The following is a 113,173-nucleotide window of genomic DNA, read 5'->3' as shown; positions in this document are numbered from 1 at the left end:
TCAAACGGTACTTGAAAGTATTTTAAGGGCCGGGACTCGGCGCTCTTCTTTCCTCCCGAAGCAAACGGCAATAAACCGAGAGGCGTTACTCACTCCCAGAGCGCAGTGGTCATCGAAGTCCACATTTTAATTTAATTTACTCCAATTTGCTGTTTTTTTTATCAATCAGCAGAGGCCAAATCTCACTACTCAAAGAAGCCATATACGAAAAATGATTTACATTTTTAGCAAATTAATCAGTGTTAACATGACCTTTTATTTAATTGCTTGTGGGTTCAAAATATGATCCATTGACATTTCGCCGTTCTACGCTGCTGGACGAAGCTGACCGTGTGTTAAATAGACACAAAATGTACACAAAATCCAGGATCTTGCCGCTTTAAGTCTTTAAGAAAAGTTTTTGGAAAAGCTTAAAACCATTTTGTCAGGCTTGCATGAAGTGTGTGCGCTTCATCTGGGATTAACCTACAAACCTCTCGCTGTTACGCCCGGCGCCTTCATGCAAATGAGGCTGCACCCTTTCCTCCAGATGTCTTCACCTAAAGCTAAAAAAGAAAACGGCTTCCGTTCCCGTGCGTGTGTGTCAGCTGCTCACTGGTAACCCCCCAGGGAGAAACGCACCTTGGTACCTGTGATCTTCTGAAGCCTCCGTCCTGACGGATGCGATTGATCAGGTTACAGGTGAGAATGCATTCAGGTCATTTGTATTTCCATTTGTCGTATTTGTTTGTGTGTGCGTTAGCCAGTTGGCTACTAGTTAGCTTGTTCGTGTGCCTTGCACAAACTGGAGTACCAAAAATAAAAAAATGTTAGCCAGAAAATTACATCATTTCTTACACATTGCAGTACCTTTGCAAGTCAAGAAAGCCCAGAAAAGTTCTTTGGAAAAAAATAATGACAAATATAAATCCTCCCTCCAGAAAAGTCCATTACAGTTATAGGGCAGATTTTCCATAAAAGGCCGTTAAATCTGCATTTAATGAGCGATAAAACCTGGAATGGTCTTCAATCCTAAATCACAGGACATACATCATCGGAGAGACTATTAAAGCTGTAAATCTAACACATAGTGTACCTGAACGCACCAGTTACTAAGAAAACCTACTGTGAGTAGTTTGAAATTTAATTTCGTACCAAATGAAATTAAGAAAAAGTGTTTTTAGCTTCATGAATATTTAAGTATCATTGCAAAAGAAGAAATATGTACAGAAGTAATCATAATTATCATTATCATAATGACCCATTTACTTTGACACAAAATGGACCTCATCTTAGTAATAATGACATTCATTACCCCAATCATCATCACTAATGACATTTAACATCCGTCATTGGTATTGGATTGTTTTGACAACTGGAAGTGCGCCAGTCAAACTGCAAATGAACAAAAGAAGGTCTTCGATCTCTTCCAAATAGATTTATCTCCACTTCCACTGGATGCAGCTATGCGCCTCGTGGTGGATTTCACTGCACCTCAGAGGTGCAACAAAGTGAAGGGAAATAAGGGGTCTCTGATCAAAGGTCGTCCGGCCTCTTCCTCGCCTTTTGATTGCCGGAGTGCAGACATGCAGCAGCAGGGCAGCAGAGGGACGGGGACGGGGACGGGGGGGGGGGCGGGTGAACGTGACTCGGCGAGAGCTTCCGTAAATAAGGATAAATTACAAAAAGGACTGATTACCGCAACTTTGGCAACGCTATTACAGGACCCGGCGCTGTTATTGCTTCCATCTGTTAAATAAGCGTGTGAAACAAACTAGGAAGATTTGATCAAACACCGGATCATCGTTCATTTTCTATTGAATCACCGCCCCGCCCCCCCGCCGCCGCGTGATGCACGTGTTCCCGGCCTCGTGACCCTTTAAAAATCCCCGAGAAGGTTTATCTGGAAAGGTCCACGAGCACGATAGATAACAGCGTGAGCTCGGCGCTGCAAAATGAAAATTGATGAATCGAGTCACACGTGTGATCTGACTGCTGGAGAGCAAGGTCGGAATAACACGCGTGTTCCTTTTTCCGAATCGCCGCCAGTCGAGGCAAAGATTGCAAACTCTCAAAAACAGAACAAATATCGATGATGTTACGTTTTCATTGGTTCCATAAATAAATGAGTGACACTATTTTAAAGTCTGCTGTGAAGAAGTGGAGCTGATAACTGGGCCTTCTGTTGTGATGCCAACCACGTCCTACGGGATGGAGCTTCCTCTCCTTCTCGCTTAAATTGGGCAATTTTGACCCCCGCCTTAATTTCCTAGTGTGACTTTTTTCGGGAAACACACTTGCCAGGAGCTCGATGAGTGGACGGATACCGCTGTCTGTGAGGATTAGCTTAGCTTAGCATAAAGGATGGATGGAAGCAAGTGGAAAAGGTGATTTGAAATCAGTTTTGTTTACCAGGATGAAGCTATCCGGGCTCAGGCACATTTCTACATCCGCATACTTTTACATCTAACCGCCAAGAGAGACATTATTCCCCAGCATTGCTTTAAATCCTTTACTGCGTAGATGAATGTGTGTCACAAAAAGGAAAGTCGCCGCTAGATTGCAACAAATCATGATGACTAATGACGGTTTGCCGTATGCACGCGGATCAGACGCCTCTCACAGGGTTACCCGGCTTTCATCCGCCAGCAGCTCTCCGGCCATGACTCATTAGCGTCTGAAAATATTAATCAAAATCCCACACCTCGGCTAATTTCCGCTCCTCCAGAAATACGGGGCTCCGTAATCCCCGGGGGTATTTTTGTCCACTGCCATGTAGCCACTGCTTCTGCTACTGCTTCTTCTCTTTTTTTTTTTTTTGGAAAGCATCAAAACCTTTATGTGTCGTTTGATGTACTGGTGGGTTTCTCCACGGCTCTTTGGGCCATTATGCGCTGTTTATGTAACAAGGATTTTCCAAACACCTCGGGAGCTTTGCAAAGAAACAAAGCTTCCAGAGGAGCAGAAATGTGTTGATTTGTCTGACTCTTAAAATTGTTTTCAATGCTTCTTGTCCACCACGCAAAGAAAGCCTTCAGCTCATAATAAAATATAATCAGACGGCTTTGTGATGATTCGATTGTATCTTCTGTGGATACGACCTTTAAATCCAGGATGTGCGTCGGTGACATCAGCAATCTCATCACACACATACTCCAATCAGACGCAGGGTCCAATCAGACGCAGGGTCCAATCAGACGCAGAGTCCAATCAGACGCAGGTCCAATCATAGGCAGAGTCCATTCAGACGCAGAGTCCATTCAGACGCAGGGTCCATTCAGACGCAGAGTCCAATCAGACGCAGAGTCCAATCAGACGCAGAGTCCAATCAGACACAGAGTCCATTCAGACGCAGGTCCATTCAGACGCAGGGTCCAATCTGACGCAGGGTCCAATCTGACACAGGGTCCAATCATAGGCAGAGTCCAATCAGACGCAGAGTCCAATCTGACAAAGAGTCCAATCATACGCAGGTCCAATCAGACACAGGGTCCAATCATACGCAGAGTCCAATCAGACGCAGGGTCCAATCTGACGCAGGGTCCAATCTGACGCAGAGTCCAATCATTCGCAGGTCCAATCATACGCTGGGTCCAATCATACGCAGAGTCCAATCAGACGCAGCTCCAATCAGACAAAGAGTCCAATCATACGCAGGTCCAATCTGACACAGAGTCCAATCTGACGCAGGGTCCAATCATACGCAGGTCCAATCAGACAAAGAGTCCAATCAAACAAAGAGTCCAATCATACGCAGGTCCAATCAGACAAAGAGTCCAATCAGACAAAGAGTCCAATCAGACGCAGGTCCAATCATACGCAGGTCCAATCAGACACAGGGTCCAATCATAGGCAGAGTCCAATCATAGGCAGAGTCCAATCAGACGCAGGGTCCAATCTGACAAAGAGTCCAATCATACGCAGGTCCAATCAGACACAGGGTCCAATCATACGCAGAGTCCAATCAGACGCAGGGTCCAATCTGACGCAGAGTCCAATCATTTGCAGGTCCAATCATACGCAGGTCCAATCAGACAAAGAGTCCAATCATACGCAGGTCCAATCATACGCAGGTCCAATCAGACACAGGGTCCAATCATAGGCAGAGTCCAATCAGACGCAGAGTCCAATCTGACAAAGAGTCCAATCATACGCAGGTCCAATCAGACACAGGGTCCAATCATACGCAGAGTCCAATCAGACGCAGGGTCCAATCTGACGCAGAGTCCAATCATTTGCAGGTCCAATCATACGCAGGTCCAATCAGACAAAGAGTCCAATCATACGCAGGTCCAATCAGACACAGGGTCCAATCATAGGCAGAGTCCAATCATAGGCAGAGTCCAATCAGACGCAGGGTCCAATCTGACGCAGAGTCCAATCTGACAAAGAGTCCAATCATACGCAGGTCCAATCAGACACAGGGTCCAATCATACGCAGAGTCCAATCAGACGCAGGGTCCAATCTGACGCAGAGTCCAATCATTTGCAGGTCCAATCATACGCAGGTCCAATCAGACAAAGAGTCCAATCTGACGCAGAGTCCAATCATACGCAGGTCCAATCATACGCTGGGTCCAATCATACGCAGAGTCCAATCAGACGCAGCTCCAATCAGACAAAGAGTCCAATCATACGCAGGTCCAATCTGACACAGAGTCCAATCTGACGCAGAGTCCAATCTGACGCAGAGTCCAATCATACGCAGAGTCCAATCATACGCAGGGTCCAATCATACGCAGGTCCAATCATACGCAGGTCCAATCAGACGCAGAGTCCAATCAGACGCGTTCCCGCCGTCAATAACCGCTAACGGTTTGACATTAAAGGGAGAAAACCGTTTTATTTTTGGGGATATTTTACTCCTTGGATCTGGATTTTACAGTGTGTGAGTTAACCACACACCATCAATGATATAAACAATCTTTGATTTGATTAGATGGCTGATTTTTAATAAGCGTATCATATTGGAGGGAATATACAGTAAATACCAGCTGGCACACCGACCTTGAAATCATTGGGAACTATATCCTCACTCACAGCAACAGAAGTTGATATTTTTTCATTGTTCACCAAAAACAGCAGCAGGTGCACCAACAAACTTTGTGACTCTGTAAAAAAAAGAAGAATAATTACACTTTGATTTACAGTGCTCATAAAGCTAGTGGCCCCGGGGCCTCGTGGGAGCCACAGTGTGTTCTCTCATGACTGATATTAGAGCGTCCAAACCTCATTTAATTCATTAAAAACTCACTTCTCTGCAGCAGGAGCCGGACTTAACGGGTTATCATCACTCCAGCAGTTCCAGTCATGCTCGGTGTTCGGCCCTGGTTGCCATATCGTCTGCAGGGGTTGTTGGTTCGATGTAAGAGCACATTTTATGACTCTTAAATGCAACTCCAGCAAGAGAGACCTGGTGGTCATTACATAGTTCTCTCCACCTTTGTGGTAGTAGAGGCAGGACGAAAAAGAACATGAGAAGTATTTCTGAGTATTTCGTAGAAGTACTTCTGACGTTTGTGCAGACAAGAGCTTCTCAAACAGCAACACGGAGGATTATGTAGAAGAACCAAAACAACCCATGAACATCAGGTCCCAGTTAAATCAACAAAAGCTTAGCATATGATGCGTAGGTGGAGGTGACAGAAGGAGCTGCAGAAGGCTGAAGGCATGAAGGTTCCACCAGGGTAATAATAGAGAAGTGTCAGTTTATAAAGGTTGCCATATGAACCCATATGAATGGGAGCCCTTGTTACTAGTCAGACGGTTTCTAAGCAGCTGATGAATTCGCCACTGGCGACACATAAACGCTACAGTTAAAGCCAATTAGTTGATAGTTATGTTGTGGGGACTGTCGCAGCAGCGTTGAAGGACGTTACTCTCCCGTCCACCTCTTCAACGTTGCACAACAGCAGCGGAACTCTGGGTCGACCAGATGGGGGGCGACGAAGACGAAAGTACGGTTCATCTTCTTTCTGGAGCCGCCTCATCGCTGCCGGGTGAAACAGCGGCGGACTGCGCTACAAATCTGTGCTTTTTCTCAGCAAACAAAGGCACAAACATCCACTCGGGGGAAATGCACTTCCTTGCCACTTTGCACTTTACTGTCTACTTGTCGAGTGCTGGATGAGACCAAAAAAAAACAGCTGTGATGGTGAAGAGGACCCTGCAGTGCTTTAATTCACGCGGATGCTTTTTGCACAGCCTTATGTGATGAAAGTACACCTTTTTAAAAGAAATCCAGCTTAAAGGTATTTCTTCGAACAAATAGTCCCTTCAAAGTAAAATCTGAGACCATCAACTTTCTCAGCAGGTCTTGCAATGAAAGCTTCATCGCCCCCAGAAGCTTTTCACGGCCTTGAAAGTCAGATACCACTTTAATCTTTTTATGGTGTCACGGCCGAGGATTAAAGCATGATTCATTCATTTTGACCAACATGCATTTCATCAGATTGTGGCAGTTATCCAACTCACAACTAGTTCAAGTTGTGAAAACTGCCAGTAAAAGGACACTAAAGGTTGTTATCACGGTGAGTAAACTATTTCACAGCACAGACACTTTAACCATGGTTTCTGTAATAATATTGATTAGTGCGGCGTTAAATGTTGAATGGGAGCATCTTAATCACAACGCACAACCTCGGCTTCGGAGCATTAAGCACCTTTTTCTCCGTGAGGCCACTTGGGTGGAGGTCGAGTGGGACTTCCTGAACCCGCCCGCTGTTTAAAGTTGAATGACATGTACAAAAAAAGGTGCATGCATTTATGTGATGTATTTAACTCAAAATAGACGCCTTTTTTTTTTTCTTGACCATTATGACTCATTATATCATAATGATGGCTTTCAGGCGTCGGCGGGAGGAGGAATGTATATTTTCACTGGAAGGTAAATGGCTGCGAGGGTGACGTGGGACTAAATGCCATCCAGAGTGACATTTGGCTTTTTATTCTTTCCTTCTAAGCGTTCCGCTCAGATCCCCATTAGCGTTCGCCCCGGAGGCCACTTTTCTCGCCACCGCCTTCAGAATTAAATAAAATGTTTGTCGTTATGCTTGACAAATCCTATCTGCATGTTAAGATTTTACCGTCCAGGATCTGCAAAGTTGAAAGTTTATGGAAATGGGCTGTGGATTTTAACACTTGGTAAATGTTAAATCGCCCTTATTCACTCGTTTAAAAAGTAGAGGTCTCAACCTTTAAACCACCTGTGCAACTGAATCATATGGAAAAGAGTCATTAAACCTTTAGGTTCCCAATTATTTATCAAGAGTAATTTTTCAGACAGTGATGTATAAATAAGGATGTTATTCAATGTACAGAATTTAAAATGTCGTCGGACGGGATAGTTGGCATAAATCTGTTCAGTCCAGTTCTGTTTTTATAATAAATATTCTTCCTGTTAGTTCCTCTCACTCCTTGAAAATGTCACAGCGGTTTCCTCCTTTTTGTATCATCCCAGTTCAAAAATAGTTGATTTCATTCAACAGAATTTGATAAAACAAAACTTTTGCCTGTGATCCGCACCACGGATCTACTAACCGAGGACACGTCCCTCCCACTGTCTCACTGTCTCTTCTTTCCCCGGGAAGGTCTCCACTCTGCCTGATGTCGTCGAGCTGCGTGAGCCAGCGAGCCCCCAGCAGGCCCCCAGCGAGCCCCCAGCGAGCCGTCAGGTTGCTACTCATCCACCGCTCGTGTCATTAATATTGCATCTGGAGATGTTCTGCAGGGTCGTAATGGTGAGGAACAGACCTCGTGTTGGCGAAAAGAACACGGATCAAAAAAAAAAAGAATAACCTGTAATCTGCTTTCAACAACTCCAGCAACAAGCGGGATCCCAACCAGGAGCTCTTGGGCCCCACGAGGAGCTTCTTTTGGATACGTGGGGGGGGGATTGCAGAGCAGCTCAACTGGCCTAAAGAAGTAGAAATCCCGAAGGGATCAGGATAAGGGATTAAACTTTGTGTTTGTACATAATTGAATACTCAATTTGTCACATGGCGGGTTTGTCCCGCTATACGGCGCTAAAATAAAAGCGCGGCTAATGATCCTTAAAGGCCGAGGGATGTGTATTTTTCTATTAATTAGCTGCTGCACGCGCCGTTAACCAACTGCAAACACTTGTCAGCTCTGCTGGAAACGAGGCTTTTTATTACCCACGTGTTTGGGTTCCAGGCCCGAGAGGCGCGGAGCGCGGTGCTTACGGTCCGTGGGGGGGCGCGCTTCATCTTCCTGCAGAGGTAGAGGGACCGGGGATGAAGTCAAAGTTTATTGCGTGCCCACAAGGCTGAGGCAGCATATTCGGAGCACAGCTCATCAACGCCAGGCGCTTGTGCAGAGCGGCTAATGGCTGCATCAGTGGGACTCGTGGTTACTCATCTCGCTCGCTGTGACCTCTATTTGTGTTTTTCTGGCTTGGTCCTCCATCATGACTAGCCTGCGTAAGCTGTTCACCTAATGGATGAAAAGCTAAAATAGCTGTCTGACTCAGACCGGTTAAATTAAATATGATGTTGCACAACAACAAACTTCTGTTTTAATTTTGTCAAATTTGAATTGCGCGGCGCACACGCGCACACACACACACACACACACACACACACACACTGTGCAGCAAGAGCCTGGATGGCAGATTAATAATAATGTCTGTCTGCAGACTAAAGGATCTCTTACCACGAATAAAGTCTGAGGCCCAAACAAAGAGAGGGAGGCGACATCTGGAGGGTTTGCGTTTCACCCGCTCCTTTAAAAAGTCTAATTAGCTCTCACTAAATGTAACGCAACCCTCATTATCAAGTATGTACGGACTTTTCCCGGCAAAGTCATCTCAATAGGTCATTTTTGATTGCAGTAGGACATTTTTCCAATTATCTTCTCACTAGCTGACCTCCTGGAGCCCCCCTCTGGAGACCAATATCTAATGTTTGCTTGGGTGATATTTGTGAACTTTATAACATCATGTCATGTTCTTTTTGCAAAAACAAACATGCAGCTCCAAAAAAAACAAAAAAAAAACACCTCCTGACCTGGATTCTATTTTTAGATCTGGCCAGACATATTTTCATGTCACCACACGTGAAGCCCATGAGATGAATAGATGCAGATAGATAATAAGACTCCAGGTCTCTCATCGGGAGCTCAGCTGACGTCGTGTTGACTGAAAACCAGGAAGACAGAACCACACCTTTGTGTCCGGGGTAGTTGTCTCACTCCCGAGACGCACAGAAACACACGTGTCTCTACGTCCAAATGAATTTAACTACGGTGACGCTGCACATCGTGTCAGAAATGGCAACTTACCAGAACTATTTCTACAAGAGAAACACGGGAAAAGGAGAGGATATATGCAGCGCGTGGTTGGTGTCCTTGGTCGTGTCGTAACAGGGAGCCGCGCCGCGCTGCGCTCTGCGCGCTTTCCCACAGACGCAGTTTGCCATTTGAGCGCAGCGCACCGCGGAGCGCGCGGCTCGGGACGCACCTGGACGGCATCAGGTCCGTCCACGCGCACGCACGCACGCACGCACCTACACACACACACACACACACACACACACACACACACACACACACACGCGCACGCACGCACAGTCTGCTCCGCAACATCTGCCTCGTCGTCAGCGGTGGAGAGCGGCGCAGTCTGAGCGGAGCGCTGGTTGACTCGGACTAACGTGTCCATCTGCCTCTTTTTTGGGGGGGGGGACCGAATCGGTGTCTTTCGGGGGACCCGCGGGGACGTCCGGTGGGTTTAAACTGCGACTTCAAGGAGACGCTGAAACTCCGTGGGGGGGAGGAAAGAAAGAAAGAAAGAAAGAAATTGCGCGCGGATCGCGGCGCGATGTCCCGCGAGGGAAACTTAACGGGATGCTGCGGATCCGAGGAGCCGGCCGGGGGACGAGATCGGCTGCTCACCGGGTGAGTCCGGCCTCCCGGGTTCTCCCCCCTTTCGACAGCACAACAAGACATCTCGATGTTTGTTTTAATGAGACGACAAATGTCCCCCCCAAAAAATGGTCAAATGCGTTGTGGGCCATGCGGAGGGAAACGGAACGGAACCAGCGCGTTTCACACACGTGACTAACTTCTTCCACGTATTGGTAATATCCCACAATTATTCTCAATTACTGCGTCCACAAAGGTGTACGTGTTGTTGAATGGACGCGTGTCCTTCTTGTACTTAATTCATCTTATTATTACATATTGGGCTCACTAACCTTACTTAAACGTAACTCTCCTCACATATTTCATCACATGTTTGTCTTTGTCTCCCAACAATGTCCTTTTGTTTTAACCTTTTGTGGGAGCGTATCCCTGCTGTGCCGCTGCTTCCTTCCTCCAGCAGCCCAAACACGCACCTTTCCACAGCATTGACCATCGACATTCACCTGTCAGCATCTGAGTGCATGACTTTTACCCGACGCACACACGGAGGGGCTGTTTAATCCTCGTGCTTCTTCTCCCCTCTCCCGTTCCTGCATCCATCCTCCAGCCTCTGTGCCGGGATCCTCCACCTGTTGACACGTGGAGATGAATGCGCTCCTTCGCGGTGAATTGGGGCCAAAGCACGGAAGCCCGGCCTCAGTGGCCCCTTGAAACCAGGGAGGACAAACTAACGAGGACAGATCACGTAGGACGTGCACTTCCTCCAATTGGTCCTCCTGCTGGAGGTGAGCTGATGGGGAGGCGGCGCGGCGCCCTTATTGTGTTGCACAGACACGTAATAAGAATGGAAAATAGAGGAGCGGGAGAGCGTCGACGGGCTCTGTGTGTGTTAGTCTGCTGTTTTCTTTTCTTCGTGTTGGGCTGTGATTTCTACACCCCTGCGTCCTGATGCCTGAGCCTCCGCACCACCAAATAGATCCGATCCCTTCCAGCAATTCATTCAGCCCATTGTCTCCTCACACATTTGTTTAATGCAGCTCTTTCACTCCACCGGTTGAGGGGCGACTGGCAGGCTTCAAGCTCAGGTTTAAACTCATTTCAATTGGAAATTGTCGTGCCGGTTTTGGAGGTTTTGAACAGCAGCGCGTGAAAGTGTTGAGTTCTGGTGTCTAATTGGGGAGGCAGATGAGGTTGACGTAGGAACTACTTTCTGTCCGTCATACAGTTCCTCCTTGAAGCTGCTCACAGCAAAGTCTTTAGTAGCAGGTTCAGGATTTCTGCAGAAAGACACTGCTGTTTGGGTTTTTTTCTGCAGATGTTCAGGTATTTTTATCCACACTGCTCTACAAGCCCATTGTCATTACGGCACATTATCTTTGAGAGACTGATATATATATATATATACTCACACCAAAACAAGCTTGATTGATAGATAACACTAAAGGTAAGAAGATATTCTAAAGGTGAGCTGTCCCCTCAGGACTGCAAGTAATATTAAAGGGGTTTTAAAAGAGTTGTCCTTTAAAATGTCCGTCTCCCCGGGGAAGACCCGTGCTTCAGGCCTCTTACGAGGAGGAAGCCCGAGTGGGAAGGCAGACGTCTCCGTCACGCACAAGTTGCACGTTTATTCAAAGTGGCATTTAAAGGGTATTTGCATGAGCGGCAGGTGGTGAAAGAACAAAGCAGAGTTCAAAAGTACACCGCATTTCTTCACCTGCTATCTGGGATGAAAGGAAAGACATGAATCCCCTCCCTCCCCCCTGGGGAAGGAGGCTTGTCTTTTACTGACTCTTCCGTCACGGATTCGGTGTCAGAGACGCCGCCTGCGAGGCGTTCAGGGTCACGGCTCTCTGGCAGAAATCATTTGTGTTGAGGATGAAAGGAAACACAACTTGACATGATTGAATGTACTTCAGTCACCCCGACTAAGGAGCATGAGGGTGATGTGATGTGCTCGGAATGAACGGCAATGTCTCAAATTAGAAAAACGCATTTGTGAATCACTGCGTTGTCGTTAGTGGGAAGGTGCATTTGTTGTCATTGACTTGTTGTCTAAATTGAATACGCTGGCCGTGTATTTGAAAGAAGAATTGACATGCAGTGCACAGAGCAGCCAGTCTTTATGCTAAGCTACGCTAACCATCAATCCTCGATCCTCTCACGTAGCGAGATAAGCAGTGAGGACCCAGCACACTAAACTCCTCGCAGCCCACCCGAGGGCGCAGCTCTTTGCCGAGTCGCTGCTGAGGGTTGGAAAACGATTGGCCTCACAAAAGAGGAGCAAGCTCGGGGGGGTAGCTGAGGGGGGGGGGGGGGGGGACGTGGAGACGTGGACGGGGTCCCAGTCTCGTGCGTTTGTTGTGATGATGTGCCCGTCCCTCCCTACGTCAGCTGCACCGCCGCGGGTCCCCGCTGCAGCCTGTGACATCCAGTGTAACGATAGCCCCCGACGTGTTAAGACGCCGCGGCTTCACGAATGTGACATTGAATCCCAGCACTTCTTTAGGAAGACGTGAAAAGAGGATGTTCACTCAAACGTCTCGGTGTTTGATGAAGAGAGTGATGAGACCGGACCGGGTCAACGGTTGGAGATGGAGTCAAAGACTTGAAAAGCAAACTATTTGGTTACTTAATACTACTAAATACTACTTGGAATCCTAAACTCTGGCTTTTGATGGCATTCCATAATGCGTACAGGCAATAATTAGTCCCAAAAACAGTGAAATCGACATTGTGATGTTCATTCACCAGTTTATTTTGTCTTTAAATTGTCTTATTTCTGAGCCCGGTGTTGCAGAAAAAAAACAGCTCTATTAATTTTTTTTCAGCTTGGGGTTCAGACTGCAACTTGACATCTAGTTGTTTTCTTTGATCTTCCATTGCAATTAAAGTCCGCAGAAGAACACTTTGACTCGCGGCTTGTCTGCAGCATGTGTTTACACTCAGGCGAGAAAGGTAATGAAAAGCAATCGAGTAGGAACTCTGTGGATCACTTTCATAGACTGCTACCTCTCCTCTGTGAGGTCTGCATGTGCTTCACTCTGTTGCCGCTCCGAGTCTTCAAACCACATCCAGTGAAATAAGCGTTTGTAGGCTCGATCGCGCCCAACGAAGAGGCCCAGCTGAACAAACCGACTCTGATCATTTAACCACTAACATATAAACCGAACGTCTCCAAACAAATGAAATACCTGCCCTGTGGTTCCCTGCAGGGACCTGCTGCGTTGCTGAATGGCTGACGAGCTCCCCGGCACCTCACGTACCCTGTGAAGCCCCCCACCTCCCCCGCCTCGGACCCCGCATCGCGCCGGACGGGGTCCCCCGGCGAAGTGGGCCGTGATGTACCAGGAGGTGGCCTTCCTGGCCGGCAGCAGCGAGCACCAGTTCACCCCCTTCCACTTCAAGCCCGTGGAGAACCCGCAGGAGGTCCAAAGCAAGAAGGGGCTGTTCTACAAGCGAGCGCAGCTGCTGCTGCCGCAGCCTCAGCGCCGCCAACAGGACGGGGCCGAGGGCGGCCCGGGCGACGGGGCGGCCATCATCAACGTGGGCGGGATCAAGTACCGCATCCCCTGGTCCACGCTGGAGGAGTTCCCCCTGACCCGGCTGGGCAAGCTGAGCGGCTGCAGCAGCGAGGCCGAGATCATGGACCTGTGCGACGACTACGACGGCAGCCGCAACGAGTACTTCTTCGACCGCAGCCCGTCGGCCTTCCGCACCATCGTCTCCTTCCTGGCGGCGGGGAAGCTGCGGCTGCTGCGGGAGATGTGCGCCCTCTCCTTCCAGGAGGAGCTGCTGTACTGGGGGGTGGAGGAGAACAGCCTGGACTGGTGCTGCCTGCGGAAGCTGCGGCTCCGCCAGGAGGAGTACAAGGAGCTGCAGAGGCTGGAGGAGGAGGAGGAGGCCGAGCTGACCTCGCCGCGGTCCCGCGAGGAGAGCCCGCAGCCCCCGGGGGCCGGGCCGGGGCCGTCGCCGCCCCCGGATGAGGAGGAGGCCCAGGCCGGCGGGGGCTGCATGCGGAGGCTGCGGGACATGGTGGAGAACCCCCACTCGGGCCTGCCGGGGAAGATCTTCGCCTGTCTGTCGGTGGTGTTCGTGGCCATCACGGCGGTGACGCTGTGCGTCAGCACCATGCCGGACCTCAGAGAGGAGGAGGAGAGGGTGAGTGCCGCCTGCGCAGCGCTCCACTCCTTTAATTGCTTTTTTTTTTTTGTTTTGCTCATAATTTCATTTAAAACGATCCAAAAAGTGCCGGCTCGTATCTGGCTGCCCGTATTTCTTTTTTTTCTTCTTTTTTTCGGAATGAACCCCCGACGGTTATTGGATGCGAAATAATTCAGCCCGGCGAAAGCTGCGGCACTCAAATAATTCAGCTGCGACTCAAAAGGGAAGCATCTCCCGCTTTTTAATTTTAAAAGGAAAATGAACAATTTTAGAAAATTGAAAGGAAAAAAAAAAACAGGCTGCAAAGTGATATCAAATGTAATGTTTCCCCCAGAGTGAAGTAAAGCGCTCTCACACACACACACACACACACACACACACACAGAACTATTAACTTAGGGAACCTGGCACTGAGGACCCCTTTTTATTCCCAGCAGCCTCGGGGGTGTCAGTGCTCTACAGCTGCTACAGTGGAATTGAGATTATGTTGATGCAGCGTCCCACATACAGAGTCGTCCTGGTGTTTTTTATGGTGAATCATCGCGCCGAAGACTCAGGGACTCAGAAGCTTCTTTCACTTGAATGGCGGATCATTGCGTCGACTGCTTCTGCAGCTTAAAGGAGCAACACAAGACCCGAGTTGTTGAGTCGTGCAGGCGGTGATTGACAGCGAATACGCAGCACGAGGAGGAAAAAAGGCTCCGTGTTTATTGATACATCTTAAAATGAAGCCTGTCCTGGTTTTGTATCTCAGGTCTCTGTTTTTGCAAAATTCTACAGATATTCTTCCCTGTGTATTTAATTCGACCCGCTTACAAAAATGAATACGAAATGGGATCAACTGAATGTTAAATGAGCTCATTATTGTTATATAACACGATGATTATGCAAATTATAGCCATGCAGTTAAAGGCTTGATTGCCCAAAGCATCTCTGGACCAGCTGACCAGTAAACATATTGGGAGGTTAAAATGGAATGTTCACTTTGACGCTCCATAGATCCTTTCTAACTCTAAATCCTACATGGCATTTTTTTTGGAAAGCTGCACTCCCAACATTCGCTAAAACATTTGACCCTGAACAACCAGAAAAAACAGATTCCTCTAAATTCAACATTTGGGAAAGAACTCAATCCACTTGTTGCTGGATGTTCACCTCGATGGAAGAGAGGTTTTGCTCCCACTCGCTGCGCACGTTGTCTCATTCTGCGACACAAAAAGCATATTTAAGCATATTAAAGCCTACGATGTCTCCCTCCCGAGATCTTTGATGCCCCCCCGCCTGGCCTCTAGAGTATGATTAAAGAAGAGCCGTCAAACACATATCTTCATCACCAGGCGGGGGGGGGGACGTTCATGTCAGCATGAACTGTACAAGCTTCAAAGGGAAAATCTATCAGGAAAACAAAGCGGGTGAAAGCTGAACAAAGAACAACTTAGACATCGTCTCATTTCATCTCCATCAAGTGGCATCGGTCATTACGCGCCTGCATGGAGCCGCCGCTTTGAATCGGAGGAGCCACGGCAGTGATTCAATGTTTCAGAGTCTGGGCGGCTGGAGAAAGGTGTCACCGTGGCACCAATTAACCACCCGGAGGTGTCCTGAAGTACCGAGCCCCACTCGCTCCTCCTGCAAGGGAACGTTAGGTGGTGGCGGTTCATTAGAAGTGAGAAGCCAAAATAAGTGGGCAAACGCTAAAGCCCAGGGGGTTTATGGGTATAATGAGGCGGCTCTGTCATCCTTTGAAAACCTCCCAATGAAGGGAGGCAAACCGCAGCCTGACGCTTATTTTCAAATACCTCGACGGCCACAAACAACGCGCTCCGGCGCAACTAAAAAAACGCTTCCCTAAAAGCGGCGTGAGCGCGAGTTGCTCTGCGTGTGACACAGTAAACGTTCCCCCTGTTTGGTTCCCCGGCAGTTCGAGGTTTGAGTGCGGCGCCGCGGCGTCTCCTCTCCTCGGGGGCCGCGGCGGCGGGAAGAACTCGGCCTTTCGATTTCCGTCTGAAAAACGCGCGTCAGCGCGACGCGAGTGGGCCGGACTTCCTGCTTTGTCTTCGTTCGCGCGGTTGTCAGGCGATGAAGCGTTTCAGCAGCTCAACCCTCGCATTCAGCTCAAATCGGTGAATCGCTTTCGGCTAATTGCCGCGTCTCTTTAGGGGAGGTCCGCCCACTCGCGCTCCCCCATTACAGAACTTATCCCAATATCCATTAGCTTTGATAGCCAAGCAGATCCTCCCCATAGCAATGAAACTAATGAAATGAGCGTTCCCAGTCCGGAATATCAAACGTTGTGTCATTTTAATGTCGCCTGACGTTTGTGAGACTTGGGTTTCGTCTCCACAGTTTGTGCTGAAATGAAGGAAGCAGCGTCCATGAGAAACACACTGGCTGCTACGCCTGAACAAACCGACCGAGTCTACTCAACTAAACGCACGGCACTCATTTATTATTCATTCAAACCTGCAAAAATGAACTTCCTGTGCAGTTTGAGGCATTTCAAATACGCTTTGGACACCACGTACGTCTTTAGGCTTATATGACATGTCGAGGATATAAAGCGGAGGTCTTTTCCGGCCTCCCGGCTCGTCTGTTTGGCGTTCAGCAACTGCTGAGGGAAAAATGAGTCTCTTTAGCTGCTGAGGGCTCCGATGAGTCCACCAGCAGGTTGTCAACGGCGGCGCCGCCTGTGGCGAGGCAGGTGGCGTGCGGACGTTTTTATGAGACAGCACATAAAAGAAGAGCGTATATGAAAATAGAGGCCGAGGTCACCCCGAGGTCACACGCACAGCGGTGTGTTGACTGGTAAATGAGACATCTGACGGACAGAAAACCCGATGTAAAAGATCTGATATGAAAACAATAAAAGGATTAACGTTAAAAAGGACGCATTTGTCTTCACGACAAAAAACGTATCAAGTTTAAAGTAAAGGGCCAAAAAAAACGGTGCTAGCGCGCGAAACTAACAGCATACGGCAAAAAAAGTTTCACGTTTCCATTCGCGGTCACGCCACGATGCTCTCAGTTGTGGATTCCGCCCAAATTAAATTGCACAGCGGGGGGGAAGTAACGCAACCTAAATCCAGGAAGCGTCCATTTTAATGCACTTGAGGAGGGAGTTCGGCCAGAAAAACTGTTTACAAAGATCCTCCTGCAATAAAAAGCACTTAGCCACGCTTTGGACGCTAATGTGGCTCTCAGAGAAGCATTTGGGGGGCTAAGAGGCCTTTCTCCTCCCCTAACACACAAACACACAACCACACAGTACAAAAAAAAGAGCCCATATTGCATTACGCGTTTCACGGCCGCTCTCTGCTCTTTCCGGATGAATAGCGCATTAAACATCTGGCCCGCTGTGTTCACTGTCTTCTTGTCCCATTCGTCTCCGGTGGGAATGCGGATCCAACCTCTCGCGCCGCCTCAGGGCCCGACACACTCCACCTCTGATGAACATCCCATCCGCTTTAAAAGTGCAACCTCACCACGGGGGGGGGGGGGGGGGGGGGGGGGCTGACTTACACCTGAGCGTCTACTACGTTCCACCTTTCACCTGCACGGGCCCCTGAGAGCCTCTACGGGCTGCTGCTTTGCCACCTGCTCCCAAACCCGCTTGAAGGTTAAATAACCGAACGTGTTTCTCCAACCCGCCGGTTTGCTTCCTGTAATTGCTCTTCCCTGCGGAGCAGCAAGCAAACCAGCCGAACAGCCTCTCAACGCATGAGGGGGGGGGGGGGGGGCATCACTGACTTTATCAGAAAACACTTCTCCTGTTACCGTAGAAGCATTTGCATTAGCAAACATTTACACCCGGAGCCGTCCGCCTGCCGTTGACTGATGATACTCAATAATTCAAGTATATTTGAATACGCGTTTTCCCGGTTTAACCACAAAGGAAGCACTTTGCTTGTGTGGCTGTTGAGAATATCGACCGATGAAGCTCCAAGTGTGAGGAAACCGCTGATATCGAATCGGGTCCCAGGAGACTGAAACTCTCTCGTCGTGTCAAATCCATGCGGATGGAAGCCGTTGGTTTCAGCCCGCTTGCCCAGAAATGTGCTCCCGCGAGCCCCTTTTACTGATGACTCCAGCTAGAACACTGTTCATAGCATGCGCTCGCTTTGGGAACGGGGGGGGGGCGGGGGGGGGTCAGAGCTGGAGACGCACCTTTGTCAGGCTGCAGCCATAATTATCGATGGTATTATAGATTGCGTCAGATCAGATGGAACTATAAAGACGCCCACGGGGGAGAACAGGAACATAAATATCTGCTGCTGGTTTTGCAGCCGGAAGAGGACGGTCGGTCTATTCAGCTGCTGCTATTGTAGAAACAATGCGTCCATGTGCAGGCTGTTACCGCAGCAGGTGACCAACAGGTAACGTGCATGCATCACGTTGTGCAAATGAGAGCGCGTCTTCTAAAAGCTGCTTCGTGTTGAAATGAACAAAACATTTCTGCTCCGCAAAGTACAGCGAGCATCTGTCCCAAAGCTCTGGAGCCCTGTCTGAAGAACCACGAGTAATAAATACATATTGACGAGCAACAAAACAGGCTGACGCCGAGATCAATGCCCACGTGTGTGTGTGTGTGTGTGAGTTACAGCAACGTTTTCAGGCCACTGAAATAAATAAATAAGTATCTCTGAAATGCTTTTGATCAGACTCCATGTCGGTGGTGGATTAGATTCCTTCTTCTTGCCAAAGATGTTGTTTTATTAGATGCTTTAAAAAGTTCCAGAGACAGTAATCATGCTTATGTAATTATTACCTCTGGGTTTGAGCGGAATACTTTGTCTGCTAATTATGATTCTGCAAGCTAATCAGACACACAAACACACACACACACACGCACACACACGCACACACAGCAATGCACTGGAGGAAAGTCACAGAGCCACAGTGGGGGAAATAACATGATATAATTTGGTCATTCTGAGAAATGATTGCACTCACAGCACGTCGCTAAGCTATTAACTCAGTGGGAACATCAATCTTATTTGTTATGGTTTGTGCCAATTCACTTGAGTGAGCTTCTATCTGCTCATATTCCCCCCCCCCCTTTGCTCTAATGTCACACACCTCAGTCATTTTAAGGTTGTGCGGGCAGAATTAAGACGAGGGTGCGCTGTGTGAGTGGCACGAGGGCGTCATTCGGGGTTATGAATACATATATATATATATACATATAACTAGGTCACGTGACTATCAACGAAAATTCTATTATGTGTGAAAAACACAATATTTTAAGAAAGCATCAGCATTTGTATGCATTTCGATGGCGTTTCTAGCGAGAAGTATGCGCTATATCTTCATAATCTTCTATCAGAGAATGTAGAAGACCTTCTGTTTATTAGTTTCTAGTGACGTAGTTGCAAAGCGATGTCAATGAACGGGCCGAAATAAAACGTGGTATTCTCATGCTTTTGGGGAGAAAGCGTGAAAATACCACGTTCCACAACGTAGATTTGTGCACAGGTATCACCTCACGTATCCGAATATGGAAATAAAGGAAAGTCACACCCTCCACGGCACGGTGACCTTTCCGACATTGAAATAACGTTACAGTTCCTGCACATCCAAATCCACAAAGAGCCTCAGCTGTAAATGTAAATCGCAATGGTGACGACATTTTCCCGCTAAACATCCCGTCTGCATGTGTCTCATGCAGTGGATACGACGTCCCCACAAGGGACCAGCGTGGCTGTGCAATTTACCACAAGGATTCTCTTCACGTGTAAAACGTTTTTTTTAACATGTGTATTTATACACCGGAAGAGTTCAAACTGAATCCCAGTGAGGTGGATGAATAAATTAAGAGCCCGCTCGTGCCCCCGTCGCCCCCCCGACAGAGAGCGATACAAATACGCTGGTCGACGTACGAGGCGGCGGCAGACGGGAACAGGCCCGCAGGCCCGTGAAAGCCAACGGGCCCCGCGAGGAGTTGGACACGGGCTCGTTTATTGGTCCTGGCTGGATGTGGGCTCATTGTTCTGGACGTGGAATGGACGGCGTGCGGGTTGGAGGGAGGCCTCAGAGGTGGATCGATGACAGAAAATAGGCCAGTTATTTGGCAGCGGAATGAAAGAGCCGTTACTGAATATATTTCTATCGCACAAATGACTGTCGCCTCTATAATCCATCCAAATGTTTTTGGCATTTTCGAAATGGGAGAATAAAAACGAGACAAACATCTGAGCTCTTATGCCTCACAGTTACTTTGTCATTTCCCACTTCTAAGTGAGGACACATATGCTTGGATCTATGCTGTGCTAAGGACAGAACTTATCGGTCATTTTAACTCAGTGGAGACTCTATATCATAAACTTATATTCTATATGTTTCTACCCCTTAGCAAGCCGACCAAACCGAAGCTGTGCGCTGCAGGCGGATCGGAACGAGCCTCCAGTAAATCTGCAGAAACGCAGCCAACAACGCACGTTTCCGTGCAGCCAAATGCACGTCGGCGTGTTAATAAATTGTGATTCTGTCCGACGGCTCAAGGAAAGGCCGCTCCAGGCCTGCAGGTTTCCGTCACAGAGTTCAAGTTCAATCGGCTCTGAATGTTTTGCTTGCATTACGCGTTTCAAGAAATCCTCGTCCACGTCGGTTCGTTTCTAATCGTTAATAACGGCCTTTAATTTCACTTTGAAACCGGTGTGGTGAGACTTAAAACATCTCCCGTCATCGACGGGCTGTGAGGGGAAAGGCGTCTCTGTTTTACTCTGAAGGACATCGTGCTGCATAAATCAATCCCACTTCTGATCACCGTGACGACTTTTCCAAACTCCACCGTTAATTGCTGCCGGCGCGTGAAAAGCTGCAACTCCAGATGTGCCGATCAGTGACGTGCGGGGGGGGGGGGGCTTCCTTCCTCGAGTCAGTCAGTTGGAATGACGTCTCCGTGTTCATTGAGCAGAGGCAGATTTCGGGGGCTTTTGCATTCCCCCCTTGGAGCTGAACTTTAAAAACCCAGCGTGCGCGTTAGAGACCCCGTCGGCTCGCTGACGTCATCGCGTGCACGGCAGGGAACTCAGTCCCATGTTCCATATCTACTTCTCTGGATTATATAACATTTCAAAGAGATTTTAAAGGGTTTTTCAGATTCTAATTAATCCACAAATAATTCATTGAGTGTTGTAATTAATAACACTTAATTAAATGCAGAAATATGAAAAGCACACACTTTATTTTCTGGGTTCTCCGTGCGGGGGGGGGGGGGGGGGGTGGGGGGGGGGCTTTGACTTAATAACCATGTGATCTCTTATAATTATACCCTACAATATTTATGAGTCTTATTTCAGCGTCTTGATAAAACAAAGTATTATCGTCTGAAAAGAGGAGAATATTTCAGCCGTGGTGGCGGAAAAAGGTCCATTACTGATGTACTGATGCTCGGCTCTCGCTCGCTGGGGTTTGACGCGCGAGTCGGCCGCGTTTTTTTTACTAAACGAGGCAACGCGGAGCCTCCGTTTCTTTACGCCTCATCAATCTTTCAGCTCCGTTTCTCTTTGCTCGTGTTCGGCCTCACCTTCCTTGTCGCGAGATCAAACGATCCCCAACGCGTCAGCCGGCGAACCCACCAGTCCGACAGCAGGGCTTTGAAATTCTCCCCGCTGACTTCAGGCGCCTCGTCTGAAGCGCCATCCACCTCTGAGCGGGGTGGGGGGTGGGTGGGTGGTGTTTGCTGCTGCTTTGCAAACGTAACGTCTTTCCCCCCCCCCCCCCCCCCCCCCCCTCTGCAGGGCGAGTGCTCCCAGAGGTGCTACAACATCTTTGTCCTGGAGACGGTGTGCGTGGCCTGGTTCTCCCTGGAGTTCACGCTGCGCTTCATCCAGACGCAGAGCAAGTGCGCCTTCCTGCGCACGCCCCTCAACGTCATCGACGTGGTGGCCATCCTGCCCTACTACGTCACCCTCATCGTGGACTCCCTGTCCGTTGGGGGGAAGCCCGCGGGCTCCGGGAACAACTACCTGGAGAAGGTGGGCCTGGTCCTCCGGGTGCTGCGGGCGCTGCGGATCTTCTACGTGATGAGGCTGGCGCGCCACTCGCTGGGCCTGCAGACGCTCGGGCTGACGGTGAGGAGGTGCACGCGCGAGTTCGGCCTGCTGCTGCTCTTCCTCTGCGTCGCCATGGCCCTCTTCTCGCCGCTGGTGTTCCTGGCGGAGAGCGAGCTGGGCGCCAAGCAGGAGTTCACCAGCATCCCCGGCAGCTACTGGTGGGCCGTCATCTCCATGACGACGGTGGGCTACGGCGACATGGTGCCCCGCAGCATCCCCGGCCAGGTGGTGGCGCTCAGCAGCATCCTGAGCGGCATCCTCCTCATGGCCTTCCCCGTCACGTCCATCTTTCACACCTTCTCCCGCTCCTACCTGGAGCTGAAGGAGGAGCACATCCGGGCGCTGAGGCAGAAGCCGGACTCGCAGGACAGCACCAAGTCCCAGAACAGCGAGGACTCCCAGGAGACGGACAGCTACCACGGCGTCGCGGAGGCCGCCGCCTCGTCCATGCGGCGGAGGAGGTCCATGGCCGCTCGCAGGGCGGCTGAGGTTACGGCGTGAGCAGCACACCTCGGCTAAACATCTCAAGTGGAGTTTTTTTCCCGTAGTAGTTTATTAATGACGTGCGACGCCGTCTCCCGTATTGCATATGACAAACCAAATGACTTTGCTGTAGGAGGTACACACATGCACACGATGATGTCAGCGCATTCATTCGCATTGAAGCGGTGCTCATCGATCTACAGCACAACGCGATGGACGATTTATCGGTCAATGGGCTTTGCACGCACGCTGCTGTCGGCATTAAACATCTGGTTTTCGTTGCCGGTTCTTCAAAGGAACAGTGTGAGTTTTAGTTGCTGCGTTTGTCTCGTACGTCCAAAGGGAATCTGCTATTGATCCTCCTGAAGCTTTGTGTTGCATCATCATCATCATCATCATCCGGTCAAACTATCACATGTTCTGTAGAAATAAAGAAATGAATATTCATATATATTACCAGATTTCCTTGAATATTGTCTGGCAGCAGTCAGGATACTCTGAAAGAATGTGGCTTCTTCTGTGGAAAACTAATTATTTTTGTCTCTTTGACCGATCCTGAAACCAAATCTAAAAGGTTTGCATGTTTCACTGGTTTTAACCCCCAAAGATCCAATTAAACAACAGTGAAGAACATTGTTAGAATGATTGAAGCGAAGCACACTTATAGGGATGTGAAGTCACAGTAGGATTTTGGTCACTGATACAGCAGCACATGTCTAAACATATTTATAATAATTACTAATTCTAATAATAATATTCCCCGGCTTAAAACATGTCCCCACACGATTGGAAATAACGCTGTTTGGGGATCGAGTGACTTCTTTTGTAGTGACATGAAAAAAACATTTCCCCAAATTATTGTGCGGTTGGAATCTTCAAAGTGCAGTTTAGTTTTTGATGTTTTCGATGTGCCAAACAGGGTGTAAGGACACATTTAATCTGCTTACTGTGAATCACACTGAATTGTCCAACACCAGGGAAATATTACTGTCTTTAAACTATTATCTCTGCAGTATTGCTTTGAATATGAGACATCATTTGAACGGAAAGCCATCTGAAATGGATTTGTGCTCCGCGTCATGAATCCGTAGCCTGAGGAACTTCTTTTTGACAAATAAAGATCATATTGAACACAGTCCAACGTGAAGTGGCTTTAATGTAACAATTTATTATACAAAAGGACTTTGAACCTCTTAAATATTTTTTCCTACATTTACTTGAAATTTAATTGAAAATACATTTATTCTGTTAATTCATATTTGGACTTTCTATGACGTCTTATACGACATACTGTACAATGAGTGTACTACTGTTAGTTTTATGTCAAACCACAGTATGCGTTGTAATGATGTTCTAGGACTAAAGCTCGACTTAATATTCTAAACTCTGACTTTTTATGAAATACTTTAATGATGTATTGTATGACTTATTGTCATTTTAAATTCTTTATGAAATCATTATAGCATGTTATAATTGATAAAATACTATTATAGGCCACACTGATATTCTTTCAAGCGCTTAATACTCACTATGACACTTCTATGATCATATTTTCATTACACGTTATGCTATTTGATATATATTTTATTACATAGAATACTATGATTTGTATAGTATTAATGATAAATATTAATAATAAACTGCAAAATTATAACACTATGACTTGTGATTTCATGATGACATTCAAAATGACTAATACTAGTATTAGACTTTACTAGCTTTTCATGATATTTTTCAACATAATATTATACTGTGACTTGTCAGCATTTTCGACATACTATGCCTTTTCTACTAGGACGTTTTTTGGACATTGTACTATACATTTTGTATGATACCATAGTTATAATTACTAGACTTCTTTCTATAAAGTTTGATTTCATATACAATGCTTTGTTAGTCATCATATAATGCTAATAATGTTTATTTGACACACTATGCGGTTACTTAAAAGCGTTCATGTATACTTTGGCTTTTATGACATTTAGGCAAATTAACAGGCAAACATCTTGAATCAACATAAACGTGAACCTATGCGCGACTAGTGAGACACATCTGCAGTAGAAGAGACGGCCTCGATTAACGGGAACTGTAACCTGCTTTAAAAAGAAAACATGAATCTGCATCTGCTTTTAGAAAAATGCTCTTTTCAAATCCTCCTCACATCTACTAGCCGAGCACCAGCGTGGCGTTCTGCGTGAGCGCATTGCAACGCGTTGGTTTCAGACGGCACAGGACCGAAGACGCACGTCCTCTGGTTAGCTTGTCCTTCTTTTGACTTTTTTGACTCTTTTGACAATTGATGTCTGCAGGCCCGACCCAAACCAAACACAAATCCCTCCACGTCCTCTTTATTGTGCGTCAGTCAGTTGGACTCTGGACCGAACATGTGGTTGGAACAGATGGTGATGGGTGTAACTATAGTAACGGGCGAATGGCAGTTCACCAAACATTGTAACGTGGTAAAAATGGCATAAAAAGTGAACATACAAATATTGGCTGCACAGATAAGACGACGCGTAACACGGACGTTAATATGAGATAATACGTCTTGTGGGAAGATCACATGATACAAAGCAAATACATCGGAAACGAAAGTTTGAAGTGAAAAGGTCATTTTGATCCCGATTGTCAGGTATCAACACAAGTCAAGCCCCCACAGCGTGAATAAGCAGCAAGTGCACATCATCTTACACTGAGATGTATAGAAAAGGATAAATAAATAGGGTGACTAAGCAGTTAGACACAAAAGGTGCACACCCTCAACTCACCAAGTTGACACCACATGTTGCATTTTGTATATTTGAGAGCGAGGACGTAATTATTCGTCCCGGCCTCTGGAACAAAAGGGAAGTTACATATCTTCAGGCTGAGGACAGAATCCCCCCCAGAGAGAGATTACAAGTACGATAACACACTTCGCTGTGTGGCTGCTTTTCCCCTCCCAACAGGAAATTAATGTCTTGAGACCAAATGACGAGTACCTGCCAAAAGGAGCAGCACGCGGTGATGTGGAGGCCCGAGAGGGGATAACAGACGGTTATTGGCTTTTCGATAATAATAAACTTGAGACGTTTTGCTGAACAAGTCCATCTGTAAAAACTGTACTGTAGCATCATTTGGCTGTAGCCTCGATTGGCAACGAATCGCTGTATTCAAGTTATTTCTGATGGTAACATTGTCCTAAAATCACTTTGGACTAAAAGCACATCCACTCCTTTGGCATTTTGTAAACTTGTGGAATGAAAATGCAGAATGTCCGTAACAGCTCGAGTACAGAACCGCCGTACGCAGCCTGACGCTTCAAAGGCCGATTAGCTCATCGCTGCGTTTCCACCGAGGCCAAACGTGTCGGATCCTTTTTTTCCTTTTTAAGAAGCAACTTTGAAGCCTCGGGGATGTTTGTCTTCTTCTGGTGCTCTGATTGTAGTTTCTTACAATTGGTTTCCTTTTGTTAACGAAGGAGATTGATGTCGCCCCCTCCCCCCCTCCCATAACCCCATAACCCCGCTGCTGGGAAAACAACAAAAAAAATTCCATTTTGTGCTTCCGGTAACGTTGTGCAACATCATCCGGATTGGTTCGTGCATGCGTGTCGCTGTTAACGCCACGTCTGAATGTGTGTGTGTGTGTGTGTGATTTAAGGCAGAAGGTCCGTGCAGCAACAGTCAGACACACACACCTGCAGAGAGTCACTTCATGTGTTCATTCATGTGCATTAAAGCCTCCACATGCACCGGTGGATTCGAGGGTACATTATTCCACCACGCAAGCACACTGCCTCAAGTGTGTGTGCGTCCGTGCCTTATTTATATAAGTGTGTGTGTGTGTCATCTTGCTTTGGCGCTCGTGTGTGTTTATAGACGTCCGCAGCGCCTCTGCAAACGCCACAGAGGATCTCAGAGAGCTTTGGCGCTGGTGGTGTGGGAGACGGTGTGGGACGCCGGCTTCTGCGGGTAGCGGCTGTAGTAATACACCTGGAACAGGATGGTGAAGTCCACCAGCACCTGCAGCAGCCCACACGTCCAGAACTGCACCGGGGCCTGCGTGAGCAGGAAGTAGCCCGTTTTAAAGGTGTCGCCGCTGGTCCACATCAGCACCATCTTGATGCTGGAGACAGAGAGAGAGACACGAGGGACGATCACGGTTCGAGTTCAGCTTTACTTAAAGAACTGATGGTTCTCTCAACGACCAGAGGAAAATACCTCTATTGGAACTGTGAATAGCTGCTGCCGCTAACGACGTCCTGTTTAGTTAAATAATGTAATTAATGTGCCTCATTAGCCTCTAGTTTATTGATATATTGGGATTGTTGTCGTTTTAACGACAAGGTAACTAGCTACATTTTTGAAAAAAATACTTAAATGGATAGAAATGAACAATAAAGCTCAACGATAACTCAATACAAAAAGGTATACATTTTGTAATAGTTGATTTATAATAATTGTAATTCTTCACAAATTGCATAAACATTTCCACATCTTCTCTTTAATGCTTCCTCAATAGACACAAAAGCACCGGTAAAGAGAAGAGGAAAAGGAGACAGCTCAAGAAAAGAAAAGAAAAGCTAATTTGCCACAAAAACAACGATGGGAAACTAAAAGGATGAATATTCTCATATCAAATATCCTCATTAACTCGACATCCTGTGGCAAGTTTCTAAATACAACTGGCAGTGTTTCCGGTACACAACGAGCCGACGGCCCACGAGACCCTCGATGGAAGCAGTGAGCTGAGGTCTCATCACGGTGGTACTAGAAGGTAGAAGTTCCTTTCAGCACGAGCTCGGCCCTCTCGCTCGCTAATGAGGAACGAGGGGAGCAGAACGAAACCGGGAGGAACCGCGTCCCTCCCCCAGGTCCAAGCACAGAACTGTCTCTGCTCGTAGGGAAACACACACACACACACACACACACACACCGACAGAATGAAGTCAAGTCCACTCAAAGTCCTTAACAGCTTTTTCCACACCAGTTTGTAACAGCGTCGACACACATCTCCACCGCGCTGTGCTGTTTTTGTAAACTTTGGGGTTTTTTTATGCTTGAGTCAGCTTTACGTGATAGAAGGACTAAGCACACACACACACACACACACGCTTCAGAGGCAACCTGCCTACAAACACATCGGCCGAGACATTTTAAAACGTGGTCGGTCAGCACTGTTGGAACGAGCTTTGTAGAGAAACATTGTTCGCTGGCACGGAGACACGTGCAGCCTAAACGTGTGCACAACGCACAGCGGTTATGACCACGGCGACCAGCGACGTCTAGCGAGCGAAGCCCGTGTGAGCGCCGCGCTGGGAGACGTGCACGCCTGTACGTACTCCGTACGCGTCTCTGCGTTTACCTTTGAAGGTGTGAACAGATGGACCCTCGTTTCACTTCGGGGCTCTAAAAGGCGTGCGTGTGCTGCAGAGCCAGAAGGGGGAGCAACGTTTTTTTGTCAAAGACGACCTGGAGAAAACCGACCGTGTGGAAGTCGCTTTGTTTATTTACTCCCGATGTTTGCGGAGGTCTCACTCCATGAATCAGAGGCCATCTGCGCGTCCTTATAGTCCGCCAATGACGGCTTGTAGAAGTGGTCATATTAAGCATTTCTTCCAACAAAAGCTCTTCAATCTGATTCGTCCTCTCGCAAAAAAGCTTTGTTTTAATAACCGGAAATGTCCGTAAAGGATGCAGTTAGCAGACCAATCACAGCCTTGCAAGGGGCCCTTGCGTGTCCCTTGCATTTACCTCTTTACCCTGTCTGTTTTTCCTGCAGCTTCTCCTCGGCCCCTTTTCGTCTGCAAGGACAATTTGTGCAAACCTTGCGCTTCCTTCCTCTCACTTCTGTTTACCGGCTCTTTCCCTGCAGCATCTCTGGATGTCTCCGCTCGCCTCCATTCATCTTCCCACCAGCTCCTTCGCCTCCCTGCATCTGTTTGCAGGTATACTCCCCCCCCCCCCCCCCCCCCCCACCATCCTCCTCCTGTCCTCACACTTTTCTCTTCCAGTAAGGACCTTGTTAGCTCTGTGGGGAGAAACCTTCCGGTCGCACGCTTTTCCTTCCTCGCTCCTCGGCGGATGCTGTCTGAGTTCTACGACGTAAACCTGCAGGTAATGATGCGAGAGGCTGGATTCACCTTCTCGGTAACGAGCAGGAAGCCCGCTGCTGCCGGCTTTGTTTGCGCTGCTTCGGCTACGTACGGGAGACGCCTCGAGGGCCGAGGTTTATGTTTGGGCTGTTTTAAGACGAGATGAATGGTTTGGCAAAGAACTCAAGCTTTTGTTCTTGGTCTTTACTCGTTTTCCTTCAAGTTAAAGTGTGCAGCGGGTTAAAGCCGTTACAAGGCTCTGGGGCGCTTTGCGGAGCTCGCCGTCCTTTGAAGGCAGCAGCCGGCGGTCTAGAGGTCCCACCGTCCTGTTTTAAGTGTCTGGGAGTGTTTTTTGGTTTTGTTTAACGACGTGCTGTTAACCATCAGCGGGAACCTCTGGCTCTCCAACCTGGGGACCATCGAATAACCGGCACAGACCTGACGGCTATTAACACAGAAGCGTGTCGCGCACTCAGAGATGTGGCCTGATGTCCCCCCTTAAATATCTGCCTGAGGATTTACACGGGTTACAAGTCCAACTTTAGCTTCTTTAGCTTTTTCCACACGTGCGTCCTGAATGGGATCGGAGGCGCTGGACTGGTTGAATAAAATGATGATCAGGACGGAGTCCCGTTTGTTATGCAGAAAGAATACTTAACGGTACGTTGGGTACAGTACACACAGACTTGGGCTCCAGTTACAGCAAAAGGCAAACCGTCCAAAGAGCGAAACCTTGAACGGCGTGCGGAGGGAATGTAACCTAGCAACAGCCCTCCAGACCCAACAGGCTCCGAACGGAGGGACGGGCGCAAACAATGAAGTCAACTGGAATGACGATGTCCTCGTGCTCCAGCGCCGCCTGCTGATTGGTCAAATATGTTGCTGGTTAAGACATAAGAGGAGAAAAGAAGAGTCCGTTTCAGACTGATGTTGGACTGTTTTAGAACTCATTTGGCTGAATATCATAAGTTACAATTTGCGGCGCACAACAATATTTTATCTATTTTATCACAGCGTGCATAATATGTATGTGTTCATATCTCACCACGTGTACCATAAGATCACAATATTGTAGGTGTTTTCCTACTGGAATCAACATGACTAATTAATTCAATTAAAATTCAAATGTCAATGTTACAAATGAAGTTTGGAAGCGGTCACTTATTCGGTTAAAAGCTCCCACATTTTGGATTGAACTTGTTTAGCAGAGGATCATTTAGAAAATCGAAGCGCTTTCCGAACGTTCCCGCTCACGGGGGAGCTGCGGGTCAGGAGCAGATCGCTGGGTTGTTCCTACGCTTCGGTTTGACAGCAGAAAACTGAATAAAAGAATTCTGAATAAAAGAGCTGTTTTAAAAGAGCTCAATGAAACACGAACTGCAGAATAAATAAAAGCGGGTCGCAGAGGGAAGGGAGAGCCCAGCGTGGGGGCGGTCGTGGCCGGTTTAGTGGAGGGGCAGCTCTGCTGGAGCTCCGTTATCTGTCTGCTGCAGAGGGGGGGGGGGGGGTCTGCAGGAAGGGGCTCTGCTCTGGAGGCAGAACGTACGCAGCCAGAAAGCTTTTCATCAGGACTGCGTGCGTCCAACTCACAAGTCTTTCAGCTCGTTATCAGCTCGATCGTTCGGGGTTCTTTGTTAATTCATTCTTTCCAGGGGCTCCAGTACCATTTAAAAAGAGCTGTTTTGCCGCGACACAGAATGCGTTTTAAACCGTACCCAGCTTTGACTAATCTTACATCAGCGCCTTTGATTACAGCCTGTGGTTTGATACAAATCAACATTAATGAGCTAAAACGATACATTAGCAGAAGATACAGAAGACAGAATAGCTCGTTATCACATTGACTTTCGGAGGGTTAATCGTCATGTCAGCATAATAAATGGCCGCCAGGATCCAGGTCCTTCGTACTGCTGGTTCGACAGGTGCCAGAAAGACCCAATGAGCAGTTAATATGCACATGGATCATCACAACATAACCTGGAGCCATTCCTCCGAAGCATGAGGTCCAGCACAGCGCCGCCTCACCGACGCAAGTGTTCTCGCCCCCCCCGGCTCCGTACCTCATGCCCTCCGTGCACTTGTTCTGGTAGTTGCGGTAGAGCTGCGGCGTGCCCAGCATGGCCTCGGTGAAGACGGCCAGGAAGCCCAGGCTCTCCACGAACAGCGCCGAGTCCAGGAAGAGGTAGGTGACGTAGGCCGCCGTCAGCGTGAAGGCCAGCACGCACTGCATGTAGTCCAGGAAGCGGCTCCACAGCCAGAAGTAGCTCCAGTCGAAGTCTGGAGACGTGCACAGCAAATGAGACCTCAGAAATGGATTCTTTTTTTTTTAAAGCACCACCAGCTCATGGGAGCCATTACTGCTCAATTGATGTGCTCAGGTCCTGTAGAAACAAGGTAAAGCAAAGGAAATACTAAACAGAGACATGAAACAGAAACGTTGCTCCTGGTGGAGAAGAACAATCGCCTTTTCAGACACAAAAGGGTTTCGTTCCAATGGCACTTTTGGGGAGAAAACAAAGTGTAGCTGAAGGGCTGAGGTTGCTGCTAAACAGGAGATGTGTATTCTGTGGCAAAGTATTCTTAAAAAGGGGTGCAGAGCTTTAAGATACGAGTTATTGAAGGATTGTGATGTGAAATGCAGGATCTAGTCAGCCTCCACGGTGTTTTCCACACGGCAGTAATGGGCTGCTCGGCAATCGGGACACTGACGGATGATTAACACTCGTTTTACTCCCTCCAAGGAAATGATTAAATAGTGATTCTGAGCACAAAAACAAGGGCTTCCTGTAACAAGCAACACGGCCGAGGGTTCAGAGATGCCTTAACCGGCGCTGACGAGCCAACGGCTACAATAAACCACGTCAGACACCACGGGCTCAAATAGTTTAGCTGAAGAAAATCCCATTTAACACGTCTTCACAGTGTGAAATATGCAAAACGAGGCCCGACGAGCTGCTGGTGTCGCGTGCGAGCGAAAGAGTTTATCATGAAAATCTAAAATCGTGGACGAACGGCGAATTTGTTTCTTCACTGCTGCAACGTGAACGAGACTTCCCCAACAAATGGAGCCTCTCCGTTTAAACGCGGCTCTCTGGGGCGACGAGGCAGGTCTGAGCGCTCCGCAGTGCACAAACCGTCGGGAATAAAGTCAGGAGAGAATCACGCGGCCGCACCAACAAGCACGCTTTTCATCCAGGCTTGATGAGATCACAAGCGATGACATTTCAGATTTAATTAAATATTGTTTCATTAGGATCTCAACCGGCCGAGCGTGACATTTAGATGGTATTTCTGCCAATAATGGCGCCGATTCAGATTGTTCCTTTCCGCCGCACCACTTCAGCGATTCCGGTAAATGTAATCGAATGAATTCCAGTCAGGTCCCGGCCTTCTGACCCCTCTCGGCCCCCCCACGCCCCACGCCGAGGAGGAGAACGCAAACCCCTGGCGCCATGGTGCTTCGGTTCTGGAGCCGCGCAGACAGAGGGCCGTTAATCTGGGCGCTGCAGGTGAACGACCACCCGCCGCTTCGATACTTAACGCCGTCTCGTGAAGAGCGCTGAAAGAGCGCCTGGCTTGTGAGGTCAGAGTGACCTTTGACCAACGCATTCCGATCACGCCATCTTTGAGGGGAAGTGGATGTTCGTTTTTAGACATTTTAAAAGGCCGACAGACCTGAAAACAAAACGCGGAGCGCAACGCGGCGGCAGAGAGACGCAGCTAAAATGAGCAACGCGCTTAGTTGCAGCGGCACTTTTGATGTAGGACGTCAGCTTGTTCGACGCGTGTCGTAGTGAAGTGCGGGCCTGGTCTCATGCTTTAGTGATCACCCTCCCTCATGCCGCCGCCAAGTCCTGGGTGTCGGCACTCTGAGGATGCGTGCGAATCCGACAGCGAGTCTGAGCACGCGGATCTTGTAGGCGGATGTCGGCGTGTCACGCTATTCCACACAGCCGCCTCCTCCTTAAATCCCGGTGCTGTGCTGCAGCGTCGCTGTGTGGAAACAGACACAACACCCAACCCCCCCCCCCGCTGTGGCCAAACGTCTTGTGCACAGCGCGGCCTGAAGTCACACCGTTTAGCGACCGTTTCCTGCCGGCCTTCGCTCCGCCCCTGGAAAAAGTCTTGGGGTGTGTAGTTGAAATAATGTCACGAGATTTTGAACGAGCTTCATTCTCCCAAATGTTCACGATGACTCCGCTGCCGAGCCGAAGCAAAGGGACTTCAGTGAGGCTGAATGCTTCACCTGCACCTACAGGATAAGAGGGTTTCATTCCACACCGCGGGACCAGAGCCACGAGCTTCTCTACGGAACAATCCATCATTGTGACATCAACCAAGATAGCTGTGGCTTCATGAACGATAGCGCAGGGACGGGGAATCAAGAGTTGTCAAATCAGGCAAATACTGTGGCGAACTCGAGTGTTTTCTCAAGATTTCACAAATGTTATTGCGGGAACGCAAGAGCAGATCTTTCACTCAATCCCACCCCCCGCAGTGCGCCCGGCTACCCAGACGTCCTGACTGGAACCAATTCAAAGATTTCCGTTCACAGAGCTGATGGAGGGCCCTGAATTGCGCGCACAGAGAGGCCGGTCTGATGACGCGGAGTCATTCATGTGCGCCTAAACAAACTCCACCAGGGTTTTCTTTCCCTTCTGGCGGCTCTCTGGAGAGAACTCAAGTTACAAGAGAAGTTTGGCACCCCGTAGACAAGAGTGAGACGTAACATTTTACCTCCACCTGAGCGATCGACTCTTTTAATCTCCTAAAAGGGTCCCAGAAGGAAGCCTTCCGTATAAAATTGATCGGAGCGGCTGTGACACCAGGATTTACCCAAACGGTGCCCAACGCGGACGGCGGGTTTGAGGCAGCATGACTGTTCCTCTCCAAAGTGCTCTGACAGACACATGCACGACAACACGGAGGAGTCTCTGCTGAGCTCCTCGTGCTGCTAGTGAGGCACCATGCTGCCATCTAGTGGCCGCAGCACCAACAACACACACTATGTACTCCGGTCTTATACACCTAGAACTGTACAATACATCAACATGCTCCACATGTTCATACAAACAGGAACATATTCTAAAAGAGACTAGATCCACGTGATGCATTGCGGGACAGTAGCAGGGCATTAACTGTTGTTTTTAGGGTTTGTAGTTAAATGAGCGGCGCTGCATTTTAAAAATCACACCGCTGACACTCTGCAAATAAAAAGCAGCAAAATGAGTAAAAGCAAAAACACTTTACAAAAAGCAATTTAGTTGCTTTGGGATATTCAAGTATTTTGGGCTCCAGTGAGAGTTTCTAGCAGCAGACAACCATGGAAGTTAATGGCTTAGACCTTAGAGGAATCATAAATACCAAGCTCATTATTTTAATAAATTACTTGGTTTTGTTGAAAATAAGAAAAATGTAGAATATCACCAGCCGCGCCATTAAATTAAGCACCCGTCCTTTTAGGTTTGAAACTCATTATCTTCTCAGTGAGCTTGATAAAGCAAGATAAAAATCATAAACCAAATATGGATAAATTAAGCAGACGCCAGCAGCTTTTCACCCGAGTGATTCTCTGACTCATAATGAAAAAGGGGCGTTGTGCTGACACCAAGTGTAGTTCAAAGAAACCTTTCCAAAAGGCTGTTAGAAGACATCAATTTGCATTAATCAGCCATTAAACATATACTTACGGTTCACATGTAAGTGCTAAAAATAGATCAAAATGAGCATGCATCGATTACGGTGCCATTTAACACAGCAAACACATTTGGTTCGAGAGCAAATATCACACAATCATCTCGAAACTGCAAAAACGGGAAGCGTAACGTTAGAAAAACGACAGGATGTCAGTAAAAAGCCTCAGCGTGTCAATCGTCAGTACATGCCTTCCAAATTCAAGCACAACAACAACATGCACAAAAGGGTTTTGTTTTAGATTACATTCAGGTTTTGGAATGAAAGCTGGTCCTTCATTGGTACCCAGGGTTTGGGGAGGGTCACATGCATTGGAAGCATCACAGCGGCGGCTTCAATGGACGACCAGAACTGCACTAATGGGGTTAGTCATGTGTCCCGAGGGTCGTCATGCACACACAAATGGAGAGGCGGATGAACTACAAGTGATGTTTCACGGCAGACGCGGTAAGTTGTGTACGTACCCAGAAAGAGCCTCTTAAGGATTCTGATCTCCTCGTCCTTATTGTCTGTCGCTACGGCCGGAAAACAATGAAGAAATACAAAATAGACAGCACCATGAAATAAATAATCCATCACTCGGTGCGGTTTTTAGGGGGGGAAATAGATACTCACTTCCTGCCGAAAGCTTAGGGTTGAGTATTAGGCGGAATCCAACGATACAATACGCGTCATTCCGCTGAAAATATTTCTATTTGGAGACATACTACCATCTAAAATCTTAATTTATTATTTTCTGATCCTACACGTGGCAAAGTTAAACCTGCTTCAACAAGTGTTGAAGCAGGTTTAACAGGTTTATTCAGACACAAACAAACAAAAAAAAGCTGTCTAAGGAGCAGCCCGCTGGTCACTCACACCGGGCGGGGGGGAGAACTGCTCAAACGCTCTGATAACAACCACTCAGGCGTATTTACGTCTCTGCGGAACACCCACCCACGCACGCCAGCCTGCGCACATCCACTCTCACACACAAGCGCATCTCCATCACGCACCCGCAGCCCCTCGCTCTCAGATGCGCACTTTCATGCACATGACATTTGAAACCACACACACACTTTTGCACTGTAGTGCGGCCGAGGGGGGGAAGCGATCCTGACCTACGAAGGAGCGCCTCTTGGTGTTCAGGTCGGAGGCCACGCGTACGTCAGTGCACAGGTTCAGCATGATGAGCATGGTGGCGATCATGATGATGCTCTGCCACAGCAGCAGGGTCTCGAAGTAGCGGCCAAATCTGATGGGAGAGAGAAAATTGCATTTGAACAAAATGGGGTAACTTACTGACACGTAGGAGAAAATCACAAGGCATTCTTGATGAAACTATGGAGCTTCAGCAGCAGCCGCCGCCTTTTGTGCAATTGTAAATTAATGTATTTTTTCTCATGCAAAAAACATCCAAGTTGGAGGAGGTCGTTACCTGAAGAGTATCCGCAGGATGTTCGCCACCAGGAGAACCAGGCACACGTACGTGGAGAAGCCCTCTGCATTCTGAGTCCGGCGGATGTCTCTGTACTGGGGGATGTAGGGCACCACCCCGCCGAACACCATGGCGCCGGCGGCCACCCACGACACCAGGCTGTGGAACGCGGACACGACCTGATCGAACACCTCATCTTCCATGTTCGGTCCGAAGGCGCTGGGCCAGGAGTTGTGAAGTGACGTCACCTCCGCTACGCGGCGTTGATACTCCTCGGGTTGCCTGGGGTGACGTTTTTTTTTTTTACGCGTAACTTAGTCCGTACGCGTGTCGAGAGGGAGCTGCTGCCACGCCATCACACGCCGACGTACAATCTGAGAACAACAGTCGTCGACGCGACACAACAACGCTCACCAACGGCGGCGGCGGTGGTTTCCAGTGGGAGCTAACGTTAGCTCTCGATCCGCTCATTACGTTCCATTTCCCAACACTTTTGACGCTGGCTTTCGTTTGTTTGCGCAAGCTGCGCTAAACTCAGCAGAATAGTTCCCGGTATTGCATAAAATGCCATAGGAGTGGGCAACACACTTGTAAGTGGCATTCGTTAACGGACACGGCTCACGGAATTGGAACCGTTTATTCGTTGACTGGCACGTCACTGTGCAGCAGCTTCTTCTTCTGCTTCTTCTTCTTCTTCTTTGGTGTTATTTGGGGGTCGACAAACCAGCTTAAAGGAGCAGCACCGCCACCAGCCGGACTGGGGTGTGAAGCAATAGATATATATTTGTATTTTATGCTAGTTGCCGTTAACTTATTCATTGTAATTGTGTACTTTACTCGGCCTTTTTCTAAAAAAAAATACAATATTCACTATTGTGTCATTATAGCACAGCCGTTGCGCTATGACTTGCCCACCACCCCCCTATTTCCGCCCCGCTTCAGACAGAGCGCGCGAATGCACCCACGTCTCTCGGCTGCTCGGTTAGCCGTTAGCTTAGCGTCTTCCACTAGGTGCCTTTTAATAGAACCGGGGGGGTGTCCGCTGGCACACGAGTGGAGGATCTGAGATCTCTTGGCTCCGCATCTCCTATCCTCAATTCTCCGTGGACTACCGGCGACTTATATCTGCAATGGCGGACAAAGAAGGTAAGGCGAAAGCCTTTGTTGTGGTCAGTGTTTATCTGGCATATCTTCGCTAACGTTAGCTACCTGGCTAGCCTTGCTGGCAGCTAACCGTAGCTAGAGTAGCGCAGCAGCCGATAATAACAAAAGCCGGGTGGCTTTTTTTTTTTTTTTTACTATTGTGGACAATAACAATCTCTATTTCTTGTTTTCACATCGGTTCTACATTTCCTACCTGATATAACGTTACGACGCTACCTTAGTTGCTATTGCGGCTTGCAGTTTGCGTTACGATAAGTAACGTAACGTTATGTTAGGACTAGCAAGAGCGTTATCCCGTTAGCCTCCTGAGCTAACTCCTGAAAACAAACTCCCATACCGGTAAACTCGCATACTGTCTCTGCATAAACAACATTAAATAGCTGTTGATCATCATCAAGTGCCATATAAATAATTAACTATATTGTTAACTCCTCACTGGTGGCTCACAACATTCATCTTGCATCCCCGGTGGAGGCTTTAATCTCTGACTCGCAGTTATTTATTTATTTATTTATTTATTTATTTATTCACCCTGTAATCCTCCCTCAGTCGGAGCGTTCGATGATGCAGTCGAGGAAAGGGTGATAAATGAGGAGTACAAGATCTGGAAGAAGAACACCCCCTTCCTGTATGACTTGGTTATGACCCACGCGCTGGAGTGGCCGAGCCTCACCGCGCAGTGGCTGCCCGACGTCTCCAGGTGACGTTGCACTTTGTACCAACAAGCAGCCATGTGTGTGTGTGTGTGTGTGTGTGTGTGTGTGTGTGTGTGTGACATCAATAACAACGAAGCAAATGTTTTTCTCTCCTCACCAGACCAGAGGGGAAGGACTACAGCGTGCACCGACTGGTGCTGGGCACCCACACGTCTGATGAGCAGAATCACTTGGTCATTGCCAGCGTCCAGCTGCCCAACGATGACGCCCAGTTTGAAGCTTCGCATTATGACAGCGAAAAAGGAGGTGGGAGACTCTCGCTGTGAATTACACAATAGTTAATACATCGTTGATATTCTCTCTTTAATCACAATCCCTTGTATTTTCCTGCAGAGTTCGGAGGCTTCGGCTCAGTGAGTGGCAAGATCGAGATAGAAATCAAGATCAACCACGAAGGAGAAGTGAACCGTGCTCGCTACATGCCCCAGAACCCCTGCATCATTGCCACCAAGACGCCCACCTCAGAAGTGTTGGTGTTTGACTACACCAAGCACCCCTCCAAGCCAGGTACACTGATGCCACACATAGAACACACAACACAAGACACCGATGACTGTAGCATGTGCTTTGGAAAGCCGAGGAGGAAACCAAGCACAGGCTGAAAAGCATTTTGTTCAACATCATCATCGGTGTCGCCGCGTACCAGCTTGTGTTGCGGGGAAAGAAAGGGGCGTTTTGCATTTTTCTTCTCTTCTCGTCTGTCAGTCGATGCGTCAGGAGAGTGTCACCCTGATCTGCGTCTCAGAGGCCATCAAAAAGAAGGCTACGGTCTCTCCTGGAATCCAAACCTGTCCGGCTCTCTCCTCAGCGCGTCAGATGACCATGTGAGTGACATGTCAGATTTAATTTGTCCGTGTTCAACTATGGCATCTTGAGTTTTAATCTCCTCTTTTCTAATCCACAGACAATCTGTCTGTGGGACATAAGTGCCGTGCCGAAGGAGGGGAAGATAGTCGAGGCAAAGACGATCTTCACGGGTCACACTGCCGTGGTGGAAGACGTCTCCTGGCACTTGCTTCACGAGTCACTCTTTGGATCCGTAGCCGATGACCAGAAGCTCATGATGTGAGGAGCTGAAGTCTAAATCTGCCAAACAGAGGAAACAGTTCACTTGGAAAAGTTTTGGTATCTTCCATCTCCACAGTCCATGAAAATATTGTCTTTTTTTTACCCCCCCCCCCCCCCCCCCCCCCTCAGTTGGGACACTCGTTCGAACAACACCTCCAAACCGAGCCACGCAGTGGACGCGCACACGGCAGAGGTCAACTGTTTGTCATTCAACCCGTACAGCGAGTTCATCCTGGCATCCGGCTCGGCAGACAAGGTAATGGAATATTCCGCCGCTTTCACTGAATAAATACAGATTATATTGTTGCCGTTCTACTAGAAAATCTGACAGGTATGCGTCATATGTCACTCTCTCCTGCTCGCAGACCGTGGCTCTGTGGGACTTAAGGAATTTGAAACTGAAGCTGCATTCCTTCGAGTCACACAAGGATGAGATCTTCCAGGTGTGATATTTTTCCCTCGTGGTTTTTTATTGAAATAAGAAAATATGTACAGAGTCATTTTGATCACAATGATGATCAAAAAAATGTTCCTGGTTCTTTGAAAAACGTCTCTTATAGAAGTTATTATGAAGACAATAATCAACACTCCCCACTGAGGTGAATGTTGCGAGGAGGGTTTTATTTTTGTACGTCTGTCGCTATTTACGGACCTGCCTGTACTTCTGTCCGTTGCAGGTCCAGTGGTCTCCTCACAATGAGACCATCCTGGCATCCAGCGGAACGGACCGTCGCCTCAACGTCTGGGACCTCAGGTACACAACTCGACTATTCTTCTACCGCGGTGCGTTCAGGCTCTCGTTGTGGTTGCCAGAGATCTTCTCGTTGATGTTGGTTTATTCACACCGTGACATTGGGATCAAGTTTGACCCGTCATTTCTGTTTTTATTTAATGTATATAGTAAAATCGGAGAGGAGCAGTCACCAGAAGATGCGGAGGACGGTCCACCGGAGCTTCTGGTGGGTCCCGTTGAAGCCTGCTGAGATTCTGAATTATTGGGAAACATCTGCTTGCATCATGATAATGAAAACGTGGTCTGTTCTTCTATCGACCAGTTCATCCACGGAGGCCACACCGCTAAGATCTCCGACTTCTCCTGGAATCCCAACGAGCCCTGGGTCATCTGCTCGGTGTCTGAAGACAACATTATGCAAGTCTGGCAAATGGTAAGGCGGCGGTTTAAGGCGTACAGAAGACCATTCAGAAGATAATGAACTTTGCTAAAACGTCTTTATGGCTGTGCTCCGGGGAAACCTCGGAGTTGAGCCCTTCGCAGTCTTTTCTTTGAAACATTTGGCTCTCTTAACCCCCCCTCTCCTCCTCCACCGTTTAACTCTTTCTTGACTCATAACCACATACGAATACAACTGATTGAAGCCGGTTGTCTTTCCTCAGGCCGAGAACATCTACAACGACGAAGACCCGGAGGGTTCGACGGACCCCGAGGCCACAGCGTAACTCTCTCAACCAACCACCTCATCCCGAACCGCCATCTTCTGTCCTTCCACGTGGCTCCTTCCTCCCACCTGTCCTCTCTCTGTCACCGCGGGACGCCGAGCGCTGCGAATCGCTGTAAATACTAGAAAACGAAGGATCGCGCGCGTCGTTTTTGAATACTCGCAGTGAAGAGCTCTCCTTTAACTGAGTAACTTATTTAATGAACAATCTCACTTGTCCTTTTTTTTTTTTTTTCGCACACTGCGTATAAAATATATATTTTTGTAATCAAATTGGCTCTCCCTCATTAACATTTTTGGATGTTTTAGCAAAGTCCTCTTCATTGATAGATGGAAAAAGTCTGACATTTTTTAAAGGACTAAGAAAGTAATTGAAAGTGTAAACAAGTCCCTCTGCAGTAAATGTTTTCTGACTTTGATACCTGAAGGTCCTAAAAACATCTCATCGTTTCACCGTATCAGTCAGGTCATCACCTAATTGTTTAGGTCCTGAATGAAATAAAATACATAATAAAAGTCCAATATTTGTGGTCCCGCCTTCCCTCACCTTTGTGCTTCACTAATCATTTGTCGTGATATAGATTAGCGGTTGAACTTTTTCTATGTTCAATATTTTGTAATTGTACAGTGAGTACATTCTTAATAAAATGTGTTTCATTGGTCTTTGGCTGCGCTTGTTTGAACTATTGTACAATGGAACGTGTTACTTGCATATTTCACTAATCCGGTCAGTGCTTTGCTATTACGGGTATTTTTAAACCACCTTTAAAAATAATCCTCCCGGTGAGCGAGCCGGCTGCGCCTCGTTACTCTTTGCTCTTGTGTCCCACTGTTCAGCCCTTATACGTACAAGAACCCCTCACGCCGACACGTTAAGTCACAAACGACTTTTATTCCTAACAAAAATCCCCCCTGCTGCTCCAAGCAGACAGCAGCATGTCACAATGTGTGCGTAAAGTGCATGAACCGAAAAGTGGAGTTCGCTACATCGCGGATGCAATCATCACAGAGCTGTAGTGTGTTTTTGGACGTCATGATTCCTCCTCGTTGTCGGACTCGTTGTGCTCCTCGATGGCGGCCCTGTAAGAAGAAACGTTTCAATCGAACGTTTCTACCCCCCCCCTGCAGGATTTCCTCGGCCTGATTCAGGTGAAGCCATCTCACCTGTAAAGGTGCAGGCGTTTGTCCAGGCTGTCTCTCAGCTCCTCCACCTCTCGGGTTTTTCTCTTCTGGATCTTTAACTCCGTCCTCAGCTCTCTGCTGCTGTCCTCCAGGCAGGAAACCGCCTCCTGTAAGAAAGGCTCATCTTCAGTGCTTTGTGTGTCGGGGTTACTGACGCACGGGTGAAGAGATCTGTTTCATACTCGCTCACTTTATACTGCCCCACTTCCTCCCGCCGCTGGAAGTGAAGCAGCTTGAGCTTCTCCTCCAGGCAAGCCCTCTGCAAGTTCAGCTTCTGGGTCTCCTCCTTCAGGGGTCCCAGCTGGGCCTTCAGCTCCCGGCCTTGTTCTTTGGCTTTCAGCAAGGCCACGGCCGTTGCCTCCCTTCTCTTCAGCAACGTGAGCAAGATGGGTTCGTACCTGGTGGAAAGACGCATTTACAATGTAATGAGTCTGTAAACCCGTTTGAACCACGTGACAAAAGCATCCAATCAAATGAGGGTTTGAGCAACGACAACGTGGCCGTGAAAGCGCTCCTCGCTGACCGTGTGTGCTTGCTGCTAACAGGAATGTGCAGCGCGAGAGGACGAGGTGCGTGTTTGCAGAGCAGCGAAACCTTTTGTTTTCATTTCCAAGACTAACTGACCGTGGTCTGATCTATTCAGCGGGAACATCGGCGCTGCGTGCAGGCCCAAGCAACCAGCTGTTTGTTTCTCCTGCGTGTGAGCGAGACTCTGGGGAGCTTCAAATTCACCAACGTGTATTTCAAGCCATTTCTTACCTGACTATCGCACGTTTTTCTTAAGCTGCATTTGCATTTTTAAGTGTAAAAAACATGACGAAAAGGTGATTATCCTGTGATGTTTGCAGAGGTTTCTAAGCTGCTGCACAGCGACAGCACCTGTCCTCCAGCGCCTTCAGCCCTCCCTGCAGATACTGCTGGAGGTCTGCACAGGACTGCCTTCTGCACTCCGCCAGCTCCTCCTGGGTGCTGGAGGTCGGACTGGAGGTGCCGGCGTGCAGCGCCGCCTGCAGGGCTGAGACCTGCTGCTGCTGAGCCGCCCGCTGCCGCGAGCCCTCCTCCGTCAGCTGGAGCGCCAGCGACTGCAGCTTCTCCTGGAAGGAGAAGGAGGGAAGTTCTGTTATGGAGGGTTTTACCTCTGAAATGCACGGAGAAGATCTTTGAGGAGTCTTCCTACCTCCTCTCTCTTCAGCAGCTCCACCTCGTGCCGCTGGTGGTTCAGGGCGGCCTGGTGGTGCGCGCTGTCCCTCGCCGCGGCGAACAGCCTCCGCCTGAGCCTCATGAGCTCCTCGTGCAGCGCCTGCCTCTCCAGGTTCACCTTCCACAGCATCCTCTCCTCCTTCGCCCTCTCCGCCCTTAAGCTCTGAATCTCCTTCTTCTTCTCCTCCCTCTTTCCCTCCTCCTCCCCCTTGAATGCCTTCATCAGCTCCACCACTTTGCGGTCAACTGGCTCGTCGCCTCCATCTGACTCGCCGTCTTTAGTCCCTCTCAGCTCCAGCACCTCCGTCAGCAGCTCCTTCCTCCTCCTCTCCAGCCACTGCACCTGCTCGATGCACTCCTCCATCTGACACCCGAGGGCGCCTAGATCGTTCACACCAGGACCCGGTGCGACGGTGTCCATCCGGAGCTCTTTGTCTACTTCAACCCCACCCACTTCTCCCTCTGTGTGGGTGCCCTCGTTCGTGGCCATGTATCCCGTCATGGCCGCCTCGCAGCTCATTGGATCATTCCCCGTGCAGACCAATGGCGCCGCAAAGCCGAACTGAGGATCAAGAACGCGTCGGTCTCGCCATTCCAGTGATTTCATTGAGAAACCATCCATGTCTTCACATCCGGGCAGGCGACTCCGCCGGCCTCCGCCTGCCGCCGAACCCGCTGTTTCCCTGCAGGCTTCGTCTCCCCCGAAGCGCCGACCGCACCAGGGCTCCGATTGCATCGGCTGCGTCGTCTCCAACGCCATCGGGCTCTCTCGCTCCACCGGCCTGGGAGGACGGGCGTTCTTGCCGATGTGTACGTATTCCTGGCCGGCGTCCGGAGAGCAGCCTTGGGGCTCAAAGTCCATGCCGGATTCCTCCATGGAGCTCTCCAGCATGGCCAGCATCCCCAGGAGCTGACCCTCGTACGCCACCATGGTGTCGCTCAGCTGGTTTCCCGCCGAGGTGAGAGGCATCTCCTTTTGGCGGGAAGCCGCCGGGGTTACGCCGCACCTGTTGCCAACGGCGAGCGAGACATGCGACCCGTCTGGTGCCTCGGGCCCGTCGGCGTGCGTGTCCATGTAGCTGGTGGAGAGGTACGCCCGCGGACAAGCGCTCGTTTCTCCACAGCCGTCCGGAGGCGCGCCTCGGCCCTCGCCGTGGCTGCGGGGGGATTCGGCCGAGCTTGTGCTGCCGTGAGCCGCTGGGAAGCGAGAGGCGAAGGGGACGCCGACGAGCTCCTCGCAGCTCTTCAGCAAGTCGTCCATCTCCCGGAGGTACGGCTTGATCGGAGGCGACTGATCCCGCCGCGCTCCCCTGTAGGCGGGGAGTCCGGACCGCTCCGAGCGGGTGCTCCCCGGAGCCGCGTCCTCTTCTTCGATGAAGAGCGACTCGAACCCCGATGACCTGGAGCCGTCCTCGTCCATGGGCACCAGCTCGATTCCTGCAGCCGCCTCGTCCCTCGACAAAAAGCACACGGACACGTCAGACAGCACATTCAACGCGACAGCTGAAGTCGTTGACGCTTCTGCGTCACGTCGCACCTACAGGGCCGGGTTCATTCCTTTGCCCCCGGTATGCAGATGGCGTTAGCGCGTGTACAGCGGGGAGGGGAGGGGGGGGGTCAGGGGGGGTCAGATGGTAAGCTACGAGCAGCTGTCCGGCAGGGCGAGATGCCACGGACACCAACAACCAGACAAGGCCGCTCACGCCGGGCACCGCACCACCACTCGGATAAACACCACCTGAAGGCCCGAAGCATCCAATCATGTGGTTGTGCTGATGAATGGGCATTTGCCCCCCTGCCCCCCCCCCCCCCCCCACCTTGTGAATAATGCAGCTGTAATTTCACCCTGTGAGGTGTTTGCCAAGGCGCTCCACAGACGGATCGAACGGACCCGTGCGGGACATTTCACTGCTTTATGCCTCCAGCTCGGCGTCTGAAGTCGTATCATGAAAGAATAATGCGTGCGAGTGCAAAACTCCGCGGGGCTGGATAGTGTTGTGCTTTATGCATGGCTGCAGCTCCAGGGAAGACATGACTCTCAGCTGCTGTCCTGCCGCAGGCCGCGCTCGGGCACAAGTCACATTCCATTAGACCTCCGGAGTTATCCGAGCGTTCTGAAATTTCCTCCTTTTTAAAGATGAATGACGTTCCCTGAAAGCTTCCCGATTCGCCTTTCGTTGCTTTGTGTTTTTGAGGAATCAGTGAGCGAGTTATTCCTAAGCTGGCCGGACTCCATTTTGATCTTATTTCCCATTCAAATTTTAATCAGTTGTGACAAACAACGTAAACGTGAAAAACTCCATTGCACTTACCTGTAAATACGCGTTACGGTTGTGTTTTTCCGAGCGTCGTCCTCAGCATGAAGCCGCCAGAAAGACGTCGAGGTTCCAACAACAAAGCAAAGAGTGAGCGGGAGAAGTGTGTGTGCGTGTGCACATGAACTTAGACAGTTGACCCAGCCTCCTCCCTCCCTCCCCCTCTCCCCCTCTCTCTCTCTCTGTGCCATGTGTGACCATGACTACCTCCATTCTGTTTAGGTATATTAATAAAATCTGGGCCTGGCAGAAAGAGGAGACACTGCCGGCTGTTTCAACCCGAGAGGCATAAAGGATGCGGCCTGAAACCTGTTTGTCTCATTTTATCTGTTGGAAGATGCAAAATGAGCTTCACAACAACGCCCCTGAGAGTGGTTTTTATTCTTAAAGAACCTCCTTAACTGTAATTGTCTCGCGGTGTAATCTTCCATATTTAAAAAACAACAACAAATAAAGATAAGGAGAAAATTTTGGCAGAAGGTGCAGCTCATAAACGTCACTTGGTTTTACCTTTACAATGTAGGCAGATACACCCGGGTTTTTATGGCTGTTGACAGGTGTGTGAAGGGTTTATGGTGTGTGTGTGTGTGTGTGTGTGTGTGTGTGATGAAGGAGAGCATGGCTAGAGATCCCCCCCCCCCTCGTGCCGCCTCATTATCGAGGCGTCTTTAAATAGCAGCCCTCACTTCTCCGGCTGCGTCCCGGGGGGGGGGGGGGGGGATTGGTTTTCCCCTAAACTTGTGACCCCCAACAATGCAGCACAGGTGGTCTTCTGCGGTCTGAGGGCGCAGAAGAAGAACGCTGCCATGTGGAACATGTAGAAGATTTCTCAAATACTGCACGTCTTTTTATTTTAGTTCATCGTCATCCATTTTAATGGTTTATATGTTGTCTCAAATGTTTGGTTGACAAGACTTTTTAATTAAAAAGAAGGCGGACCAAACTCCGTAGAATAGGGGGTCCTTGCTCCATCTCGCCGTCGACCATGGCCAGAAAAAACGTTGAAGACCCCTGTGTTAATCTACAGGAACACACATGACAGTCACACACCACTAGATGGCCTCATAGTTTAATCCTGACTCCTCTCGTCTCCACATTACAGACATGATCACTGTGCTGCGGTTTATAACCTTTCACGTCTGTGTATGTCTTATTTTTTACTCCACCAAGTTACTTGGTTTCTTTAAAAAGAGCCGTAGAGCAAAAAAGAGGATGATGCACTGTAGTGAACAAAAAGGTCTATGGTTCATTCCCCACAAATCACAGTATTTACAAGATCATTTTCTCCTAAATAAACTTTTATTTGCAGTTAACACCACATGAAATAGTGAGCGCTCCATTGAGATTCAGTGCTCGCGTGATAAGATCAGGTCCCTCGTGCTCAAGAAGAGACGTAATGTTGATCTAGTTCCCCCTGTTGGGCGGCTGTGACTCTGTTTTCGTCTTAGTCTGGGCTTTGGGAGGTTCGGGGATTCACAGCAACACTGTACCGCCGGGACCCGGAGAGACTCTGAGACTCTCCCTCACATCACTTCCACAGAAAAAACATCACATTTCACATCACAATTCCCTCCGCAGAGAATAGACAGATCACCCGTGCGTGTTTGTGTGTTTCTGTCCTCTGCCCCAACTCACCAGGACGTCCTGTCAGTGTGTCTTCCTCCTCCTCACTTTGTGGTGTTTGTAGCCGTCCTCTGGGCCCTCTGTGTTCTGAAGGGATTGTTTAATATGGGGGGGGGGGGGCCGAAGCTACAGAGTAGGTCCCAAAAACGCACAAGGACACGAATAAGGACACATGCAAACGCCTCAGCTGATGCAGACGGACTATTTGCATTTGTTTATTTGGATGTGACCATCAAGAGACAGGGGCTGGAAATCTCCACTCTGAAGGAGAGACTCCGAGATGTCCAGATGGTGGTGAAATATCCCGCGGCAGAAGTTCAGAAGCTCTCTGGAGGAAAGCTTATACTTAGTCGGAAGGCAGATCTCCTGAAGTCCACCAACATCGACCTTGAGAAGTGCCTCACGGAGAACAGAGGTCTCACTCACAAGCACGACAACTGAACTCGCCCAGATCCAGACAGACTGTAGAGACAGACCCTGAGGAGAGAGTAGGAGGTTCTGAAGGGAGAAAGCACGATTCTGGAGAGAGCCTTCTGTGCCGAGAAGATGAAAAGCGAGCGACTGGAGGAGGATCAGCAACTCCTGGAGGACATCTGGCTCCTCATACTCATACTGACAGTATGAGTGACAGTGTGTGAGACACTGTATGAGAGAGACAGTCTGTGGGACAGTGAATGCCCCCCCCCTTTCTAACTCTGCTTCCGCCCCCCCCAAAAATCCCTTCTATCCACCCTCTCTGCCATCTTATCTAATCCCCCTCCTCAAGTATCTCCTCCGGTCTTACTCTTCTCCCTCCAGCTCCTTCTGGTGCCTCCATCCTTCGTAAAGGCTCCCAGACGTAACGTTAGCGTGCAGATGTGTCCATTCAGGGATGTTAATGGGACGGAAATGTTGAGCTTGAGGTACTTCAGTAGATATTAACAGAGCTTCATGACTTTTTAGAGCGTAAATGTGTTATTAATCCCCGTTGTTTCCAGAAATGCGTTCGCCAGCTCTCTTAATTAGAAGTTGCACGATGGCCAATCCTGTTATTTTGATGAAGATGTGAGAGAGGTCACCTCGGGTTTCCTGGCTGTGACGTCAGGGCCTCATTTAAACGCCCCTCCGACCCCCCGACCCCCCGGAGAGATTGAAAACAGGCTGATGGCTCCTCTGCGAGGGCACAGAGGGAGAGACAATGGAAGAGAGAGAGGCAGATGGTCGGCTGGATGGAAACTTTGCGGCCTGTTTTCGTCCCGTCCCAAACAACCCCGAAAGCAACCACACCCGCTCAGGAATTCAGAACAATAATTCATGTCGTGTTTTTAAAGGGGCAGTTTGCTGTTGCCGATTTTTGCGCGTGAAGATGTGACTTTTGCAGTCGAGAGCCTGGTTTTGTTCACTATGTGTGGACTTAAGTCTGTTACGAGTGGAGGAAAAAGAAATGAAACAGTTGCCCCGCCTCAGTCCAAGAAAAACAACGTTGTTCTTAATATAAAATATCTTACATCTCTGCCTCAATGTGTCCTCGTGTTTTGAGTAAATTGTGTGTGTAATATTGAGTGTTTGTCTTCACGCGTGAGGAGGTTTACAAAATGTTTTTTGGATGGAAGTGATTCTTAGCTTCGCAATGAATGTGTTAACTCTTAAGATTCTCCCACTGCCGGAGTTTTGGGGGGTTTGGCTTTGTTTGCCAGTGGAGCCCTCATTGCCTCAGTCGTCTCAGGCGTCCGTCTCTTGCACAAAAAACGTCCCCCGGAGGCACCGTAAAGCTCCCTTCAGCGCTTCGACCCGTGTCTTTCTCTTGTCCTCGTGTCCCCCGCGTCTCACACCCTCCAGAGATGCGACTCGACAATATTTACTCCACCGTCTCCCTCTCGTCGTGGAGGAACGTTATATTATAAATGTCTTTGCTCCTCCATTGAAGGCCGGTCAGAGGACGCCGTCTGTCCGTTCTTTCACCTCCTCCGTTCTCCATTTCTTGGCTCTTCCTCGCTCTTCATCTACTTTGGTTTATGCTTTTGTTCAGTCCTCAACCCCCCCTTTTTTTTTATGTTCTCGACCAGAACTCACTGGCAACTGAGACTGTAACGTCCATTCCAGTCGCCGGCCGGTGAGACAAAGCTGTCCCTGTTGCACAGAGGAGCCTGTGCGTCTCCCAGTATCAACCTGGAACCGCTCCCTCTTCTCTCTAAAACTGTTATTACTGCTCTCCGTCCTCATTCCTCCTTCCATCACCTCCCTCTCCAACCCTCCCCTCCCCGCCGTTATAAATAGTGGACTGCGGAATGCAACTTTGGGGATTTTTTTTTTTTGTTCTGTGTCTTTCTTTTCTCACAAATGTCTGTGAGGATGCACTGCAGGGTGAATGTGCACGCGCTTGTTGTGAAGGTAAAACATGTGCAGTCGGGGGCCTGTCGGGTGTATTTTAACAGGGCTGAATGCTGTTGTTGAAGTGAGTGGACGGGGGAGAAGCAGTCGGTGCAGAAAGAATGTGTCTGTTGCCGGACAAAGGCAGGTTGGGGAATGGCAATGCGGGTCCGAGAGGGACGGGCTTATCCCAACCGGTAGTGTGGATTTCCTGCCCGCAGCCTCCTTTCAGTCACATCTCCCACGCACACACACACACACACACACACACGCACCCAAGGTTCACGCAGCTGTTATTACAGTGATGGTGCCATCTGTGTGTTGTGCGATTGGTCGTTCCCGAGGCTTCAAATGTCCTTGAGCAAAGTGGCGTACTCCTCCAGTAGACTGTTTTCACATTTGGACTCTTTAATCACTCATAGAGAGGTTACGGGAGGCAGATATAGTTTCGCGCGTGATCTTTTGCGCGTCAAGAAAGTCCGTTTTTTGAATGACATATTTTACATTTTTATGCTAAAACTGCTAAATGACTTTCTGTCTGTGTAGAAGGATATTTTAAGTGGACTGATATCAAATGATTAGCTCACATATCAAATTAATATTTGTGCCCCACCATTGCCTTCTGTAAAATGTGCCCTGTGCTGGTCAACGCAAACAATACAAATCCAGTCACTGTTTACCCAAAGTTCTTATTCCTCTATTTCACAATTTGTTCAACCTTGTGAACCTTGTGTAACAAATTACTGACGAGGACAGTTTTTTCTTTGGAATTTTCCATGAACGATGGAATCCATTTATAGTCACTGTCACCATGTGACCAGATTAATGGCAATGTGAGTTCAATCGTCACATCAAAATCCCCCAAAAGAACTAAAGTACCTGCAGAACCTCAGCTCTGCTTTGTGATGAGCGCTAATGAGTGAATGTTAACATGCTGGACTGAGTGCGTGGTAAAAATGCTAAACCTTAGCATCCTCGTTCAGCTCCAAAAAATGTAAATATTTAGGATGTAAGATTTTATCCATGTTGCTATCTCGGCTTGTGAGACTTGTCTTCAGACTGTATCAACTATTATCACACATACATACATGTGTTTATCAAACAGACATACCAATGACCTGTATGTTACATTAAATAACATCTATTTGGCCATGTATGCATTTGTCCTTTTGCCTTAAAACATTGTTAGACAACATTGTCTTTCAAACAAAAAGTATTATAAAGGTCATAAGTTTGAGGTTTTGGGGTTTCTTTGGAGCGGGTCTAAGGCCTGGAGAGTGAGTGTGCATGTTAGCGGAGCCAGAACTGAAGGAAATGAGCCCAGAACCCGAGGAGGGAGCTTTGGTGATACATTCCCCGGGAGTCTCACAGCGCTGTGGCGGTTTAACGATTTTCTACTTTTCACTCCAAACGTGCAGACACTCTGCAGCTCCCTCGCCGACGCTCGGGAGGGCGGCTGTTGTCGATTGCGTCGCCGTGGAAACGGGTAAAACACTCTCAATCTGTTAGGCGCGAGTGAACTAAGCTGTGACTCATTTTGACCCCTCCCAACACAGCGGGACACACGCAGCCACGGCATGGATTCACCCGGAAAACCATGCATCATGATTTACAAAAACTGTGCAATGGTTCGTATTTTTGGGGAAGAAAAGATATTCATAACCAGCTCTTTTTTTCCCCCAAAAGTAGAAGCAGGAGCATCTTGGCTGAGGCAGACCTGACAGTTCCTGCATGATGTTTGCTTGTGTGATTTAGCAAGAGGCTGCCGACCCGCACCGAGAGCGAGTGATCTGCTTCACCAGTGAAGGCCAATAAAGTTGCAGCATATGCGAACCGTACTGACGGTGACATCCTTAGATTGTGTGCCAGATCCATCCCTGGAATCTCAACGGACAGGTGATTTATCTGGCTCACCGCAGGAACCATAAGAAGCCGGTGAGCCGTGGAGCTGCGCTCACACTTATTCAATCCGAAATGTACCTTTCATACCGATAAGGGCGGCCGAGTCTCGACGCAAATGGAAGTCTGAATGGAAATCCGTTGACGATCAATAGCAGATGATGGTTTTATCCCAGAGACCACATGAACATTAGAATTGATACTGACACCTCCTCCTCCTCCTCCTCCTCCTCCAACCTCCTGCTTTGCCTCCATTATCCCACATTCAAACCAGACGGGCCTCCGTCTCCCGCGACACCATCAATGCTCACCACTTCTGACAAGTGTCTCCCCACACAGCCCCCCCCCCGCCCGGAGACCCCCACCTCCACCCGCAGTGATGTCAGCTTGTCCCGTCCCGTTTGGAACTCACTTCCATGTGGTGGAGCCTGTTATGTTTTGTTGGGGGACAACTGGAGAAGACTTAAAAGTCAACTGTCCCATCGAGACTAGCCTCACAGTGTGTGTGTGTTTGTGTGTGTGTGTGTGTGTGTGTGTGTGTCCACCTGGCTGCAGAGTGACAGGATAGAGCCGCTCCCTCTTATCTGCAGGGGAGAAAAATCCCTTCTGAAGCTTTGCCAGGCCTGGACCGCTTCCTGGTTGCCATGGGAACTCAATAAACCCCAATGACTTTGTGTGTGGCTCATGCAGTGACAAAGGTGTGTGTTTGTCTCTCCTAGTGATGCCCGGCGACCCGGGGAGGAGACCCCAGGTGGAGGCACCTGATCCCGGGACTGTCGGCTGGCAGAAAAGACAAACGACAGGACAAGGAACTGAGGGTGACCGGCGCAGCTCCGGCGCAGCGTCTCAGTAGGTAAGAATGTAAAAAGAAAAAAAGGAGGAAAAAAAAGGAGAAATCAGCAGTTTGGAATGCGAGGAGACGCAGCGAGCGCTGGAATGGCTAACTCCTCACAGCACTGTGGGAGGTGGGAGGAGAGGCTGGCTCTCATACAGAGGGAGGGACTCGGAGAGCATGGAGCTCCATTCACTCTGCTCAACACACACACACACACACACACACACACACACACACACACACACACACACACGCTCCGCAAAACTGTTCTCAGGCTGAGAGGCAAGCGGAGCGGAGGAGACGACTGCACGCTTGCTGGGTAAGTTGTATGAAGTTTTTCCGTCCTGTTGTGACTATTTTGTAGTAAAATAGTCTTGTTTGCTAACGTGACGCAGTGGAAACAGACGAACCGCACGCTTCATCTTTTTCTGTTCAAATTGGTCTTTGTGGTGCAAAAAGTATCCAAGTATTTTTCCACTGCTGCTTTTTATTGAATTGAACTCAGTTCTCTTCTCCAACGTGCTCTTTGCAGTTCACCTTTCTTCTGATGTGAACCACATGTCAGACATGTATACACACGCACACGCACACACACGCACACACACACACACACACACACACTGTGCAGAGGTCCAACTCGCTTCCCTGGTGCTTTTTCCTCGTCATGCACAAAAGTGAGAGAATAGAAAAAGGGGGAGGAAGGGCGGACTAGTGGAAGGAGAACTTTTTGTGGACGTTTGGATTTGGGAACGCTCTAACAATACACCTTTAACAGTAGGTCCGATATAGGTTCTATGCTCTGTTTAATTTGTCTTCTTTTAGCTTTTTAATAAGCCAATGCATCTGCTCTTTTTTCATCTTTTCTTGCCTTGTCACTCTCTCCTCCCTCCGGGTTTCATTTTCATCCTTTCTTTCGGCCTTTCCATCTTGCCGTCTCTCTTTCTCTCTCTCTCGTCCTACTGATCTCGTTTCCGTCCCAGGTGGTGACAGACGGAAAGAACAGGGACATCGAGTGAGGTCAAAGAGGGTCAGAGGCGTTCATCAGACCCTGGAGGGACTTGTCCCCTAACTTGTCCTCCGAAAGAGGACACTCTCCCCCGGGTGGAAGCGCAGGGGCTCAGCTCCTAGGACCGACCTCCGGGATGTCCCGGAGGAGGTCTACGGGCGACCTGGTGCCCAGTGACATCACTGAGATCTTAGCCAGGGAGGCGAGGGCTCAGCGTGGGCAGAAGAAGCCGGGCAGCGCCCTGGGACAGGCCTTCAGCTGGTTAAAGGGGAGCAGGAGGAAGAAGAACCTCAACAACGAGCTCAACCGAGCGGCTGTTGGTGGGACGGAGGGCAGGCTGGGAGTTCAGAATCACGACCCCGCGAAAGGTGAGTGCGTCTTTACACGTAACACTGAAATGAAGGGTTCAAGTCGCAAAACAGCACGCGTCCGTTGTTCTTCACTCTGTATTTATGAAGACAAAAACAAGGCCCATCAGGAGCCTGAATATGAAGAAAACGCCCCGGTGTTTTCCGTCTGTTGGACAGGCGTTTCTGTCGGGAGGGATCGTCCTCGTCCCGGTCCGGTTAGGCTGAGGATCTGAGGTTTGGAGACAAGACTATCTTTCGCTCTTGTTTCGTCTGACCCGATCACAGAGTGTGCGGTCGGGATGTTTCAGGGAAACGTGTTGACTTTCAGATTAAGATGGATTCCGTTATCGTAAGGACATCAGTCTGCACATTTACAAATCACGGAGTGACGCTCACACACACTCAGGTCGACACATGGTCTAATCCCCCTTTTTTGTTTACTGATGCGATTGTACAAAGATTACCCACAATCCCCATTTCCTGTTTTTGTTCCACCTCCAAAGCCATCTCCCTGTCTTCTGTCACACTGTGTGTGTGTGTTACTGTAGTTACGATCCAACAAGTCCAGATTCACGGTGGGTCAGACCTTGTTCGGTCTCTTAGGGTTTTTTTTAGAACCTCACGATGCCTCTTCGTGCCGCACTTTGTGATTCCGTTGGGGTCCGTGAGCACCGGATGGGCAACAGTCAGCGTCTCTGTTTGGAACCAAAGATTAACTAGAAGTACGGCTAATAATTCCCCAGCAGGGGGACGTGGTCGGAAGGCTGAAACTCCGTGGGAACCATGTTTCCGTCTCAGTGATTTTCTGTTTTTCAGACCGAAGAGGACGGCGATAGCTGGTGTATTGTTTTACTTTGCTCACTGACTCTCCTGGAGCAGCTGTGGGAGCTGAAGACTGCTGGTTTACAGTTTTATTTAGGAGAGAAAACGTGTGAATTGAGAGGAGCAGGACGTGGAAAGTGTTTTGTTCGTATTCTTTTCCGTGATCCCTGACTGGATCTTGTCAAAGTGAATAACTTGCTGTCAACATGCACAATGGGTTTGTCGCTGTATGACAGAAAGCATCACACGCAAGAACGGCTTTGTCTTTCTGTCTCCGTGTGTGTCCCCGTGCTTGTGTGCACGTGTAGGTGTGTGTGTGTGTGAACAAATTTATTTGGATTTTTATCAATCTGTTTGGCTTTTTGCATCTTACAGAGAAAGTGAATGAAGCCTGTTTTCCAACCGGTAAATAAATGGTGATTGCATCTATTTTTTTCTCTTTGCTAACGGACCGCGGCACAGTCACACACACACACACACACACACACACACACACACACACACACACGCACACACTCACTCACACATTCTGAAACCGTAACCCGCTTGGCGACTTTTTCAAGCTGACAAGACAAAGCAAGAATCTTTCGAAAGAATTCTCTCAGGTGATGTGCTGTTTGTTCACAGACCCACATGCGTTGCTACACAATCACACACATTTTCAATATGTAGATGTTGCCATCTCGTTTTTTTTTTACAAGAACTGAAAGAAAGTGTTGATATTTGGATATGCGGAGTCTGTCTGAAGTACACTGTGCGATTGTACGGAAGAAGAATGTCACGTTTACGCTGTGAGCGGTGGAGTCGCCCCCCGATGGCCGTTAGAGAGAATGCGAGCTGAAGGAACTTCCCCATTGGCGAGAGGCCAAATGCTTTCAAAATGCGGCACGTACACGCTCACATGATAACCGGTCGTAGTCTCGCTTATTAAGCCTCACCCTCCGCGGTACAAAGGCATGGTGATTCTCGAGCATCGTATTGGGGATATTAAATGAACAACACGGGACGCAGGCAAAAGGCTGACAAGCTGCGAAGGAAAGATTTGTTTTTGCAGTAGTGAACAGAGATTTGACGCCATGCTTGAAATGATGACACAGCAGTGAAAGAAAACCTCTTTCCTCTTTCTTCCTTGTTCCTCCTCGATGCGTCTTTGTCTCGGCGTTCACGCTGGCCGCGTCATCTCTGATCAGATCTGCTCGTCCTGACTCCCAGCTGTATTTTACAGAGACTCCTCATATATAAAAGAAGCTCTTTGATGTGCTGAGTTCCCGAGAGCCGTGGATCAGTGTGCCGAGTGTGTGTGTGTGTGTGTGTGGCACCCGGGATGCCAGATCGGGACCAGAGTTATGCGATGAAGAGGAGAGATTACAACAAATCACAAAGCCCCATTCAGGCTCGAGACGACTCTCAGGGAAAACTCGCTCAATGCTTATTTTAATTAAAACTTAACGCACGCACACATTTCTATTTCTCCCCAATTATTCCGTCTCTTTGCCTATTCATTACTGCATACTACTGTTCTTCAAACCCTCCATTCCGCGGGTTTGTAGGTCTCCACTGCTTGTTATTGTGTAATCAGTGTGTGTTGAAACGTGTGTGTGTGTGTGTGTGTGTGTGCGTGCTGAGCCAGGGTGTGTGACCGAGTGCTACCCCGTATCAGAGGGTATCTCTGTGTTAGTGTGTCAGCAGCATATTGCTCGGCTTAGGGCGGCGCCGGCGCTCATTACATCACCTCAACGCACGCACACCGACACACACACACACACACACACACACGCATTAGGATGCAGAGCGACCCCACGACTACCTGCTTTGTCCGGCGCGTCCGCGGTGAGGTCATCCTGCACTTTGTGTGTAGTCATTGTTCCCCGTAGAGATCCCACTCGTTTCTCTCCCTCCACGCGTGTGTTTTGTTTGTGTGCGTGTGTGTGTGTGTGTGTGTGTGTGGCTGCCACATCACAAAACACAGTCAGGGTGTGTAGATACACAAACTGTAGTGCAGATTACAGACGTGGTTGGAGAGCAAGCGTCTCATTACGCAGAGAACGTTGTATATATATACGGGCTCCAGCTTCATTACAGGCCGCAGCCCGGAGGGGGGCTTTGATACAGGATGGAGGCAGCGGGCGGAGGGCGAAGGGAAAGCAAGCGGCGGAGAGGGAGGGGTGTAAAAGTTTAATGCCTCCACCACACACACACACACACACACACACACACACGCCTGGATAAGAGAGGAAACTTTACCTGAGTAAGCGGATACCTTCCGGGCCACATCCGTCACCGAGGGCGCCGAAGCCACGGAGGGGGGGAAGCACACGTCTCCCGGGGCAACGACCTCACGAAACCTTCTCGGGGCGCACGTGGACCCTCACGTGCGCAGGACGGGCGTCACTGGAGCGGCTCCAGAGGTATTGTTTATGTCATAAGAACTAATGGCTTGCTTCATGGGACGAGGGTTTGATGTGGCGCAGGAGCAGCTGGGAAACATCAGCGTGGGACGGGGGGGAGAGGGAGTCCGTATACAGCGGGATATACAACGTATTACCCTTAAGACGGTGTGTGTGTGTGTGTGTGTGTGGCTCCTGTTACCTAACGTCTTGTAATAGACGCAGGTTTTATTCTATCTGTGAAGGGAATAACAGACCAGATGATGACAAGGGGCCTCAGGAATCCAGTGGATCTTCAGTAGAGAGATTCTGCGTCTGATGCTCCGGGTCCATCCTCATGCAACACTGACGACAAGACTTTAGCTCATCGCTAATATGTTTCCGCTTCAAGCTGCGATGCCAAGCGACAATTCGGCCTCCCAAACGTATTCACATATTCAGCAAGCAGCAGATTCTCCTCAGCAGCGTTGTGTATTTGGGTTGAATTGATGTGGATGAAAACACGGCAATTAACTTCAGACATCGGCGTCATGTGATATCCTCTAATAAATCAGTTTATAGATCAGAAGTATAAAATGGGTTAGAAACGACAATCTCTCTTTTCTGACGCGGTGACATTTAGGGCAGCGTGAACTTCACCAGCAAACCAGCTGCAGTTCACAGAGCCGTCTGTATTTGGAGATCCAACACCTGGAACACACCTGGGACACACCTGGGACACAAACAGCGTGACTGAGCGCTTAGGTTGCTTTGCGCCCTCGGGGGGTTCTTGTATTGTCATATCGTTCCCGGGCCACAAGATGGGAGTGCTGTGCCGAAGAACCGCGGGAAATGACAAAGAACGAATATTCTAACGGGTCTTTTGGGGGGTTTTGTGACTTTTAAATGCAAAGGTCCGAACTCGAGGGAAAGTACGCAGAAACACGCAGGCGCAGGTAGATACGTTGAACCTGCGTTGAGGCCCTGGCAACCGTCACCCTGACAACCACCTTCCCCTGACCACCATTCCCCGACAACGGCATTCCTCAAAGCAACTTCCCTTTAATGTAGCGTGCGTGTGCGTGTGTACGTGCAGCCGAACACTTAAATCACTCCTGACAATCACACACACACACTCACACACACTTTGATCACACTCCTATTTAAATGTATCTAGGCCATGTTCGGCACGTTGTGCTGCAGCTGGTAGGGGAACACGCACACACGCACACGCCATGTATACACACACACAGGCACTCTGTGACAGTTGGGATGGGAGTTCTCCACCAGCACAAAGGTACTGGGTGGGGTTCTGATGCAGATGCATGAAGAGGCAGCATCTCTCTCTCTCTGAGTGCTTTTATTGCAGATCATTTTACGTTGTGAAGCTGAAGAGCTATCGTCTGCTCGTCTTTCATCTCTCTCTCTCTCTCTCTCGTGCTGATATGTTTATCCACATCGCGTTCTTCTTCATATTCTCTAGTTGCCTGAAGCTCCTCCTGCTCTTCTCACACCCACATCGATTCGTCTCAGTTCTCAGTAGTCCAGCGCACCTCCTCTTCCTCGTAACTCTGCCCCGGACAGTAAATCTGCTTTTTATCGAAGCCTTCTAATATATACCTCCGAGCGGAGGGTGAAGGGTGGAAACACAATCTCGTAGACTACCTCTTCATCTTCATCTTCACCACTCTCCCTTCCACTTCCCTCCATTTTGTTCCAACATGGAAGCTCACGTTCTTGTGATGCGAGCAGCCTGTTGGATGCTGATGGTGGTCATTCACCTTTAGGAGTGAGGAAGATGACGACTTGCTGTAAACATTGAGGCTTTTTTTTTTTTTGCTCTATATTTGGATCATGGAGTTCTAACTGCGCTCTGGTAAATTTAAAGTTACATTGCCTGAAATCCCCCATCATTCCTGTGTCTGCATCTGGCTCAGCATCTGTATTTTTCCTCTCAGCATAGAGGAAACGCACCTGAAGATCCCCTGAGTTGTGGAGCCTCCCTCTGCTGCTTTTATGTCGGTGTTTATACTCTCATTCTGTCACTCAGACGCTTTCTATGTGTGTGTGTGTGTGTGTGTGTGTGTGTGTGTGTGATGTCGTAGAGGAATCTCTGTCGTCTACATCACCACGTTGCGTTGACAGAATCTGTCAGGCTTTCTAAAAATGTTTTTTTTTAGGGTTGAGGGACACATGAGAGAAGAAAAGGTGTCAATCACTTGTTGGGAAGATAAGTGTGTGTTTCAAACACACACTTATGGGAAAAGGCTCCGTGGTGGGATCGCTCAGCTCGGGAGCTGAGAGAGTGGGAGGGGCACTCTCACACACATGAACACACACACACACGCACACACACACACGCACACACGCTAGTGGTGAGCTCGTCAGTATCGGATGCTGCCGTTGCTTCGGCAGCTGGATGTGCGGGACTGGAAGTGTGTCAGCACGAAGAATAGGACTGGTGGTGTGTTTTAGCCTGCTGGATCTGTGTGTGTGTGTGTGTGTGTGTGTGCTGTTTGTTTTGTAGGAATGGTGTCAGCGTGTCTTTAGCACACAGTCACTACACTGTGTGTGTGAGACTGAATCCTCGGGTTCGGTAGTGAGTTATTGACTTGCATTCAGGGAGCGTTTCCTCAGAGAGAAGGAATACAGACATGTGATGCTGCAGGACGACGGGATGGTGGACCCCCTTTAGGGGCTGCAGGTCTGTCCCCCCCCCCCCCCCCCCCCCCCCCCGAAAAAACATGGGGAACAGCGTCCAGAAGAAGAAGAAGAAGGTCCGGACGGAGAGCAAATGGAGCCCCAACAAGGAAAGGACTAAGAGCCTGTGGCCGTTTGGACGGAGGGAGAAAGGGAGAGCCGGTAGGTGGATATCACATTCTCCTCTCCTGTCGGATGGACTCCTTTTGAGGAGAGTAGTACGCTGCGCTGTGTAGTTGTGCGTGCATGTGTGTGTGGGCGACTGTGGGTGAGTGGGGAGCACGGTCGTCCTCCAATCAGAGGGTTGTGGGTTCGATCCCAGGCCCGGCTAACCCGCATGTCGTTGTGTCCTTGGGCAAGACACTTAACCCACCATTGCTCCTGTAGCTGCGACTACAGTGTGTGAATGGTAGTTACTGATGGCAGGTGTCACTGTGTATGGTTCTCCTGTCATCAGTGTATGAATGGGTGTGAATGGGTGAATGATGTCATGTAGTGTTAAAGCGCTTTGAGTGGTCAGAAGACTAGAAAAGCGCTATACAAGTACAGGCCATTTACCATTTACCATGTGCTTGTGAGTTGGTTTCCACAGTGAGCTGTTTAGGTGCAGAGTGACTCTATTCCCATGCTGACTGCACCTCAGTCAGCTTCCAGGCTTCCTGCTTATTGTGCAATAAGTGCATAAGAGGGTTTCTGGGGCAAAAGCGTGTCTTTTTTTTATGTGTTTGAACTGTTTATTTGTTTCTCAGTAACAGTAACTTTTATTTTTTATTGTCCCGTGCATCTCAACGCTCACACATTCTGTGAGTCGTAACAGTTTATGCTGATCGTTGTCTCCTGAAGCAAGTAAAAAAAAAGCTGGTTTAACACAGATTGTCAGATAATTCACACAGAGATTTGGTCTTTTGCAAAGCTCCTATTGGCGTCTTCTGTTTCTTTCAGCTCTTATTCTCTCTCCGCACCCGAGACTATTTTTAGTCACCATCACTCCGCCCTGCCTCTGTCTCCTCGATCACTCTTATTGATGAAAAAGTAAACTCAAAGAGTTGGGTGTTTGTTGAAGTTACGTGTTCATCAAGGTGATGAGGTAACAGGAGTTTGCAGCTTGTTCTGCGGCTGTGGTCAATGGACGCCGGAGCCCTGCAGGTCTTTTATTAGCTGTGACAAACAAATAATAACTGCTAATATTCACACACGATGGTGTTCTTTCTTTGGAAAGCCGCATTAAATATTTCTCCTGTTACAACACCACGTTCTTCATGGTTCTATGTTTTGGGCGAACAGATCGGTGGACGGTGTCGGTTGTGGACCGGACGTTAGCTGGAAACAACAGGTTGGAATCCATTCTTGATCCTTTTTTAATGGCTTTTTTAAAAAATAGGCCTCCGTGCTCTCTGTACCAACCGCATCCCAAAACTGGTTTCCTTATTGAGGGCGCCGATGTGTATACGCGGGCGCGTGCGATCATCGTCGTCTGTTTCCCCCAAATTCACCGCCTCATTCCCAGGGAGTTTATTCAGAGAGTCGGGGTGTGAATGCATTCCTGCATTCTGGCCGATGCCGTCGCGCATGAGCACCCGCACGGCGGCACGGAATACACATCTGTGGAAATGAGGCTCAGTTCCTGTTTTGCTTTAGTTTTTTTACGTGATTGCAGCGACTTTTTGTTACACAATATCCCCAAAAAACCAAGGCCGATTGAGCAAGAGGCATGAGAGCAAAGGGCATTTTACTACAAGCTGTTTCCGTATCAATGAAGAGCTCCTCAAGGCTGTTGACTTCATACCAGTAAAACCACAGTGGAACTCGGTCTCTCAGCAGGCGAATGAAACACGCAGGGGAAGAACCCGGTGACTTCCTCCTCGCCATTTGTCACGTGTGTAGCTTTGGTCGAGTTCCTGGCCGACACCTGACAGGTTGTTTATGTCGGGGAAACGTCTGGAATGCCGCAAAGGGCTGAACCTTTTTTCCCCGGTGGTGTGAAGGCGAGGACAGTAGCTGCGCTGGAGGACATTAGCTCACTATGCTACGCTACACACACACACACACGCACACATCCGTTCATTCTCATGCCCTTTTTGAGCTTTTAACATTGTGATAATCCTGTCGGGCCTCCAGACGTTTCATGCTAAGCGTGCACTCTGCAGGGAGATCCTCGGCCGGCTCCCCATTGCAGATCAGAGTTTGTTTCTGCACAAAGAGGAGCAGAGCGATCCATCTAATGAACTGCTCCTCCGCCTCTGAAACCCTCCACCTCGGTCCCTCCACGCGCTGCCCGCTCTCCTTCCGGCCCGCTATCTTCCTGACCTTGGATGCGTCGGCTGCCGGTCCGCGTGCCAGATTCTCACTCACTTCAGCCTGGACGATGTGAAGCTCCGCCGCTTTCGTCGCGACTGTCTTGTGCGGCTCGCGATATTCCATATTCCATTATCCCGCTGGGTGAGGCTCGCCTAAGCCTTTTGATATCCGTAAGCTGGGCTAAGACGCCTCTCTTGTCGCTCCCCCTTTGAAGATCCCGTTTGCAGTGGACTCCCTGCAGAGAGCTGAGCCAACGCGCAGTGCGATCCGCTGTCGTTCCCCTCCCACGATCTCACCGCTCAAAACACCTGCATACATGTCCCCCACCCCGTCCCCCCGCGTCCCTCTTTTACTTAAATGGCACGTTGTTTTTTTAAAGGTGTATTTGCTGCCGTGGGAGATGAAACAACAGGAGGAGGGAAGGTTACATCACTAAGATGGAGTTTGTTCTGTTTTAATCCACGTCTTGTTCTGGCCTGTCGCCGGTCTTTGGAGACGGATGGAGGTCGTTAGCTTCTTCCTCCGCCCCATCCGCTCGTGCCCTTTAGCTGTAGGAACATTTGTTTTTCCCCTCTGCATGAAAGCAGCATGTAATTGTGGTTTGTCTCCGTACGGTCACATATGTATGATGGTCATTCTTTGGCCAATGGGTGGTTTATCCAGAGCTCTTTTAACTCAAGTTAAAAGTAGTTTTTACTGCAAAAAGAATGATCAAAAAGAAAAAAAACAGTACTTTTGTGTCAAATAAATTGCATCTAAGAAACGCAATGAATAAAGAAAAGCTGCTTCATGTTGTTTCCGTAGTTTTGCTGAAGTTGGAGTAAACATTAGCGAGCGATGTGGCTGCTCAGAGGCAGCTCTCTGTCTGCAGCACAAAAGGACTCAGTGTTTCCTCTCAGCTCAGTCCTAACTGAATTAAAGCATCAGACCGTACCGTTAAACATCACATACACACACACACACACACACACACACACACACACACTCAAGCACACACAAGCGCACGGAAACGTGTGTGACCTCACCATTTAAAGGTCACTACTTCAACTCCGGATGTTTATTATTATAAACAAGAACAAAATCGTCTTTTATTGCTCTGGTTGAAACATTCAAGACGTCTGAAGAAAGCAACACTGAATCCTCGCTGAAATGAAGTCAACAATTAACAAGATTGCTTTTCAGAGATTTCCTCTGACACAGATCACACTTGCTGCAATCAAGAAACCTTCAATTGTTTAAGCACAGGGGGGAAAGGAGGTGGAGTTCTGTTGTTGTTGTTGTTGTTAGTGTGAGACGTGAAGTGACGGAGGAACTCAAATGACGCCACGTACGCTATTTTAACCCAAACAACAAATTTCCCGACAGCTGAACAAGTCGTTTCCTGTGAACTTTATTTTGAAACACTAACCCTTTGCTGGTCTTTCGCGGGAAAGCGCACAAAACAGCGCCGATGAACGCACACGGTTGTGCGTTGCTGTGTTACACGTGTGCTGCTTCGAAGACGGGCCGCGTCGGTCCGTGTGTCACGTCCCTCTGATGGAACCCAAACGCAGACCAGACCAGATGGGTTCAGGTGAAAACAAAGAGTCTTTATTGACACTGTGCAGGAGTAGTCCAACGTGCAGAATGGCGAGTCAAGGTGAGGTGGTGGGGGTGGAGGCGTCTCCGTGGCCAGGCGAGGTTGACGGGTTCCCAGGTGCAGAACTAGAAAACAGGACAAAAGACAAGTAAGTGTTTCTCAAGGGAATTCTCGGGATCTCAGTAAGTAGCGGTGGTAGCGAATGCAGGCACACGTACTACTTCGTCTAACAATCCGGCAAGGACTGGATGTCGGTCTCAGCTTAACTAGGGTTGGCTAATCAAGATCAGGTGTGTTGGCTTGATTGGCCGCAGGCCTGGAACTCTCCGCCTCTCCACGTTGCTCGGTAACCATGAAAAACAAACAGACAATAGGGAAACATGCTCAGGGAGCTGGGGTCGTGACAGTACCCCCCCTCCGACGGACGCCCCCGGGCGGACCACCCGGTGCACCGGGGTGGCGTTGGTGGAACACCCTCAGCAGGTCAGCGTCCAGGATCTGACGCCGCGGAACCCAGCACCTTGCTTCTGGACCATAGCCCCTCCAGTCCACAAGGTACTGGAAACCCCGGCCTCGTCGCCGGGAGTCCATGATGCGTCGCACCGTGTAGGCAGGACCTCCGTCAATCATCCGAGGGGGAGGAGGCCGAGAGGGAGGGGGTAGCAGGGGACTGAGAAGGACCGGCTTGATGCGGGATACATGAAAAGCAGGATGTACCTTGAGGGATTTGGGAAGCCTCAGCCGGACAACTGCCGGGTTGATGACCCTCTCTACCTTGAACGGCCCAATATACTTGGGGTTCAGCTTCTTGGATTCAGTTCGCAGTGGAAGGTCCCGGGTGGCCAACCAGACCTTGTCCCCCACCTTATAGTGGGGTGCGGGGGAACGGCGACGGTTGGCCTGGGCCTGGTACTGACCAGAAGCTCTCAAGAGGGCTGCCCTGGCCTGGTGCCATGTCCGGTGGCAGCGCCGGAAATGAGCCTGGACCGAGGGAACCGCAATCTCCTTCTCCTGCGAGGGGAACAACGGGGGTTGATAGCCGTATAGGCATTGAAAGGGCGACATACCTGTGGCGGCGGTAGGGAGCGTGTTGTGGGCATACTCAGCCCAAGGCAGCCGGGAGGACCAAGTGGTGGGGTTAGAAGAGACCAGGCATCGCAGTGTTGCCTCCATCTTCTGGTTGGCCCTCTCCGCTTGGCCGTTGGACTGGGGGTGGAATCCGGAGGAGAGACTGGCAGTGGCGCCGATGGCAGTGCAGAATGCCTTCCATACCGCCGATGTGAATTGGGGACCTCGGTCGGATACGATGTCCCTCGGCAGACCGTGGATCCTAAAAACCTCCTTGACCAGGATAGCAGCAGTCTGTGTAGCTGAGGGTAGTTTTGGGAGGGGCACGAAGTGTGCAAATTTGCTGAATCTATCAACTACGGTTAGAACAACTGTGTTACCTTCAGATAGGGGAAGACCGGTTACAAAATCCAGAGCCAGGTGGGACCAGGGCCGCCTGGGAATTGGTAGAGGGTGAAGTAGTCCTGCACTGGGTCGATTTGTTCCCTTATTCCGTGCACAGACAGGACAGGCAGCGACAAACCCCTGAGTGTCCTTTCCCATGGCTGGCCACCAGAAGCGTCTGCGCAACAGCGCCATGGTACGGGCCACGCCCGGATGGCAAGCAATCCTCGAGGCGTGTGCCCACTGGAGTACCGCCGATCGAAGGGGTTCGGGCACAAACAAACGACCCGGTGGGCCATTACCTGGACCAGGTTGGCTCCGAAGGGCAGTCTTTACCTCCTCTTCAATCCTCCAGACTACTGCCCCCACCACGAGGCTCCGGGGTAGGATGGTCTCCGTCCTGGCCATTGTCTCCTCGGTCCTCGCGAATACCCGGGACAGCGCGTCCGCCTTGCCATTCCGGGAGCCTGGTCGATACGTGAGGGAAAAGTTGAAGCGACCAAAAAATAATGCCCACCTGGCTTGACGTGAGTTGAGACGTTTAGCCGATTGCACGTATGCAAGATTCTTGTGGTCGGTCCAGACGATAAATGGTTGTTCCGCTCCCTCAAGCCAATGGCGCCACTCCTCCAAGGCAAGCTTGACGGCGAGTAGTTCTCTGTTCCCCACGTCGTAGTTTCTCTCTGCTGGGGAAAGACGACGAGAGAGAAAAGCACACGGGTGGAGCTTACCATCGGCAGAGCTACGTTGGGACAGGATGGCGCCTACGCCAACCTCAGAAGCATCCACCTCCACCACGAACTGACGTTTGGGGTCCGGCTGTGTGAGAATGGGTGCCGTGGTGAACCGGTGCTTTAGGTCCCGGAATGCTCTGTCCGCGTCCGGGCTCCAGCAGAAGGGCCTGGCACTGGACGTCAGGGCTGTCAACTGGGCGGCCACCCGGCTGTAGTCGCGGATAAACCGGCGGTAGAAATTTGCAAACCCCAGGAACCTTTGGAGTTGCAATCTAGTAACAGGCTGAGGCCAGTCCAGAACCGCCCTCACTTTCTCGGGATCCATCCTCACCTGTCCCTCCGAAATAATGTATCCAAGGAATGATGTTGTGTGGGCGTGGAAGTCGCACTTCTCTGCTTTAACGAAGAGGCGATTCTCCAAAAGGCGTTGAAGGACCTGCTGGACATGCTGGGTGTGGATACTGTAGTTCTCCGAGAAGACCAGTATGTCATCCAGGTAGACAAACACAAAACGCCCAATCATGTCGCTAAGTACCTCGTTTATCATCCTCTGGAATACTGCAGGGGCGTTAGTAAGGCCGAATGGCATGACTAGGTACTCGAAATGGCCCATGGGGGTGTTGAACCCAGTCAGCCATTCGTCCCCTTCTCTTATTCGGATGAGGTGATAAGCGTTGCGGAGATCAAGCTTAGTAAACACCGAAGCGCCCTGCAGGGAGTCAAAGGCAGAGTTCATCAAGGGCAGAGGGTACTTGTTCTTGATGGTTATATTATTCAAACCCCGGTAATCAATACAAGGCCGAAGGGACCCATCCTTTTTACCCACAAAGAAGAATCCAGCCCCTAAGGGGGAAGATGAGTGACGAATTAGGCCCGCTGCCAGGGCATCCCTGATGTAGGTCTCCATGGCCTCGCGCTCCGGTCGGGAGATGCTATAGAGGCGTCCCTTGGGAAAGGTGGCGCCAGGAATCAGGTTGATTGCACAGTCATAGGGTCTGTGAGGAGGAAGGGCCAGTGCCTGTTGTTTACTAAAAACCTCACCTACGCTGTGATAAACCGTTGGCACCAGAGTCAAATCCGGGGGGGGGGAAGACACCACCTGGCGGGGGATAGAGTGGGAGCAGGCAGATTTAAGACAGTTAGCATGACAGTGAGTACTCCAACTAGTTACCTTGCCTGTCACCCAATCCAGGGTGGGGTTGTGTTTCCTCAGCCAAGGGTGACCAAGAACCAGGGGCATGTGTGGTGAGGACAGGATGAAGAAGGAGATGTCTTCCGAGTGGTTGCCCGATAACTGCATCTTCACTGGCTCCGTTCTCATGGTTACCCGTGCTAGTAGTCTGCCGTCGAGGGTGGTCGCTTCCATGGCCTCCGGAAGTTGTTCCTTGGAGAGCCCCAGCTGTTCCACCAGACTAGCATCGATGAAGCTGTCATCTGCGCCAGAGTCAACGAGTGCATTAATCTCCACAGACTGGTCTCTCTTGGTGAGGGTGACAGGAAAAAGGGGTCTGGCACGAGGGGAGGGGGTCTGAGTGGTTTGGCTCGCTAGAAGGCCTCCCAAATTTAGCGAGCCCGGGAGTTTCCCTGGCGCTGAGGACAGGAAGAGATGTAATGGCCCGCACGTCCGCAGTAGAGGCAGCTCCTGGTATCTCGCCGCCGCTGGCGCTCTTCAGTGGACAACCCCTGTCTGCCCACCTGCATTGGTTCAGGGTCAGGCAGTCTCACCTCCCTTGTCTCGCTAAGTGTCGGGCGATTGGGGTGCTCTGTGCCTTGAAAGAAATTGGGTGACCGTGGATGGTTTGGCAATCCCAACCGTCTCTCCCTTCTTCTCTCCCGACATCTGTTATCCACCCGGATGGACAAGGCCACCAGGTCTTCGAGATTCTGTGGCTCAGGATAGGAAATTAACTCGTCCTTCAGTGGCTCGGTCAACCCCTGGTAGAACACTGCCTGTAGGGACTCGTTGTTCCACCCACTCTCTACAGCCAGTGTTCGGAATTCAATCACATATTCTGCCACGCTGCGGTTTCCCTGACGCACAGCGAACAGGCGCTTTGCTGCATCCTTACCCCGGGTGGGGTGATCGAACAGCCTCCTCAGCTCTGCCGTGAATTCCTGGTATGCGGTGGTACAGGGGTCTCGTTGCTCCCAAATAGCCGAAGCCCACTCCAGCGCTTTTCCCCGGAGCAGCCCAATAACAAAGGCTATCTTAGCCTTGTCCGAGTGGTAGGTTTGAGGTTGGAGGTCAAAAACCAGACCGCATTGTAACAAGAAGGATCTGCAACCTCCCAGATCTCCCTCATACCTCTCCGGTGTGGGCACCTTGGGCTCCCGGACCGATGGGGAAACTTCTCCAGTCTCGACCAGGGCTGGGGGTGATGCAGTTGGCGGAGACGCAGCAGGAGCATTTAGCTGGGCCTGAATGGCAGACAGGCTGGCAGATAAGGCTTGTACCGACGACATGATCTCCTGTAGGGCGGTGCTGTGTTGCCCTAACAAATTTCCTTGTAGGGACACCGCATGGCTCACAGAGTCTAGATCCGCTGGGTTCATGGTGGCCGGATTGTTCTGTCACGTCCCTCTGATGGAACCCAAACGCAGACCAGACCAGATGGGTTCAGGTGAAAACAAAGAGTCTTTATTGACACTGTGCAGGAGTAGTCCAACGTGCAGAATGGCGAGTCAAGGTGAGGTGGTGGGGGTGGAGGCGTCTCCGTGGCCAGGCGAGGTTGACGGGTTCCCAGGTGCAGAACTAGAAAACAGGACAAAAGACAAGTAAGTGTTTCTCAAGGGAATTCTCGGGATCTCAGTAAGTAGCGGTGGTAGCGAATGCAGGCACACGTACTACTTCGTCTAACAATCCGGCAAGGACTGGATGTCGGTCTCAGCTTAACTAGGGTTGGCTAATCAAGATCAGGTGTGTTGGCTTGATTGGCCGCAGGCCTGGAACTCTCCGCCTCTCCACGTTGCTCGGTAACCATGAAAAACAAACAGACAATAGGGAAACATGCTCAGGGAGCTGGGGTCGTGACACCGTGTGATCCGGATGAGAGTCAATGGACTTAAAGTCACTAAAACTCACAGAAATGCTCCTCGTCTGGAGAGTGTTTAAACTTGCAGAGTGGACATGAAATAACCTCAATCTGACATTTCGCTCGTGAGGGAAGTCAAACGTGATGAGAGAAGCCGGACTGTGACGTTTGGGATGTTGTATCGGTACGGCGATTGAGGAAAGGTCAAGGAAGTGGGGAGTCCGAGAAGCTGCTCGATGTGAAACGCCGTCTTTTTCCTGGATGAGAAGATGTCTTCCGTGTCCGTGGAGGCTTCTGGGCCTCGCGGCTTATTTAAGCAAAGTGAAAAGCAACGAAAAAGGTTACCGGCTGCGATTCACCCTCGGGTGTCTCCACTCGCTCTCCAACACCTGCAGACAGACGACGAACCACCCAGAGAGGCGGACGACACCACGGGGTGTCACAGCGGGCGAGAGGGACGTGGGTGACGTCGAAGGAGTGGCACCAAAATAAATAAATTGGCTTGAAATCTTTCCCTCAAACCAGTAAAACGATCTTATTCTTCAAATACATTTGCCTTAAAGAAGATTCCTATGTGCTGTCGCCTGTGTGGTTTTACTTTGCTGTTTAAACAACTTGATGCAGAGTCTTTGAGTCATCGGCATCTGTCTCTGTGACTCTGGAAACAATGAATCACGACCTTGTCCTCTCCGGGGGCTTTAGTCTGGAGGCCTTCGCGTTCCTCCAAACACGCTGTTTTCCCAGGGACACCCTGGGGACCGCCGCGAGCCCACTCCCACGCCAGTCAGCCATTCGCTATCTCGTCTTGAGGCTGTAGGTGGACGGAGGGACCAGCGGATCAAGCGTTGTGAGGCGTCCGTATCGAATGTCTTGAAGCTTTTTGATGCCGTTTTCCACAGATTATTTTCCCACTTTGTCCTCGTTCCCCACTTCTATTGGTTCCTTTCTCCTCCTTCCTCGTTCCCTCTTTATCTCACTCCCTCTGTGACCCACCCGGAGGAAATCAGAAATGCGCTGGTTCCCGTGTGGAGACATATGCAGTACTTTAGATATATCTCCTTCCCTTTGCCTCCTCCTCCTCCTCCTCCTCCCATTTCCTCGGCCTTCGTCCCGGTGTCTGTCTCCACCTCCCCGGAGTCCCATAGTTCAGCTTTTACGGTTGGTGTGATTCTTTTTTCATGCTCTTTGTACAACTGTTCAGTCACAGTAACAAATGAGCCTCGTCGCACACAAAATACTTACATCCGGTCCTGTTGTTTCCTTAAGACACGTCAAAAGCCTCACTCACCGGTTCATGCTGCAGCGATGGAGGGGAGCTCATAGATCAAGTGCACCTCCACAGCCATGGAAAACACATCAGGGGAGCAACAAAGAGTGTGTGTGTGTGTGTGTGTTGGTGCGAGGCTTATTGCTGGTCACATTTGAACTCCTTTCTCCTGTACGACGGCAGTTTTATTACCTCTAAGAACCCGTAGGCAACCTTAAGCGACCAACGGCACACACGGTGTGTGTGTGGGGGGGCAGTGCTGGACTTTGGATGACCCCACACACACACACACACACACACACACACACATACACACACAGAGTGTCGAAGAAATATTATATTGTTGATTAAATCAGTGCTTCTACCAACTTTTCTTCTGGAGTCCTACGATATAAAAATGTTATGACCCAGTTGAGCCCTTTGCATAAAACATGAGAAGAGGGACTTTTGGGTTAATCAATGTTTCTCAATCATCTGTTTTTACGCCCATCGCCTTACATCAACTTGAGCAAACAATTTTAAAGAAATATACGCCTGGCTATCGAAAGCTTTCACAGACATTGTTCTGCTGCTGTAAATACTGGAGCACCACACTGTCTTCATCCGCTGAGGAAAATAGTACCCAACATGTGTAATGCTGGTGGAAATAAAAAGTTCTGAGCGGTCCAAGCGAACTATTTTGTCTTTCAATGGAAAAGAAAGTATTTCTTTATGACTATTGTCTTTACAGCCAATCTCCCAGACCCGGGAGGAAAGTAACAGAAGCTCCATCCTGTGTTTGTGTTCCACAGCTGTGACTGTGTGTGAAACCTGCAGCTCTGCAGATGTTCCCCACACCTGTGAGCAATATCGCCGCCTCTATCTCTGTTGTTGTGTCTTTAAAGCCCACCCCCTCTCCCCGACCCCAACATGTACGCACCGAACCCACTGCCCATCGATACGCGCGACACACAGCGGCCTTTTCTTCCAGGCCGGTCAGGCGTGAAGTGGAAACCGGGCTGCCTCTCACTCGCCCAGCGGCCTGAATGCTCACCTGACAATGATGACCGCGGTCGTGACAAGAGGCCGAACGGCTCTCACTTTCTGTTCTCTCCTCCCAAGCAGCCGATGACCTAATGAGGACACGCGATGGGCTAATACCCACCCCCACCGTTGCATCTTCCAATCGGTGTGTTTGCGCTGGCGTCGGTGCTCGGGCCTGGTCGTCCACCGGGAGTCATGTTTCACATTTAGCTGCTGTTTTCGTTTCGTCATCAGTAGAATCCACAGGAAGTGGTGTCATCCGATGACCTGCGGTTTCTGCACTCTCATACTTGCAGGCCAGGCAGAGTCGATACAGTGCCTTCTAGTGGACAGAGAAGGTCCATGTGTGTGGATAAAGGACCACGTCCCCTATGTGTTCTCGCTCAAAGAGAAGGGGTTTCTGTCTGGTAAAACTGCTTCATATTTACCTTTTATTTATAAGTCAAGACTGTCCTGTCAGTCATTCTTAGGTATTATATACCGGATTTGCTGGGAACTGCAAATGAATATATTCACGATGGGTTCTTCAGCCAAATGTTTTTTTTTACAAACACCCACTTTGTTGTTACATCTGGAGAATCTGCATTGGCATAAAGTTTGCATACGCTACTTTCACAGTGTAATTTAGCTTCTGCGTCCCTTCTCTTCCCTCTTCCCCAAGACCAGATGGTGTCTCTTTAGGCCCTCTAATGAATATTGATATGAGGGGTCTTGGAGAACAACAGGGGTTGGGGAGGGGGGGGTTCCGAGGCTTGGCCAGAGACTTAGTAAAGGTCTGCATAGAGGGGACTGGGTTTGGATAAAAAAATACTTTTTGGAAGAGCCACAGCACTTTTTTAGTCTTCTGAACATAAAGTCCCTCATGGCCCGTATTGGTAAACTGTCTCGCAAAGATGGATGTGGGTTAGAGGCTAATGAGTATAGTCCCCTGCGTGATATTATGATAAACTGTACGGGTAAAATAAAAAAAGGAGTGAAATTGTCAAGTGAAAGAGATGTTTTTTTAAGCAGCAGACTGAGATGACTTACAGGGGGAAAAGGAAATGCCAGCGTGACAGGTGAACAGGTTAAGCCACTGGCAGAGTAAATCCTCTGGCACGAGTAAAGCTGCCGTCCCGAAGTCGTTCGGCTTATTCGAGCCCCCACTGGACCCAAAAGGCCGAGCCACCGCCGAAATTTGTGCGTCCAGCGTCCAGGGTCAAACGCGGGCCGAGAAATTTCCTCACTAGGTTTGTGCCCGGCAGGTGTTCGGATAAAGGTTACTCCCTCCAGCTGGTGTATAGACCAGCTGTAGCCCCCCTGCTGGGACATTTTATCGGGAACAAACATCCATTCAGAGGGTGGATTGACTGCTGCTTCTATAGAAAGGAGATAACCTGTAGAAGTCGGCTCCAGTTGTTTATTTGGCAAAGAATCTGCCTTTTTATCCGTTGTTTTTTTTCTTCTCACAGCCGTTTTGTATTTCATTCCCTCTACATTTTGTCAGGAAACATCAGTAGACGCGTGAGAGCTGCGATGATGAACCGAGGCTGTGTCAGCTATTTTTAACTCAAACTAGACCTCTGTGGCTACGAGCCAAAGGGGACCAGACAGGAAGAGGGAGAGAGAGATGTGAAGGAGGAGGGAACGGAGCAGACTGAGGGAGGAGACGGGGACACTGGTGAGAGTGATGGAGGAAGAGCGTCAGAATAGTTGTTTTCCTTTTCACTGTGAGGACATAACCTCTACTGTCAAATGTAGAGCCTCTAGCCTGAGATAATGAGACAATGTCAGACTCATGCAAGGCTTTGATTACAGAAAAGAAAACTACATGAACCTTAAATAGATCAGTGATGTCCTCGGAAACAAAAATTTTTAGGTCGAAAAATATTGTGCAAAAAAAGGTCTGAAAATATTGTGTCAAAAGATTTTATGGAAAAAAAGGTTTAAAGTATTAAGTTAAAAATGTTGAAAAAAAAAAATTAGTCTAAGAATAGAAGGGAAGATATTTTAAAAATAAAATAAAATAAATTTAAAGAAAATATTGAAAAGTTGAAATAATAAATTATTATTATTATAATAATAAAATTATGATGGTTTGAAAAATGTTGATGATAAACAGTAAAAATATTTTAGGTTGAAAAAAATAATGGAAATAAGATCAAATGTGTAATGTTGAAAAGTTTTAGCTTTATTTATAGTTATATTTGACACGTGAAGCCATAAAACAAAGTGGGGAGTGTTTACTTCTTGGTCCGGAGGTCTTGAGTAAATCTGAGAAAGCTCAAATTTTTGCTTTCTTTTTATCTTTCAGTCTCTCTGCATTCACAACCACACGCGCCTGTCTGTGTTGAGTGAATTGGGGGTGTGTGCCTCCTCAAAGCCAAACTTTGAAAGCCGTTTTGCTAATTCGGGGAGGGGGGGGCCTTCATTTGACAATAGAGAGAGCATCGCAATGGAGAGCGCCAGTGTGAGCGACAGAGCAAAATAGAGAGAGAGGGGGAAGGGAGGAGGGTATCTGACTTGGGGATAAGGCAGCTGGGACGGGCTGCTTGGCTGGAAGCAGATCTTATTGTGCACTTGTCCTTCCCGAGTCCCTCACACACTCAGAGACGCAGAGGGCTTCTCGCTCTGCTGACACGCCATCAACGGTCGCTCGCATTCCTCGCAGCATCTGGATCCTTTAATTTGTAAAAACAGACAGATTTTACACACCACTGGCAGAAGGGGGACTCGTCGGACTTTGCTTTTGCTCCACCGCAATGTTTTAATTTTGTATCTGCCAGGGCGCTGGTGTAGGCATGGTGGTCTACCTGAGGAAGAGCATCCACGCTCTGCTGTCGGTCTTCAAGAAGAAGGGTGAGTGATGACTCGCATGGAGGAATTTGGTAGACCGCTGATTTGACTTTAGTAATACTGAGGTTTATAGAGCGCAACAGACCCTTTACCCAATTCTCAATGCCAACCAAGCCAAGTGTTTGTTGCATGGTTGAGGGTATGGAGTGGTGGTTTAGTAGGATATTTCTTTTTTTGCGGCTCAATGTCTCTCTAGCATGCAAGAATTAGAGTTGAAGGCAGTCCGGGAGAGGAGGGGGCTTGTCTCCAATGAGATAAGGGGCTTAATTAACTTTTTTGGCGATCGTCTAAATCAACCAAAAAGCCCTAAACCTCCCGCAGGGATCTGGCGGATTCTCATGAAGAGCTGCTTCTCAAATTATTCCCAACTGGCAGTGAGATCAGAGCACCTTAAACTTGAGCAATGAGCAGCGTTTTCTGAGGAACCCGGGTTTGTGTTTCTTGGATTGCGTCACACAGGCCGAGGTTCACAAAGACCTGAGATTTCCCACAGCCACACACAGGGGAGGGCATTGTGTCTGGGCTGCCTGGCCCCGTGTGAACGCCCGAGGACGGGGGTGCACACAAACACGTACAGTGTGCACATCCACACCCGCGCAGTGTCACCTTACCAGGTGAGATCCAGAGCCACGCGGTCGAGAGTGACAAAGGAGCGAAAGCTGACACCTCAGGTTCACCTTTGATGGGCAAACAGACAATATGCAACTTACATAACTCACACAGCGAGCACTCAAAGCAATCAAACACGGCGACCAAAAATAATAATGAAATGAAAAAAACCTCTCTGTAGTTTACATAATTCACAAGACGTCATGTCAATGATGTCCTCTAAAATAAAGCCGCTCACAGGCAAACCACCAGCAACGGCTGTCTTTGGTGTTCACATCAAAGATGAATTTCTTAGCCAATGGTGCAACATTTAGGACCAGAGGGCTTGCATCTCGGCTTGTGTCCACACACTCGACGCAATCTCCATCTCTTAATCAAGGGAAGATTAGTATAACTTAATTTGAGATGGCTGGCAACGCAGACTCCGTGGGCAGTTTTAATTTTACTTTAGTTTTGGGCTGTATGTTGACATTGACGTAAGCCATCCTGGGGGGAGAGCTCAATCCAGATCCCACGCAGGAGGTCCCTCAGCAGGGGGTCCTGTGGCTTCTTAACAGAGATCTTTGCGGGCAATCCCAATAATCTAATCCACCATTGGCTAGAAGACAGATACAGCAGGAGATTAGCCCGGCGTACAGTTTAGTGCTGGGAGACTGGTCAAGCTGGGACGTCTGCCCACCAAACCCCTCGGCTGAGGAGATTCAAAGAGTGCGATGCTTCAAAGGTGCACGGATAAACACGTGCTCGCGACAGGTGGAGGTGCTGAGGATTCCCTGTGAAGCTGATGAATAATTAACAAATTGACCAAAAAGCTGAGTGTGCTTTTGTGTGTGTTGACGTTTGTCTCCTAAGAGGACGAGCAAGAGATTGAGGAAAGTTGGTTGGAATGACGTGAGGAGACCGTGTGCGTCTCGGAGTAAAGTGTGGTGTGTTTGGTCCATAGAACGAAACAAATGGCAGATACTAAATATTAGGAAGAAGTGTAATAAAGCTGCTGTTGTGTCAAACTGGTTCTAATTCCAGCTTGTCAATAATGAAACTTGAAGTGCACACTTTAGGACACAAAAACAAGTTGTTTTTTATCATGAGAGCCTTGTTTGTCTTCTTCTCCGTTTAACCCAAACCCTTTCTTTTTCAAACCCTCCTAACAGCTGGCCCGAAAGGGAACGAAGACCAGAAGAGGTTGACCGTCCACTACAGGACCTCCCAACACTACCAGGAGAATGTCTTCATTGAGGGCAGCAGGCCGCAGTACCTGGAGGACCTGCACTCTGAGGCCCAGGAGGGCCTCAAGATACTACAGCGGGAAGGTGAGGCGCAGCGCTATCAACGTGAAACCACACGAGTTCACACTTACTGGCCTTTATTTGTGTTTTATACTCATGTACAATAACTGAAAACCCACCTGAACATCCTCGTCCATTTCGTTCCCACAGAACACACCAACGGAGTGAACTCACCCGACGATGAGAGTGTTGCTGTAAGCGCTCCAAAAGTCTGTTGGTCACGTCCCACACACTCAGAATCTGGCCAAACTCAATAAACACTGTGCGTATGTGTGTGCCCGGCAGTCTACAGACACCCTGCGTCCGGAGCAGGACATCGGCTCCAAGGACGGAGGCGGCTCCCCGGTGTCCACATCCACCGCCGGGAGTACCGACACCACGTTGACCTCTGCTGCGTCGAGTAGGCCTCCGCTCACCCGCCAAGGTAGACCATATCTCTGTGTGCTTCTTCAGAGACAGGCTGCCAAAGGAAGTCGGCCACGTCTCGTTTATATCTGAGCTAATCACAGTGCTTGTGCGGCAGGGCAGTTTGCGCTTCGTTCCCGGTTTTGCTGCTTTTATGGCAAATCACCAGCATGTACTTATTAAGCATGCATGTCACATCTCAGCTGCTTGGTGCCTGCAGTTGATGGTGGGAAATCAAAGGAAAAGCAACATGCACAGTGCACACACATCTGAGGCTTATAGTCAGTTTCTCAAAAGCTCCAAGTTCACAGCTCCCTGCCTTTGAATATCTAAGCTGGACGGCAGAGTATGACATTCTGTGTGTGTGTGTGTGTGTGTGTCAATGTGTTACCGTGTATCATAATTTCACCAATTGCTTTATTGCAGCTTTCCCATTTAAAAAATAACCTCATTCAGTAATGGTGATGAGAAAGGTTTATCTCTGTTGCTCAGGTTCAACATTCAAGCCTCTGAATCCAGTTAAGGCACAAGATAAGAGCAGGAAGAGGAGCCGGAGAACCACCATCATGGGTATTCCCAACCAGGTCCAAAAGGAGCTTGGTATGTCCACACAGGCACGTTGAACCAGTAATCTTAATGTGTCCTGAGTGGTGAACTCTTGACTGACAGTGATCTGCCCTCTTTGCAGCATTGCACAGAAGCTCAACCTTCCAGCAGCTTGATTCCACCCCTAATCACGACGGAAAGCTCATTAACAGCCAATCAGGTGTAGTTACCGTTCCAACGGTGGATGTAGAGACTCCAGCATCGCATGAGGAGGAACCGAAGGTGCACCTTTCAGAGCTGGAGGTAAAGCGTTTTTCACAATAGTTGCGTATAATTCATTACAGATTTAGTGGTTGTTGTTTTTGTTATCACTTAAGAATGGTCTCCTTTCCAATACAAAACAGTCTACCGTAGAGGAACAGCTGCTAAGGAAGCACCTCAAGGCAATGTTCCATGACGAGCAGACATCTAACCACCAGGGCTCCGGAAACTGCTTCTGCCCTACCTCAATCGCGAGACCCAAGTCCCTCGCAGTACCTGGCACGACCACTTCTTTCTCCTTGTGTCCTTCAGCAATTAATAGATTCCTCCAGGAACCTCAAGTAAGAATCAATTCAGTTAAGATATTGCTTCAAGACCCATTGTTTGTGTTTTACCTGGTTTATTGTTGTTTATTTTTAAATGTATGCTGTGAAATTTACATTCCTGTTTCTTTCTAGGGTCCTGTGATGTCCATATCTCCTCAAGCCACCTACTTGTCTACAATCATCCCTAATGCGGTCCTGCCAGCCTCAATTGAAGTCATAGAGATTGACCTCAGCAGCAGCAGGACGAGAGGCAGCAGTGTAAACCAAAGCGGCCATATCCATACTGTGAGCAGGAGCAGCCTTGCATCTGGGGACTTATCAGTCAGCCCTTTGTTGTCCAGAAGATCAGATGGTGATGGCGACAACTCCCACGACGAATCCGCACTGATGCCTCTATCGGCTTTGGGGTTCAACTGGAGCGAGTCACAGTCATCAAAGACCGTGTCAAACTCCTCGCCGGTATCCTCCAAGGGTAGCACGCTTAGTGGTAACTTACGGAGGGTGAGTCTGAATGGACGGGAAAGCCAGACAGAGAAGTCAAGCAGGGACCAAGACTTTGTCAGTCTTGCTAGCTCAATTAGCATAATTAGCAGCTTCAGCAGTAAAAGGGAAGATGTTGGTCAAGGATCTAAGTCTGTTTCTGGGTCAGTGGCTTCCGGGGACGATGAAAAGACCACACAGAATTTCAATCGTAGTTTGTCTGTTATGAAGACGAAGCAACCCCCGGCACCTCCGAGGAGAACGAACTCTCTGCATGGTAATAAGATCAGTAGCAAACCCAAGGTGCTGGTGGACTTCAATGACTCTGTGTCTGGAGATGGGGCAAATGCCACAGAAAGAATTGTGACAAAGGATGAGATGAAACCAATCATCTCCACAGAGGGAGCAACCGAGCCTCAATGCAGTAGCTCCTCCCCTCAGAAAACGTCCTCGGAAGAGGGTAAATTTGAGCGGACCGTGTCTCCTTCCAGTGGGTACTCAAGTCAGAGTGGCACTCCGACATTCTCCCCCAAAGGGATCTCCCCAACCTCCCCTGACAAACAGAAGATGAAACCTGTCAAACCAGAGAGATCAGTGTCTCGGGCCTCATCCTCAGCAGCTTCTCCCGCCTCCTCGCTTACCTCTCTATCGTCTGGTACGTCCGACCCTGTCAATCCAGATGTTTTCACAAGCGGCCCCACCCTGCCCCCACAGGGATTGTCACCCACTACAACCGCAAAAGACTTCACTCCGGATAACAAGTCTCAGGCATTGGGAGCTGAAGTCAGAGAGTTATTGAACCTTCCACCACCTCCAAAAGTCAAAGCGCCATGTGCTCCTCCGCCAGAAACGTGGGTTCACAACAGGCGCACCTTTGAGTTCCTGTGTGGGCCTTGCCCTAATGTAAGCAAAGTAACCCAGCAACAAGCACAGGCGCAAGACAGCACAGTCAAACAGGCGGGAACCCAGACCGAAGCCATTGACGAGATTGGAGACCAATCTGTCTTTGGAGAATTGTCAGAGAGCAAAGCAAACCTCGAGACTTTGACTGGAACAGGTCCCGATGGTGTTCACGAGGAGATTGAGAGTAGGGAAAGTTCGAGGACTGAAGAAGAAAGGAAGGAAGTCAGTGCAGACGTTCAGAAACAAGAGCAGAGTAACAGCCCTTCGGTGAAGGGCTCCAAGAGTCCAAAGAAAGATCCTCCTCCAGTCCTGAAGAAACCTGTGACAGTACTGAACAGAAAGGTCTCACCGGAGCAATCACTGGACCAAAGGCAGAGGCCAGAGAGCGGCAGCCTCAAGTCAGATGTTTGTTTAGTGGTTGAGAACAGTTCAACATCCCCAGAGCGGGGGGTCACACTTTTAGCCGATAACAGTGATGAGGCGATGGATAAAAGTGAGGTTACGTCCACGCAGACACTATCTGTGGAGGTCCCCAAAGTTGGCAAGGCCTCTCCGCCACCTACCCCTCCTCCATCATACCACCCTACACCTCCTCCGTCAAGAAAGACGCCTCCTTCATCGGTGTCAACGCCACCTGGTGAATTACACAGGGTACAAGAGGAGAACCCTCCTGGAGAGTCTTCTTGGCCACCTCCTCCGCCACCTATGGAAGGGGACTCTGTCTTTTACGGAGGAGAAGAGGTGGACTTTCCTCCACCTCCTCCACCCTTACCGACGGACAGTGAGCCAGATGTAATGGACAGTTGTGTGACAGAGCTGGACGTTTCAAAGGAACACACGGAGGAAGTTGGAGAGCCAGCTGAGGATGCGGGTGAAGCTTGGACAGCCGTGCATGGACCAATTCCAGATTTGTCCCCGGCTGTTTCTCAAACCGCAACTGACACCAGTCAAGCGATTGTACCATCTCCTCCAGGGGCAGCACACCCTTCACCATCAAATACAAGAGCAGAGAACCCAGCTTCAGTTCCTCCCTGCAGCTTCCTGAAGCACGATGCTCCCACGGAGCGTCCCGTCAGTGCCCAACCTCCCGCATCTGTCCCAGTAGCACCCGCCTTACCAGCAGACAACTTCCCCCAAGGGATTACTTTCAGACGACAGCCTAGTGTGCCAAACAGAGACCCCAGGAGCAAGGAGCTGCTTAATCGCCACAAAAGCGCACCTATTCCTAAAGAGGATGCTAACATACCTCTAGTCACCCCCTCCCTGCTTCAGATGGTTCGTCTCAGATCGGTCAACATGACTGAAGATCAGGAGAAAGCTCCATCTGAGGACAAGTTGGTTCAGGAGAACTGCTCGACCTCGGTCCCAGGGCCTCAAACCGTTCCGCAGAAGCCAATCCGCAAATCTCTGTCAATGAAATCTCCTCAGGCAGTAAAGACATCCTCTGCGTTGCATCCTCCTTCCATGCGCTTACAGGAAGCCATACGTATGAAAACCGCAGCCATGTCCTCTCGAGATGGTCTCCCATCCCGACTGGGTGTGAGATCCTCCACTTACAGCTCCGTCAGTGAACAAGGGTCCCTAAAACCCCCAGAGGGATGTGACATGCACAAGTCCCCCGCCTCCACCGCCAGCTTTATCTTCTCTAGGGGCACAAAGAAGGTCATCTTTGAGACCACGGGAGCCTCCTCCCCTGAAGCTCAGGCAGGTCTGAAGCAAAGCTTGGCAGCCGAGCTCACGCGGGTGTCCGACCGATCCAAATGCATCGCTAACGGAGGTCTGAAGTTGGACAAAGTTCCCCCGCCGGTAGCAAAGAAACCAACGAACAGTCCCACGCAGAATCTTCCTGCCTGTTCGACAAAGACGGGCTTCGGTGTCGAAAGAAAGGGAGCACAACACTCCGGTGGAACGACACTCCCTGAGACGACAAGTAAGATCACATTATTTCCCCAAAAGTCTAGTCAGGACTTTCCTTGTGTGTTAGACTCACTGAGGAACAGCTAAGCAGTTTCACACAGCATTTCACACATGCAAAGCGTGAGCTTCAGCAAGCCTTGTGACCACGTCTCAGAGGCTCAATTACCTTAGGACAGAATACTCATCAAGCGTGTTCCTGTATTTGTGTTACGTTGTCTAACCTCCTCTTGTCTTCCCCCTTCAGCCACACGAGTGACGGCGGACACGATTGAAACGCTGTTTTGAGAGAGAAGTGGAATCAGGCTCCCGCCGTACGGGCGAGCAAAGACTACAAGTTAAAAAAGAACTGAAAAAGGACTGACACTAGAGATGTTTTGACAGTTGAGAGGGTTGTGTGTTGAGTCTTCTCCAAAAGCCTTAGCCTGTAACGGCCTTCCTACATATTTATGCAAAAAAAGAAGTGTTGCTCCCAATTTCTTATGATAGCTTTATTCTGAAGTATTTTTCTAAGGTATAGTTTGTCTCTCATTAAGGCCCCTCAGGATGAAATGGTGTAAATATTTGTCTTGCATGAGATTGCTTCCCAGAGGTAGTTAGGTAAAGGTCCCTGCAGATCAGAGGAAAGGATTTTGTCTTGATAAAGCGTTTCTGTACAGAGGTTTAATGTTAAGCCCCCCCGTAATATAATATACATTTAAGACGTTGTCATAAAAATGGCATTACATGACAGAACATCATTTTATCACCTTCTTGGCTTAAAAACACATCACTACACTTTTTACTGGGTGGATAGATATACCTGGAATAGTGTGTGAGAGAAAGGGATGCTGCACACTCACAAGAATCAAAAGGCAGGAGGATAAAACTTTAAGACCTGATGCAGAAAAGCATCTGATGACAGCGACTGCTAAATACTTTCCTGCAACCTGCACAATTCATCCATAGTAACACGGAGTATTATTTTAGTCACGACAGTAACACAAGCATCCTATTTATTTATGTGTGGTTGTTTCCACTTGTAGCACTGTCACCTTTTCCTACCAAATATTTAAGAATCTATTTCATCCGACAAACCACTCTGTAGGGCAGTGGATGTGATCGATACACTGGAGTAGACTCAATATGAGGTCAGCTGTTTTTTTTTTAATGTCGTGTGCATCGAAGACTTTCAACCTTTTCAGTGGGAAATCCAGCTCATCCCTACCTGCACAAAAATGCTTTTCCCACCACAAAAATCAATGGAGACTGAATTATACTGACCCCGTACAACGGTTTAAAAAGAAAAAAAGTATGTCTCGATAATTATCAAGAATTATGTACAGTTAATACTTCTATAAATAAAATGTAAGTGCATAAAAGTGTTTCCCTGCTTTCTTTCTAGACAGATGTGCAGACAAACACATCCTTCACCCGAGACATAAATTCCTGCAGACGACTGAATTCAGCCAGCATTTGTTTTAAAGTAGAGGTGATGCATCGGTTTTATTCATCTTTGTAGATTGGCCATATACATTTACAACAAAAGGTGATGTCAGCCCAGAAACCAAGTAATGAAACATTAAGTCTATTTTAAACAGTGTAGATTCCAGAAAGGTCTCTCTAATTGTACTTGTGGCTTTGAGTGTGTTAGGAACACCATAAAAACAACAGGTAAAAAATAGAAAGAAACTGTAGTGAATCACATTGTTTAGCACTTTTAAAAATTAAATGTTATAATGCACTCAAAGCCAGGAAGCAGAATTTGTCACAGCATTTCCAAAGCATCCAAGACTTTTGGCATCAATGTCCCATAATTCTCCAGATGAAGTGTTGCCACGGCGATTAGTTGGCAAAGGTGTGAATTGGCCGGCGGGAGCAGCTTCGCAGGTGAAACGTGATGCTTCTAGCTGACGTTTCCCCCTTTGAGCGTCTTACATGTGATCTGTCCGAGTTTAGTCAGCAGCCGCTTGTCTCTCCACTGAGCCACACACTCATCCGATATCTTCAGGTCGGCCTGCGGATTCCCGAAAATAACACAATGGATAAGCACATACAGTGAAAACCTCACGGATGACACATACTGATCCAATATGCTGTGATGGGAAAATCATGTTTAATAAAATATTTTTGAAAGAAACACATGGTTCTGACTGCTTTTCCAGTGATCGTTTTCGTTAAAAGTCAGTGTCAAGAGTCTGTGGCTTAACTGGTCTATGAGACTACCACTTTGAAATCGATCTTAGGATAATGTAAAAATAAAACCAGCAGTGACTAATATTTGCATTTTAAACTAACATCCTAACATCATCCTGAACCCCAACTCTTTAAGTTTCAATATCCCAGTAGTTGAAGAAAACAAAAAAGGACATTTATTTTGTTTCCCAGGATGCTTTGGTTTCTTTCCGAACATTTAAATAATCAAAGTACAATCTTAGTAAAACATACCTGTACTTTCTCCCACACCTTCTTCTTTGGGTTGAGTCTGTCGTCTGGTTTGCCGGTCTCATACCCCTCGACAAAGACCCGCTCTCCTGGGGACGACCCCTCTGGAGGGTCCAGAGGCTCCACCCTCCTGGGATCCCCTTCGCTAAAATCAACCAACCAATGAGAGTGAGTGGAGGATTTATGTTTAAAAGAACAGCAGCAGCATCGATGAAGCTGGGCGCTCGTTTTTACTCACATAGAGGCACAGAGCAGCATGGCTTGAGACTCGATCCCCCGCATCTTCTGAGGTTTCAGGTTGCACAACACTAGCACCAATCTGTCCTGCAGGTCCTCCTGCGAAATAAAAGCCACCAGCCCGCTGACCACCCTCCTCGGCTCCGCCTCTCCCACGTCGATCTTCTCCAGGTAAAGCGAGTCGGCGTCTGGATGCTGGAGAGAAACAAAGAAGACCCATCATGTGAACACAGAAAAAGAAAAAAAAACACAAAACGCCACGCTGGTCGGTTGATCACGCATTGAGGGACGATCTTGACGCCCTACCTTCTCCACGCTGATGATCTTGCCCACCCTGATGTCCACTCTGGAGGGGGCCAGGTCATCATCTCCTCCTCCTCCTGTTGCTGCCTTGGCACCCTTTGCTGCTCCTTCTGATCTCACACAGACACACACACAAAGCTAGTTGACATCCAAAGTTACGGATTCGAATTAAAAGGCTGTGAGACGCCAGAGGGGATTCTGGGTAAAACACTGACTCGTCTTTGAGGGGTCCGGGTAGGCGGTGTTGGTGAGTTTGCGGAGCTCGGGCGACTCAAACTTCTTCCTGATTGGCTCTAGCAGCTGGTTTAGCACTACTTCAACAGAGGCCTTCAGGTCTCCCGGATGGACCGACTAGCAAAACAGGAGGAGAAAAGGAAGATTATGAGCAGCGATGTTCATTGAGAGGGAGGAATTATCTTGTGATTGAAATGAATGTGTCTATAATAAAAGGGACGGGCTGATATGAAATCAGTTTTTCTCTTCTACAGTCGTTAGTATTTCATAAAAGAGTAAAACGGTCTTTGCATATTTTTTGAACGTTCATGTTTACACATTAAATCCCCAATAATAACAGAAATGTGTTCTATGACTCATTTGGCGCGGTCATCCTACTCTGTACTTTACCTCCTCAGCAAAGTCCTTCTCCACCTCCTCAAACGCAGTGTAGATTTTGTCTCCGCCCCACTTGGCGTCTCTTTTGATGGAGAACTCTGAAACGCAACAATCCCAACTTTTACGGACTGATTTCACACGAGTCACAGGAGAAGTCTGAACGGGGGACTTCCGGAGTTTCCTACCTCCGCGTAGGGGGAAGACCACATGTTTGACGAAGGAGAGGACTCCGTTGTTGTCGATGTTGCCCGGCTCACAGAAAGCCTTCTTCAGCTTCTTCTTCACATCTCCAGCAGAGTCCAGCAGATCGATCTTTGACTCCTGCAGACCACAGAGAGGATGTTATCACCACAGCAGACGTAAATGCCAGACACGTGTTGTAAATGTATTTATTTTAACTGGGACCCACTTCCTCTGAGGAGCTCATCTTGGACCCAGTCAGTCCTGGTACCATCGGGTTCATGAGATGGGAGCGCTTAGCATAGCCAAGTGAAGGCAAGTACTGGAACAAGAAGATGTTTTACAGTTTTATTTCTTCTGAAAACTGCTTCATACGATCACCCTGGCCGGCATTTATTGTTTAGCATTTCTATAAAGAATCTTCTTTTTTTTTTGTAAAAGACAAACAGCACCTCGAGTAAATACAGTCCAAAAGAAAAAGGAAAAAAAAGGGATAAAGTAGGTGCTGTACATACATACATCTGCTGTATTGAATGTGAAGATGTTAGAGGGCAGTAATGTAGGAATGAGAGACGGTGAAAGGATGATAAATAATGTGCAGAGATGGAGGTAGACGGCACCTTCTCTGCCAGAGTGAAGATCTTCCTCTGGTCAACTCCTCCAAACTGGGCGTCCACCTTCAAGTACTCCTCATCCAGGGCCTGAGAACAAAGAAAGATCACGCTTACTACACAAATCCATCAGGACGGTAAAAACAGCTTTTGCGTTGAGTATTCATATTTATTTAAATCACAATATGAGGATACTGTGCTGTTCAATTAATAATAATAGTTTCTACTCCATCTAGAACAGTGGTGTTACCTGCAGACCCGGGTAGAGCAGACCACTCAGTAGGGGATGCTCCACCTGTTTGACCACCTCAGCTCCAGCCTTCTTAGCATCATGCTCCGTCACCATGGAGGACAGACGGTACACATCCAGAGTGTACTCTCTGACAGAGGGGAAAGAAAAGGGCTAAGATGTTGGTTGCAGGTACAAAAGACCATTTCTAAGGATACCAACTCAACTAAGCAGCCTGCTCCTGTCTGATATCCAGCTGCATGGAAAATAAAATGATGAAAAAAGGCCTCAGGCTAACCCAGCGATGGGAGGCCGGTGACTTTGGTGCCCAAATATTTACAAAGACCTGGCTCTCAGATCAAGCTGCACTTGACCCGTTGTTTGTTTTTCCTGTGTAGCAAATGTGTAACCACTGCATTTCTTCATCAAACTCTGTGTTGTATGATGACAATAAATAAACGATAGAGTGAATGAAACCCTCAGTCTTTGACCAACATATTGAGGAAGTCTCGAGTCCTGTCAGCAGCACAACTGACCTGCTGAGCTGGAACTCAGTTCCTTTGACAAACTTGAGTTTATCTAGGGGCACACCAATGCTCTCCAACATGGCCTTGATGACCTGTTCGTAGTACTTCACCCTGAGCTCCAGCAGCTCCCAGGGGGCCTTCATGTTGTCTAGAAAGGCGTGCAGGTCTGCAAACAGAATGGTGACCTGAGGGAGAAGAAGCAAAAACATGGAACCACCCATATAAACAGGGCTCAGACTTAGCAGGAAGTGCAGATTAAATCAAATTATTTAACAACACACAAGATGCTGAATGAGATCTTTCCCACCTCACATCCGGCCTTGAGGAAGTCTGCTATCTTGGACATGGGGACAAAGTAAGCCACGTGGGGTCTGCCGGTGGTCGCCGTGCCCCAGTACACCTTCAGCTCCCTCTCCTGAAGAACCTGCTTCATCTTCTCCTCTCCGAGGACCTCCTGCAATTCACGCGTATAAGAGACGTATTGCACCAAGCTACTGGCGTGGGTTCGCTCACCCGGAGTGGGTTTGTGTAATGCTCCACCTGGAGGTTCCTAGTTATGAGGTGGAGCTTCTCATCCGGACTCAGCTTGTCCGCCATGGTGCAGAGTCTCCTGAGGGGGAAGATGGGAGTTTAGGCACAGTATGGACCGATGGCAGCTGTTTGAGTTAACATGCATACAAGCAGATATTGTTAGAATACTAACAATCAACATTGATTTAGCTAAAATCTCGTTAGTTGCAAGCAGCGAGAATTCCACCTAAATATCTTTATTATATGAAAAAAATGTTGCTCAATTTATGTCATAGATGCCGAAGTACAATACGGTTTATTAAATACATTGGGCCTTCACATCCGAGTAAGTAAGACACAAGTTAAATATACTCGGAGCCGTTTGCCGTTGTACTTAAGACAGCACAAAAAGGCAAGCTACTCGCTAACGTTAAATAAGATTCATTATCAAGTCCCAGCGTTTTGCTTCATATATGAATAAACTATTCGCTCAACTTTAAGGCCAAATGTAAGCTGCCCTGCTATCGTTGGACGGAACGCTTTAAATGAATGAACGAGCCCGCTAGCGCTACGTGGCTAACGTTAGCTAGCAACAAACCCATGTGTGGCTAACGCTACCAAGCTTTGGTGACGTTTCGGGTTAAAGCGACAACCGTTTTGGAAGCTGTATCTTCACGTTATCAAAAATGAGCATAATTTTATCTTAAGGCCATAATGTACAACCGGCTGACTCACCTCGAACCTGTCTTCTTAGAATGAGACGTGGGTGAGTTTGCCGGTTGCGGGGGACCTGTCAGTGTGTTGCATCAGCGTAAGCTTACACTCGGTTATCGATTCACAATAAACTCCAGGGAAAAGCAATCGAGTGCAGAGCCCGTGATTTTGAGGTGTAGCTTTGTTATTGCGCAGTTGTTATTAGTCCCCAATTACGGGAGGAAAAAAAACAGAACAACCATAAATAAGCTGTTGTTGGACCCATTCTTCCCATGAAGAACTATATCCTGTATATGAACTGTCACCTCCAAATCGCCTTAATATAAACTGCATGGAAACCGACAGTAGTTACAATAATACCAATCTGAACAAATGGACTCCAATATCGTGTATATTAATTAACATTGATTAATTACAAATTAATATATTCAAAAAGGCAACGAACTCGGGGCTTTGGAGTCATTGAGTGTCTACTCTGCTTGGTGTTCCAGCCTCTCTGGCTTTTGACATTAATTATTTACTTGACATGCAGTCCCTTAAAAAAAAAGAAAAGTAAATTATTTCCTTCTCTTTAATCAAATGTATAGCTCACAGCTTGATAATAACTCGTGTTATTACACGGTTATATCTCTAAATCTCTCACAAGTGACCCTCCTCCCGTCCAAAAAGTAGAAGTCAATGAAAATAACATTACTTCATAATTAACACCAGAATTAACTTATCTTAGGAAGTTGTATTGTGTTTTTTTTTTACCTTAATATAACACCCCCGCTAACTAGTCGCGTACAAATGTATTTTCAATGAGTCAGTAAAGTTGATCGGGGTGCCTCCATCTCAATTAGGTCCATCGCAAAGTAAAGAAAAAAAACACGACAGGACCTCATGTAACGGGGTCGTGTAACGTCCACCCGGGTGGGCGGGGTCACACGTCGGCCTCCAGTCGGGGGAGCACCGGGAGGATGAGGTTCCCGAACGCGGAGTCCTGCGTGATGAAGAAGCCGGACGAGTGGACGTGTGCGTGCTGCAGGGCGGCCTTCTGCTGCGCGGCGACGTGCTGCTGCTCCGCGCTGTGCCTCGCCTCCTTCCCGCCGGTCCCGGACGACAGGGGGGTGTTGGCCCCGGGGCTGCCCGCGGACTGGCTCTGCAGCAGCAGCCTCTTCTCCTTGCCCAGCTCAGCCAGGATGGCCACACGGGTCTTGTTGTGGAAGCCTGGTCCTGGAGGGTTAGCGGCAGCCATGGCGGCTTAGCGGAGGTAGTGAGCGGGGAAAAAAGGTTTCTCAAGTCCATGAAGTTGATAACGTCAATATAATAGTATCTATATATATAGTTATAAGGATGTTTTATGTGCTTTTTAAGCTGACATCGTTGCAGTTTTTGTTGATATTGACAGAGATGGAGCAGAAAGACACAATTAGCCATTAAGTTTAGCTAGGTGTTTTTTGCTAGCTGCCGAGGCTAACAGAACCGTTACACTTCCGGCTGATTTTATTTCAAAATAAAAGCGCACGGTTTTTACTGTATATATATCGAATACAAAATGGCATAAAGCCCCTAAAATTGTGTTCATAATATTTCAGCGTCATATCCTACATACTATGTTATGTGCAGACGATGAGATTACCTGTGGTTTATAAAGTGACAAAATACTTTTACCTCACACAGGAAAATCTAGAATCACAGCGTCATGAATTTAATACATTTCAATTAACTTTGTTCTTAATTTTTGATTGGATGAGTACATATTTGCATTAGACACATCGGCTCAAAGGAATGTTTGATTCAGGCGAAATTATAAAATTGGAACCAAACTCAGACACTTGATGGCAGTAGTTCACTGCAAAACAGTTGACAGTAATGTTCCAATTTTAGTTTCTCCACATCATGTTGAGTTTAACATATTTCTTCATCCCAGCAATCTTCTAAATGTTCAATTTGAGTTATGTTTTTGAACAGATTCAATAAACATTTTTTGCCCTCTCAACCTACGCGGACCGTTTCGGGATGTTTTGAAAAACAGATCGGCTTTAGAGTTATGTCATTATTTGTAGGCATTGGGTTTTGGTTCATTCTCCAAATCAGGCTGTCGTGATATTAAAATATGGACGAATTAGAAATGAGCAGTTGGTTCGGCTCCAAGAAAAGTAAACTCGTTCACAGGCCACTTATTAGTATTTATTAACATTTTGTTCTCATTCTTCACATTTCCATAAATAACTACATTAAAGCGTTCATAGGTCTGTTTCACAGCCACAAATATCAAAGATATTTACAGTTTTACAATATATACATATGCACAGGAGGCATGTACACAAGGCGTCTGTGTGTCCCTATCAGATTAAAGCTCACAGATTTGGCTACAGCCTCAAGTCACGAGGGAGGTTTACCTACCAAACCATAACTGACAAAGTACTGGTAAATAAAACCAATTATTATCGACCCAGTTGGGGGAAATGGCACGGTGTTGGCATTCAGAGTATCCGCCACTAGAAATAAGGAATATCTAAAAGGAGGGAAAAAGGTGACTGAAGGTGAACATTTTCCCCATCAGCAACCCAGTTATCAGAAACATGTTGCAGATGTACAGCATGCGTAACATGACACCGTATGTACACATTTCCATATCATTAGATGACATGGACTGACGATCACAAAGCCTCGTGAGTGTTCCTTCATTAAAACACACACACACACACACACACACACACATTATACAAAGAAGAACAAACATTCAAAACAGACAAGTTCTCTTGTCAAGCCCATCTTCCAGTTGTCTTTTTTTTTCCACAATTATGTGCTTCCCTTTTTGAATGCAAAGACAGCAACTTGGCAACACACATTGAAAGGTGGCAGTTTTTTTCGAAGATTTGACTGCAAAAACCAATCCAGGTGGAACCTCAGAGGCCTTAAACACTGCACGAAGCACGACTTCCAGTAAACATAATTCCAAACAGGAACAGTCGAAGAACTAACAAATATTTAAGTAATGATATGACTGTCAGTAACAGCCGTGGTCACCATTTGCTCAGTATTAAGACAAATTAAAGAGTTCACAAAAAAAGCTGCGCTTTTGCCATTTTCAGGAGCACAATAGAATGTAAGCAATGCAAGCAAACTGCTTTACGATTACTATTGTAGTGGTTTCAGCACTTAGCGTCATCGAGCATCACATTATAACAGCTTCTTAAGCGTGACGGGATATTAGATGCAAAAAAACCGAAGTATTATTTGTAAGATATAAACATGACAGGCCACGACTCAAGAGCGTGAAGTGATTGGCTCGCGTGTCGGTTGTGAATATTAAGGCACCGTCACCGTTGAAGTTTAGCGGAACTATAAAGTCGTCTTTAGCGTAGCGCTCAGTCGTTCGTGGTCCCCGTGGCGTCTTCAACGACAGAAACCGTAGCACCAACAACCAACAAAAACGCTCTCATCACACTACAGGGATTATGCAATTTAACAGAGAACCCCCCCCCCCCCCAAAAAAAAACATTGTTTTCACAGTGCTCAAAAGAAGTGATACAAAAAAAGTCAGGCTTTTGAGATCTGACAGTAGAAGAGGAGGCAATGAATATGCTGCCGAGTGTCAAGACACAGAGGGAGAGGAGGGTCGCTCCAGATCATGGATCAGATCATGTGGACCAGTTCTGTCGACTCAGTTTCGGAATCCGCCTCGTTATCCCTAAAAAAAAAAAGAAATAAAAAATCCCCATAAATTCTTCAGTCTCACACACGCGCACACACGTATGAGATTTCAAGCCAAAGGCCTACCTTTGTTCTTGTAGCAGTTTGCGGTTGCCTTGACGCCGCTCCTCTGTGATTGGATACGAATACAGAATGAGGAGTCCGATCAGGATCATAAATATGGGTGCGGCAGAGACCAGAATCTTCAAGGTTATCCCCACTTGCTCTGGTTGAGAGCAGCCTCTACTGATGTAGCCTGCAAAACTGAACCAACAACACTCAGTTAGGAAAACTTCACATTTTCACACAAAGCTGGGCTTTGATATTGATCATCTATTTATTAATAAAGCCAAGATCTTGATCAAAAAGGCCAATGCAGCAATGCTATGTGTGACACACACACACACAAACACACACCTGACATGACTTAATTGGATGAAAGAAAAAGGAATTCCTTGCTTTGATGTGGGATTTGGAATTTGGCTTAACCTCATTTAGTTTTTGGTCTCGGTGCAGTAGAAAAATACTTGATGAATAACTGGCAAAGCCGCTTTGAATGATTTACAATATTGGTGTGTGTGTGTGTTTAAGCAACGACTTACTCTAAACTGAGAGTGGAAATGCCGAGGGAGACTCCGGAGGCGAACTTGGTGAAGAAGACGTAGAAGGAATAGAAGAGGGCCTCGTGGCCGGTGGACTTGGGGTTCCGCACTTGGAAGTCGTCGACGACGTCGGGCAGCATGGACCTGCAACAGATAAAAGCTGTGAGTCACAAACGCCTCCATCATAACTGGAAATACTGAGTACTGAATACTGAGACAAAAAACTAGGAGTAAGCGGGGGGGTCTCACCAGGGCAGCAGGAAGGCGGCGGCCACTCCGACGCCGGCGGCGAACGAGACGAAGTAGGTGACGATCAGATTGCTCTTCATGCACACCACCAGGATCATGAAGGGAACCACCGACTGGACAGAAGAGACAACGCGTCAGACCACCGACGCCCATTCAGAGGGAACTAAAACCCTCAAGCAGAGGAGCGAGCGCGGCCCTCACCAAGCTGCCGGTGTAGACCGCCGTCTTCTTTCCGAAGCGCGTCAGGAACCACTGCCAGAAGGGGATGGCCAGAGTGGCGGACAGCTGAGGGGGAAGAAAGAAAGAAACAAACAACAGTCACGGTCTGGTCGACCCCTCCAGGCAAAACCAGCCTTTTTCCTGCACGATAACGAGGTTTCAGACCCTGCAGGCCACATGACGCCGCAGTGATGGAGCTCCACACGCGATGCATTCACAAAGAATTGGACTTGAAGCACCGGACTCCTCGTAGCCGCCAAGCACGACAGCGAGGAGGGGAAACAATCGGGCTCCCGCAGCTTTTCCGAAAACAAATTTCAGCTCATTGCGACGCAAAATGCCACAGGGGGGGGGGGGGGGGGGGGGGTCTTCTTCCCGGGACTCCACATGGGGGTCCGCTTGGCTCGGTCAGACCTCGCGACCCGCCGGTGAAGATATTGGCGTTCATCCACCATCTCTCACGGTGGGCCAACAGACACACGGCCCACACATCGAGTCGGTACTTTTATCTTCAAAGCCGCCGGTTCATCGACACGACTTCAATGACCTTTTCTCCCTCTTCTAAAACCTTCCTTATTAATGTTTTAAACAACGGACCTCAGTGTATCCATGCTAAAGGACAGGGCCTTGGAAAGGAGTTAACTTGTGTTGCATCAGGAAAGAATGTGCCACACATTAAGAAAAAAATAAAAAACATACAAGGCGCTTTTTGTTTGTTGCAAATGTCAAACTCCCCGCTGCTCTCGTACATGTCATTACATATCACATCTGCGAGGTCCTCCGGTCCTTACATAACACCAGATTTGTGCAGTTTGAATCCATCTTTGTCCCAAGATCTAAGCAGAGCCTCCCGGGTTAGTGCGACATCTCCGATTACTGAAGATTAGCATCACTTCCTGCTGACTCGCACCGCTGGAACCTGAAATTTCACTAAATAAATGTACTTTGAACAAAAAAAAAGGCCAACGCCTCGCCTGCGTAATCCTCTCCATAATGTAAAGGATCAAAGCGTGTAATCTGCCTGACCTCACTACCCACTGCGGTTTAATACGAGAGAGCTTTCTTCACGGCGGGTCCAGAGGGATTAAACAGGCGGTGAGACGTGGCTCCGCCGCTCTGTGGGAACGAGGTGGCATTCAGGCAAAGGAGACACCGGCTCCGAGGAGCGATTTACGCGTTGGCCCGGGGGGGGGGGGGGGAAGCTTTTGTCTGCACTCTGGAGCTAATGGCTCGACACGAATGATGGGGCTGCTCCAGGTCCATCGGAGGGGATGGAGCCTGAAAGAGTGCCACCAGTGTGCGCTCACCATGATGACCAGCAGTATGTTCTGGAAGTCGTTTCTGAAGCCCAGAGTCGAGCTGCAGAACAGGGCGAAGTTTCCCTCCAGGAGCTGCGGGAGAAAGATTTATTCGGTCAAATTCGACTGTAACACACACACACACACACACAACTCTGGACAGGAGCACACGAGCTAGCGAGTGAAGAAGAGCCAGTTTGGACTCATTCACACACCTGCTGAGCTCACAGTGAAAGAATGCACGTGCACGCACCATGAAACCTAGCGAGGTGAAGAGGAAGACCATGACCAGCTTGGCGTACGGCCCGTGTCCCATCACCAGCTTGATCCCCTGGAAGAATCCCATCGGCTCCGACTTGGGACGACTGGAATCTGGAGAAGAAAAAAAAACATTTCAACTTTGGTCGATGTCCCATTACTGGTCAAAAAAAAGTCGGCCCACTTTTAAAAGGTGCACGCTCTCGCGGAGCCGGTCGGACGAGTGCTTGTGTGCATACGTTCAGGGGGGAAAAGGTTTCGGGGTAGGGCTGCATGGTGTAAAAAGTTTAAAAAAAGTAACTAAATGAAATTATTTTGGGCTAACATTGCAATTGAACGAGATATTAGAGGGGAATAATAATAATGAACGATGTCCTCATGCTGGCTTCGGCTGGGACGAAATAGGATTTAATATTTAAAACAAAGATTTTCACATGTGTCACCTGAGAATAGAAAATAATAATTGTTGCAAAATTCTTGCAACGCCAAGAACTTCACTAAACACGGTGAACTAGTTAAACAAAACCACTTGATTGGCCTCTCATTCATTGTGCAACTTAAAAGGCGCCGATGAACCATTTAAAAAGGAAACGAAAGACGATGACGCAACTGAACCCCGCTGCAGGACGGAGATTATCGCCTCACCTTTCTTCTCCTTCACGCCCAAGAAAAGAATAATGGCACAGACGACGTAGATGATGGAGATGACCCCGGAGGCAATCATGTAGGCCGCTTTCTGCGAGGGCGGAAACAAGAGGACAAGCGGTGAGCAAACGCCGTTGGGGGCTGGAATGCGCCTGTACAACCCCCCCCCCCCTCTCGGTTAAAAAGGGGGCCCCGTTGTCTTACCGTGTGGTCCAGGGAAATGACGGGCCCCGACGCGTTCAGCCCGGCGGACAGGGACGAGTTGCTGGCGTTCGCCACGATGTCGAAGGGCCCCGGGAGGCAGGGAGCGTTGGCCATGCCCACGATCTGCCCCTGGACGGCTGTGCCCAGAACAGTGCCCAGCACCTCCACGGTCATCCCTGATGGAGGCAGGTGATGGAGGAGGAGGAGGGGCGGAGTTAACCATCAACGAGGCGACAAAACGATCCGAACGCGTCCCACGCGGCGACCGGGATACTCACTGTAGGCGGTGGCCGAGTCTCTCTCCTTCTGCTCCGAGCTGATGAACATGGTGAGGGCCGAGTACGGCACATGGAAGCACTGGTTTGGAAAAGAAGGGCAAAGAAAGAGCGACATGGTGAGAAAAAAGAAAAAGTTAGAAGATCCACTTTTTGGTCATGCAGAGGAGCAGAATTTAAGTTTATTTTATTTAAAGAAGGGACAATGTATCTGTCTAAAATCACCACGTGATGCTTTGCATCACATTGGAGCTTTCATGAGTAAATGGTTAAATTCCAACACCGGGCTCGAGGGCGGTACTCACAGTCTGCAGGGTCTGGAAGATGCAGTAGAAGAAAAGGTACCAGATGACTTTGCCATCTTCAAAGGGGGGGACGAACCATATGAGGAAATAGGCCACCACAGCCAGGGGGGTGGAGAGCACGATCCTACAAGCAGAGGGGAGAAGGACAACGTCAGGGGACGGAAACGTGACCCTACTGTACACAACGACTAAATGAAGGGAGGGGAGGGGGGCAGTTTAAGTCTTTTATTCCATTCGGGTTTATTCCCCATCTGGTCCTGGTGTTCCCCTGGCGCCTTCGGTTTACGGGAAAACAATCGATGAGGCAACGCCGTGTGTTCAACAATGATCCTCCTCTCACGGCCGACAGCCTGCAATTTTGCGCCAGGGAGTAATTTTAACCGATCAATTACGAGCCCCTCCTCCGGAATACAAGAGTTTGGCCGCGTGATGACGAATGCGATCACAGAAGAATGCAACTTCTCGACCAGGCGATTTCCAACGAAAAGAGCTGTGCGACTGAAAAGCTCCGCTGCAGATGAACCGTGTGATGTGATTAACTGTACACCATGTAAGTCCCGGTTCCAGCTGATGTCAAACGCAATTAGGAATGCATGCTTTTTTTATTTGACCAAACCCTCATTTCTTCTTCAAAATGCCAGTAAACGCACAAAACCATAAAAAGGCCAGAAGGAGCACAAATGGATGTGATTTACTTCATTCTGATCCGCTACAAAAAAAAAGAAAAAAAAAGAGAGACCACATCTGGTTCGTCTTAAATAGACTTTCCCATCAAATCAGTTCCAGCCCGTAGCTTTGGAACAATGTTCTCGTGAAAGATCGTCGAGGCTCAGCCGGGACACAGAATGCCACGAAGAGCTGCGACGGCCTTCCCGGACTCATAAACCACAAACTGCTGTGAAATAGCGTGCAGACTTTACAGGAAGGTTGATTACACCCCAGGGAAGTCAACTCCGCAGGTGACAGCTCAGTCTGGTGCATGTAAGCAATTTACTGTGTTTTTAAAAAGGAGCCGAGAGCCACAAAGGAATTTATTATCATCCGGCCGGGTGTGTGATAAGCATGTAATAAAAGTTGAACAAAAAAAAGGTGACATCGGTTTATTATTCATGATGTAGAACGGAGAATCTGAGAAAGTCCAAGTAAAAAGTCTGAAATTAATGAAAACCTCAATTCGGTGGTGAAGAGCAAACATTGACACCTCGACACTTAGAAGAGGCAGTCGCTAAAAGTAGCAAAGTAAACTCAAGACCAAGGTCCAAAGAAATTATTTTCTACTCATGTTTACAGCTGCGAAGCTGCAGCCGGTCTACAGAGACACGGAGACTCTTTCTTGGTGAAGCTCCAGAGACTCTTTCTGGTGAAGCTCCAGAGACTCTTTCTGGTGAAGCTCCAGAGACTCTTTCTGGTGAAGCTCCAGAGACTCTTTCTGGTGAAGCTCCAGAGACTCTTTCTGGTGAAGCTCCAGAGACACGGAGACTCTTTCTGGTGAAGCTCCAGAGACACGGAGACTCTTTCTGGTGGAGCTCCAGAGACACGGAGACTCTTTCTGGTGGAGCTCCAGAGACACGGAGACTCTTTCTGGTGAAGCTCCAGAGACACGGAGACTCTTTCTGGTGAAGCTCCAGAGACACAAAGACTCTTTCTGGTGAAGCTCCAGAGACACAGAGACTCTTTCTGGTGAAGCTCCAGAGACACGGAGACTCTTTCTGGTGAAGCTCCAGAGACACGGAGACTCTTTCTGGTGAAGCTCCAGAGACACGGAGACTCTTTCTCGTGTCGCCTCACAACTTGAACTGAAGTAAACTCCAGAAAAACCTGTCCGGTCTTTTCAACGAGCTGCCGAGCCACCAAGAGCCGGCCCCTCATTGGCTCACCCGTGTGGTGTGTTGTGGGCTGGACCAATGAGAAACCAGCCCGACTCGTCTCCCCTCCCCCGCTTCCTACACGTTGCTTCCAGGACACAGCAGTTCCCTTTTTTTTTTCTCCTCCTTTTCTGCGTATTCAACCACACCCATCTCCTCCTCCTCCTCCTCCTCCTCCTCCTTACTACTGTGATGAACATGCCGATCATTCCTCCATCCTACGAACCCCCCCACCCATCCACGCCCCTGACAACCGATGCACCGGCAGCATCTCGATGTTAAGGTGATGCTCAAGTCTATCAAAGATTTTTCTTCAAAACAATATGCATGAAATGATCATTTCCTTGATTACGAAAGTCAAAGTGTGTAGCAGGCGGCAGTTAGATTTGTCGACGCCGTGCCAGAGGCCTCGGTGGGAAACGACCGGCGCCCGAGTTGTTTGGAGAGTCTCCGTGCCTCTGCATTCCGACTTTGACCGCTTACACTTATTTTTAGCCGATCATCTTATCGCCTGGGTGTTCAGCCGCGTGTGTCCTCCGCAAAAGAGAAAGTGTGCGTGATGTCGACCGTGTGTCGCAAAAGCCGCAGCGGTAATCGCCTCAGCCCACAGTAACCTCCTGAGAGGTGACACTGGAGATCTTCTCGCCACGCCCCGCCCCCAAACCCCTGACACATGTAGAGTGAATGGGCTGGAAAACTTTCACATGCAGCTGCCCCCCGGCCCGCCCTCAACATGTGATAAGGGCCCCAGTGACGTAACTGGGCTTCATCAACAACGTAATGGAAACACAAAGATCACAGGTCACTTACTTTGCATTTTTAACCCGTGGCTTTTTACATTTTGCCCCGCTGCTCAAACAGCGTCCCACTGTGTGCGCGTGCAGCCGGGAGTCAGACTCACCACGGCAGCATGCGCCCGAACCGCGTCCACGGGCTCCGCGACACCAGGAAGCCCACCGTCGGGTCCGTTACGGCGTCCCATGCTCGGCCCACGAACAAGATGATGGAGGCGTAGAAGGGATCCAGCTGCGAAAAAAAAAAATGCGTGAATTTTTTTTTTTTTTTTTTTTTTTTTTTTAAGTACACAAATCTCAATTTGGGGGGAGCCTTTTGATGCTGATTTAATTGGTACGTGTATAAACGATAGAGTATTTGGCTTCCCAACATGACATTACAGTGAGGAGTGGTCAGTGGTTACTTTAAAAAGGCACCACTTAGCAGAACAAACGGCGACGGTGCAGCTCGGCCCGTCTGCTGCTCATTCCGCATCGCTGCTATAGCCGAGCCGGATGAATCCCCCCGCGACTGTACAATCAGCGGACTCTTGATCTACAGTCCCGGGCGCTGAACAAAGCGAGACCCTGGGTAGCGGTTGACTTACACGCCATTTGAGGCCATCAACCGTGAGATTAGTGCCAGAGCCCATTAAAGCGAGCGCCTCCTCATCACGCCACCACCCTGACCCCGCCCCCCACCCACTAAAGCCTTTTGATACAGTGAAAGCCACATCATGGAATGCGTACTGGAAACAACTGAGAAACTTTACATCTCTTCATTTTTTGGGGACAACGGGCCCTTTGTTGAAGAGTGTTTGGCAGCCACATTGACTCACCGACTCACCTGAGCTACGTCGAGCAGATAGATCTGCAGAAAAAAACCCAGGGCGGTTCCGGTGATCTGGTAGGGGGCTCCGCCGATGGCGTAGCACAACTTGTTGCAGACCGACAACTTGTTTGCTTGTTCGTGCTGAGGGAGGGGGGGAGAAAACAGTTAATCAAGTGACATAAGCGGAACGTAAATCCTGAACCAAGGAGGATGGTTTCAGATCTGACTAGGCACAGACATTTCCAAAAAGACTGATTCAATTCTTGGAGACGGCGTCCTAAAAGGGCAGCGTTTAAGGCTTTGGCTGAGCCCTTCAAATTATAGAAGGGTTTGATTCTGCATAGCAGCCGTTCGATCCGCTCAGTGCGACTGAAATACAGCAGCAGAAATCTTCGGTTTCTCTCGGAGCACTTTAATCTTGGTCCGATTAAGACAACACAAAAGATTCCCGGTGCCCCACAAGGAGTGCGGCCTAAATTCTTAACCGCCACAGAGTCTTGAGCTGGCAAGAAGCTAATCGTCATTTTGAGTTTTTGGCAAAAAAAAAAAAAAGAAACTTGTGAATTCTTCTTCGCCACTACAGATGTGTTTATTTGCTCAACAAACAGGCCTTGCAACAACTCCTCTGGCAGCAACACAACTCAGTGCAGATCAGCGCCCGGGCATGACAACACCGTGGTGGTGCCACACACACACACACACACGCTCTTTTGCAGTAGCCTTGGCTGGCTGGCTAAATACGCCAATGACCTGCCAGTTCGACCACTCCTGCCCACAGAGGGGAGGAAACACACCCTCCCCGCTGACCTATCAGAAGGTAGCGTTTGCTGCACTTTTTCAGCCTGTTAAATAGGAGGGGAAAAAAAAAAAGTTACAGCCTCAGGAAAAACAACATAAAAAGATTCAGCCTCGCACGGCAGGCACATTTCTGTATTCTTCTCACGGATGTGCATGAGAAAGACCTCATCCGGAGATCACACCACACCACGTCGGCGTGGCCGCAACCACTGAACGAACCGGCCTTTGTCTTGGTGATACACCTAAACCCGGCCTTTGTTAAGGTGACAAAAAAACAAACCCTAACCGCTGCAACGTTGTGATGCTGCCGTGTTCCTATTTCAACCCGTTGTTCAAACTTAAGTGAGTGAACACAACGGCTGCCATTCACCAGGTGGACTACCTGGTGATTTAGTGTTCAGTTGGCATCGCAGGTAACGTCTTGTGTGGCGGTTTGATTGACAATGCACTAATGTATTTTTAAATCACTCATCCCAATACCAGAGACAGTAGAGAGGATGTGTATTAAATGTAAGAAACACCCAATCTGCCTTATCTAATGTTTAGGTCTCAACATTGATATGTAAGCCTTCCGATTACTGCTCCAAACGCTACTTAATACTTGTGTTATCGGAGTAATAATGTTCAGCTACGTTATTATGGCATCACTGCCCGACGGCAAAACACGGTCACGTGAACATCCGCAAACGTGGGGAATTATTTTCCAAATACTTGTATACTAGAAATACTAGAAAAACCGATGGTGATGGAGATGATGATGGAGATTCTTAGAAAGGTTCTCATCTGCCCGCCTCTCCTCCGGTGACTGACACGTCGTCTTGTCACCTCTGCGGCGTTCAAGGAATCGGAGATATGGATCTCGCCCACTTCACCACACGAAATTAAGCCTTCGGCGTTTCCAGCTGCGGCGTCTCTTCGTTCTCATAACACGCGGATGCGGTTTTTTCGCCTCCCGTTTTTGCTACTGCGATCTCACGTTGCACGTGAAGCAGAAAAGAGACGCCTGTTTCCAATCAACGCAAACTGTTTAGTTAAATCCAAACACGTGTCAGAGGCCATGAACGCAGCACTACAACACCCCTAACCTTAACGTCATTGAATTCCACATAATAAGACAGAGACAAGTTGATGTTTGCAATAAGACAGTCTGTTGATGGTCCACGTCGCCCTACGGCGGGGACTATTTACCCCTAAAGGGAGAGAGACATTTAGAGCCTGACTGCTCATCTTGTGACCCATTTTAATGACTGGATTAATAGAGAACATTATGCCAATGATAACTCGTATAAAGACGAGCGTTTGAAAAGGCAGCCGGCGAGACAGAAGAGCGTCAACGCGAGTATTGAGGTATACGTGCAGCTACAAAAAAACACCTCATATTACAGCCGAAAAACACAAAATAATTGTGACTTAGCGTAAGCTAAGCTAACTAACGCGGATTCATTTAAACGATTTGAATTGTGCTGCGTGGTACTCAGGCGGGGAGGGGAAGGCGGTGCGCCGGGCGGTTGCCCGCTAAAGTGGCAATTAATCACCGATTTACCGGCCGAACACGAGTCATATGTCTCGGTTTTTAATCGCCATCAATCATTTCATTCACTCGTTAGCCCAATGAGTCACGCACGTGAAGAAATATCACAAACGGCGACGAGGCGCCGGGCGGATTCTTCTAACGTGACTCCGTCCGCTCTGGGACGCCTCGCCGGGCGCTTTTTTGAAACCTTCTTGCTCCATTTAAACAAGAAACCGATTTAAAATGAATGAATGGGACGCACCTTCCTGGAGAGCGCGATTCCATCCGCGCCGACCGGTTTCTCCAATAAGCTCGCGTTGGAGTATTGTTCGCCTCCCTCTCCTTTAGCCATGGCGGAAAGAGCCGGTTTTCCTCGCGACCGAACGAAGAGACGTGGGAATGTCTAACAGGTGGCCTCTGAGGGGAGGGAAAGCCGTACGTCTAGGTTGTACAATCTGTGCAAACTAAGAAGATGTGGAGGTAGAGAGGGTGTACGTAGTCGTTTGTGGAGGCCCCACCCCCGCCCCGCTCCGCCCCCTTCCGCCCCGCCTCCACGGGGGGCGGGGCCTCTGCGCTCGCGCACACATTCTATCTTGGTTCTTTACCTTATTAAAAAGGGGAAATACGACGTTTTCGAAACATAGGTGTATATTTTATTAGTGAACACAATGAAATGCATCAGTTGCACACAACATCATTGTGTCCAAGGAACAAAACCAACAAAACATGAATTTCACACAAAACCATAACTCATTGAATATATTTACTGCAAATCAATGAAACATTTGCTGTTACCTACCTACCACAAAGGTGTGTATTACTTGAAACAGTAATCCACCCCTTTGTGACCACTCGGCTGGATTTCTGCAACGCACTTCATATGGGGATCAGTGGGTCCTCCATTGCACGTCTTCAACTGGTGCAAAATGCAGCTGCACGCCTTTTAACTGGCACGAGGAAGTTTGAGCACATTTCACCGATTTTAGTTTCACTCCACTGGCACTGTGCATTTCACAATTTATTTATATAAAAGTCTTTTATTTGCTTTTAAATCTCTAAATGGTCTTTCCCCATCGTATACCTCTCTGAACTTCTGCACCCCTACACACCCAGCCGATCTCTCAGGTCGGCTGACCAGCTGCTCCTGAGGGTTCCAAAAATGAGGCTGAAGCTCAGAGGGGGCCGAGAGCATTTTCTGTTGCAGCAGAGACAGGCCTCCTCACTGTTTCATTTTAAAACTCTTCTCAAAACGCACATCTTTTCTTTGGCTTTTTACACTACGTAGGTTGTTGATTTTATGTGCACAGATATTTTATCTGGGGAGGACAGTTTATTTATTATGTTTTATTGTGTTTATTTTATTGTACAGCACTTTGGGAACCTTTGTGTTCATTTAAACTGTGCTTTAGAAATACAACGGATTGGATTGGATTGGAAATGCACTATTTGGCCTTAGCAAGTGCCACTCTAATATCATTTCCGCAACAAAGTCTGTTCTTTTTTTCGTTTTTATGTCTTACCTGAGAAGGATTGCTCGCAAAGATACGTAGCAAACGGTGTGAGAATCTCAGGGACTTTCTTAGCAATAACAGGGTTTGGTACGATTTGGTGACACCAAAACGTTGAGAGCGTTGTTGTTCTGAAGAGTTGATTTTGTCGAGGTATTCACTGTTGCTATCAGCTGTCCCAACACTAAACATGAACAACAGTCTGACCCATGCCAGATATGACTCTCTGGTGGGGAGCTATCCGCCGCTTGCAATAATACGAGTGGGCTGAATTCATTTTTGCTAAGCAACTAATTATTTTCAATCTAACACGGCGGAAAAACATTTTGTGTTGCCAAATTGTCGACAGCCAATTTTTGTGTCTTGACCCCTGCCGAACTCATCGAACACCTGGGGTTAAGAACCACTGTTCTATCTTAAATTCTCTCTATATCATGTGATATGTTGCAGATCCTTTATCTTTATCCTTAGCCTTTAATGTTACCAATTCAACCTTGCATTGCATATTGCTGTGTTGAAACAGCATTGAGTCATCGTGCTTTTCAAATAATTACTAAATAAATAAGTACTCACCCTCTTCCAAATCTCCGGTTGTATCAGGTCATATTTTTTTAAGAGCTGCAGATACAGAAACACATTTTGTAATATGTAGACTTGACAAAAAAAGATGGTGATTTGTTTTCTTGTCAAATGTATATTCTGCTATTCGGGCTGTAAATCAAAACAGTTTTGTTCCTTCTTGTGCAAACTTCAGGGACACGTTTCAATTATACAAACATGGTCGCAAAATATAAGTAAATGACATGTACACGCACTGCCTTTTGCATTTGCGTGTGTTTCCAAAGAAGTATCTGCACAGTTTGTGTGTGTGTGGGTGTGTGTGTGTGCCAGCTCAAAGTGACCTCCTTCCTCTGTACTGACCATCAGTGAAGACGGTTCAAAGCGACCGTTTCACCGTCTCTCAATGCCGACGCTGCATTTAGGCACAAACTAGATTCCTCATGTGTGGCCCGAACAAACATGGAGTTTACTCATGGCGGCGTAGCTGCTCGCCTGCCTGAGGGCTTTCTCAAACTCCCTCTCTCAGCTTTTTATTTGCTCTGGCGAGCTGCTCTGCATGTACACGTTCCCATTATAGCTGAGCACACACACGTACTGTACACACATGCCGTAAATAAACTGGTTTGAATGCTCATCTTTGTCTCCGGTGCTGGAATGCAGGGGATGTAAAGATGTTTGCGGTGTTTAATGATGGCTAAGCCTGCACACGGTACACACACACACACACACACACTGGCAGGCCCCCACACAGGTAGGAGCGCACACACCTGATCCCCTTGAAGATCAGACATGCATTCACAATGCATCTTCATCTCAGAGTGAGGAAGCACCTATTGGTCTGTTGGTCACACGTTCCGACCGTGGAACCACAACCTCGCCAACGGTACAACTGTTGTGTGTGAGTCCTCAGCGTACATGCAAATCAACGCGCTGCAGGTTTGGTAAAACACTACAGCGCTGATGAGGAGCTGTACCGTATGTAAACATGTCCCTTCCTGTTCCTGAATTTCTCCAGGCTGCTTGATCAACCCTCCGCTCACCATTGGAGATCATTTTGATATCATTTAAGAGTTTGTTGCGATGCTTTCGGGGGAAAGACTCGCTGACATGGATGTTGAAATGTTACTTTTATGCCTTTAGCAACGTTGTCCGTCTCTCAGGCTTATTTTTCACAGGAAGATGGAAGGTTTGAAACATTTCAATGGTCTTTTTGCAGGATTTACGGCCTGAGGAAGATGTCAAACTACGGGAAGAAAAAGAAGAAAGACTACTACGTGGAGTAATGAAATGGGACATTTCAAATACAAAAGTGGCTGATTATGAAGTTTACTCGATTTATTCCTGGCCGACTATTCAAAACGAAACTGCACAACTTTTAAAAAGGGGTTTTCTACAGCCTCATCAGACCAGACGTTAGTTCAGGCTAATTTTAGGAAACTTGCTGGAGAACTGACTTTACTTCTGCTACTGTTATCAGATAGCAGTTACAAATTGGTTTCGGACTGACCTGATTTTCATGGTCGTCTCATGCAGAGTGTTAGCCTACAGTTTACAGCGACTTAAGGATTAAGTCTTAGCCATAAGAATATTTCATTAGTTTTCAAAACCTTTCAACTGCATCTGCCAAAAAAATGCATGTCGTTTGTGCATCATGGTAGGAAGATATTGCCTAAGAACAGCGTACCTAGTTATCTTTATATAACCACCATTCATGTGCGATTGTACGACAAAATTACACCATCTTATCTTAACTATTTGCATGAGAATCCCGGGCAAACAGCAGCCGCTTATTGCTTGTAAGTAAATACCCTCAGAGGGCAAACGAAGGCCCAGATTCCCACAGCTCATACGAACCAAAGGGCACTTGTCCTCACCGGGAACCCAAACTCCCTCACCTTTCATCCCAACGGATCCCCTTACCTGGGCAGGGGGGGGGGGGGGGGAAATCAAACCGCTGAGGCGAGGTTTGGGATTTTAACCTTCTCTCAACAACTGAGAGTTGTTGGGCGAGGGATTGAAGATGCTCTGTGCGTGTCTTTGCTCGAGTGCTAGGTGTTGTTTCAAGCCCCGGCCTGTTGTTAATAGCCGTAGATCATGTGCCGACTGCACCGTGTACCAAGGCATGTATTTATCGCGTGTGCGTGTACGTGTGAGAGAGCTATGCGGCGAACGCTGAGGCCGCCTGAGGGGTCGCGCTCTGTGTGCGTCACGTGGACCCGGCAGCGGGGAGGGGGGGCCGCATAGCTGCAGGTGGGACGGAAACTCGGGAGGGACAGCAGGATATTCGATGTTATGTAACGTCGCCATGTGTTTTGTGTCCCGACCTTCAGGTATTTTCCCCATCTGGACTGTCTCAGGGAAGTGAATTTGCAAGAAGCAACTGTGCGGGGGCCGTGTGTTGAATATGTTGGAAGCCGCTAACAATAAGCGTTGTCTCCGTGAGACAAAATACTTTTTTAAAGTGGAGTAAATAGAGACTGAAAAAGAAAAGACGTATTCAAACCAGTAGGATTTTGTGTGTTGAGACCTCTGAATTATTTAATCCGCTCTTCGTGGCTTCCATAGAAAGTAATGTGACTGAATATTATATATTGCATAAGTATCATAAACGTGTGTTTATTTTTATGCAGTAATCCCAAAGGCGACGGAGGAAAACCTTTGGCCTTTTGTGGAGGGAGTGTGATGCTAACAACATCAATATGTCGTACCTGCAGCTCTGCTGTGATACCTGTAAACCCTCCAGGGCATAAACAAGATTCTTCTTTAATCAATCGGCCTGCTGCGACTCGCCCGCCGCTCCGCTTTTCTTAACATTTGTGTGATTCCGGATTACGCAACACTACTTGCAGCTGCATCAAGACTTTGGGACAAACTGATGCGTGCGGTTGAGATCGGAAGTGGAGGGAGCAGGCAGAGAGGAAGAAACGTTCAAGCTCACTGCTGTTTGGTGGAGTTCGTTTCAGTTGTTGCATTTCTTTGCCCTCATCGGTTTGGATGCTTCTGGCATGACGGCGCCCTCATCGGCGTTGGAGACCGGTGAAGCACAAAGGCCTCGCCTCCATTCCACATCCTGCAGGATGTGTCTAATTCTGCTGTGATGCACCTTCCTCTCAAGTGGCCTTTAGAGGAACTGCAGTTTTTTGGAAACGTCACATCTCCACACAACACCAGAGAAGAAGGTGTTGGCTCGTTCTGTGGAAGCTGGGGTGACAAGTTCAAAGTTCCCTTTCCATGGCCGCGTGGCTCTGAGGGCCAGAACATTGAACCTGGCTGTTATCAGACGTTTGCCTTCAGGATGGTGGTGTAACTGTATTTTTGTTGGCACTCCTTGTCGTCCGAGACGAACAGGCCTGAGATGTTTGCTTCTGTCGGAGAGACTCGCAGAGCCAACTGCTTCCCGTATTCCTTGGCTGGGGCTGCTTTCCACTGTGTTCCCATGGATAGGGTGATGTCATGCTAATAAACTTGGGAGGAGTAGTCAATACAATTGACAGATCTTCAGAGTCTGGGGATTAGTAAAGATGTCATCGCATTACATCGGGGTTCAACTCGTGTCAAGTGTTATTCTCTGCACAGCCAGAGAAAGAAGATTACGATGCCATGAAATACTGTAGATCAATATGGAAAACGTCACACCTTCCCAAAGTCAACAGTGCTCCTGAGGAGACGATGCAGATATCAGAGAAGATATCCAGGGAAGATCCAGGCAAAGGCTACAGAATGGGAACACGTCTGCGTGAGAAAGGAAGAACAGACAACGCTGACAAAAAAAAGCATACAATGTGCTGCAGCTGAATTAGCAGGAGAAACAGGTTTTTTTTTGTGTGTTTTCGATGACTGTAGGACCTTCGCCGTCTCTGTCAAACCACTCCTGCCCTGAGGTCTGTAAATATAAGAGTGAGTGAACCCAGACGCTCCTCCTGAGCAAACCTGTGTCCCGTACTGCCCGTCGAGCTGGTTGTACCTCTCTTTGGGTGCTCTCAACACGTTGGCATGTTATGAAATATCAGTTGAATCTTGGCATCCGAGCGTGCGGCTGCTTTCCTCTCCCTCCCGCCACGTCACCCCTTCCTCCTTGATCCCACATGAACTCACACCGACATCAACAACAAGTCCGCCCGCTTTGTCTGTCGCAAAAGGAGTTTGATAAGAGGAGATATGGAAGATATGGCACTATCTTGTGAATATACTTTGTCACAGGCCGGCTCATAGCCTGTGGCAAGAATGAGGGGACACAAACACCAAGTATAGGCCAATCAAAAGAAGAGTTTATTATAAATCAAAAACTAGTAACTTTAAACAAAGAAAAGGAATGAGGTGTGCGAATGTCATAGTGTAAGGTGTATGTAAGGTGCATGGTTGAGTGAATCTGTATGTGTAAACATGACTGAGTGTGAACAACGTAAAACCTTCAAAGGAACAAACAAAACAGGATCATACCTGGAGGAGCAGAGAGCAAGAGAGAAGTGGTTAGAGGCCTTCTTATACCTAGAGCCCAGGTGGCTCCAATCGCTAAAGACCCTCCTCTGCCTGCAGGAGGAACCGCCCCTGCAAGGCCGAGGAGGAGCCGTGACAACTTTAAAAAGCTTTAAAAGTGCTCTACGTCCGTTATAACAAATCAGCCAAGGCCGTTCGACAATTTCTGCACAGAACCGATGTGTCGAGGGGAACGTGCAAGCTCACATTTGGACATTTCAAACCTTCAGCCGAGGCAGAAGAGTGTAGGGATTCATTCATGTCTTTAATTCTCAGAATGTCACAGTTTACTGGGAATTCCTTGCAGACTTGGCGCGGAGTTGAAGGCACGGTGGCGGATCAATAAAGTGCTGGATGTTCTGACGCGAGGAACAGCGTGTATGAACAACAGCAGCAGGCAACGTGGAGACATTGACATTGACTCGGTGAAGGGAGGAGGGGGCACTGTGTAGTGATCTGCTCAGAGGTCACTTCAGGCTGCCGGAGGTCATTTTGACTCTCCACAAAAGAAATACAGCCGCGTGTCGTCGGTCAGAGAAGCTCGGCCTGTTTCTCCCACCGGGTGTCGTGTTGACACATCATGTGAGCAGAGGAGAGGAGCAGCTGGGGAGTCATAATAGACCCCGTGCAGCTGACTGTGTATGGTGGTGCTCTCAGGAGCTGTATTTATGTTTAGAACGGAAACCGTGACGTGGCAGCGAGTGCGTGTGTGTGTGTGTGTGTGTGTGTGTGTGTGTGTGTGTGTGTGTGTGTGTGTGTGTGTACCAGCCCCCTGGCATGCAGCCATGGTGAGGAAATAGACAAGGACAATCAGAAGGAAGTCCGGCCTGTTGACTCTTAAAAGCTGTGAGACCTGGAGTGTGTTCACATAGTGTGTTATTCCTTCCCCCCTTATCACATATAATAATATTTGTAATCAATCATTCCTTTGAATATTTTCATGAATATTTTTGAGAATATTTTTTGAGAATATTTTTTAAATATTTTTTGGAATATTTTTGGAATATTTTTTTTAACCAACCATCATCCCACTGGTTCCCTATGAAGATCACTCTTTTTGTTTTCCTGGCAAAATTATAGAAAGCAAGATATGTGGCAAACAGGTTTCCTTCCCCCTTATCAAATATAATAATATTTGTAATCAATCATTCCATTAAATATTTCTTAAATACTTTCTTGAATATTTTCATGAATATTTTCGTGAATATTTTTTCATTATTTTTTTAAATATTTTTTTAATATTGTTTTTGACCAACCATCATCCCAATACTTCCCTATGAAGATCACTCCTTTTGTTTTCCTGGCAAAATTGTAGAAAGCAAGATATGTGGCAAACACAGGTTTCCTTCCCCCCTTATCACATATAATAATCTTTGTAATCAATCATTCCTTTGAATATTTCTTGAATATTTTCATGAATATTTTTGTGAATATTTTCGTAAATATTTTCATGAATATTTTCATGAATATTTTCATGAATATTTTCATGAATATTTTTTCATTATTTGTTTGAATATTTCTTTTGACCAACCATCATCCCACTGGTTCCCTATGCAGATCACTCCTTTTGTTTTCTTGGCAAAATGGTAGAGGGCAAGATATGTGGCAAACACAGGTTTCCTTCCCCCCTTATCACATATAATAATCTTTGTAATGAATCACTCCTTTGAATATTTCTTGAATATTTTCGTGAATATTTTCGTGAATATTTTCGTGAATATTTTTTTGAATATTTTTTTTGACCAACCATCATCCCACTGGTTCCCTGTGAAGATCACTCCTTTTGTTTTCCTGGCAAAATGGTAGAAAGAAAGATATGTGGCAAACACATGTTTCCTTCCCCACTTATCACATATAATAACCTTTGTAATCAATCATTCCTTTGAATATTTCTTGAATATTTTCATGAATATTTTCTTGAATATTTTTTCATTATTTGTTTGAATATTTTCTTGAATATTTTTTGAATATTGTTTTTCGACCAACCATCATCCCACTGGTTCCCTATGAAGATCACTCCTTTTGTTTTCCTGGCAAAATGGTAGAAAGAAAGATATGTGGCAAACACATGTTTCCTTCCCCACTTATCACATATAATAACCTTTGTAATCAATCATTCCTTTGAAAATTTCTTGAATATTTCTTGAATATTTTCATGAATATTTTCTTGAATATTTTCTTGAATATTTTCTTGAATATTTTCTTGAATATTTTCTTGAATATTTTCTTGAATATTTTTTCATTATTTGTTTGAATATTTTCTTGAATATTTTTTGAATATTTTTTGAATATTGTTTTTCGACCAACCATCATCCCACTGGTTCCCTATGAAGATCACTCCTTTTGTTTTCCTGGCAAAATGGTAGAAAGAAAGATATGTGGCGAACACATGTTTCCTTCCCCCCTTATAATTACATATAATAATCTTTGTAATCAATCATTTCTTTGAATATTTCTTGAATATTTTCATGAATATTTTTGTGAATATTCTTTCATTATTTTTTTGAATATTTTCTTGAATATTTTTTTGAATATTTTTTTGAATATTTTTTTTGACCAACCATCATCCCACTAATTCCCTATGAAGATCACTCCTTTTGTTTTCCTGGCAAAATGGTAGAGAGCAAGATATGTGGCAAACACAGGTTTCCTTCCCCCCTTATCACATATAATAATCTTTGTAATGAATCACTCCTTTGAATATTTCTTGAATATTTTCATGAATATTTTCGTGAATATTTGCGTGAATATTTGCGTGAATATTTTTCCATCATTTTTTTGAATATTTTTTGAATATTGTTTTTCGACCAACCATCATCCCACTGGTTCCCTGTGAAGATCACTCCTTTTGTTTTCCTGGCAAAATGGTAGAAAGAAAGATATGTGGCAAACACATGTTTCCTTCCCCACTTATCACATATAATAACCTTTGTAATCAATCATTCCTTTGAAAATTTCTTGAATATTTCTTGAATATTTTCGTGAATATTTTCATGAATATTTTCGTGAATATTTTTTCATTATTTGTTTGAATATTTCTTTTGACCAACCATCATCCCACTGGTTCCCTATGCAGATCACTCCTTTTGTTTTCTTGGCAAAATGGTAGAGAGCAAGATATGTGGCAAACACAGGTTTCCTTCCCCCCTTATCACATATAATAATCTTTGTAATGAATCACTCCTTTGAATATTTCTTGAATATTTTCGTGAATATTTTCGTGAATATTTTCGTGAATATTTTTTCATTATTTTTTGAATATTTTTTTTGACCAACCATCATCCCACTGGTTCCCTATGAAGATCACTCCTTTTGTTTTCCTGGCAAAATTGTAGAAAGCAAGATATGTGGCAAACACAGGTTTCCTTCCTCCCTTATCACATATAATAATCTTTGTAATGAATCACTCCTTTGAATATTTCTTGAATATTTCCATGAATATTTTCTTGAATATTTTTTCATTATTTGTTTGAATATTTTCTTGAATATTTTTTGAATATTGTTTTTTGACCAACCATCATCCCACTGGTTCCCTATGAAGATCACTCCTTTTGTTTTCCTGGCAAAATGGTAGAGAGCAAGATATGTGGCAAACACAGGTTTCCTTCCCCCCTTATCACATATAATAATCTTTGTAATGAATCACTCCTTTGAATATTTCTTGAATGTTTTCATGAATATTTTCGTGAATATTTGCGTGAATATTTGCGTGAATATTTGCGTGAATATTTTTCCATATTTTTTTGAATATTTTTTGAATATTGTTTTTCGACCAACCATCATCCCACTGGTTCCCTGTGAAGATCACTCCTTTTGTTTTCCTGGCAAAATGGTAGAAAGAAAGATATGTGGCAAACACATGTTTCCTTCCCCACTTATCACATATAATAACCTTTGTAATCAATCATTCCTTTGAATATTTCTTGAATATTTTCATGAATATTTTCATGAATATTTTCGTGAATATTTTTTCATTATTTTTTTGAATATTTTTTGAATATTGTTTTTGACCAACCATCATCCCAATACTTCCCTATGAAGATCACTCCTTTTGTTTTCCTGGCAAAATTGTAGAAAGCAAGATATGTGGCAAACACAGGTTTCCTTCCCCCCTTATCACATATAATACCTTTGTAATCAATCATTCCTTTGAATATTTCTTGAATATTTTTATGAATATTTTCGTGAATATTTTCTTGAATATTTTCGTGAATATTTTCGTGAATATTTTTTCATTATTTTTTGAATAATTTTTTTTGACCAACCATCATCCCACTGGTTCCTTATAAAGATCACTCCTTTTGTTTTGCTAACAAAATGGTAGAAAGCAAGATATGTGGCAAGCACAGGTTTCCTTCCCCCCTTATAATTACATATAATAATCTTTGTAATCAATCATTCCTTTGAATATTTTCATGAATATTTTCTTGAAAATTTTTTCATTATTTTTTGAATATTTTCTTGAATATTTTTTGAATATTGTTTTTCGACCAACCATCATCCCACTGGTTCCCTATGAAGATCACTCCTTTTGTTTTCCTGGCAAAAAGGTAGAAAGAAAGATATGTGGCAAACACAGGTTTCCTTCCTCCCTTATCACATATAATAATCTTTGTAATGAATCACTCCTTTGAAAATTTCTTGAATATTTTCATGAATATTTGCGTGAATATTTGCGTGAATATTTGCGTGAATATTTTTCCATAATTTTTTTGAATATTTTTTGAATATTGTTTTTCGACCAACCATCATCCCACTGGTTCCCTGTGAAGATCACTCCTTTTGTTTTCCTGGCAAAATGGTAGAAAGAAAGATATGTGGCAAACACAGGTTTCCTTCCTCCCTTATCACATATAATAATCTTTGTAATGAATCACTCCTTTGAATATTTCTTGAATATTTTCATGAATATTTGCGTGAATATTTTCGTGAATATTTGCGTGAATATTTGCGTGAATATTTGCGTGAATATTTTTCCATATTTTTTTGAATATTTTTTGAATATTGTTTTTCGACCAACCATCATCCCACTGGTTCCCTGTGAAGATCACTCCTTTTGTTTTCCTGGCAAAATGGTAGAAAGAAAGATATGTGGCAAACACATGTTTCCTTCCCCACTTATCACATATAATAACCTTTGTAATCAATCATTCCTTTGAATATTTCTTGAATATTTTTGTGAATATTTTTGTGAATATTTTTTCATTATTTTTTTGAATATTTTCTTGAATATTTTTTTGAATATTTTTTTTGACCAACCATCATCCCACTGGTTCCCTATGAAGATCACTCCTTTTGTTTTCCTGGCAAAATGGTAGAGAGCAAGATATGTGGCAAACACAGGTTTCCTTCCCCCCTTATCACATATAATAATCTTTGTAATGAATCACTCCTTTGAATATTTTCATGAATATTTGCGTGAATATTTGCGTGAATATTTGCGTGAATATTTTTCCATAATTTTTTTGAATATTTTTTGAATATTGTTTTTCGACCAACCATCATCCCACTGGTTCCCTGTGAAGATCACTCCTTTTGTTTTCCTGGCAAAATGGTAGAAAGAAAGATATGTGGCAAACACATGTTTCCTTCCCCACTTATCACATATAATAACCTTTGTAATCAATCATTCCTTTGAAAATTTCTTGAATATTTCTTGAATATTTTCGTGAATATTTTCATGAATATTTTCGTGAATATTTTTTCATTATTTGTTTGAATATTTCTTTTGACCAACCATCATCCCACTGGTTCCCTATGCAGATCACTCCTTTTGTTTTCTTGGCAAAATGGTAGAGAGCAAGATATGTGGCAAACACAGGTTTCCTTCCCCCCTTATCACATATAATAATCTTTGTAATGATTCACTCCTTTGAATATTTCTTGAATATTTTCGTGAATATTTTCGTGAATATTTTCGTGAATATTTTTTCATTATTTTTTGAATATTTTTTTTGACCAACCATCATCCCACTGGTTCCCTATAAAGATCACTCCTTTTGTTTTCCTGGCAAAATTGTAGAAAGCAAGATATGTGGCAAACACAGGTTTCCTTCCTCCCTTATCACATATAATAATCTTTGTAATGAATCACTCCTTTGAATATTTCTTGAATATTTCCATGAATATTTTCTTGAATATTTTTTCATTATTTGTTTGAATATTTTCTTGAATATTTTTTGAATATTGTTTTTTGACCAACCATCATCCCACTGGTTCCCTATGAAGATCACTCCTTTTGTTTTCCTGGCAAAATGGTAGAGAGCAACATATGTGGCAAACACAGGTTTCCTTCCCCCCTTATCACATATAATAATCTTTGTAATGAATCACTCCTTTGAATATTTCTTGAATATTTCTTGAATATTGTCATGAATATTTTCGTGAATATTTTCTTGAATATTTTTTCATTATTTGTTTGAATATTTTCTTGAATATTTTTTGAATATTGTTTTTCGACCAACCATCATCCCACTGGTTCCCTATGAAGATCACTCCTTTTGTTTTCCTGGCAAAATGGTAGAGAGCAAGATATGTGGCAAACACAGGTTTCCTTCCCCCCTTATCACATATAATAACCTTTGTAATCAATCATTCCTTTGAAAATTTCTTGAATATTTCTTGAATATTTTCATGAATATTTTCGTGAATATTTTTTCATTATTTTTTGAATAATTTTTTTTTACCAACCATCATCCCACTGGTTCCTTATAAAGATCACTCCTTTTGTTTTGCTAGCAAAATGGTAGAAAGCAAGATATGTGGCAAGCACAGGTTTCCTTCCCCCCTTATAATTACATATAATAATCTTTGTAATCAATCATTCCTTTGAATATTTTCATGAATATTTTCATGAATATTTTCTTGAATATTTTTTTGAATATTTTTTTGAATATTTTTTTTTGACCAACCATCATCCCACTGGTTCCTTATAAAGATCACTCCTTTTGTTTTGCTAGCAAAATTGTAGAAAGCAAGTTATGTGGCAAACACATGTTTCCTTTCCCACTTATCACATA

The 113,173-nt window shown here is 47.6% G+C and overlaps 7 protein-coding genes across 16 annotated transcripts; 3 read left to right on the top strand and 4 right to left on the bottom strand.

The window, feature by feature from the left end:
- The first annotated feature begins 9,484 nt into the window (after positions 1 to 9,484).
- kcng2 (potassium voltage-gated channel, subfamily G, member 2) lies at positions 9,485 to 23,006 on the top strand. The gene is made up of 3 exons (XM_078080954.1): positions 9,485 to 9,891; positions 13,071 to 14,016; positions 21,759 to 23,006. The coding sequence occupies exons 2-3, from the start codon at positions 13,198 to 13,200 to the stop codon at positions 22,572 to 22,574; spliced, it is 1,635 nt and encodes a 544-aa protein (XP_077937080.1). The 5' UTR covers positions 9,485 to 9,891; positions 13,071 to 13,197; the 3' UTR covers positions 22,575 to 23,006.
- Positions 23,007 to 24,888: 1,882 nt separating this feature from the next.
- Positions 24,889 to 36,019, bottom strand: slc66a2 (solute carrier family 66 member 2). Of its 2 annotated transcripts, XM_040188324.2 has the most exons (5): positions 35,744 to 35,946; positions 35,427 to 35,560; positions 34,791 to 34,841; positions 30,693 to 30,909; positions 24,889 to 26,663 (listed from the first exon to the last, which is right to left on the bottom strand). In XM_040188324.2, the coding sequence occupies exons 1-5, from the start codon at positions 35,944 to 35,946 to the stop codon at positions 26,453 to 26,455; spliced, it is 816 nt and encodes a 271-aa protein (XP_040044258.1). In that variant the 3' UTR covers positions 24,889 to 26,452. The 2 variants fall into 2 exon arrangements, with proteins under 2 accessions (XP_040044258.1, XP_040044259.1); XM_040188325.2 differs by lacking the exon at positions 34,791 to 34,841 and having other exon boundaries at positions 35,744 to 36,019.
- A 305-nt stretch (positions 36,020 to 36,324) lies between these two features.
- rbbp4 (retinoblastoma binding protein 4) lies at positions 36,325 to 40,811 on the top strand. Its single transcript, XM_040188323.2, has 12 exons — positions 36,325 to 36,889; positions 37,457 to 37,607; positions 37,724 to 37,869; positions 37,957 to 38,130; positions 38,329 to 38,447; positions 38,528 to 38,688; positions 38,821 to 38,947; positions 39,057 to 39,134; positions 39,369 to 39,445; positions 39,593 to 39,650; positions 39,747 to 39,857; positions 40,087 to 40,811. Exons 1-12 carry the CDS (start codon positions 36,874 to 36,876, stop codon positions 40,147 to 40,149), a joined length of 1,281 nt encoding a protein of 426 aa, XP_040044257.1. The 5' UTR covers positions 36,325 to 36,873; the 3' UTR covers positions 40,150 to 40,811.
- On the bottom strand, positions 40,562 to 45,002 carry sync (syncoilin, intermediate filament protein). Of its 2 annotated transcripts, XM_040188318.2 has the most exons (6): positions 44,843 to 45,002; positions 42,508 to 43,984; positions 42,210 to 42,424; positions 41,521 to 41,728; positions 41,313 to 41,437; positions 40,562 to 41,228 (listed from the first exon to the last, which is right to left on the bottom strand). In XM_040188318.2, exons 2-6 carry the CDS (start codon positions 43,948 to 43,950, stop codon positions 41,180 to 41,182), a joined length of 2,040 nt encoding a protein of 679 aa, XP_040044252.2. In that variant the 5' UTR covers positions 43,951 to 43,984; positions 44,843 to 45,002; the 3' UTR covers positions 40,562 to 41,179. The 2 variants fall into 2 exon arrangements, with proteins under 2 accessions (XP_040044252.2, XP_077937078.1); XM_078080952.1 differs by lacking the exon at positions 44,843 to 45,002 and having other exon boundaries at positions 42,508 to 44,091.
- A 6,701-nt stretch (positions 45,003 to 51,703) lies between these two features.
- nhsl3 (NHS like 3) lies at positions 51,704 to 81,106 on the top strand. Of its 4 annotated transcripts, none has more exons than XM_040188111.2 (10): positions 51,704 to 51,870; positions 52,532 to 52,925; positions 74,776 to 74,934; positions 75,061 to 75,104; positions 75,196 to 75,334; positions 75,808 to 75,915; positions 76,004 to 76,164; positions 76,266 to 76,463; positions 76,581 to 79,761; positions 79,993 to 81,106. In XM_040188111.2, exons 2-10 carry the CDS (start codon positions 52,694 to 52,696, stop codon positions 80,031 to 80,033), a joined length of 4,263 nt encoding a protein of 1,420 aa, XP_040044045.2. In that variant the 5' UTR covers positions 51,704 to 51,870; positions 52,532 to 52,693; the 3' UTR covers positions 80,034 to 81,106. The 4 variants fall into 4 exon arrangements, with proteins under 4 accessions (XP_040044045.2, XP_040044047.2, XP_040044046.2 ...); XM_040188113.2 differs by lacking the exon at positions 51,704 to 51,870 and adding an exon at positions 72,946 to 73,018 and having other exon boundaries at positions 52,785 to 52,925; XM_040188112.2 differs by lacking the exons at positions 51,704 to 51,870; positions 52,532 to 52,925 and adding an exon at positions 58,240 to 58,957.
- A 93-nt stretch (positions 81,107 to 81,199) lies between these two features.
- yars1 (tyrosyl-tRNA synthetase 1) lies at positions 81,200 to 88,247 on the bottom strand. Of its 5 annotated transcripts, none has more exons than XM_078080950.1 (15): positions 86,972 to 87,555; positions 86,114 to 86,168; positions 85,409 to 85,478; positions 85,176 to 85,322; positions 84,878 to 85,053; positions 84,363 to 84,492; positions 84,122 to 84,202; positions 83,731 to 83,823; positions 83,507 to 83,642; positions 83,334 to 83,419; positions 82,925 to 83,060; positions 82,713 to 82,819; positions 82,408 to 82,601; positions 82,173 to 82,314; positions 81,200 to 81,741 (listed from the first exon to the last, which is right to left on the bottom strand). In XM_078080950.1, the coding sequence occupies exons 3-15, from the start codon at positions 85,463 to 85,465 to the stop codon at positions 81,631 to 81,633; spliced, it is 1,596 nt and encodes a 531-aa protein (XP_077937076.1). In that variant the 5' UTR covers positions 85,466 to 85,478; positions 86,114 to 86,168; positions 86,972 to 87,555; the 3' UTR covers positions 81,200 to 81,630. The 5 variants fall into 5 exon arrangements, 3 of the variants coding, with proteins under 3 accessions (XP_077937076.1, XP_077937077.1, XP_040044049.2); XM_078080951.1 differs by having other exon boundaries at positions 86,846 to 87,135; XM_040188115.2 differs by lacking the exon at positions 86,972 to 87,555 and having other exon boundaries at positions 86,114 to 86,247.
- On the bottom strand, positions 88,243 to 100,176 carry mfsd2ab (MFSD2 lysolipid transporter A, lysophospholipid b). Its single transcript, XM_040188117.2, has 14 exons — positions 99,872 to 100,176; positions 97,314 to 97,439; positions 96,595 to 96,719; positions 93,829 to 93,952; positions 93,527 to 93,605; positions 93,249 to 93,424; positions 93,045 to 93,135; positions 92,395 to 92,513; positions 92,151 to 92,234; positions 90,826 to 90,909; positions 90,625 to 90,737; positions 90,376 to 90,519; positions 89,861 to 90,037; positions 88,243 to 89,771 (listed from the first exon to the last, which is right to left on the bottom strand). The coding sequence occupies exons 1-14, from the start codon at positions 99,959 to 99,961 to the stop codon at positions 89,717 to 89,719; spliced, it is 1,587 nt and encodes a 528-aa protein (XP_040044051.2). The 5' UTR covers positions 99,962 to 100,176; the 3' UTR covers positions 88,243 to 89,716.
- Positions 100,177 to 113,173: the final 12,997 nt, after the last annotated feature.

This window comes from Gasterosteus aculeatus, chromosome 10 (assembly GCF_964276395.1).
Source record: "Gasterosteus aculeatus chromosome 10, fGasAcu3.hap1.1, whole genome shotgun sequence".
Taxonomy (NCBI): Eukaryota; Metazoa; Chordata; class Actinopteri; order Perciformes; family Gasterosteidae; genus Gasterosteus; species Gasterosteus aculeatus.
This window is presented reverse-complemented; position numbering and strand designations above follow the sequence as displayed.

What these genes read in the sequence shown, in the direction of transcription:
- kcng2 (XM_078080954.1), top strand. Translation starts at nt 13,198, where the DNA reads ATGTACCAGGAGGTGGCCTTCCTGGCCGGCAGCAGCGAGCACCAGTTC. An exon ending in TCAGAGAGGAGGAGGAGAGG is followed by an intron (nt 14,017 to 21,758) that starts GTGAGTGCCGCC and finishes CCCCCTCTGCAG; the next exon opens with GGCGAGTGCTCCCAGAGGTG.
- slc66a2 (XM_040188324.2), bottom strand. Translation starts at nt 35,946, where the DNA reads ATGGAAGATGAGGTGTTCGATCAGGTCGTGTCCGCGTTCCACAGCCTG. An exon ending in CAAGAGGCGCTCCTTCGTAG is followed by an intron (nt 34,842 to 35,426) that starts GTCAGGATCGCT and finishes TTCCGGCCGTAG; the next exon opens with CGACAGACAATAAGGACGAG. An exon ending in AAGTGCACGGAGGGCATGAG is followed by an intron (nt 26,664 to 30,692) that starts GTACGGAGCCGG and finishes CTCTGTCTCCAG; the next exon opens with CATCAAGATGGTGCTGATGT.
- rbbp4 (XM_040188323.2), top strand. An exon ending in CAAGCACCCCTCCAAGCCAG is followed by an intron (nt 38,131 to 38,328) that starts GTACACTGATGC and finishes CTCGTCTGTCAG; the next exon opens with TCGATGCGTCAGGAGAGTGT. An exon ending in ACGGTCCACCGGAGCTTCTG is followed by an intron (nt 39,651 to 39,746) that starts GTGGGTCCCGTT and finishes TCTATCGACCAG; the next exon opens with TTCATCCACGGAGGCCACAC.
- sync (XM_040188318.2), bottom strand. Translation starts at nt 43,950, where the DNA reads ATGGACGAGGACGGCTCCAGGTCATCGGGGTTCGAGTCGCTCTTCATC. An exon ending in AGGAAGTGGGGCAGTATAAA is followed by an intron (nt 41,438 to 41,520) that starts GTGAGCGAGTAT and finishes CCTTTCTTACAG; the next exon opens with GAGGCGGTTTCCTGCCTGGA. An exon ending in AAACGCCTGCACCTTTACAG is followed by an intron (nt 41,229 to 41,312) that starts GTGAGATGGCTT and finishes TTCTTCTTACAG; the next exon opens with GGCCGCCATCGAGGAGCACA.
- nhsl3 (XM_040188111.2), top strand. Translation starts at nt 52,694, where the DNA reads ATGTCCCGGAGGAGGTCTACGGGCGACCTGGTGCCCAGTGACATCACT. An exon ending in GCCTCCGCTCACCCGCCAAG is followed by an intron (nt 75,335 to 75,807) that starts GTAGACCATATC and finishes TCTGTTGCTCAG; the next exon opens with GTTCAACATTCAAGCCTCTG. An exon ending in GATTCCTCCAGGAACCTCAA is followed by an intron (nt 76,464 to 76,580) that starts GTAAGAATCAAT and finishes GTTTCTTTCTAG; the next exon opens with GGTCCTGTGATGTCCATATC.
- yars1 (XM_078080950.1), bottom strand. Translation starts at nt 85,465, where the DNA reads ATGGCGGACAAGCTGAGTCCGGATGAGAAGCTCCACCTCATAACTAGG. An exon ending in TCCTCAAGGCCGGATGTGAG is followed by an intron (nt 85,054 to 85,175) that starts GTGGGAAAGATC and finishes CTTCTCCCTCAG; the next exon opens with GTCACCATTCTGTTTGCAGA. An exon ending in TGCTCTACCCGGGTCTGCAG is followed by an intron (nt 84,203 to 84,362) that starts GTAACACCACTG and finishes CTTTGTTCTCAG; the next exon opens with GCCCTGGATGAGGAGTACTT.
- mfsd2ab (XM_040188117.2), bottom strand. Translation starts at nt 99,961, where the DNA reads ATGGCTAAAGGAGAGGGAGGCGAACAATACTCCAACGCGAGCTTATTG. An exon ending in GGGCGTGAAGGAGAAGAAAG is followed by an intron (nt 92,514 to 93,044) that starts GTGAGGCGATAA and finishes TTTCTTCTCCAG; the next exon opens with ATTCCAGTCGTCCCAAGTCG. An exon ending in GCCGCCTTCCTGCTGCCCTG is followed by an intron (nt 90,520 to 90,624) that starts GTGAGACCCCCC and finishes TATCTGTTGCAG; the next exon opens with GTCCATGCTGCCCGACGTCG.